The 125,949-nt window shown below is 41.2% G+C and overlaps 4 protein-coding genes across 5 annotated transcripts; 1 reads left to right on the top strand and 3 right to left on the bottom strand.

Annotated features, from left to right (window-relative positions):
* Positions 1-50,905: 50,905 nt before the first annotated feature.
* Positions 50,906-56,561, bottom strand: isl2b (ISL LIM homeobox 2b). Of its 2 annotated transcripts, none has more exons than XM_071910503.1 (6): positions 56,504-56,561; positions 55,865-56,054; positions 55,067-55,329; positions 53,015-53,301; positions 51,668-51,835; positions 50,906-51,022 (listed from the first exon to the last, which is right to left on the bottom strand). In XM_071910503.1, exons 1-6 carry the CDS (start codon positions 56,559-56,561, stop codon positions 50,906-50,908), a joined length of 1,083 nt encoding a protein of 360 aa, XP_071766604.1. The 2 variants fall into 2 exon arrangements, with proteins under 2 accessions (XP_071766604.1, XP_071766605.1); XM_071910504.1 differs by having other exon boundaries at positions 53,015-53,298.
* Positions 56,562-61,178: 4,617 nt separating this feature from the next.
* Positions 61,179-76,728, top strand: LOC139920483 (electron transfer flavoprotein subunit alpha, mitochondrial-like). Its single transcript, XM_071910497.2, has 12 exons — positions 61,179-61,293; positions 62,981-63,130; positions 63,762-63,843; positions 64,084-64,166; positions 65,260-65,359; positions 66,560-66,670; positions 67,136-67,237; positions 67,968-68,036; positions 68,282-68,364; positions 72,089-72,154; positions 74,563-74,643; positions 76,483-76,728. The coding sequence occupies exons 1-12, from the start codon at positions 61,252-61,254 to the stop codon at positions 76,516-76,518; spliced, it is 1,005 nt and encodes a 334-aa protein (XP_071766598.1). The 5' UTR covers positions 61,179-61,251; the 3' UTR covers positions 76,519-76,728.
* A 5,380-nt stretch (positions 76,729-82,108) lies between these two features.
* Positions 82,109-125,553, bottom strand: LOC139920478 (transmembrane protein 266-like). Its single transcript, XM_071910488.2, has 9 exons — positions 125,348-125,553; positions 97,962-98,116; positions 95,909-95,982; positions 94,145-94,201; positions 93,266-93,404; positions 88,172-88,287; positions 86,206-86,401; positions 83,244-83,306; positions 82,109-82,746 (listed from the first exon to the last, which is right to left on the bottom strand). Exons 1-9 carry the CDS (start codon positions 125,551-125,553, stop codon positions 82,109-82,111), a joined length of 1,644 nt encoding a protein of 547 aa, XP_071766589.1.
* On the bottom strand, positions 120,512-122,145 carry LOC139920490 (snaclec purpureotin subunit beta-like). Its single transcript, XM_071910513.2, has 2 exons — positions 121,451-122,145; positions 120,512-120,937 (listed from the first exon to the last, which is right to left on the bottom strand). Exons 1-2 carry the CDS (start codon positions 122,024-122,026, stop codon positions 120,842-120,844), a joined length of 672 nt encoding a protein of 223 aa, XP_071766614.2. The 5' UTR covers positions 122,027-122,145; the 3' UTR covers positions 120,512-120,841.
* Positions 125,554-125,949: the final 396 nt, after the last annotated feature.

The raw sequence follows: 125,949 nt of genomic DNA, 5'->3' as shown, positions 1-125,949 counted from the left end.
CAGCATCTCAACTTGACTGTTGTGTGGTCTGAATAATATCCATCAGGATGTTTAGTTGTCCAGATATTATTCTCCCATAATATGACAAGTGCCAGGTGTGAAGTGGGAAGAAATAAACCAGATGAAAATTTTAAAAAATCTTTTAGAAAAAATGTTAAGTCACAGTGAAGTCCTGTGACCTGACGTGGATCCTGTGAATCTGGTTCAGTACTCTTCTTCCTCCTTCTAGACTAGAGCACTACTTTTTCTTTCTTACATTAGTAATCTTTTTACCAGAAGTCTGTCTTTTTGTCCCACATAAAAGTTTGTTCTTTCTTTCCTTCTTTCTTTCTTTCTTTCTTTCTTTCTTTCTTTCTTTCTGTATTTCTGTATTTCTGTCTTTCCTCTTGAACTGACTGTTGTGTGGTGCTTCGTTTGATAAGTATGTTTCATAACCCTTGAGCTCAAGAAATCCATTGAAACTATACTTACTATAATTTTCAAAAAAGCACAGTTGTTCATGAGAAAATAAAACTATTCCTTATTGATCCCTTAACGCCCCACTGGAAACACACGTTTCTCATCTGACAGGAGTGATGGATAGACTGTGGTGTGTCATGGTGTTGTCAGTGGTGAGTGTGATGATAGTCAGCTGAAGGTTCTCACCTGTCGCTGGTGAGGCGAAGCGAGGGGGCGACTGGCGCCGGCCCAGTCTAAACAGGACTCACCCCTCGGTGTCTGAACAGGTCTACTTCACGCTCAGCACGTCCCAGGGAGGGAGAGAGAGAGAAGATCCCACCCACACCCACACACACACACACACACACAGAAAGAACCCCTGCACACAAGATCACAAGGCAACAATTAAATAGAATTAAATAGAATATAGCTGAAGTTTTTCTATTTTAGGGACAGTTGTTATTTCCTAAACATCTTCAAAAATACAATAAGCCTTGGAAATTGATATCTAAAGCAAGCTGTGCATGCATGTGTGTGTCCGTGGTGAGTATTTATGTAGGCAGCGTATGTGTGTGTGTGTGTGTACATGCATGCATGGTTCTATGTGCGCATGTATTCAAGTCTGTGTGCATGCTTGTGCATCATACGCCGAGCAGCTAATCGGGACAACAGGGAGGAATCCTGGTCGGGTCGGGATGCTTTTACAGAGGTGGAAAAAGCAACAAAATATCCTAGCAGAAGTATTGTTACTTTGCTTATGTTTTACTTAAGTACTTAAATCATTTAAAATGTTCTCAGAGTAAAAGTTACTTCCGCCCTTTGCTGTTTTATAAACTGACCAACTTGACTTGATGCGTGAACTGACTGCTGACTCTCCTTTTCTGTGTGTGTCAGACTGACAGTGGTGTACACACACACACACACACACACACACCCACACACCTACACACACACACACACACACACACACACACACACACACCCTCCCCTTCCTGGGTGGTGGGCTGGTCTGCAGCATGACACTCCCAGGCTACAAGTCTCACTCCGGCCCCGATGTACATGTTGTATGGGTGTGACTGTATGTGTATGTGTGTGTGTGTGTGTGTGTGTGTGTGTGTGTGTGTGTGTGTGTGTGTGTGTGTGTGTGTTCACATGTGAGTGTCTGAGCAGGATCTGTGTGTGCGAGTGATGGCGGAGACGGACCATCTGTTTGGCTGAATGCGGGTGTGCTTGATATCCCCTCTGCCTCGGACCCGTTGGCGTGGCTGCCCCGCAGATGTTTTGGTTGTTTTTAGCACTGCTTTGTTTTTGATTTCCCCTCCTCTGTTTAGAACTGGAGGGATTACTAACCGTCCACTGTGGGACATTTGAAGAAGTGTTAGTTAAGTCAGTGTGTAGCAACCCTCCTGTAAAACTGTCTGCCTGGCCGTGCCACTCCATTTACATGCTCTTGATGTCGGGACCATTCAAACACAGATTTACAATATCATGTCAGATGAAGGAGAAGCCTGGGTGTCCTCCTTTTCTTGAAATGTGTTTGAACTCAAAGTGGAATCAGTGTGTCACGAAGCTCACAGCGCAGTACCTCTCTAAGATTGTTTGCCTTTTACTTCATTGTGCCAGTGAGGTCACCGCCGCACCACAGCCCCAGCTTTGCTGTGGTATGGATTGAATTTCATGACTTGTTTTCAGCTGTCTGGGATTGTATGTAGTTCGCTTTGTTGGGGTTGTGTTGGCCGTTTCTTTGTAATATTACACAGTAAACAAAATATTTGTCTCTGTGTTTACAGTGAACTAATAATGTGATACTTTATTGATCCCCCTCTAGGGAAATTCTCTTTTTGTTTGCTTCTATCAGGGAGGTCAGACCCAGGGTCAGCTACAGAACAGCAGCACTGGAGGGATTCAGTGTCTTGCTCAAAGACACTTCAGCAGGGTGGATGCTGCTGTCACACAGGGGCTTGAACCCGGGTCCAACTGTTGAAAAAGGGTTTCTATTTAACCACAAGACTACCTTGCTGTCCAAAATATGCCCTAAAGGTTTGCTAGAACCTGTCCATTTGTCTCTCTTGCACTTTAAGTCCTGTACAATTACACCTTGTGTGTAACTTGTGAAGTCAATATAATTATCATGTGAAAAGAATGTATACACCAAGTCATATTCCTTGAACTACAGCTGTACATAGTTGGCCAGTTAATGTAATGCTGATATTTAACACCCCAGATTACACAATTTAGGGATTTTTATTCTGCGTCATGGTGGCATTCCAACCGCTAACCACTGATCAATTCAAGTGCAATTTAAGTATAGGATTACATTAGGATTTCTTTAAATAATTAAGCATAAGGTTCCCAGCCAACTTTAGGATATGGCTATGGGTCTAACTATGGCTGGGGGTAAAAAAAGATTTTGACCAAAATCACTTCCAATCAAGTCATCTAACAAAATTTTATGCAGACAACTGGTTCTGTTTTGATCAGGCACAGGATTCTCCTCTGTTCCCCCAACTTCAGCCGTCTGGTTTTTACCGTCTGTCATTAAAGGAAGTGAGTCATGCTGACTTTCTGTCTGAGTCTGTCCTCTGAGCTTCTGGAAACTGTTGGATCCATGTTTATCTTCCTCTTGCCTACAGAGCATCTCTAGGTGTGAGTGGGATCTCATTGAACGGTCTTATCTGCTGGTGTCCAGGCTGGGTAATGACGCTGTTATCAGCTCTGGCCTACCTCAGGCCTGAGGAGCGGAGAGGCTCAGACCTCACGCAGCGAGGGGATGGTTGCCTATTAGTGATGTTTTTTTCCCTAGAGTAGGCTATTTTATCCTGCAATTATTAAATATAAGATCAATACAAATAAATAGAATATTTACATTGTAACATACTTTGTGTCAGCAGTTTTTCTTCTCAGCTTCTGTCACTTTTATCTGAAATGTTCCTTATATTTGCTGTGGAAACCTTGGTGTCAGCCGTATTCGTTTTGGCTGAAATTCCCCCTCCTACTTTATTTAAACTCCGCTCCACTATGGGCGAGTACAAATTAGTCAATTGTTATTCTTGTCAAGAGAAGGGTAATAAGCCCACACTTGCCGCATGTGTTTTGAGTTGGCCTGAGTGGTGAGTGGGGCGGGTAGTGTTGACTCTCTGGTGAAAAGTGGCCTTGATCCATCTCTGCATGGTCACTTCCAGGTCAGGCTGTAGGCAGAGTCGGCGAGGGGCGTGGGGGAAAGCAGGAAATCAGAGACAGGCCAAATAAACAAACCTGTCAGCCATAGCATGGCCCTCTGACCTCCCCTGTCCCATCTGTTTTCTTATCTACTCCACGGCTAATACTGAGAACAAGTGACACCTCTCTCTGGCAAGCACTCACTGTTTTCCTTCCACTTAGCCGGGGCAAAACTCCCCAAGACCTGGAGATGGTGAGGAAGAAGATATCGTATGGCTTGTAGAAGCAGAGCTAAGTTGGCATGACAAGTGCCTCGCTATACCTGTAATGGTAAACATATGATTTAACACGCATAATTATGAAAACAAAAATATACTGTATGACTAACAGGTGTTTTTCTTTCTTTTATGAGGGCTTAAAGTTCAGAGGTTTGCTGGAACAGAGTACCTCATTTGAGCAGCCGCTACACCAACAGAGGAAACCCCTCCTTGACAGAAAGCAGAGCAATATTGCTCTAATTATACTGTTAAAGACGCATTGATGCCCTCAGGGAGACACTTTTACCAGCTGCATAGGACATAAAAATGAGAAACACCTTCCAAAACAGGTTTCTTTGAACAACAAATAGGTCTCACAACAGTCATAAACATCCTTGTCAAAAAGACACCTTTGACAATGACAAAGCCGGAAGAAAGCACAAATCAGGACAGCGGGCAGGCAGTGGCACTTAAACCCTGTTACCACTGACGATGCATCATTCCTCTCTCCTCCTATTCGATCAATAAGGTCAGACGAGATAGATTACGCAAGTTGCCATTGTGTTTATAAAGAGGGAAATGTACCGCCCTCCTTTCCCCCACTTTGTCTCCGGCCGCAACTCTCTCATAACTTGTGGGTCGAGAAATCACAAGACCCATTATCCATGTTGGGGGGCGGAGCGGATAGGTGGTTGATGGTGCCAATCGTCGGTGAGGCGGAGGAGTCGGGGCCTGTTAATGGATCTCCCCAGGGACCGAGATAGAGGGGAGTGAGGGGGAGGAGCTGCAACAGGAGAGGAGGCGTCAGAGGAGGAGTGCGTGTGTGTGGGGTCGGGGGTGGAGGGGGGGTGGTACAAGCTGTCACACTGCAGGAAAGTCTGCTCCAGTGAGTCGCATCTGCCGACGACGGGCACAAGGGCCATGCCTCGGGGCTCCGGGGTCAAAGGGCAAGGCTCCCCCCCCCCCTCCAGCGCGCTCAGATCACATATCCCTCTCCGGTCAATAGATAAGCCGCTATCAGTGTTACACTGCCAAGCACTGACAATACAGTTCCTTTTTCTATAGACTGAACTGTGAGTGTGAGATGCATTGGGAAGATTTATATTTGGCTGTCCTCCATTTCTACTTGATCAGTTTTATTATGATTTTGTTGCGAATGCTACAGTTTTTAAGGCAAATCTCTGTAGAACAGCAGTTGGGTCTGCCACTCATAAGTCTCACTGAACAAATGAGCAGTTTCTTCTACTCTTTTAACACACTTATACCCTCGTCCTAACCACTCTGTTTAGCCAATAGTCAGAAAAAGCTGCTTTGGACAATAGGAGCAAATAATGAGTTTGCTGCTTTCGTTCTGACTGGAACTGTGTTGTGTCCTGCAAATCTTGAGTGAAAAACAATCAAAATACAAAATGATCCAGTAGGGAGGACTAACTTGGCAGGCTGGCGCTTGTACATGATGTTGAGAGTTGTAGGCTTGAGTTACTCGTGTTCATCTTAGCTGATTGAAGCCTTGTTTGTTTACCTCTGAGCTACCACAGCCTCATGGCTCCTGAGGGGTGGGGCGGCCAGTGAACCAGACAGCACTTCACTTTCTGTGCTAGTCCTGACACAGCAAATGTGTGTGTGTGTGTGTGTGTGTGTGTGTTTGTGTGTGTCAGGAGTTTCCCCTATGAACGATGTCGAATTTGCAATTTCCTTTGCAATGGTTAAATTTAGGTGGGGAGGGAGAGAAGTCCTGTCCAACATGTAAAGAAACACGACCTGCTGTTCTAAACCAACTTCTAACAAATCAGCCAATGGGCATCCAATAATCCAAAGGTCAGGGAAGTTGCTTGTACTTTCTACTTTGACCTTACCGTCATCTCTCATGTCCTGGAGCCACCCTAACCTGAAGTTTGTTTTCTCTGGATTATCTGATCTAGTGACCTCTTTCCCCCTTCTCAAAAACTGGGAGCAGAGCCAGCCAGCACCCCTCCTTTGCAACCCTGCCGTGCCCCTCCACTGCCTCTACCCGTCTACTAGTCTGGCAAAGCCTCTGACCTCCCCATGCTGCTCCCTCGGTGACCGGTAATGGTTTATTTTGTGTCAAAGTGCATTTTGGTTCCCCTCCGCTCAAATTTTCAGGACAAATTTCCCAGTTGCGCGACTCTAACCAGCCATGAGCTCACGTGTTTACAATGGGGTCTGGCGTTGTTTGTCACGCCTTTCAAATAAAAGGTAGCTGAGATGGACAGTGTTTACTGCTTGCTGGGGGCTGTCGGGGAGCTGCGGGTGGCAGGTCTGTCCACTGGGATGGGTGTTTGGAGGCTCATTTGACAGTTGCCAAGCCCCCCCCCCCGGCTCCCTGGTGCGGCAGGCTGGTGCCTGGCTGGACACTTGTGGAGTGGAGCCTCGTGGTTTGTCTACACCAGTGTTTTTTTAAACTATGTGTTTTGGACCTACAGTGCGTCATGGACTTGCTTTTGGTGGATCCCCACATGAGAGGAGTAACAATGAGATTAGATTTTAGAAAATTTTGTTCCTGGCCTGATCAAGTTCAATATTTCCCTTGTCTACACACAGAGTTAAACTACAGCAACAACAGTTCTAGAGCTTGCACTCAAGAATATCAGTATCCCACTGACAGGCCGAACACACTGTGGGCAACTTGGTTGATGGGTCGCCATTCTGATTGATTTTGTGCGGTGTGAGAGGCTGCAATTGCATCTTGTGGTCTCATACAGCTACAAAGTTCTGAAAAAGCAAATTGTCTTGTAATCTTTCAAATTAAAGTTGTAGAGAGCTGGGAAGTTTTGAATGGCTGTAATCAATTTCTCGTCTATTTTGCACTTGCCAGGTGGAACTATTGTCCATTGAGTCAAATTGAGTCACATTGTTAGGGAAACAACAAAGCACGCAAATCTGATTGGCAGTTGAATGGACTTGCAGTGACTTGTTGATCGCGTTGCTTGTAGTGGGATGATCATATTGCACGATCATCATATAAGCAAGTGAAACTGCTGACGTTAATATCATCATTACTTGTTCCATGGGACTGTCTCGCAACAAATACACCACTACTTGGTGTTGGCAAGCAATTTCATCTTCCAGCCTTATCAGGCTTATTTTAAGGTGTTATATGTCAGATTTTACTCACTGTATTGGCAGATATTTTGCAGGTTTAAGGAAATGTAATCTGATCATTATGATGACATGCAATATTTGAAGAAATTATCCTGAAATAAACAAAAAGTGTGTACAACAAGAAACACTTTTGTCAATTACAGTAAAACTAGTGAAATTTCTTGGATCCAGTAAATAATGTCAGTGCAGTAAGATTGTTTGACAGAAATTATTTTGAACTACCGTTTATAACTCTGAATACTATGAAATAACTTGGTATCATTTTTTTCTAGTTGTGCATTCCACTCATTTCCATCAACCCACATAAAAAGACGGGGAGAGACTCTAAATTCTGAAAGTTCATGCAAAGTTCAAACATATCAAATGCTTTTACATACTCTACAAATCTAAATCAAATAATGAGGCCTTGCATTCCCTAACATTTGGACTGCCAGAGGGAGGCTGCAGTGGCAGACAGATGGTAGATCCAGCATGTCTCCATGTAGCATCCTCTCACATAAATCCTAAATCTCTTCAGAAGTAACCCACATATGATTTTCTCAAAAGATACTTTTCAAATAAAGTATGTGAACAATCATCTCTAGTATAGAGACTTTCTATCAAAATGTTTTATCATTTCCCTTCCTTCCACTTCCTTCCGATTCTTTCCCTTCATCTTTCATTTTATGTCAAATTCACCAGCCTAACAAATTAATTTGTCACTGATTATTGAACCAAATGAAAGCAGAAAAGCAGAAGGACACAAATTTGTAATGGCAACCAGTTGTAATATAGTGTCATTACAACTACAACTTTCACAACATATATTAACATAAAAATCCTGCATCTTCAGTGAAGCAGTGTGTAATGTTTTGTGATTTTATAAGAAGTGCTTTTGACCACATTGTCAAACTGTCCAGGAACACAAATGAAGCTTTCTACAGAATTTAACTGTGTTTGTGTAAACATGTTTATGTAAAGACATGATGGCTGCAGGTACATTTATAATTCAAGCTATCGTGAATTAAACAGCAAGGTTTTGTTGCAGCTGAGTGAAACACCTAAGGGCGTTTGTCACGGCTTGACTAAGCATTTGTTTAGTTATGTTGAAATGTGCGCGCTGGTGTGTCATTTTCCATCACACTTTGATGAATTGGAATTTTTTGGTCCTCCCACTGCTCCATTCCCATCTTCCATCTTATTTTCCTGTTAATTGTTGCAAGCAAAGAGGATTAATTTGATCATTTTTGTCATTGCCCTTAATTCTCCCTTAGATAGCTCTCTCATGGTTTCAAATGTTTCAAGCAGTCTAGGTGGGCCTAATGTATCTTAAAAGGCCTGAGTGGAGATAAATGCTGTGTTATTGTGCTTGTGTTATTTTAAAGTATTCAAAAATGTATTTTGCTTGTTCTGGCCTGTCTTCAGTCCTTTTCCTGACTCATTCTCTGTCTTTCCGACTCCTATGCGATCCTCTTCTCTTCTTCCTCTCCCACCCCACCTTTCCCTTCCTCCCCTCTTCTTCTCCATCTCTCTCCCCCTTCCTCTCTCCTCCATCCTCACCCTCCTTTAGCCTCCCCTCCTCCCTCTCCTTACAGTCCTACTCTCCTCCCTCCACCCTCAATGTCAGCTAATTAAGGGGTGAGGAGGGCAGTACAAAGACCTTGTCTGGCCCGCCCACTGACCCTGTTCCACCCTGCTCTGAGCGGTCATTTCTGCCCATTAGCCCTCTCTTAGTCTTTTGATTAGTGCCTGGAACGCCTGGACACAAAGGGCTAATCATATGATACAACTGGCTGGGCTGTGTTCCTCAGTTTAGGGACTGTCCCCTTCCCGTCCCACCCTGCCCACCTCTCTTGTTCATCTTTGGTCTGCTGCTCAAGAACTGAGCCTCTAATCTGGTCACTGGTCAGAGAGTCAAGCTATCTGCTTGTCTGTCTTTCTCCCCTTTCCCTCTGTCTGTCATTAAAAGAGATATTGTCTGTCTGTCCCTCTGTATGATTAATTGTCCTCAGAGGCTGTACTGTCGGTTTTGTTCTAAATCAATCAAAGCATCAAAGGCCATGTTCATACTGCAGCTAAAGTGTCCCAATTCAGATTTTTTATTGTGATTTTTTATGTGTTTGCTGTTTTCTAATCTGTGTGAATAGCAAAAAGCTCAAATTGGAATTTGTCAATGCTGCCATGACAATAAGTAAATCTTCATCTGTGATAGTTGTCATAATTTTGGCACCCAGGGCATCTTGGCTGAGCCAGCATTAGCACGGAGGACAGAAATTGGAATAGCTCACTATTGGTATTGGTATTGGTATTGGTAGCTCACTATTGGTATTCAGGCAAACACATCAATTCAGTCAAAACTTGGTTACACATATCGTAACCAAAATGCATTAAAACAAGCGGGAGAAGCGTAGGCACAAAAACAGATGTGACGTCTTTTTTTATTATTACTCTGCACACACATGTCTTTTCAACATTCAACATGCTCTCAGTTCATATTGGAATCGGATATTGGTTACATTCTACAATATGAAGAGACAGATTTGAGCAGCAATGAATGCCTGCAGTGTGAATGTGAATGTGTCAAAGACTGTCCAGTGCCTTTCTGGACTATCAAACATTGTCTGGAAGATCGTTATTGTGGTAGCCATTGTGTAACTTTGAATCTATTCTCTATTTTTACTGCAAGATCTTGTGAAAAATTCATTTTTAGAGGTAGAGTAACAGTGTACAGTGGCAGCAGTGCAGATATGTGGTTATGGTGCACAGACAACATTTAGAGGTCATGTAGATGGTCAGTTTGGCACACAGTTATTTTTTTATATATGTTTGTTCCTTGTAGCCGACTATGTCAATGATAATTTTATGCCATATGCCAATCCCATCCAAGCTGATGGCGATATTATCCAGCTCTATTGCTTCATAAAGTGTGCTGGCAGCTCTATCTGCTCCAGTGTGCTGGTGATGGCTGCCTTTACAGCAGACTTACTTTGTGACAGACATTATTGATTGGCCAGTGAGACAGATTGCGTTCTGTTACTAAGGGAGTTGCCTGACCTGTTAGCTGCCACTGGGATGAGTGTGCTATCAAGGTAGATCATGCAATCACACGCACACACACACACACACGCATTTGTAAAGCAAACACTCACACAATTGTTCTCTCTTTCTCACACACACACACACACACACACATACACACACACACACGACACACACACACACACACGCACAAACACACACCTAGAGAAACATGCCTGGTCATGCAATCACAGGTACACAGTTCAATCAGTAGTCAATAGCACGGATGGAATCTGGCCAGTTGAAACCCAAGCGTTTTGCCGCATGCCAACATGCCATTCTTCTGGTTACTGCCACATGATGAAACCTATGAGCGGTTGAGGTGATGGACAGAAAGCTGCTTAGATGCAATTGAGGGGAAAGCTTCCCCAGTTTCCATCTGAAATGTGTTGAGACTCGCAAGACGTTGGAACAAAGCACCCACACTACTAGACTGTCATACTGTCTGCTTGAAGTTGGCAGGGCTAGAATTATAGTGTGCATCTTTGAACTTTCAGATCCGTCTGAGACAAAGCTTGTTCATCATCACCAGCCTCACTGTAACATGCAGGTGCTGTGAAGCGTCACTGGAGCAGAATCTCACGGGGAAAAGTGAGACGCTTGTCCTTGACTTGATATCCAATGGTGCACCATGAATCTTTTTGTTTGTCCTACCAGTTACCAGACCCATTTGTCTAGTCTGTTTATTGATCGACAGACGGGCAGAAAGACAGAAAGATACATCATTCATTCATTCATGCATTCATTCAAGCAGGTTTATTCATTAATCCATATTACATTACATTATATTACATTACATTATGTCATTTAGCAGACGCTTTTTTGTCCAAAAGCCTTCAAATAGGAATAAGAAGCATTCAATAACATTCAGGCGTTCGATTCTTCTATACATTTTTTCAGTTATGCATTCAACCCATCCATCCACCAATCCATTCATTCATTCATTCATTCATTCAATATCACCATCTCACCCCACCAACCAGCCAAAGCATCTGAACCTCATTGCGTCCCTCCATAAACATTTGTCAGTCCTAACAGGGAGCCTTTAGGGTGGAATGTCCTGGAAGCAGGTAAATATGTCAGCAATGTAAACAGATCATTTAGGCTTACCTGCTGCCCATGGTGAACGGTCCTGCACATAACTAATGCTACAGCCTCTCAGTCAGTTGAAGTGGATGGTGTTTAACCCACACATTACACATGCAAGTCTTTCTGCGAGCACTTTTGGCAGCTTGTCCGTTAATCCCAGGGGTTAGGTCACCTCACAAGACAAGGCCTGTCAGAACGGTTTAAGAATTTTTGGGGGGATGTTTTTATGATTTTTTTTCTTTAGACATAAGGGGAAGGGTTTCTGTTTTGTCACAGAGCTGCATATTCATTCACTAATGCACTTCAAATGCACTTGATAATGCAATTTGTAATTAAGTTTTATTAAGACAAATAACTGAATATATGCAGGAGTTGGATCTTTACTGTGTCACAATGCTGAATACTGAATAAACTCTATCTTTATATAACTTTTCAAAACAGAGTTACAGAGTACTTTACAGAATGTTAGGCAATAATAAGCCATTATTGGCTGCTGTGAGTCTCCACCCAAAGGCACTGATAAACAAATTTTGCTATGTTGTACTATGGGCGCATTGTAGCTGTAACAAGTTGGTTACCAGTAAAAATAATTACCATGTGAAGAAAAATCAAAAGAATCACTTGACCTAGGCTACTGTAGAATTAGGTTACTTAGTCATGATCATGGAGCAAGGCTGCGCTAAAATGTCTGTCACTGAAAACAGCAAAAAATAGTTCAAAATGTCATGTGCTAAGCTTCAAAAGCAGAATTTTAGGAATTAAAGTAAATGTCCAACTTGTTTTAACCCATGGATCTGTCTGTCATGTAAGTGGCTGACTGCTGCCCTTCTCTTGACGGCCTCCTCTCCTCCTCCTCCTCCTCCTCCTCCTCCTCCTCCTCCTCCTCCTCTGGATCCCCTGGATTAGAGCAGACCTCCCTGCTGCAGCTCATACACAGACCTGGTTCCTCTCACTCAGAGTTCTCACCCTGCTGTGTGTGTGTTTGTGTGTGTGTGTGTGTGTGTGTGTGTCTGTGCACGCACACACGTACAAGCACATATGTATGAGTTTTTGCTCGAGCATGTTTGATCGTGTGTGCACGTGCGTGTTGGCCTGTTTAAGTGTGGGTTTTTTGTGTGTTTGTCCGCGCACATTTGTGTGTTTGTGTGTGTGTGTGTGTGCTGGTGGGGGCGAGGCGCATGCGTTCACTTTTGAGATTTAGCAGGAATGTTTTGGGGATCACTCTGCTTCGGATTTCACCTCGGCTCAGTTTTGGAGGTATAGCCGAGGAGAGAAGGAGGGTGGGAGAGGTGAAGGCAGGGAAGGATTGAGGGAGGCTGGGTGGAAAGAGAAGGGAGGAGAAGGTGGGTAGACAAGGGAGGGAGGGAAGGAGGGAGGAAGCTTAGGGAGGGAGGGAGGGAGGTGTGTAGGGTAAATCTTTCCTCTCTGAGAATAATTCGATCCCCCGGCTTGGCTGGCTGGTCTTGACTGTGTCTTGTTCTGTCCGTCACAGAACAATGCAGACGGAGTAACGTTTCAGGTCGGAGGGGAACACTGATTCTCTAGACAGGTAGTGCGCTGCCCCTCCCTCCTCCTCTCCTCTCCCCCCTTCTCTCTCTCTCTCTCTTTCCACCGATCCCCTTCTCACACTGATTCTTTGGACATGTAGTCTGCTGCCCCCACCCCCTCCTCCTCCTCCCCATAGCTTCCATTATTTCTCTCTCACACACACACACAAACACACACACACACAATCTCTCTCTTTCTCACATGCTTGCTCTCATTGTATTTCTCTTTCTCTCTCCCCCTCCATCTCCCATTGATTCGGTAGACAGGTAGTTTGCTGGGACCCCCCACCCCCACCCCCACCCCTCCCCACCCCTCTTTTTTTTACACAGCCCCTGTGCATTCCTTTGGAGAGACTCAGTATTAAGCACAAGCAGCCTGACCCCCCTTAAACACACCATTCATTACACACTGTCCGCTCTGTTCCCTCTGTTTAATGCTCTGACCTTATTCAGACCTTTTTCAAGTATTTTCATCAAACAATACATGGTTGTCTTTTGACTGATTCCCTAATGGTCACACCATACTTTTTACCCTAATCATTCACCTATAAGCTTTAATTGAAACTTGAATTGTACTCCTTATATGAAAATGATAACAAAATATCTGATGCTTCATTTGAGGAATAAAAAAATCTATTATTGTGTTATTCAGTGTGTTCAAACCTGATATACCACTTTGTTATGGGACCAGCATTACCATTAAAACTGATGTCGCTGTGCTGATTGTATTAAAATGCAAATAACTAAATAAAGTTGAAATAAATCGCTAAGAATTAATAAATCTTTAATAATTGTAACACTATAGTCTGTTCAGAGGTTTAGTCTTTTTGATCCAAGCTCATCCTAAAGCGAGATTGACTGGAATTGAAGATTCATGCGGCAATTAAATGTTGAATGTATGGAGAGTGATAGTCTACTGTCTACCATATGAGCTGCATTGTCCCACTGCTCTGTATGCGAGGTCCTCTTCTCCTTGTACCCGTACGTACTGTATTACTATGTGAGTTGTCGATATGTCACCGAGACAAATTCCTGTAGATTACTTGCCAAAGAAAGTGATTCCGATCATGATTTTTCAAAAATGCATGACGTAATGTCAACATAACTTTCCTGAGCTTCATAAAACTTCTCTCCTTTCATGTCACGCTTTGGGAAATCAAATTAGATCCTCCAATGAATTGACTCCTTCAAGTTTACAGCAACAAATACGTTTTCCCATTTTCCGATCTCCTATTTTTTCTCCCCTCAGATGTACAGAAAGTCCATTAGTACCATTCATCATTAACCTCCCAGTGTGTAAGTTGTGGGTCTGTGTGGCCGTGTTAGTTTTTCTCTCTGCGAAAACACAATCATTTCCCAGCGCTAAGAGCCCTTAATGGACTGGAATGGGCACTCTGAGGCTCATTAGCATTAGCCAGCTTCCTACTCTCCGTTAATGGAGAAATGCTCTTTATATTTATAATGCTTTTACAGAGAGGGGACGATCAATATCATAATCTACACGATTGTGGAATATGAAGTAAGGTTTTTTGTGCGCATTAGGGAGAAAGTATTGGTTTGAGTTGCAAAACAAGAAAACACTTTGATCAGGGTGTGGTTGCTGTCCAGAGCGGATATATGATTCCTGATGCCATAGGTAGATTAGTAAAGAGATTCTGTTTATGTAATTGAATTTAAAAAAATGATGGTTCAGAAAGTTTGTTCTATCGAATAATCTTGGAACTTTGACAGTCCTGCTCACTTTTTTCAGTTCATTGTTTTCCAGACAAAAAAAGAGGCCTTCAGCAGTACCCCCCTCCCCTCTCTCTCTCTCGCTCTCTCTCTCACACACACACACACACACACACACACACAGAAGTTCTTCCTGGTGCGGTGGGAAGGCCTCTGAAACATGTAGACCATGCAACGCTACTGAAAACCACTGAAACCAATACAAATCAACTTCTTGTAGATGTGGCCCACAGAACACATGCTGAAAAGGCCTGCAGTACAGAAGTCTGTACAATGTTATGGTGCATACAGTGCAGTGTCATTTGATTGAGTGAATTGTCATTAGCATCATGTTTATCGAGGCTTTGCTTGGCTGTGGAGAATGACCTCCTGATAGTCTGCTTCAAATTGGTAGCAGCATACCAGTGTAAGGATGTGAAGAGAGAAGACTGTCAGCGAGTGTGTGTGTGTGTGTGTGTGTGTGTGTGTGTGTGTGTGTGTGTGTGTGTGTAAGATAAGCTAGTAGGCATGGTGCTCTGGCTGAAGGGGCTTCCCCAGCACCTCTGCTTCCTGTGTGGGTGTGCTTGGTTTTTTGTGTTTTGTGTGTGTGTGTGTGTGTGTGTGTGTGTGTGTGTGTGTGTGTATGTGTGTGTGTGTGTGTGAGAGAGAGAGAGAGAGAGAGAGAGAGAGAGAGAGAGAGACCTCTCCTCTTGCCTTATCAGTGGTGTTGAGACTGTGAGCTAGGGAGGATCGCGACACCAGTGAGAAATCCCATCACTACTGCCTACAGCTCATAGACTTAGATCTGAAGCTGTGATAGCCCTATCAATGATACACACACACACACACACACACACACACACACAAACTCTAATGTATTTTTACCATTTTACAATATACTGTATTTTCATTGAATATTATAGAAATGTGAAGGACAGACAATCATCATACCTATTGGCCAGATATTTATACCCAGGCTTCAGAAAGGGTTACTCTGCTAAACACACACACACACACGCACACACCAGGAAGCTGTAAAAACCCACAACAGCCATGGCGGTCAATTGGGATCTGTCTCCAGGGTCTGGCTTTACAGTAATGGACCATGGATAGGTCACAAAAGTTGTCATTCTCACAACTCTCTTTCTCTCTCTCTCTCTCTCTCTCTCTCTCTCTCTATTTCTCTCTCTCTACCTCTGCTGCACACTCATTCACCTATGTCTTTTACTCTCTCTGTATCACCTACCTCTTTATCTTACTCTGTATTTCTCTCTCTCTCTCTCTCTCTCTCTCTCTCTCGCCCCCTCTCTTTTTTCGACCCCACCCCTCTCCACCATAGCCCCCCTTCTCTGCAAAATGCACCTCTCAAGAGTGATTTCTAGATTACTTGTTTTCCATCACCAGGAGAACCAAGGTCAGACAGTGATACAGTGTGTCATGTATGATACATATGGATCAACCTATTCTGTTCTGTCAGTCTCGTGCCTCTCTGCCTTTGCTCCACGCTGGCCTGAGGTGTGCTGATACCGGGGCAGACAGTAACTTCAGCAAGTTTACCTCCGGAGTATATCGATCGGCTCTTCTTAAGTAAGTCAAGTCATTAACCAAAAAGACTACAGTGGCAAAATGAGATACCTGGAGGAAAACAATTGCCTTCCGACGAGTCTCTGGGGCTTGATGTTAATCGGGTTATACTCTGTAAAGATGTTGTTGTTTTTTCATTAATGTAAGGCTGGGATATTTGTTGTGATGGCACACTTTAATGCTCACAGCAATACAAAAAGCAATGTTGTCATCATACACAGTACACCCGATGATCTTCTTCTAATGGACTAGTTTAAAAATTCTCAGGTTCAGTTCTCTGGAAAAGGTGAGAAAATCTTTTGTGAAGGCTTGACATTCACACTTCAAATGGAGTGAGACATGCAAAATGACACAAGGAAAATATATAAAATATATATATATATTCTATCTGATTTGCATATAGGAAGCATCTCACAGGGGCTACAGAGTGTTATGCTGATGGTTGTTATCACAACTTAATGATATAGAAAAAAATCCACCCCAGGTTGCCTTTAAAGTGTGCGTTTGAGACACATAAAAAAATACATTTTCACTGACTGTTCAAAATATTAGGGACACTTACTCTTTTCATTAAGTACACTGATGAGGTGAAGTCATTATCCCTTTTTGATTTCCCTTATTAAAACTACACCAGTCACAAAGAATGAGATGTAGATCGAGAGAAGCAGTGAAGTTACAGAAGGACTTTTAAGCTTTGAGACAATTGAGATGTGGATTGTGCAAAAGGAAGATGTCCCTAATATTTTTCAGTACATATCAAGAACATTGACAAGTGAACCTAACACAATAAGGGTGTAAATCCTTAGAATTGTCTCTAATGGTGTACAGCAAACTCGTTCATTATGGACTGGATTGTTTTTTTTTTGCTTTTGCCAGCACCTTGAAAGTAATCCATGGTTGTGCACAGGATGTTCCTTTTTGTTGTTACATTTCTGGTTACATTCCCATCAATGATTCATCACATTATTATTGTTGTGTAACCCTTTTACCGTTCAAAGCCTCTCTCTGTGTGTTCAGTGCACAAAGAGTGATGACTGTAGTCCTCGACCGGAGAAGCAGCTGCTTTTGTCCACATAAATAACCAGCTCTTGGAAGTGCAGCAGGAATATGCATGTAATGTGCATGGACAGTCTCCAAGACATTGACCCTAAACGTCCCTAATAAATAAAGACAAGCTTGCACACAACACATTAGCAGCATTCACCATCTCTCATTATGCCCCCCATCTATACTGTCATTCCCTCTCTCTCTCTCTCTCTCTCTCTCTCTCTCTCTCTCTCTCTCTCTCTCTCCCCCTCTCCCTGTCCATATCCCTCAAATGGATAATGATTGATTTTTGTTTTGGTAATGTTACTCCCCCGCAGGTTTCCTTGAACTGACCCGGTAGACTGGACATCCTATTGCTGTAATTCATGTGATGGGGGAAGGGGGAGGGATGATAAGTAGAAGCCATCAGAATATATATATATTTATATATGTATAAGATATTTGGCATGAGGAAAACATGATGGACTATGATATTACTGAAGCTGTCCCCTCAAACTGTTGCAATGTCAGCTGTCTTAGTACCATCATCGTGTAATCCTGTATATTATGGATATTATTGTCCTCCATGTTTTGAGGATTTTTATTTTTATTTTTATCATCAATCACATATAATTATAATAATTTGGTTTTGTTCTGCCTAGCTCTGTTCTATCCTGTTCTATTCTAATTCATAAAAGCATTATTGTGTGTCCGGTAGTGATTCTTCATATGAATGTTAAAGCTAGCTCAAGCACAGTTTATACAGCTGAAGTATCCGCTCTTTACAATAATCCTCATCCTTCAAATCTCCAGCAGCAGTCTCTCTCTTTCTCTCTCCCTCTCTCCCTCTCTCCCTCTCTCTCTCTCTCTCTCACACACACACACACACACACACACACACACACAGCATGCCTGCTCTGACTGGTGGCTTTTACATTCTATTCAATAGTGTTCACACACCTAATCAAATACTAAATTAGAAAGGATTTATTGCTGCATACACATGTGTGTGTACGCATGACTGCACATTCATACAGTATACAGTATGTGGGTATCAGTGTGTGTGCGTGTGTGCATGTGTGTGTACACGTGTGCATATTAGTGTGTCAGCTTCTTCATATGTGTGTTAGCATGAGTGTGTAAGCGCACTTCTACACAGTCTGCCTGTGTTTATGCAGATTTTCTGTATGTGCATTTACAGTATGAGTCTGTGTTTCTACATGTGTATCTTCTGTGTAGATCCATGCAGACTCCAGTAGGTGCTGCTGGAGAGCAGTAGAGTTGGCGTTGGTGTGTGTGAATCTGTCCCCACAATCTGGGCTCACCACCAACCTCCTGTCAGCATACAAGACCACTATACTCACCAAGTCTCCAGGGAGAAACCGATAGACAAAGCCGCAGCACACACCGCTAAGTGACACAAAATACAGATGCGTCCACACCTGGATCAAACAGTAAAACAGTATTTGCAAATAGAGTTTGTTTTAATCTGCTTTGAATACCAGATATGTGGGGTTTACTGCATCAGGACATCTCCAGATAGTGTCAGGAAAGTTCTCAATCACAGCATGAGAATCTAAAAATGTTCTTGTGATCGTCAACTCCCTTCAATACTTCTTGTATTAACCTATGAATCAGTCCCTGCCTGTTATGTACTCCAAGTAAGTTACAACAAACATTAAACTATTTCTACAAATATTCTGACCCAGGTCTAACATGTGTCCAAATAAAATATACAGTGCAGTGAGGAAGGCTGTAGTACAGATCAGTATGTTGCCCGACAGGTTAGACTGGTTTCTGTGGTTTTTCTTGACTCCAGTTGAGATAATGATGCAGTATAATGCAAATTACCTTCAACAATTTGGTGTGTAATTGTACAAAGCCACAGCAGCACTGCTCACTCAGGGAAACAATGTGAAAATGACAGATCACAGCCTGATAGTAAACGGTGATAGTAGTAGTAGTATCTTTATTGTCCCTGAAAGGGAAATTGGTTTGCAGTATTAAAAAACACATATACATACATACATCAAGACAAATATCATAAATACATCATAAAATACATAGCAATAGAACACTATAATCATATAAAGTGCATATGGTGATGCAAGATGAACAGTTGTCATTGTGTGCAAGACACAGTGATTGTGTTATATGACCATTGTGCTTTAATAGATGGTATTCAATGAAGAGGGACAGGAAAGATGGGTGAGAGAGGGGACATGTGACCAAAAATATGAACTAGATTCAGCCCCATGATGTCACTTGATGATCAGTTTAGCCTGCTGAGCCTCCAGCATACCACCAATAATCATTTGGCCTTAATTGACCTGCCCATTTACGCAGTACTTATTTACTGAAACTTCATTTAACTTGATACAGTGATATGAGAGAATCGAGAATCGTATTTTTGCACAATTGTGTCTCTGTCACCGATTTCTCCAGTCTTGGAATACTTTTACTGCAACTGTATGGAAAACACCATAGTCTGTTTAATTGTAATACACTGGGGCATCCTGATGGCTCAGTCTGATAAAGGGATGACAACATGTGTCCTGTGAGTGCTATTCCGGAGCTCCTGATCCACCTTCTTTTATCCCGGTTATCCCAGGGGGTCCAGTTGAACTCGGGGCCACACTTTGGGTCCATACACCTGAGTTAGCTAATCCCTGATGATCCCTCACCACATGAGGGATCTTTTGTCTTTTTACTTGTTTTAAACTCAACATTCACTGCTTGAATTCATTGTAACCATTTCCAGTTTGTTGTCAGTGATATCAAGTTTGATATCAGTGTTTACATTCATTAGAACCATTTGAAATGTCCTTCAGCCACTCCAAGTATTCTTTAAGATGTCCTGTGATTGGACTGACACTAAATGAGCAGTCTTCAAAGAAGTAAGGATTTTGTCCAAAGTAAAAATTTGTACTTCCCCTAATCCTCTTCCCCCTCACCCAGATAAACCATCTGTTCTGGAATTCAGATTGGACATCATACAGAGTTAAGGAAGCTCAGCAGACAAATTCCTCCCATCTTATCCCTAAAACCTTTACAGTACAAGATACAAAAAAGGTTGGTTTTTTTTAAATCATAAAGCATCAGTAACCATTATGGGGCAATTTCTAATTTTTCTTACAGAGACACAGACAACAACATGTCATGGGCCCCTTTATAGATGTATGCTTTAAGTAAAGTGTTACTGACTTAAGAACATAAGACATAAGAACTTGCTTCTGCTGCTTTTGCCTACATACAGTATTACCCATAACTTCTGCCTCTGCTGCATACAGTAGATATTAACCCTTTGTTATCCCTTGCCTGGGTGCCGCCGGGCCAGCAGCCGCTGACAAGGTTAAGCTGTTTAGAGTAGGTGAGGAGATTACACAGCTTATTATCCACATCTCTCTCTCTCTGTCCCCATACACCCCCCTCCCCCAGCCTGGCCGCATGGGGCCGCTCCGAAATTTAATACCATGTCTACAACAAGATAAGGCTTTCTTATGGACAGATTAACAATATGCCCATTGTTTGTTGCCCCCGTGCAGTCTTGCAGGCAGGCAGACACAGGCAGCCCGGGCACTAAAGCCAGGGAGTCGGGTTGTCGGGGCACAGCGATGTCGGATGTGAACTCTAGCAGGGAGAGAAAGAAATTGGGAGTGAGAGAGAGAGAGAGAGAGAGAGAGAGAGAGAGAGAGAGAGAGAGAGAGAGAGAGAGAGCAGAGAGAAAAGGACACGAGAGCAAGAAGGTGAGATAGAGGGGAAGAGAGACAATGAGAGAAGAAAGACAGGCACAGAGAGAGAGAGAGAGAGAGAGAGAGAGAGAGAGAAGGAGAGAAAGGAATCCAGCCACCTCAGATAGTCTGGCACTCCTGGGTCAAGCGCAGCATACTTCCCCAGTAACAAGAGACTGGGGAAGGCATGTCAGCGGCCAAATTGCCCCTCAAACCTACTGACAAGGACTGTCAGCAGAGAGGGGAGAGGGAGTCTTTCTGGCCTGCTCTTATGCCAGGGTTAATCACAGGCAATTACAGAGAGGAGGAGCAATCAAAAGGCTGTGATGGCCCAGCGCTGGAGTGTGTGGGCTGTGGTACTCGGGTGTCATAAGCCACTGCGACTCAAACCAACCATTTCTCAAACGTGAAGAAGTGTACGTTTTAATCCTGGAGGTCTGCTCCCATGCATCTGCTTATGAGTGTGTTGAAGGAGAGACTGGGTGTGTGTGTGTGTGTGTGTGTGTGTGTGTGTGTGTGTGTGTGTGTGTGTGTGTGTGTGTGTGTGTGCGTGTGTGTGTGTGTGTATGGGGGTGGGGATTGGAGGTGATGAGGCCCTAAACTGGAGGGGTCTCCAGAAAAACCCCATGGTCTTGTGCACCTGGTGTCAGATCATGTCAGAGGGCAGGGGGCCAAAAATTCCAAGTTTGAGTCTGTGCCTGTGGACTAGTGAGCTGGTGATGATGGTGAAAAAGTACAGATGGACCCTGAAAAAGTTGAGCTTTTTTTTTCCCAATGAGAATTTTGTATTAGAGTGCACAAAATGCAGAACAATTATAACCTCTTTGTATGCGTATCATTGCTGATTTGTGACCATTTAGACCACAAAATTAGATAATGATCTTAAAAACCCTGTTGCTGACATTAAACATTGTTATAATGAATTATATGTTATAGCTGCAAAAATTGTAAAAAGGATTTTTTATGTTTTCTGTTAATTCTGTAGCAAAGGCCAATCTCAATGCAATACCCCTTTTCTCCGTAAAATTATATTCCTCTATTTTATATCATATTTCCTGTTAACTGTAGCCTCATAATTATGGGGCCAATATAAAATATGAGACCAAAAAAAAAACATAACATCACAGGTTTTGCATTCAAGATGAGCAGTCTCCTTACAACAGTCTTTGAAATACCCTCTGGAGTTTTATGTGAATAAATGATATGTGTAATCTTCCAATTTGCAGCTGATGAATATGCATGGAGTGGTGGGTGCATGCGGTGTCACTGTGCATCCCACTAACACGGCGAGGATGTACTTCTGCTCTTGTCGCAGACCGTTTGTATTCAGATGGTGACAGTCGACAGCTGTTTTTCCTTTAATAAGATTAGGCTAAAGAAATTAGTTGTGCACTCTTTAATCTGCCATTTAACAGAGGGGGCCACCTGGGGCCTGCCTTATCCCATCCACTCTGAATGGCTAATCAGAGAGCGCTTGATTCAGCAGAGGAAAGAGCACAGCGCTCCCCTACGCAACCCACAGACTGATCTCTACAACCCACGACTCTATAATCCAATAAATAAAAAACTCCCTAGTCAACATATAACTCCCTTAGCATCTAGAATAACAGCCGCAGTGGTCATCTTTACTAACCACAATAACTCCTAGAGTGGTAGCCGTTGCAGGAGTCCCCCCAGCCTGTATCTATCCACCATAACACACTGCAAGACTTTATAACATTCACCTTGGTGGTTGAGCAACGCTGCAGTACAGCGAATTATAAAATGTAGAACTTCTACAGCGGCTACAGGTGTTCAGGATGGCTGCTCCACCATCGAGACCACCATTTTTCAGCTAATTTAGATTATGTTTAAAAAGTTCGCACACATTAGTTGTAGTTGGTTTGGTTGTCGGTACAGAAGATCTAACCAGCGACCCTTTGACTACTAGGTGACTTCCCCAGCAAGCCTGCCAACCTGCCACCCCCAGGAAGACTACGGTTCTATACCAAAAAATGTACTCTAACAGCATTCATTACATACTTCCAAGCCCTCCTCTCTACACCCACAGAGATGCCCCCAAATTCCCCTTTGCCACCCACATACAGTCAGTACCAGCAGAAGCCCTGTGGTTTTATCAAAGAAGAGCATGAGCAAAAAGTTGCAATCAGTTGACTATATCCTAAGAATTTCTGTAGTGAGTTACTGGTTATGCTATCAGTGGCTATGTTTACATGCAGGGAGAATGTCTGCTCTTAACCCAGTTAAGGTTTTAACCTGGTTAGGATGCATGGCTCAGTCTGATATGTGACATGTAATCATCTTTCTCTGTTCACTTCTGGTTTCCACTGTGGTTCGCACAAGCTCAGACTTGCACAAGGTAATGGGTACATTTTGATGTCAGCAAAGATTACGATTAGGACCATCATTTCTTTCACATGTATTAGAGGTAACCGACTATTGCTCAGTCATATAGGGAGGGGATAGCTGGTGGCCGCACCTTTTCATACTTTTTTGCTGGTGAAAAGTTCTATCTGTTGACAGGAATATTCTGTTAATTGGTTTATTCATGGCAACATGGATACTGAATTGCAGGGTATCAAAGGTTCATGTAAACACCTTAACCCGAATGAGACTTTAAGTGGAATATAGCCAATAGCAGGGATACTCCATGCATGTAAACATAGCCAGTCAGGAATCCTGCCACCCTGAGTTTGTAATTTTTCTCATATTGCTACCTCACATGTGATTAAATAACGCAATTACATTTAGTCAAAAAGATGTTAAACTGTCTTGCACTGTATGTACTTTACACTATGTATTATATAGTGAAACTCAATGTCATTGACTGTTCTTAAATCTTAATGCATATATGAAATGCCAGTCCATGAAAGCGCTGTCACCCTCATTTGCTCTCAGAAGGGGTCTCTACATGTTGGTTAATGTGGTTTCTCCGCAGTGGGAGCTGTAGCGGGCAGGTTGGGAGAAATCAGCTCTGGCACAGCCACACAAACGGGCCTTTTACTGGGCAAATCAATCAGGCAGCCCCGGGCTTGGGCCACTGCCCAGAAAGCACAGTTTGGAGGGAGTCTCACCTTACTCCTGTGTGCTGGCTGAAAGGAGCCAGTATTATCACCCTACAGCGCTCACCTCCTCTATCGCCTCCTCTTTCTCTTCCTCTGCCTCCTCCTTCTGCTCTTTCTCCTCCTGCCCTCTCCCTCTTTCTGTTCTCCACTTCCTTCTGGCATCCTCCGCTCCCTGTCCTTCCCCTTCCCCCTTCTCTTCCCCTTCTCCTCCTCCTCTCCCGCCCCTCTGCTCTCAGCAACACACTCCCCAACTCAACAGATTGCCATCTGAAGGCTGTGATCTGAGGAGAAATGTCATATCGTCTCCCGCTATTGGCCGTGTGCCCCTCAAATCAGTTGTGACAGTTTCCTGTTACATTGTTTACCTGCCTGAAGGCAGAGGCAGCCGTACTTTCACCATATTCGAATCTACTCAATCTGGAGCGACCACAAGTCTATGCATAGCTTCTTTAGGCTGATACGTTATGCGGTTTATAATGTCTACTGTTATTCCGATGAGGATTGGGTCGAGAATGAGGAGCAGATGGGGAAAGTTATCGTGGACGTTCAGATGTTTATGACAAGGAATAAACAGGGCTTGCTTTGAAATATCCTCACAAATCTAACCACTCCAATCCAATTTCATTTCTGGTTGAAATGACATTCATTTTTTGTTGCACATTATCTGTTTATAGAGAGTTTCTGCTGATGCTGGAGCCATGAATGGTTACAGTAAAACAGATGAAGAGAGTAAGCATCCTGACAGTGTAACCTGTTTCTGGAGTTCACTCTGGAGTTCAGCCTTGTACCTGAGCTGTATTTTCTGCTTTCCATTGAAAATATATTAAAAAAAAAAACATTGGCTGTATCTTAATACAATGTTGTTGGTATTTTACACCAGCTTGAAATTTTGTATGCAGTAGTTATTTGCGCCTGTAAAATTTAATTTAAAAAAATGACAGAAAATACTTAGGATTTCAATTGATTCTGGTGTTGCATAGCAGATTAAGATTCATTTCTTGATAGTTTTTAAGAAAGTGCATTACAATGTTTCTGATTCTGCATATTTTACCAACTGCAGTGTTGGGAAGTGCGATCCAATATCAAGTGGGTCTGGGTGTCAGATAATCATTCTTGTTGACCAAAGGTTCTAACTGAATGAAGAAATGAATGCTATCATGTCTGAAAAAAACTTGAAAAGAAACAGCATGCAATACAACAGATTACTGCTAAAGAGTATGTAGTATGAGCTCTCGGTAACACCGCCGGCCTTAAGGCTGGTCATGGGAACTCCCCATTGTCCTGTCTCTGGCTCTTATCTGTGGGGACAGGTCACCAGGTCAGAGAGATTAGATTGTCTCTGTAACAAGGTGGAATTTGGCAAGTGAGTGCAACAGGTTCCTTACAGCTGTCTAACACTTCCTCACCCGCCACAGCTCCTTCTGTCTGTAAGTTTACATCTCAGACATTTAGCTGCTGCTCTGATTGGAGCAAGTGACAAATAAATTCAACACTGCTGTAGAATGTAAGCATACAATTCAAGCATCCAGATAATATATGTAACAAATATTCACACATCCACAGAATGTGTATATATAATTGGGAAGTGTTTGGTTAAGAAAATAAAGCTTTACTTTCTTCTTTTTTTTAAATAAAAGACAGCCTTGTGTGCACCTGTTGTGGAATTGAGTTTAGGGTTTGAATTTGGAAAATACATCATGTTCTTTGTTTGGGTCTGATAGTTTTAGCAGTCTGTGCAGTCATTGTGGAGAGTCAATTAGATTAGCAGCCTACAGTACTTACAGTTATGTTAAAATAGATTAAAATGTGAATCTAACCAAATCACTCGTAAATTTGAGTTATAAGGTGCAATGAAAACAAGGTTACCTTTTTGCCAACTGTAGTTTGGTAATGTGTTGAGCTTTGATTAGAAAAATCGAGGGGAAAAAGAAGGTAAAACCTTCCACTTTGCATTACAACAGGTTATCATAACCTCATTTGCCATTATTGTATATTCAAACATTGTGTCAATATTTCTCTGACCTCGTCCTTGTCGCTGTGTCTACTTTCAGTTCTCAGCTGGAGGAAGTAAAGTATGTGTCCGTGTGTGTGTGTGTGTGTGTGTGTGTGAGGGGTGTAACATGAGCGGTGTAATGACATGCTCAGCTCACAATACAACAATTTCAGAAATGGCACTAAATTAAGATCAAAGTTGCCTTACTTGTTACTTGTTACTTGTTATTTTATATTGCTACCTATTTGTAATTAGTTCTAACAAATCTTTGCTGTGACTGACAAGGGATTACATATTTCAGCTCCATGTGATTTGTTTCATATCACAGTATTATGTGGTGTTATCTGCCAAGTAATTTAGTTGTGTATTTGTATTTGTACTTGATAACAGACTTTTGTCTTTCAAAAGCTGGAAGTATGTGTGCTGTGATCCCTAAGACTGTAGATCTTATATTATGAAAGCTCATTTTGTTCTCTTAAATATTTACTATATTCTTATTTCCCTAAGTCACTGTGTGTTAAGAATACAGGTGAAGAATTCCCCTCCACGGCTGCTGTTGACCTGCCGGTGGCACAGTTTGGAGAGATCTCCAGAGCCTGGCAATTAGTTAATTGAAAAGTTATGTACTTGGCATGAATAATTCAACACAGGGCCTCTGGAATTAGCACAGCATTCAGAGGTGCAAATGAATCCTTTACTACAATATGTGCAGAGGAATGGAAGTAGCTGTATAGCAGGATAATCGGGTGAAACTATCGTTTTTTTTCGATAAAGTCTCAAGATTTCATGAATTGCTTTTGAACGCCCCATCCCCCACCTCTTTTTTTTTTTTAAACACAGAGTAAAATGTACCATGTCAGCCTAAGAATGCACAAAATTTTACTTCAGTCAAAGTTGCAACCATCGCACATATACTATAAGAAGTAAGGGTGCAGCATTTACCTCCATGGTTCCCCTTCTTCTTAAAGTGAACAGATGTTGATGAGCTCAGAAATACTGTATTGTTTTCTGCAATACCTTAATTTCTTGCACGTTGCATTAATGTGTTATTCTTAGAGGCTATCTGCTGATCTAAAGACAGCAGTAATGTTGAATTTGTCACATTTTCATGTAAACGGAACCATGCAGACTAAACAATGTAGACTTGTCAGAATCATTCACAAACACACAACACATATGGTCCATGTTAAGAAAACTCAAAGCAGACGGTTCTGACTGTTTCACTCCTAGTCTGTCCTGCTGTGGTGACTATAAGAACCTCACAGCAAATCTAACGTGAAAATGTAAAACTCAACCATTAGGTAATTTGCAATTATTTTGCAAAACAGGTATAACTTTCTCTCTTTCTTCCACCTGCTCTCTTTCTTGATCTTAGTTGTGTTGTCTCATTATCTCTTATTGCTCTATCTTTCTTTCCTTCTCTCACTCTCTCTCACACACCCTCACACTCTCTCTATCTAACACACACACACACACACACACACACACTGACCACACACAGTAAGGTTATCATTGTCCTGCTGAGCCTCTCAAGGGTTAATTCTGGGAACCCAGTGGTTGCTGATAGTAAAGGTTTCCCAGTTAGCCCCAGTGTTTAGCCGTGGTTATCTGAACAGGCTAACATGACCTGCAGGTCTCTCTTACACCCTACTGCAAATACTTCCGAGACTTCTCACTTGCCTGCATTTGGCACCCGACCAGAAAGCATCTGTCACCCTGACTTCTAGCGACCAACTTTAGCCCAGAGCTGATGAATAATATAGCGACATGTGCTATTATTCATGTTACAATGCTGCAGGATTCTCTCTGAGGCTAATCATCACTGAGAAGGGACAAAATGCTGTTGAAATACACGCAGTGTATATTATTTTATTTAATTGTAGTTTAGTCTAATTAAATGTCATCTTTAAAAATACATAGCTTTTCTTGGATCCTGTGACTGAACATTGAAAAGTGTCTTTTCAACACATAATGTTGAATGAATAGTGTATTTCAATCACATGCTTTAAGCTGGCACTTACATATTATCTGTGTAGGTTGGGCTGATTATTACATTGGTTGTTATGTAATTGCTGAACAGTCTGTAATGTATTTACAGTGCAATTGATATGCTTTATCATTACATAATTGGAAAATGGAACGTTACCAAGTTCAGTTGCGCAATATCAAACACCTCGGTGTAACGATGAATAAATTCACCAGTCGTATTTTTCCCTCCAAGCGTTCTGTGTCTCTCAACAGCCCTCCTTCACTCCGGTGACAGATGAGTCGGCCCTGTCCAGGGTTCTCCCTGCTCTGACGAAACTGATCGCTTACCACGTTAGCATGAGCCAAACATTAGTACTGCCGCCTGTGTGTTAGCTAGCATGGCGAAGTGCTGCGCTGGCCCGGTGCCCGTTTAGAACTGGCCGGCTCTGGAATTACAGCAGAGCGAGGATTCCATGACTGAGCTGTATTTACAGAGGACATTTAGATGTTGATACTCTACGCTTACAAGCGGATACATCATTTATATGAATAACTTGTTGATAGATAGTGTTTAATATTTATGAAGGGCTTTTAATTGAGCCCACTTTTCACTGGGTGCTGGCAGGGGCAGAGACTTGTGGTGGTGCCCTGTGGTGTAAGTGATCATGGCTGGCATGCCTCCCCAGTCACACTGACACTATTAGATATCAGAAAGATGAAGCCATTGTCCATCATTGTGCTGCAAGCCTGCTGTAATAAAGCAGCTGTCTGCTTTAATTAAAGTTATTTGGAGTTCAAATTATTTTTAATTTACAGGACCCAGAGCGTGCAAGGTCTGGCACCCACTCTGCTTGAGAGACTCTTCATTTGTGATGAAATAAAAAGAGCAATTTCAAGACAAAGTGTGAGAAAGAGAGAGAGAGTATGTATTAATGCCCGCCACCAATCACCGTTTTCACATTTCATTCTCGACTATTTCCTTGCTAGTAAACATTTCAGGTTGTAAATGTCTTTATTCTGAGAATTTCCCAGATAATTTTTTGTAATTATTCTTGAGGAATTATTGAGAAATCTATTGCAGTGTTTTAGGTCATCGTCCACTTTTTTTGATGCTCTTGACAATAAATCACAGAAAAAAAGAAGCTTCTTTAGGTGCTTAGGTCAAATAAAAACAAATGCACTAAAGAGATGAAACTGACACACCAATATTTGAGGGTAAAAAAAGCCTCATGAAAAGGAATGTCAGAAAGAAAGAAAAATATATTTATTTAATGAATAAGTGTCATAACAAAAAGCTGCTCAGGGCAATGAAAGTAATACTTGCAAAAAGGACCAACATGTTTCAGTTTCAATTTCAAGACAGAAGACAGAAGACAAGGCAAATCACAATTATGCAGATGTGTACCAAATGACACACCGCAGAGAGTGTCGAGAGTTGTTATGGGTATGCCACCAGGTATCTAAAAATGCAAGCTCTCAAAAAATTGTCTAAAATGTGCCTCAATGTAAATTTTGAAATAATTTACCTCTTTCAAGATTGTAGTGGGCATGTTGTCTGTATGGCAAGACGCTCAACCTTAAGGCTGCAGCAGTGTCGTAGGCCTGTCGTCCTTATATTCCATATCCAGAGTCTTGTGTGATTTAAGGTGTGTGCTCTCCAGACTGTTGAGCCCAGAGTCATTCGCAGGCTGACAAATTGACAATAGAGCGCCTTAGTGAAACTACTGAGGGGAAGAATGTCATAACAACAAGCTTAAGTTCAAGTGACAGGTGACCCACTGAATGGTGGAGCTCGCGAGAAGTTTGAAATTGTAATTACCATTATATGGAAGAGCCTGCCTTGACTGACAGCTCCAACAAAGACGTGAAAGGGGAGTGGGATTGTCTTGGAGAAGGGGAGAGAGCGAGAGAGGGTGTTTTAAACGCTCTTAGCAGCGCCGATCGAACGCTGGTGTTCCTCTAAAAGTTAACTGGAAGAGTTTTGACACGCTGGGAGGTCCGGTGACTGACAGCTCTCTCTGCGGGACATCCCTTTAAGAGAAGTGGGCCGCAGTCCCTCCAGGGGAGACATACCTGAGCCAGTCCGACAAGGTGAGACAGATCCCTCCGCTGGCTCCTACTCAAGGAGACATGGCGACAGAGTAATAGGCCAATTACCAGTGATTTGTAATGCAGTGGGCGGGGAGGGAATGCTCTCTGGACCTGTCATTGGCAGACAAATTTGCGATATCACAATAGTGCATCGTCATGGTGGGCTCCCCCTTAAAGCTTAGGGTATTGAGTTTCGGCTCGGCTATTGTGGGTTCATTTTCTTTAGGGGGAAGGTTTTGATATTCTCCTCTAGCCTTTCTTAGCCCTTTTGCATTTGTGGTGAGTTAATGAAAAGTTGAAATACATGAAAAATTAGTTAACTTATGGAGATAATTTGTATTGTTCAAGCCCTTATAAACCTTTTTTCAAGGTTGTTGTCCATCCTTTTCCCAGCTTCTTTCCAGTCCCTTTCCAGTACAACTTGTGCTGGCGTTACTTCAAACCAGATCAGAGTGGGACAGGATGCCTTCCACTTCCTCTCGCACTATCAGGTTCTACTGTGTCACTCTCCCCAGCGTTAGTAGAAGTGTGTCTGTCATTTGGTGAAATGTTTTTTTCATTGGTCCAATGAAAGGTGTAAGCTGCTGCTTTTCTACTCAGGTAGAGATGTTAGTCAGAGAGCGTCTGTCTGAGCTGTGCAGAGGCTGCAGGTCTGCTGCTGCCTGAGCCTTCACAGTGGAGAGCTGATGATAGTAATCTAGGAGGGAAACAGACAAAAGGAAGACAGACTGTCCTCTCATCTCAACATAAACTCTCACTTTCACAGCCATATATGAGAGTGCCTGTGATAGACAATGTTAAACTGGATGCCCATTGATTTATTTGTCTTTTTCAGTTTGATTTTTGTCAAGTAAAATACATTAAATTTACTCAAAGTGTTTTGATTTACAATAAGACACCAAACTTCAGTTTATGCCAAAGTAATAATCCATGACATTTTCATATAAATAAATGTCTGTTTTGCTTCTCTCTGCTGTGGATTGATATAACACAATAATGATTCAAACTAAACTTGGTTCATAAAAGCATTTACATTTGCTGTTCCAAACATCCGGTATTGGGTCGATCCTTCCAGGGAAAAATCAGGGCACAGGAAGTGATGCGTTTTATCTTTCTGGCAGCAGCAACAGCAGTTTGTTTGGAATAAATAGAAGAAGAACTTGGAAGTTAGTATGAGCAGCGATAGCCACCAAGGCTGAACAGACCAGTACCAAAGTCATCAACAGAAAATACATGGAAATGAAATTGCAGTACTGCCTGCACTGTTTGATTGCCAAATGATCTCTGGGAAAGGCAGTGCAAAAACACCACAGCAAATACTTAGACAGCATTACTAGTCTTACGAAAGATGTCACCAAAATAAAAAGCTTGATTCATGTGACTGACTCAGCGTGTTTCCATTTGTTTGTTTGTTAGCATATCACCAATAAATCCAAACTGTTAATGTCATTGTTTGTCTTCTACATTGAAAATGATCCACAGATTGTTACAGAAACAGTCTGGTACAGCAGCATGGCACATCTCACATTTATGTGACTGATTCCTGTCTGTGTCCAGTCATTGCCATCGGTGCCCATGTCCAGCCCAGCTGCTGTGCTATAATGACAGCCAGCTGTTTGATCGGCTGCATGCCTGTCACTGAATATGTGTGAGAAACCCGCCGTTAGTTCTCTGACTCATTCCACAGTCCCACCACCATAACCCCGCTCTGCACAGTAGCCAGAGAATGTAACCTATATAGTTGTGGATAATACTGTGTGTGAGGGGTTTATGTCTGGGAATGCTTTAGCTGTGTTCACCAGCAAAGAGATGGCAGTAAGGCTTTGTGATGCTTCTGGTTGAGGATCTGGAAAAAAAAACTGCATTTTCAAAATCTCAATGGAGACAGCTGCTCTTGGAATACTGATATTTCAATGACAATATTCTTTTTAGTCTGCCATTTTGACAGCAGACATAAACCTGCATCTTATCTTGCAAATGGGACAAGATGAAGAGAGAAGAGAAGAGAATGAAGATTAGAAGAGAAGAGAAGAGAAGAGAAGAGATCATGAGATTGCACTTGATTATTCGTTTACTCCAAAATGTGTCTTCCTTGCCCCGTCCTGCATCTATCCTTTCTACTTACCTTTAGCACAGAGGCACACTTGTCTTTAGTGCTGTCCCAGATGAGTACATCAAGCAGTAACCTGTGGCCCTTTGAAGACCTAATGGTGTCTCTTTAGTGCCATTTGACAGGCCCGACCCTCCGGTGTCCAAGAGATGCATTGATTTTAGTGGGAGGAGGTGGAAATGAGCCTCCCTTCTTCCCTTGACTGGCTTTCAGAGGACAGGAGAGCCATGGAGAGGAGTTGGCTGATGTACAATAGTCATAACCATGCTCAGGTATCTCAGTACAGCATTAAGTGTGACCAGGCAACCCCACACACAATCAGGCCCTTACACTGTGGAGGTATTGGCATTCAGGTCTCCATCCTGTGCTTAGCATGCCACAGAGTAAGGGATACCTGCTCATGGCATTTATAGGAGGAAGTTTGGCTCTCTTATTTAGGGGGAAAAGTGGTCCAAATTTGTAATGAAAATGTTTGCTGACTCATTATGAATCGGTTTAAGGGGTTTAAGTTGCAGCACTCTGGGAGATCAGACAGATTTGTGTTTGTTTGTGTATCTGCAGTGGACAACTTTAACATTTATTGGGTTGAACTGAGGATTAGAGGCTAATTACATGATTACTTTATTAGAGGTAATCGTGTTAATTCAAATCATCACTTTTTCAGTATGTTGCTTTCCCCCCTTTCATCTGGGAACAAGGATTCCTTTTCAGGATGTGGACTCAAGACACCTGGACCTCGGGTCTTGGATCTGGATCTTTTAAAACCTCGACATCATTTTCTTGCTTGGTTGACAAGCTGCCAGTCATTTTTGCACGCTGTAGAGTCTGTAAATTATACATTTGAGTCATGATTTGCAAAAGTAACCGACTCATGAAGTGACGTGAGAATGGCATTTTACAGGACCAGTAATCCTGCTTGGTCCTTGTGCTAGTCCTGTGGTTGTCAAACATAATTATTTGATTAGTTAGGTCTTAGGTCTTACGTAATTTGGTAACTTAGTTATTATCAAACAAAACTTGATTGTTCTGTCATTGCAGTCCTTGGAGTTTATCAGGAAGAGGAGCAACTTCACACCTCAGTAGCTATTAGCGGAATTCCATTAAGACTTTAAAGGTAGAGAGGAGTTTTCTTGGCTCAGACTCTGCTGCAAAGGCTCTTACAGTAAGCAGATGCAGTTAGTTAGACTCTATGGTGAGCAAAAACAAGCTTATGGCTTGTCCAGAGGAAGATCCCTTCAGCGCATTAGCTTGGTGGTGTTTGTGCAGCACATCTCAAAGTGTGACATGTTGCCTGCATGTCTTCCTATTGTGTCTTATGCAATATCAAAATTTAAGGTGAAGGGTTGTTTGTCAATGGTGTCCGACAGAAACCTTGTTTCTGCTGTTCTTATTTTTTTCCAGATGATACTGACCAATGTGACCAAATACCATGAACCCAGGCTCATTTAACTTTACAGAAGACACATTAGACATAAAAAAAGCTTTTTAATTTAAAATTCAACTAAAATATGAATTGACCCCTATGTAACATACCATTTTAAAGCTCTATATGCAAAGATCAATAATCTATAAAAAGCACAAAAAAAAAACTATTTCCCACAATGTGACTGTTTTACCATGTTATTAATATTATTATTATTATTATTATTAACCTAAGAATCATCATTATCATTACATTGGTATTGAAGTTTTTCATTACATTAGACAACTAATCCAACCCCTACAGTCACATTTACTGCACACCACACACATGACTGTGTACAGCAACTAATTCATCAAAGTGCATCATATTCTCATTAGCATGCATCCCAATGATTCAGGCAGCTCACAAACTAGCCCCATCACCTTGTGGTCCAACCTGATGTGCTGGTAATTGGGAAAGGCATTCTCATTGTGCTTCTAAGCTGTCATTAGGAAAGGACGTTTCCTCCGTGAGCATAAACGTGGTGTGACCTTTGACCCTTGCTAATCCATCACAGGGACAGACGAGGCAGGGCCGACATACAGCACAACTAGTGGACCAGCCTAGCCCAGAATGCTGCTTTAATGTATAAACTTCTTAACTCGAGTTCTGCTTTTTTACATAAATAGCTTGAATTTATGGTATGCACAGTCCTTTATGTACAGAGTAAGCCTCAGATATGTATGAAACCCGTACAAAAATACAGCTGTATAATTTCAAAAACACTAATGAAGTAAGCTTTGTCATGAAAAGTTCCCTTTTTGAAGATAAAAGGTTTTCATCCAACAATAGCAGAAATCTCCCTGCTTCTCAGGGAAACAGACACTACACCAGCAGCAAACAAACAGTTGGGGAGGACAGGAGCCGGGATGTAATTCATATATTTATGTTATTCTGTGATTACATCTGAGGTAATCTGTGATTTCCTCCCATCCTCCCTAACTTTTGTAGAAGCTGAGAAAATAGGCTTTGAGACTCTTGAAGGTTTCTGGCCGACGTAAACCCAGGACCGGTCAAGGATGAGACAGAGAGACGGACAAAAAGGTCAATGATTCAGGTTTAATTAAGCAGGCACACATGTCATAGTTCTGCCTACAATATATACAGGGCTTCTGACTAATGCTGACTACCTAAAATGTCATAGTGACAAAGGTAAACACTTCTAAATTTGTACAGTCTGTTATTCACTAAATCAGGATACAGGTATGAGTGTGAGCAGTGGTTTGGCTCGCCTGCTGACATGAAAGCGTAGTAAGATTTGTTATGTTCTGGATAAGAAAATTCATGACATACCAGCACAGTGTGTGTTTATAGTGCTACAGGATAGTAAAAATAGCTGACAATACTGGGTCCTATTCATGACCAAGGCTTTGTGAGAGACACAAATTAAAGCAAACATGATAAATTTGCTTTTTCAATTAAACTCTTTTGATACAAGGCTAGTTTTGGTCCAAATGTCAATGCAAAATGCAAAACTACAAATGAGCCATTATTAACAGAAAAAATGTGCTTCTATAGCACTGTATTTCATGGTGTATTGATAATAGGACAGGTGAAATAATTGCACCACAGCCACAGGGTGCTGTGAAAAATGTCAATGTATAATTGCCTCTTAGCCAATCACAAGGCTTGGTTACAACTATCTGTTTTATAACAAATAATGCACTATGCCATGTTTGCTCTGACAAGCGCCTTGTATACGCCAACAATTAATTCATTTGTAACAAGGAGGATGGTGAATACTTAAATTACTTTTAAAGTTATTTACCTCTTGATCGACAGCTAACAAAGTGGATGCCATCTGCCTTCACCCTCTCATAAAGCCACAAACAAATTCACCAAAGCAGAGGGTGAGCCTGCTTTCACCTCTTGTACAAAACATAGAAAAGACCTGATTGGATTTAAGCCAAGAGAGCATCAGCATTCTGTTGCAAAGGCTTCCTCTCGCAGGTTCAGCCTGTGTGTTCTCCAGCGGGATCTCAAGGTAATTTCAATCCATTTGAAAGCCAATGTATTATCTACTTCAGATTCAACAAAAACGGTGAAGCCAGAATTAGAAGCCAGAATTGATGTTCCCCTATCAGCCAAGAAGACAGACACACAGTAAGGCTCTAGTAAGGGTCAAGCATAGACATACACATTAAAGTTCATTACACTGTCTGGATTGTTTCAGACTTGCTCACTCTACTCTTTGTATGTCTAAATGAGCCATTTTCATACACATGAACTAAGTCTTAGTCCAAAGTTTCTGTCAATCAAGAAAAATGATTTATCAAAGACTTAGCTTAATATATGTCTGCTAAACCAGCTCAATTAGTAATAACATTATGCATTATATATTACCAGGATGATGCTGAATATAACTGATAGCCTTTCTGCTATCCCCTGCTGTATGCTATATCTGCTATGTGTATGTATATCTACCATCGATATATCAGAATAGGAGGAGATAGTGGAAAGGGCATTGTGTCATGTGTCAGTTTACACGTCCCTACATCCTCACTCAAACTTACTCCTGACTTCATCTGCGGTGCTCCTGACCCGCTGCTGCTCTGTCACCCTGACATGTTTAACAAATACTGTCTGGGCCGGGGCAGGATATACCATGGTGTTACAGTGACTGGCTGGGTGCAGGGCAGAGGTGTTGTCTGTCTGCACAGAATGTGATGGATCATATATGAGCCAAGTGAATCAAACTCTTTCAGAGTTTTTTTATCAAAATGTCCAAACTTTCACCTCTGCATATTTTTCCACCCTCCCAAAAAAACAAGTACAAACACACACGCAGATGCACATTAACACGTAACTGTCATTTTTAAGGACATCCTTAATTTTAAGTGTTTCATTTCAAAATGCTACTAGCAATCACTTTGAAATTGATTTCAGTGGGAGTGTAATTTCTTTCAAGTCACAAATATCTTATTTTGAAATTAAACTATTAAAATTTTAAATTCTAAATTTGTCGAGAATAATCACTTTCTGCTGCATAACTTTTTGATTAATTTAATTGATTTTTATTTTTATTTTGCCAGTGAGTCTTCATTAAAGTCACCCAAGAGGCCAGAGAGAGTGTATAAACAGCGGGGAAGGGGACTGCCCCAGAGGTCTCCCTCTTCAATCACTCAGCACAAAAGCAACAAAACACACCTCTGTAAATATTTCAGTGGCTTCGGCACCTCGGGCCGGGTCCTGCTGCTTGCTGTCTGCTGGTCTTCAGAGTGAGCCATTGTGTGGCCCATGGCAGACTGTTTTGTGTTGTGCTGCTGGACATGGCTGGTCTGTTGTAGGGAGGCAGCAGTGCCTGCATGCATGCAGTAGTAGAGGAGAGGATTAGGGCTGATGTTTCTCTGTGTCTAACTGGCTGCCAGGCATGCTCCGCCGCCTTGGCACAGGGGCGCAGTGTGCAGCCGCTGGTCATTATTTAGTTCTACTTACTGTAAAGTGAAAATCTACCTTAAAACAGCATTGACATTATTCATACAATGTTTGGATAGTGTTATATTACTGACCGCTAACAACTCTATCTTAAACCAGTAAACCAGAGAATCAAGACTTGAATCTGCAAGGTCATATGGGAACCAAACATTGATTTGCAGACTCAGACTGTTTGTTTGAGGTTTTACATTCAAATCAGCTTTATTTCATTGTAGTAATAGTTATGGAGAAAACATGTGCTCTAATCCCCATAAAAATGCCCTGGCTGCTGTTATTATTTCTACAAAGTCAGTTTGCCGTTCATTGTCAACTGAGCAGATCCAAAAGTGCCCCTTTAATGACTGATGATGGATTACAGTCTTCTGAAGCAACTTGTGTGTGTTCACAAATCTAGAGCGAACAGTCCAAGATCATTGGAATAATAAAAGGGAATTCTGTTTTAGGATGGATTTGCCCTTGATATCAGCCTCATCCCTTGGTGCTCCCCTCAGCGAGTCTTCAGGGAGAGCTTTCCAATAAGAGTAATGTCCCCCCTGTGTGTGGCCACCATTCAACAATTTACGGGCAGATTACAGATTCTAATAAAATTTTTGCAGCCTTAATTAAAGAATCTGCTCCCCATTTTATGATAGTTCAGTTCCCCTCCACCACTTCTATCCAATTTAATTATTCTGATGTACATAATTAGCATGAGCTGGCCATTGTTCGCCTCATTTACATATTATATTGGATAATTGAATGAGAGTGGCTGATGATTAAATTAGAGTGAATGACAGATGATTCAGCTTGCAGTGTGGAAAAGTTAACAGAATGACCAGACTGGGAATACGACGTGTACCTTTTGAATATTTATATGTTCCCCCGTGTTCCCCCAACAGACGCACTCTACTAATTTAAAAAATGTGCAGCAGTGCAGTGGCTAAACTTGGGGGTGTGGATGCCTGCAAGTTACAAGATGCTGTTTCTTCACCTTTGGCTGCTCCTCAGCAGCTACTACTGTATATAGAGAGGCATGGAGGGAATGTTGTTGTAGTTGAGGAAAGAAAAAAAAAAAAAATTGTTTTTGGATTTTATAAAAGTGTTCCTCCACCATCAAGGCAACACATTTACAGAATGATAAGACAAATGAGAGTAGTGTGGGGAAATTCATTTCCAGGCACTTCCAATGTAAACACAGACTCCTGGTGCCTGCCTGCCTGCCACATTATGGACAAGCTTGACGATGCTTGATGATGTCCTGGCATTAAATGTTTGGAACTTATTTTAAACCCATTTTGAAATCGCAAATCTGGAAATAAAATTTAAATATATAAGCTACTGTGCAGCTCTTGACAAATGTTTTTAATTATAAAAAAAAAACATGTTATTTTCCTGAATCAAAGTGAACTCAAAAATCACAAATCATCCAAAGAAGGTGATATTGATTTTCTTATTCACATTCTGGGGCAATGTTGGGAGAATTCTTTATTTCTGATACTGGTACTGAATGTATTTGGTCTAAACATGTATTTATTTATTTTTGTTTATCATGACACAATGTTATTAGCATCTTGACTTCCCTTGTTGCACCCTGTAGTCATCCCCGCTGCCTGGAATTTTTCCATGCGGAGTCCGGGCAGGATAAATGTTTAGAGGGAATATTTGGAACAGCTTTAGCCTTTCACATGCTAATGTAAGCACTGGCGGCACAAGAAAGCTGGCCTGACCCGGGGGCCACACGGTGACACAGTCTGCTGATTCAGTGCCGGCAGCCCTGGCTTTGTTTATGTGTGTGCACGAGAAATAATGCACGTCATAAAAAGGAGAACTTTGAAGGGGAACCACTACCCCAGATGATGAATGCCCCCTGCTCTTAGGATATAAATAACTCTTCCCAATAGCACAAAAGCCATCTCAGGAGTGACTTATACACCGTCATTTGTACAATAACATTGGGCCATGTTTCCACTCCTGGTCTTCAGGATATATATTGAATCATCCTCCAAGAATTTTGTGGAGGCTAGTTTTTGACACTATATCACTATTTAATTGGGATATTTTTACGTATGTCACTTGTTACCAATTAAGACTTCTTTTACATGCCATATAATCAAAGCAAAATCAAATTATCAATTCATTTAATTGTAAAGCACTTTGTAACTGTGTTTTGAAAAGTGCTTTATAAAGTTTCTTCTTATTATTATTATTATAAAGCTAAATTGTTCAAATTCATACAAATAAATATCATACATACACGTCTCTTGTCACGATTTTGCGTTCATATACAAAAGGCATAAACTATATTGCTGTTCCCTTTATTCATTTCAAGGACTGACTGATTTTTAAGAACAGTTTGCGCCGCCTGAAACTTGTGTTTGTCTTGGTCTCCCGCATACCTTGTAAAATGTCCTCTGTTCTCTGTGTTATAGCACACGTCAATACACAAAGTGTCGTCTCATTGTCTGCCCAGAGTCATTTCAGAGGGCAGAGGAATTTACACAGTCGCAGGATCTGTCAGTAGGTGGTATAGGAAACTGTTAAGATAAGTCCCCACAGCAGCTTAAGTCTAGCTTCCTTTGCACAAGGGCTCTCGGCATCTCTCAGATCTCCCAGATACAGCCGTGCCCTCTCTCTTATCAGTAACCTGACCATGCCCACTTCCAGCTTATGCATGGAGAGAAAGATGGAGATCTGCTGTGTGAGTGTGTCTCTGTGTGTGTGTGTGTGTGTGTGTGTGTGTGTGTGTTTTGGGGGACAGCATGCAGGGCTGATGTTTGTGAAGGTGTCCATTGCTCAACACATCTCCGATCTCAGCGTAAAGGATGTTCAAGGTGTCTAGACAAGGAAGGTAACAGGAACTGGGTTGTAGTCATTTTATACATTCACACACGCCCACCTCCTTCAGCCCAGTGGGGGCTTATTTACGGACAGAGACCAGTGTTGTTGACCTACCTAAGCCTCCTGGGTAATCTGTGTTACTTTCAGATACGCCAATGTATTCGCTGCAACAGTCACATTTGTTTTTCAGCTGCAGGCAAGGATTTCCAGACCACCTCAGGTTTAATGCATTGTTTTATATATATCTATATTTAGGTCATCTTTCCGTGAAATACAATTACATTTTTAATGTATAAATCATGCCAGATATTCCTCTCTTTTCAATATTATTTTCCCCCATTCTACCACCTAATCCACACATACACATTAATGGCATTGCCCTTAACTTCAGTTCACAGTCATTGTACACAAGTACTCTAGGACGCACCATTGACCCTCTTCAACTAGCTTGTCTGCGGCTGTGTTTGTGTTCCAGTGAGTTGAGTTTACGCCCTCTTTGTTTCCTCAGAGCTTACGTAATGGGATGCTGTAAAAAGGGTAAAGATCTGTTTGAAAACAGATGCTATTTAGAGTTGGGAAATAGACACCCTGTGGTTAAAGCCTGATTCATCACTTCAGATGGTTGTCGATGCTTTTAATTGAAGTCTGTAAATGATGCTGTGTGGACTCTGTTCAGCGTTCAGTGCTGATAATTAATATTTGAGCTATGATTATCTGATCAGACTCTTCGTTTTGTTTTGTTTTTCTTTGAAATGATGACCGTGAGAACAGTTATGGTTCATTGTGAAGAAATTCTTTGCCCAAGCATGTCATGACTCTCTCCTTATTCCCTGCAAAAGAAGCTCAGCCCTGCTCAGTTCAGTGCTGCTCTGAACAACAAAGCCTCATTTTATTCACACTAAAATCATTGCAATTTTATAATAATGGTTGTGGAACATTGATAGCTATTTTAACACCAAAAGGAGTACTGTAATAAACTACACCGACTTTCCACATCAACAGCACAACACACTGAAACTGCTGGATGCTGGACCTTATATATGAAGCTTAAATGTAACCATCATAGCAGCCTTACTTCTTATATGCTTGCTGTACTGCTGCTACACTGTTGCCCCGCCCCAAAGAGGAGTTGTTTGGAAAAGCATTCACTCTGAAGAAAAGAAATCATGCAGGAGGAACTCCCAGTTGACTTATCAAGTGGCTCTTCAATACTATTTCTATCCCCTAAAATCACTTTCACAAAAGTTGCAAGTGACAGTTAAATGCAGGAGAGGCTGAGAGCAGCGAAGCCCTTGTTGTCCTGTTCCTGGGAGCTGCAGAGAGGCTGCTGCTGCTCCAGATCCAGCCCTGCAGCCCCGGCTAGCTATCTGCTCTTGTTTTATGTCTTCCCTGCAGTGAGCATTTGACGAAGGACAATTTGTTTGGATGTTTGATGCTGCGGCACTAGCTGGTGGAGGATTATATGAGATGGCCCAGTGATTTGTGGTGGCTGGTAGCGCGTTGGAATATGTGTGTGTATGCATACACACGTGCTAGAGTGTGTATGTGTGTTTCTATCTGTCTTTGTGTCTATGTGTGTCTGTGTGTGTGTGTGAGTGTGTGCCTGCCCGTGTGCATTCAGTTCCAGCTCCTCGCTCTAACACAGACATCAGTTGTCTCCCATCCTGCCACCTCTGGATTCTTACATTTATGAGCGTGGTGCCTCGGCCCCTAAAGGGAGACTGTTCTTACATGCTTTTTCTTTTTTCACATTGTTACATTCAGTCCCTGCTGAAAGATTAATAATCCGGGAATTTCATTTTGGATTTATGAAACCCTTCTCTTGCCCGGTCCCCTTTATACGTCTTGGCAGCCGGGAGAATCATTGACTTATCCTGTGAAGCTTCACACACTCAAAACTCAACCAGATGCTACTGTGAGGATTCCCAGATCTCACACACACAGACGCGACTGGAGCACACAGAGAAAAAGAGCAGAAAGGCAAAAATATTAGGCAAAAAAAAAAAGGCAAAAATATAATAAAATAAAATAGAATAGAATTGAACTTTAACATTACTGGACAAGGAGATTATTCTAGCTTTTGTTGTGCCCAATGTAATTTAGCTTTATAGTTTTGTTCCCTTTAGGTCCTGACATTGTTTATCATCTATTTAAATTTTAAATAGAAGCATCACAGGTTCTCCTCTTACATAAAATACATGCCACATCCTATTACATAGGATAAGCAGCGTGGCATCCACATGACTCAAGACTCTTTCTTCAGAAGACTCCCATAACATGACACCGGCTCATGACCTTTGCTATAACATTGTATGTTTATTCCTTTTCGGTATCAGTGTCCCTTTGAAATTTTGCCCTATTCTTGGGAAGATGAACCTCTGTGTACTTTTATCCTCACGAGAGCAAGGAGATCAACGGCTACGTCTCCAGTGTTGTCCAAAACATCTTGCGACAGCCCTTCATTTGATCCGTCCGAGGCCCCTTTGAACGCTGCTGTAGAACGCGGTCCTGAAGGGCTTCACCCTCAGATGATAAAAAAGTGAATTATTGGTTTGTTTATCATGCTCTTAAAACCTAAAGTGCATTATTAAACAGAGAGCGCATTAAAAGGGGAGTATTGTTAAAAGTGTTTTAAAAATCTTGTAAATCCCAGTAATTTATGTCACTGTGGTCGAGGAGGCTCACCCTGGCCTTCTGGTTTCAATTTGGCTCGGGCTGTGCTCTCTGGGGTCTGTACCTGTGATGCTGCCTTTTTTCCCAGACACAATTTACCGACGTGACCCCCGGATGGGCCAGTGGCCGCCTGAAGGTTAGAAAAGCAAGTTTGGGAGTTGCTGGTTCTAATCCAGTTTGGAGGAAAGTCCGGATGGAGGAGGTGAAACAGTGCTAGTCTGTCCTCCTTCAATGGCGTTGATGTGTCTTTGAGCAAGGCACTAAACACAAGCATAAATGTCATTTGAAGCTGTAAATGATTATGTTTACTTTTCTATTTGTTTGCCTCGTAACTTTTGCCCTTTTAAAGAATCTAGGGGTGTGTGTGTGTGTGTGTGTGTGTGTGTGTGTGTGTGTGTGGGCCGCCACGAGCCATGTGCTTGTGACTTTACAGGTTTATGTCTGGCTCATGACCATCGTCGCCCCCCCCCCCCCCGTCTCTTTCCTCCATTTTCCATGTGACCCTTCACTGCACACGGACAAATAAAGCGGAAAGCCATAAAAATAAACCTCTGAACATCCCAGATCGGGATAAGAGTCGCACACCAGGTTCTGCTCAGCACAGGAGCGTCCACAGTGACCATGAAGCAGCCTGCCCCGGCTGTCTGCTGGGGCCAGAAACCTGCTGCAGCCTCCTGGGACTCCCTGGCAGAGGCAACAATGGGTCAGAGCCCCGCTTTGTATGGTTGCCCTCCTTAATCAAACTAGCCAGAGGAGTGATTGGATTTTAATATTGCTGGGCCCACCGTAATGGTGTGATGGACGGGGACTGGTGAATTGGAGCAAGATGTCAGCCCTGGGAGGCCTCCATTAATGATATTGCTTCATTTCTTAAAGTGGCAGTAACGCCTTGGGAGAAAGGGGGTCGCTGCAGTTGGCCAGGCAGAGCCCTCCCACTCTTTTTCCCCCTCTTTCTCTCTCTTTCTTCCTCTCTTTCTCTCTCATTGTCTCTTTCTGTCTCTCTCTCCATCTGTCCTTACTTCTGTAGATTCGCTCTTGAACTAACTGTGTGTGTGGTAAGGTGGATGTTGCCCTGCTGTCGTGTTAGAACATTATAACCTTTTTTTTCAACTTGAATTGAAAGTTTATCTGGACATTTATACACTGAATAACTTTCAGAACCATAAGGCCTGTGAAACCTATACAATTACCTATAGTATATTTAAAAAAATGAAAGATAATCAATACAAATCGAAAGTTTTTTTTTTTCCTTACCATGTGAAAAGCTGACCCTTTTGAGATACAATGTTTTCATCTGACGGAGACAGTATATCAGTGGCATTTAGATTTCAGCTTCCACTTTGTACACCGTAATTATAGTTTGTTCCAATTCCATTCCAACTCACTTGAGTCAGAAGGTTAAATGAACTTTAGTACTAAATCTACAGGAAGACTTCCTGAAAACATTCTTGAACTCCTGAACCGACACAGATGAGCCTGATGAACGTCAGAGTGTCTCCCTGAAACCTTTTGAAGCCTTTTTCTCATCCTATAAGCAACTCGCCCTCAATGCCTCATTGTTTCATTCCAATGACAAGTGTTTGTCTTCCTAGTTTGGCTAATGACAGTTTGGTCCTGTCAAAGGGGGAGGCAAGCACAGGTGAGCCTTCATTGTGTTTTATAGCGAGTCATTGTCGAGTGGGGCGGCTCCAACCTTCCTCTCTCCTCCTAATGGGCGTTTGTGTGTTGTTTTTGCTGCAGATTTACGCGTGGGTGGGGCGGCGTGATTTACGGAGCTCTGACACTGTCTCAGCAGCGGGACCAGAGTGGCTGACTGTGGCGCTCTGTGTGTGTTCCAGGTGAGCCTGCAGTCTGGTCACCAACCCTGCACAACACACACACACACAGGAGTGTGCACACACATTGCAAGATACACACAGATACTCACATGTGCACACACAAGAGCACACACGTATTGATTTAAACACACACACACACACAGCTTCTGTACCCGGTTGACCTGAGTCGTGGGGTGTAACACTGCAGTTTAGCTGCTGCTGTTGCAATTTCCTCCTTTGCAGGTTCATCTAAAGTACAGTGGGATATGAGATCATGCCTTGCTGTCCTTCTACAGCTAGGGTACAAAGTTACTTTAAATACCCATTAAAATGAAAAGTCACTGTACAACTGTGCAAAATTTGTATTCTTGTTTTCCTCTCATGTATTACTGCAACTAATATATTTAAATCAATGCTTGGATAAAACTGTTTTGCGGCTTTAAAAATAAAAAATGACGGTCACAAAATGTCACCAAACCACCCAAAGCAAAATTCTGTTTTTTAAAAAAAAAATCAATATTTGTTTATTTTTTTAATGCACCTTTCAAAAATATCCCCTCCCCTGTTGGCCTCTGTGCTTTTAAAAGTTTAAAGGATAATATGTGGATATTTACTCATTGTGTCAGTTTCCCATAAAAGCAGCATCCATTCCCCAGGATCGATAGAACACAAGTAGCCCCGTACTACACCGAGATGTTGACGCTGCCCTTTCATTATCACCGTAACCCAAGAGTAGAGATGATTAAATTCTTGTCACTAGATGTTAAATTGGCCATTACCCATCTAAGATAAATTGGTCCTTAAATTTCCTATTTAAGAGACCTGACAAGGGATGGAGAAAACACAGTGAAAAACACCGTACATAATTTACTGTTGTTGACACAGGAGTCAAAACTGTGTTCGGCTGCATAGAAGAATATAGAATATAGAGATCTTTGAGAAAAATACTGGGCCTGTTTTGGCACATCATATTGTATCATTCAGTTTGGATTTAATGAGAAATTACTCTGCCAAGTTCCTACTAATTTCTCAATCCCTCCCTGATAGCCTTCAGTTGGTGGGGGAGCAGTGAGGATGGATATTCTAACTCCCAAAGGCAGTTATGGTTCTCAATATACTGTATGATTTAATTTCACATAAGCTATATGGAGACCCTCGGCCCAGTCATTGTTGTTTCTCCGCTCAAATGAGACACTCGCTCTCTCATTCTCTTGCCTCTGCTTCCCTCCTCCTTTCCCTCCTTCAGACAAAAAAAACCCCTCCTGGTTCCAGTCTCTGCATTAACTCAGCCTGTCAGAATGCTTCCCAGGAGAGGTTGGACTTGAAGTTTGTCCTGCCAATTCGACTGGTGGTGGCCCCCACTGGCGGAGCAAGGTCACAATGGGCCCGAGTGTAACAATTTTCACACAGCCCCCACAGAAACCGCACACGCACACGCACACACACACACACACACACACACACACACATCTTATCACTGTCTGTCAGTAATGCAAATTCAGTAGTGTAAGGACAATTTCTTTGAATTCAACAAGAGGGACATTGTCATTTTCATCTATTTTTTTCTCCTTAGAATCTATACTTGACTGTTCTAAGTTTGAGAATCAGTGGAAATGATCCCACACAGACGGCCTGAAGGCACTAAGACGCAATACTACCATGGAGATGTTTTGTTTAGTTTCTGAATTTAGTTGAAGGCTGAGGTGTAGCCTGAAAGATTTAGACAGCTAACATCCTTGTTGTAAATTACTCATATAGCTCCACAACTCATTTTGTTCAGTGGACATCCAAATCTCAAGTAATTATCCACTTGATTATACAGGCCTAGTATCATTCAGAAAAATAGATACAACTTTGTACCATCCATTACTACAGCTGTAACATTTCTCCCCAGTACAGCCACTACTTTCTCTTTCTCAGTAAAATGTAACTTGTATTGAAGTGCAGCGGTATTAATTTACTTTGTGAAGGCTTTATGCGTGTTTAGTGGACAGTGGATGACCGTGGGGGATGATGTTTTGCATCATCGTAAAAATGTCATAATACTAAATAGTGAAAACGTAGAGGTGAAACTGCTACCATTCTCAGAGTGAAGAGCTGATTTACCAAAAAGTCAGCGTTTTCCATTCAGTCTGCCTACGCTGCAGGTCAGCTCCTGGACTCTGTAACCTCTGCTCCACACTGCCTTTCTCCTCACTACATCTTAACACACACATTAAAGGGAGGACAGTGTATAGTCAAAGGTATTCACAGGTATACAAAATCTATCCGCCTCTCTTTTTCTGGGCATTTTAGCATTGAAATATAGCGGATAGTAGGATCACACCTGTTAGCAGCATCCACCTCCTGAACCAACAATGTGTTATTTCCCCTGGACTAACCAACTTTTCTCAGGAGGCTTCAGTGTTACATTTGGGGTTGAAGGATTCTAAGGTCATGTTTTTCCAAGCATGGGTCAGGCCTGAAAAGTAAGTTGTAGAAAGATTAAAAAGCTCTAAAGCCCTAAAATAGCCTAGTCCTTGCAATGTAAAGGTAGTCTGAATAAAATTCTGTGGGCTGGTAGGTTAAAAGCCTCAAAACAGGGTATATATTACTATGTAATTGCCTGTTAAATTGCTTTTGAGTGATGGGGAAAATTACTTGGAAAGAAAAAAAAAACTCTTAAAACCACTGTTGTAGACAAATGAGATGTTGTTCGCCTGTCACTTGGCACAGCAGAAAGCGTCCAAAGGAGGCTTGAGCCTATACCCCTTTAACCTGCTATACTCACAGTCCCCTCTCTAAATGTGTTCAACCGTGTATTTTATTCAAACAGCTTTGTTTGCCTTCTCAAGAACAGTTTATCCATGAAAACAAGACATTGCTCCAATTAAAATCCTTCTCCTGCCCAAAAATAATTTGAAATGCGGCAGTGATCTTTTTTCTTGCCTCTATGCCCCCCAAGAAATGTGTGCGTGCGTGCGTGCGTGCGCGTGTGTGTGATCCTGCTCACCTGTGTGTGTCTGTCAGTCAGTGACCATTTAGTGCCTGAGCGGAATGAGCGGCGCTGCAATCTCCCCAAGCACGACGACTTATCTAATTACGAAGACCCCCTCTACCAATTAGAGAATTACATCACACCTTTAAATGAGTCGGTCTTCTTAATCATTAATGATACGGTGTCATTGCCTCCGACAGCGTCTGGTTGCATCGGGGCAACTTGACACAGGCGGGCGCGTTTTCAATGCATCCGTCCGTTTAGCAATTCCTGCAGCACTGACAGAGTTTGGAGTTAATTATAAATAATTTGGGAGAAGCTAAAGCGCTGTCATTCTCATCGGCGTTAAAAGCTGTGAGAAATAGATTTAGGTGCTGCGTTGACGTTTTGACATACAGGCCTCCATGTAATTTTCCAGTTTACAGTGGCGCACTGTAGGAAGGCCTAAACATGTTCCTGTTGGTTTAGGCCGTATATTCGTATATTTTGAGGATTATACTGCAATAATTTTCCAGAACGAGCTGTGCACGCGCTCTCGACAAGGATCACCGCTGTTTATTTTGGTTCTCGTTTAACGCATTGAGGAGACACGCCCATTGATACAGTTGATAGAAGAGATAGGAGAGATATAGCCCACTACATGTATTCAAGCATTATTTGATGTTTGTCAGAGGACGTGATCTCTGATCTCTGGAATGTGAGTGTGAACGCATGTGTGCGCCAGGCTGAGGCGTAATATCAATTCATATTAATACATTTAAAAAAAAAAAAAAAAAGAGAGAGAGAAAAAAACAACAACAACTTTGGACTATCTTGCTTTGCAAATATGTCCATGTTTGAGTCTGTTTAAGTGTTTGGTCAAACAAATCAGATGCACCTCAACGACGTTTTTATAAATAATGTTTTAGCTGAACAGTGCATATGAATGTGAGTGTGAGTGCAAATGCTGTGAGTCTTTTCATGGCACTTCTCCGCATTAATTCTCATCATCTCTCTGGCTCTCATTCCACTCCAGTTATTAGTAAGCTAAATGAGTTTTAGCTCACTGTAAGAAGTTAGACTTTGTTTAACGGACAAAACGATTAATTTCCCCGATATTTTATCATTATCTTGTGGTAAAACCCCACAGCCTGTAGATTTGATCCCCTTGTCCACAAAAGCTTTAATATCCATCTTTCAAATGCTAAACCTATTTGCAATGATCCCTTGGTTTTAGGTGTAACAGATGCATGAAGTGATTGGCCAAAAATTGACAGTTGGGATTATTCTGCAAGGATAGCCTATTATTCCTGACTGACAATATGTTTTAAACCTAATTTTGATATGATCTACAGTATCTCATGTGAGCCATAGGGAATTAACTATATATTCGAAATTAGCCATATTTTGGAAACACATGTTATAAACAAATGGGTCCACAATGATTTTCTGCTTGGGGAATGAGTTAATAGGCCTGCATTCTTGTCCGTAAACGCCATTGTTATTCTTCAGTTATCTCTGTTATCTTAATCTGCTCGCATTATTTACTTATCGTATTTGAAATAGCTCAATTACAAATCTATTATCTTTCTTTTGTTATTCAAACTTCCGATTAAGACACTGCCCATGTAGCCTACTAGAATTGAAATAGTTGAATTTTGTTTTATTTTGTATAGAAAAAAATATTCACAATAGAAATATTTTTCAGCAAGACACTGGATAAAATGTCCATTTTAACAAATCGGTCTATTATTGAATCTTAAAATCTTATTTTTCTTAAAATAAGTGGCAAAAATTGCCAGTGGGGTGAGATACAAATATTACTGAATAAAGTGGCATTTTCTTGATACAAGTGGTGTGATCTGCCTTATTCTGCTTTGTTTCAAGATACTGACACTTGTGTCTAGAATATTCCTGATACAAGTGAAAGTGCATTGAAAACAAGTGGAATTATCTCACCCCACTGGCAGCATGTTTCAGTCGTTTTATGAAAAATAAGAGCTGATCATGAGATCATGAAACTAAATAATTTGTTAAAATGGACAGTTTTATATTTGAGCGAAATGCTCCTAGAAACATTTTTTTTTATTATGTATTTTTTAATATTTGTCTATATGTAGCTGAATATATTAATTCATTCATTGGCCTATCCACAGATTTTCAGTGCGTCTGGGGCATGGCAGCTAATTTTTTTTCCAACCCACGGTGTAGGAGGTCAATTCATTTGGTCTGAGCTGTCATCTCGGCCGACCTGCGCGTAATAACGCAATTCACTGAAGGAAAATAAACCGAGGAGGAGAAGTGACCCTTTACGAGCTGCTTTCTGCTCAGTTCCTTTCGGGGTGTGGGGGTTGTGGAAGGGGGGTGGAAGAGGGGGGAGGGGGGTTAAGTTTGTTGTGGCTTCAGTCAGTGTATCGCTTGCAGGTGATGCCAGGACTAGATAAGAGGTCGCCGATCCCTGCGCGCTGTCTAGACCAGGTTGTGACTTAACCAGAGAAACTGGACTGAGCACAATTTACAACAGATATTTGCCCCCAAGAAAGTAAATGACCAGTGGCTTATTCCTGCTGCATAACTGAAGGGGAAAACACCGCAGATCACACGGATGATAAGGCAGCATAGCCTGCAGGTCTGCTTCAATCCAGGCAGGCCAACTTGATAGGTGAACAGGCCAAGCAACCTCTCCACTGTGGCGCATTACTGTTAGAGGGGTTTATATTTTTCCTTAAAAATCGTTACATTTGACAAATATTTAACGTTGTAGTGGATCTAATCCCCAAGTATACCCATAGGCTATAGGCGTTGCATCTTGATTAACAAGCCTTTTGTTATGAAATCACAAATAATTCGCTGTCAAAATCATATGGATTTGGACAATGAGTTTGCCTTTGTCGCCATAAATGCACAGAAAAAACACATTTAGACCGATGTCATTAATTACTTGTCGCTCTTTAAGTTTACAGTCAGAGGCAGGCGTTAATTTCAGAGCTGAATTTCATATCAATCTAAATAATTTTCTCAAGAATATTGGCTTAAAATGCAGAGCGACGGCGGTTTGCAAGTTTTGGGTCTGACTTGCGCCTGTACAAAGATTGTTCATGAAGACATTTTATGTATTCAGCTGTTTATTTCTTTTTTTATCAGTTAATAATCCCTTTACGAATCGCTTTCCTAACAATAAATAATATAACAATAACTTACTTTTTTTGTTCGAGAAGCTCAAACAACCTGTCTCCTGCCCATAAGATAAAATATTTTACAACACGAATAATTTGCGGATATCATGCTCCGACCTTAAGACAAAGACATTTTGAGTCAACTGGACTCGACAACGCAATAAATGTATCAAAAATTCGCATGTTGAAGAAACAAGACACAATATGATCACAATGAAATCAGCAGAATGTCCATCTGTTTCGACATGAAAATGTTTCCAATTCGTATTTGAGGGAAGGTTTGTTGTAGTATATCCATCGAGAGAGGTCTTCTGTACATCTTCTTTCTCCATATCAAGTCATGCAACAACTGTTCTGCTTTTTTTTTGCTACTGAAATCTCCAGAATGCCGGACTTGGATAGGCCGTATCGTTTTGAAAAGGTCCTTAAGAGTCTCTTGGTGTCACTCAGTGCTTGTTCATTGCATCTCCTCCATGTCAGGAAATGAAAAAGAAAAAAGAAAAAAAAACAACTCTTTCCTCTCTGTAGTTCGGGCGATGTGATGAGCTGGTCTCATGCAGGGGACCGGGATCATGCTGCTTGTCCTTGCAGGGGGGGACCGGTGGGCCTGAGGGCCCCGTCTCACGTCTCCACCGGACTGGGTACCATACTGTTGGGGGTGTCCGGTAACTGAGAGGACAAAGAAGTCACGTCGCTACCCGAGGAGTTCCCCAGAGACCCCGATTCAGAAAAAGACACCTGAAGTGGCAGAAGAAACAAAGTGTGTCAGAATACATGTCGGCTTTTATTTTGGCACCTGTGTGTGTAAAAGCATCGGAGGATTATTCGTTTGAACAGTTCAGTTTCCATTCCTTTTCTTTATTGTTGAGAATGTATCAAACACAATGTATCTACATTCTGTGTGTGTGTGTGTGTGTGTGTGTGTGTGTGTGTGTGTGTGTGTGTGTGTGCATGATGCATGTTGGTACCCAGGAATGCAACAAAATTCATGTGACACACTGTATGTATATGTGTGTGTGTGTGTGTGCGTGTGTGTGTATGTATGTGTGCATACGTGTGTGTGTGCACGATTACGTCTAAGTGCATTTGCATCTGTGTGTATCTATTTGTGCCTGTCTGTGTGTGTCTGATGTCTATATACAGCATTCACAGTATGCTGTATATGCATGCAGCACAAGTCTGTCTGCACTGTGTGTGTGTGTGTGTGTGTGTGTGTGTGTGTGTGTGTTTGACTGTGTGTGTCTGTGTTCACATGATGTGGCATTCAAATGCTTGGACCTTGTGTGTAGCTTACGTGCAGCATGAAGGCATTTGTGCATCTGTATGCATTGCATCTCAGTCAGTCTGGCCTGAACACACACTCACACACACACACTTACTCACCAGTTGTTGGAAGGCTGGTTGGTCCAGGTCGCTCTGCAGGGCGAACTCGCTCAAGGCCTTCCATGGAGGCTGGTAGGTCTGAACTTCCACTGGGTTTCCCTGCACTGTGCTCTCATGCCGGATGGGGCTGCCAGCCACGAGAGGCGTCCCTGTGAGGCCCTGCAGGTTCTGACAGGGAAACACACCACAAGCCTCATTTGGTCGCTGTCGGGTGATTTTCATGTTTTTACAGCAACAGCAAGGATTACATGTTCCTCTATAGGCTGAGAAAATTTTACAACCTTTGGGCTTATGAAACCTTTTCCAAAGCAATTAGATAAACTGAAAAATGCATGGTGCTCAAGCTAAAAATAAGGCTGTTTTTCTTAGTTCCTGAAAAGTTGACATTTTGGAGATACAAGGTTTTCACCTGTCAGCAGTGATTTGTCAGTGTTCTGCAAAGAAACATCTGTCACCAATCTGTCAACTTTTAAAGAAATGAGAAAAACTGGTGTATTTTACATACATGTTTTTTGTTTTTTTAGATTTTGCAATGTGTTTTCAAAATAGTTTGGCTCGGTCAAAAGGGGCATTTTCATATGTCAATAAAAAAGGCAAATTTGTAATGCAACATGTAAAATTTGTTAACTGGGAAAATAACTGAGAAAAATCACTATGGCTTAGTATGTATCATAATCGTACAGTAGTAACCACTGAAGAAGTTCCCACACCCTTTATCTCTCACACTGGGGCAGCAAGTTTTCCAAACAGTTCCTTTTGGGGGTGGAGCAAAGAAGGAACAATGATCTGAGAGCGAGAGGTGTTTTAGAGCCAGAACAAGCCTGTTCTTTAAGGCTGTTGTTCGCTTCAGGTCAAGCAACTGAAGCCAAAGCTATTGATTCATTATTCATTGACTTAAAGTTTGAATACAGAATAGCAATTGAACCATTTGGAAAAGCTGTGCTCTGTCATTGTGCAAGCAAAGTAAAAACTCAAATTTAGGAAAGAGTAAGACAATTACAGTGTTAGTCATTGCCAGTGATGCAGTGGTGAATAAATAGATGGGTAAACTATGACCTCCAGTTGGTCATCATCATAAAGCAAACTATCAACAATATATAGTACACAAATGATTTATATTTTAAGAAAAACATTATGTTAAAAGAACCTTTATCTTGAATTGATTTGATAGCCTACTTCTTGCTATGTAGCCTATTGTTAAGAAATTTCTTAACAAATATTTATGTCAGTCTAAAACAGTGGATATCTCCCTGGTCATTGCCTTGGGCTATGATTTAAAAATAGTAATAATAATGATATGTATAAAAGTAAAAAAGTTGTCCGCTTGTAACTTACGAAGATGCTTACAGTCTTATCACTGTGCTGCTGCTGCTGGAGCTGCTTCATGAGGATGGATCTCTTTTTGTCTTTGCAGCGCTTGTTCTGGAACCAGACCCGGATGACCCGGGGGCTCAGGCCGGTCATCTCCACCAGCTGCTCCTTCATCAGGGCGTCCGGCCTCGGGTTGGCGTTGTAGCAGGTCCGCAACGTGTGGAGCTGCTTTTCATTCAGCACCGTCCTGACCCGCGTCGTCTTCTCCGACTGCTTGTGGACGTGGTTCCGATGCGGAGCCTGCCGCACCGTCACCGGGTCTGCTGAGGGCGGAGGAGGGAGGGAAGACATGTCACATCTGTCGGAGAAGTCTCGTATAGAGGCCGAACTCATGGACGGTTAAAAAGCAGCGTCATTAGGCCTAGGAATGGTTTTAATACACTAGCGGTTTTTATCATCATCATCATCATCATCATCGTCATCTCTTTATTATTGGGCTATCACTCTTAATCTTATCGTTTTACATGCTGCAATGTAGTGAAGGCTAAATTCAGTTTACCCACTTTTTTTTAGTGCTGTTGTTTACCCAACTTTTTAGGCTGACATTAATTTTTATTAGATAAATGTATACCATTACATCACAGCCTAAGGCTAAGTAGCATCAAACGAATACAAGTTATATGACGTTAAGGTCTTTTAAAGGCAAAAAAAAAATCACAAATTGATGCTTTTCTGAAAATATACTTATTTTTTGTTTATAGGCTTATTGTTTTGGTTTGATGCCTTAAGATGCCTGGAGGTCATATTTTGCCCACTTTTTTATTTAGGCTATCACTACATTACTGCTTGCATGGGAATAAAAATGGAATAGTAGCCCATAAGGTAAATAGGTTACTAGGACAGTAAATGGCCTAATGGTCTTATGGTGAACTGACGAGAAAAATTCGTTCAAAGGCTGCACTTTCATCTTATCCGCGTCTTGCATTCCTGTCTTTCATTAGCCTATAATAATCCGTAATCTTGCTGCCATAAAATAGGGCCATATTCCACGAGGCCTTTACTAATAATAACCTACAATTAAATCAGAAAAACACAAACTCATGCCTGTTATTGCGATCTAAATTTTAAACTAATGTTGAGCAATTGTCTAAAGGTGTAAATGAGCCTGGAGGCCTGTGTCATCACATTGGACAGTTTGAATTATTTTGAACTATCATGCCCGCGAGTCCTTTCTGATCCAAGCAGGAAGTTTGTGAACATTATTTACATTTGTCTCTGTTTTCCTTCTGCTGACCAGACGTCAGCTCCTATAGACTCGCTACAGTGCGACAGTGGCGACAGAAATACCAGATTATTCAGATAATGGCAACGAGTAGATTAGTGCTAATGAGATCAATTATGAAATTAGCCTAAAGAAAGGTTGCACACCCTTTGCCTTACACACACACACACACACACACACACACCAAAAACAAAGTAGCCAACTTAAAAACACCATTAATCACTAAAAATGAATAGACAAAGAAAGGGCAGGTAGGCCAAGTGTGCAAAACAAAACAAAAAAGTAAATTAAATAAAAATAAGTAAATTATCTCATATTGATTTTTGATTTCTGTTCTTTTTACCATTGCAGTCAAAGACTGATTTTTGTATGTAGGCCTATGTTTGTTTATTTGTTTTTAAAATATTGGGTATGGATTATTGCCTATTATTTATTATTAGTTTAACTACTACTACTACTAGGCTACTAACTACTAGTAGGCTACTTCCACTACTTTTGCAGGGCATTTAAACAATGGGATTTTTAGGTGGTAAAAGTCCTAGTGCTAAATATCAGCCATTTAATGATCCAAAAGGCTAATCATAATAATAATAATTTTGAAGGACTAAGGATTCAAATGAATTAAGAGGTTTTCTGGGTCTGAGATAAGGGAGCCAGAGAGGAAATATTGTCGTTATCCCTTCATTTCCAGGTTAATTCATTCCTAATTTACTGACCTCTAACCTTGGTAAAGTAATACTTAGCCTATTGTTAATAACAATAACTATCACAAGATGAGCACAGGCTACTACTAGTAATAATCGGACCTGCCAGGTGCAGCGGTCTGTTGGAGTGGATGTGTCCCGGGCTGATGGGGCTTCCTGCGGAGCTCCTCTCCAGCAGCAGGCTGTGGTCCGCCCGGCACAGCAGCTCGTCGTCCCGCAGAGAGAACTCGTCCCCCGGCAGCAGCTGCCTGCTGCACACCGAGCAGCGGAAACACTCGATGTGGTACACGTTGTCCCGGGCTCGCATCACCAAGTCGCTGCTGCTGAACCCCAGGTTGCATTTTGCACATTTTATTCCAAACAGCCTGCAAAATTGAAATTTGAAAAAATTGAAAAAAAGGAAGAATTAGAAATATATAAGGAAATGTTAAAATAATAATTTAAAAAAAAAGAACTCTGGCTGATAAATCAGAGTTGAGAGGTGTAGCCTATTTAGATTTTTTTTCTTTAGCATTAAATGCCTTCATATATTTTACTGGATAACAACAGAATATGTCCTGGGCATATTTTTGCAAAAATTTCCATAAAGCTGCACAAATAAAATTATGTGGTTAAATGAACTGTTTGAGTTATTGGTATTGGTCTGCTTTATTTAAAATCGTGCACCTCTTCATTTTGATTAATATGAAATGCATTTTCTTTCTTTCTGTGAAATTTCTTTTCTTTCTTTTTCATTGAAAAACAACAGACTTAGGCCCAATTGCTTTAACTCTATTACTAGTCAGCAGCCTTCAGCCTTTTGGATATAAACTATACTGCATAGGTTAGACTGCATTTTATTTACTTTTTACTTTGACACGAAACATAAGCTATTTACAGGAAAGATTTCCAAACGCCTACCTTACATAATCTCTTTTGCAATAGGTTTTGCCGTCCCGGACGAAGCAAGTGCAGGTCTCGTCCAGGTACTGGCTGCACTCTGCGCACTTCAGGCAGGCTGCATGCCACTCCAGGTCGGGGGAGACTCTCAGTATGTACTGGTCATGGATCTGACTTCCACATCCTACACACATCGCGAATCCGGACTTCTCTGCAAAGAACCCACAGCATGGTAACCAAAGACTCAATGCAGCCATACAACCCCACTATCACATATAATTACCCCGTGCACCTGAAATTGCATGTATTCAAATAATCTTTTTTTAAAGGTCCAGCTAATTTGTGTCAGTTCTGCAGGGAGCTCTTCTTTATTGCAGACTGGACAACTCTTGGTGTTATGTAACAAATTGAGACTTTTGCCAGCATTCCTACTCCAAAACACTGAATTGTTTAATTTTCAAAGAACTATGCGCAGCCGTAAAATGAATTATATGCAATATTCTACTAGGAAAATGAACTCGCAGTATGTGTTAATCGCTGTAAGTACAGTAAATGCATCATGTTTCATACAAAAAAAGAGAACACAATCTGCCTCCTGGCACCACTTTTCCCCGCTGCAAAATAAAGATTAAACAACAGCGATCATTTCGGCTTACTTACTTTTGGAATGATCCCCCATATCACCCAAGAAAGAAGAGTTGAAAATAATATCCACCATACAGGAAGGATAAAGGGGAGTGTGGTAGATGCAGAAAAGAGGTGAGGAGCTGACTGGCCCTCGGCTGGCTGCCTGATAACTTGTGTCTGTCCGGACTGGAGGGGGGCGAGGAGGCTGCAAGGTCCCGTACGCTGCTCTGACGTCATCACGTCAAAACCGGACCCTCCAATCGTCCCACCGCATCTCTCTCAGCCTCATAATAAATGTGCCCCATGTCTATCTCTACATGACTGAAATGTAAGAATGCCCTTTGCATTCGTGACAGAAGTGAATATTTCGTTCCCCAAAACACTCAGGGGGAGGAACGAGACACGAGACGTAAAATCTTTCAAAGAAAATATTTTTCTCATATAACATATTGCTAAAAGGATAAAAAGCAACATCTGCAGCATTGGGCCATGGGATGCTTTTGATGTAGGCTACTCACATATCATCATCATCATCATCATCATCATCATCATCATCATCATCATCATTGTTCAGGGGCGTCAATTCGCTATACCCTATCATTTGTGGCAAAATTCCTGCATCTAATATCATTTGCCACCAAGAAAATAAATAAAAATAAACTTCAAAAAAACGTTTATATCGACTAAATTTCTGGGGGACAAAGTGAAGAAATTACTGATCAATGACAAGATATTATTTGGTCACTATGATAAATTAGGCTATTAGATGTTTAGGTCCCCAAACTGTCCTGCACATATGCACACAGCTCAGAGGGAACATTGGTCCTGAATGCTCCCTGATACGACTATTTTTTTAAATATATACATATATGGTTTCCAAGTCAATTTCAAGATTTTTTTGCTTGATCTTTGCTCTCCATTATAATGGTAAAACACTGTCTATTGTTTATTTCAAGGATAAAGTTTTGTCTTGAAAAATCAAACCATTGTGTCACATTGCAGGACTTTGACACTGATGCACAAAATAATGCAGATTATTGCCTTGCTCTTCCTATTAAAATGTTTATTTTAATCAGAACGATGAATTGTTTGAGTAATTTGTTTTTGGAGAAAATGCAGGAGGAACTCGGGACACTTGACACCTCTCTCCTCTGCTCCATCCGGCCTGTTCATCTATTCGAGAACGAGGCCATCTACTGGAATGAAACCAGAACTACATTTTATTTGACAATGGTGTGAATGGGGTGGCAATTTGCTCTAGTTGTTATATAAGTTCAACATTCAACCTAGGTCTAAGCCAATTTAGTGGGTATTAAATTAAAATGAAATAAAAACTTGAGACTGGATATGTTTGAGTTCTTCATTTACTACTAAGCTCTGCCATTCACATCCTTCATATGAAGACCTTATAGGCTGAAGAAATCTCTGACTGGGATGTAATGTAATGTGTTCAGGCAAATAATGTGTATGGCCATACTTGAAATGTGAGGAACTGCAGCAGCAGCCACAGAGAACTGTTTACTTGATTTTACAAAACATCAAAGATGCAAAAGAATTAAATCCCTATAGGTTAATATTTGCTGAAAGACATGGTTTAATGCTGTGTGGGTCTTTTTGTGACCCACACAGCATGAAATTTTGACTTCTTCTCTGTCAGTGCCTTTCAATGTACAGTACCATTATGTGGACTATTTCCCTGACACAGTCCAAGAATGTCTACTTATTTCATCAGTTTGTTTTAATGTGGACCCAACACACACTTAGCTATTATGCTGAATTATTCTACAATAATGGATGAATTATTTCAGTGAATCAATCTAATTCAAACATTTGAAACTATAATATTTAAATCTTTTTTTTTCTCTCTCTGGATGGGTCTGTTGCTCAGTGGCAGTGACCTGGAGTGTAAGTTGGATTGCCATTTGCAGACAACTCATGTATCACACACAAACAGTTTGGGCCTGTTGTATTTGATTGGGCCATTCAGGATGTATTCCATATTATATAAAAAGGCCCTATTATAAAATAAAAATAAAAAAATCAAATGTTGCTGTATTTGTGTAGGTATGTGATCAGGTATGTTTAAAGAAGTCTTAAAATTAGATTTTGTTTCATTTATAATTATTGTAAATAATTCCATTCATTTTTATAGGCAGTTTCAGATTAGCTCCACTCAATGCGTCATAACTGGATTTGGTTTTAGTGTCAACCTGTTTAAAATCCTTCCAATCAGACATGTGTATCGACACTCCCTCTGTAATGCCTCCAATCAGCAGGTTTGAATAACCTGAATCATGGAAGCTGGCACTGCCTGCCAATCAGGGCCCATTAATGTGACTGCTGTGAATGTAAGAAAGTATTCTTCCGATTCATTCAATTAATTCTGTTAAATAAACCAAAAAATATCAAGACAGTCATTACTCTTATCCTGAAATATTGTACATTTGAAAATAAATTCATGAAACATGAATTATATGGGACCTTTAATTTTGTCTGGAACAGTGTTGGAATATCACAAGAGGGTTGGAAGCAAAAAAAAAAATCCAACAACAAACAAACAAACAAAAAAAGAACAGCTAGAACTGATGATCATGAGAGTCAGATATGGTTGAACCACAGCATGCTTTCTTGAGTTCTTCTTGAGCAGGTTTCACGTAAAAATATATTAAAGAAAATCGTTACTAATTGTATTTTGGCCCTCACCCAAGCCCCCTCTCCTTTTTGCAGCTCTCCTCGCATGGCTCTCCTGCTGTTGGGTCTCCATGCTGGTTAGCATCTGCAGCATGGACAGGTTGGCGCCACTCTGGTCCACACAGGCACACATTACAGAGATGCTAATACAAATTTGTGTGTTTGGATTGAAACTAAATGCTGAAGTTGATTAAATACTAATAGCTGGAGTGCTTAGCCTCATAGTTGCTGAAGGAGAGCAGTTTTGGCTTTGAGCTTCAGGCCAGCAGCTTCTGAGCTTCTGTCCTTCTCTCTCAGGATGGCATGGGTCAAAATGTCAAACCTGTTGCTCTAATTCATGTGTCCTGGATGCACACACACACACACACACACACACACACACACACACACACACACACACACACACACACACACACACACACACTAAAAGATGTCACATAGATCATCAGCATATTGTGAAAAGGGCACAATCGAAAGATACTGTGAAGACATTGTAAACTATATAATTTAGTTAAATGTAGTTTACAAGTAGTTTGTTACTTTTGCAGTTCAAAAGGTTAAAATGATAGTGATATCCATATCCATAAAATCCCAGTATAATGGTGAAAATTAGCTTAAACTAAATCTGGTACAATACATCAAATGGCAACATTTATGTTTAATATTGTACACGGTCCCTAACAAATACATAAATAAATGAATGAATAAATAAATAAATAGCATTCCTTGAATCAAGATACGGGAGTTTTAGTCTTTTTCTCAGCCTTTTGGATGCAGCTTCAGTTGTATATACTTCACTCAAGTAGTTTCCTATGCCTGAATCCAGTGTGATGATTTTTACAATGGTTGAAAACAGCAAATCTTTTCATTATGTTTGGTTCAGATGGGCAGCATGTAATTACATTTGAATTACAGATCATACATTTTAATTACAGATATTAATGGATTAGAGAGGCGAGAGGAAGAAAGCGAGGGAGAAACAGGAGTATTAAGAAAGGGGAAAGGGTCTGAAACACATTCTTCCCTCCCTCCTCACTGCTATCTCTTGAACATCCATCCATCCATCCATCCATCCATCCATTCCCCCTAGTATTACAGCAAATAGAAAGGACCTGTACTGATAGATCATGGTCATCTTCTTGGGTACAGTTGAAATGGCCGTCGTACAACTTTGATAACCTTGGAAATGTGCATTGCTTTATGAGTGGAGGACTGATGACCTAAATGCCATGATTACACACCAGCTTTCTGATTCTTGTACAATGTGCCATTCATACAAATTCTCTGATCAATAATATGTCTCCTTGATTTTGGTGAAACTTGAAGGGAGGCTGCACCTACTGACTGTGGTGGCTGCTGTTGCCTTGTTAGGAGTTTGTAATTACAATAGTAAGCTCTGTATGCTGCTAAATGGTGGCAATGTGAATAAAGTGAATTGCTAATTTCATTAGCACCCTATCTATCAGTCTTGTAATATTTTTATTAGCATGGATAGTTATTACTTCACCAAGGTCAGAAGTCAGTTAGCCTGGAAATTCAAGGGATGACCAAAATACTACCTCTCTGTCCTCCTAATTTAGATCCAGGTAACCTCTTAATTAAAATAGACTACTACTGGGGTCAAAGAGGATCAATTAAAAAATAACATCCCTGTGCGCCTTGGTATTTTATCCCTTCTCTTTGTCTATTTTAAACAGGATTAATCACCTGAGGCAGACCAGATAACAGAAAGAGAATGGCATATTATGTTTTTTGACAAGGGCGTGTTGTAAACTGTTTCCCGTTTCAAAACTTTCTCTATCTATCGATCTATCTATCTTCTTCACTTTTCCTCCCACTACATCTCTCCCCTCTCTCTCTCTCTTTCTCTCTTGGCACTTTACATTAAGCCAGTATGCACTCTAAATAATCTAATCCGTGTAGAAAAGACTAGGGAGCTGCGAATTTGCAATTTTTCTAATTTGGACTCTTATTTTGAAAAACATACCGGATGTTCTGCTGCCTGGTAACACGGTGACTTGACAGGTTCGGTACTTCCCGTGACAGGTAACGTAGCTCAGTCAGGAGCTGGACAATTACAATCTTTAGCCATGTACACATCTGCACTGAACAGGAGGGGCGTGGGAAAGTTGGTAAGTAAATCGGATGTAGATTTAACGGTAATTCAGTCATGGTCAAGTGCGTCAATATGGTTATTTTAGTAGCACAGCGTCAAGTTCACTGCCTGCTTGGCTGCAGCAGATATTATAAGGTCAGATCAGGACGCTAGCTGGGTGTTTAAGTCCTCAACGCTGTCTTACAGACAAGGGACAGCGCAAAGACGCGCCCAAACATCCTCAGCTAAGACTTTGCTGCTAGATAAAAAGCTAATCTCAAACAAATATAAAGTTCAAGTTCAATACTTTATTAATTGCCATCTCAACTTGGTTGGTTGGGATTTGCTTTGGCAAGCTCACTATAGACAAGAGAGGGACAAGAATGGTTAAAAATGAACATAAAGACAGTGACTCAGCAAATTATCTCCTTAACTATCTGTCCTCCAAAAAAGTTACTCAAGCTTTAACTAAACAAACATGCTTGCATCCCAGACACGGGGGAGGAGTAAGCAAGTTACCCGTGGGCCCACCCCCTCCTGCATGACGTCATTGAGGAATATTTACCTTTTGAAGGACTCCACTTTACTGTCTGTCAGCTATAATGTAAATGAAAAGCCTCTTCACTAATCAACTGTCTGCTTCGTGTGTAATCCTCCATTTGTGTCAAAGGGCATCATGAATTCACAGATGCATGTTCTGGAAAAAGGTTTTGGTTACCTGCTTTGGCTCAGGCCAGCTGTATGTATTAGCCAGCTAGCTAAATTACTGTAAAGTCAATACCTGATCAAGCTATTACCATACCTGTATGTCTGAGGACAGGACCGCTTAGTACAATTGTTGTACAATTTAGTATTCCTGCTGTCATGTCTGATGTAGTGTGTGTTTTTGGACTTTGAAACAACTAGGGCTACTTCCACTATATGCTTGATTGAACCAGTTTTCACTATCATAGCCAAAGTACACAAAGTAGGTTGTTGGCTCTTATGCCAAACTGCCCTAGGACTGAAAGTTAAATCAGGCCACATTGCTGTGTTATCATGTTGATATGGCTTAGATCACTGTTTGAGTGTGGCCTCTGCAAAAATCTAATTGGGACTTGAGGGCAGGCCCATTACCTACTCACCTACACAGTAAAGGTGCCGTGGAGCAAGGCACTGAAATCCAAACTGCTCCAGGACTGCACTCTGACCTCTCTGATGTAATACATGTGGAGCTGGGCTTTCTGTGTCTGTGACTAGGAGAGATATAGGAAGACAAATTCTAATAACCTTTTGTGAATTGGGCAGTGATCTGGATCTAACATTAATCTTAATCTTCACTTGTGTCATACCGGTGCCACCTTTCTCCTGATCTTCATATTTACATATGTATAACACTTTGGAGACAAACTTTCAAAAAGTGCATTGGTGTTGGTTGTATAAAAGCCATAATTCCCTTGAGGGCATTCCCAATCGTGACTGTGATTGTTGGTACAGTGCCAGTCTCGCCAATAGCACCTATAGGTGCATCACCATTGCATCCATAATCCCAATAAAGAATGCCTTCCCGGGTATTATTGCTGTCTGTTCTTAAGATAAGGCCTCTGAATCAGTGTGATAGTGTGCTTTCCTTGCATATGGCTTCTAAATGTGTTCCAGTGGCCTTATGTCTGCTCCTAAGCGACGATATGTGGCCTTGGGTCTTCAGTCCAAACAAAACCGTGCTTGTTGTTCCTGTTTCGCAGGCCAGTCTCCTCCAGAGGTTTCAGAGCACCCTGGTCGTGGCAGAGCACAATAATGACACGCTGACACCCATCACACTGAACGCCATCACTGCTGCCAGCAAGGTGGGGGGAGAGGTGTCGTGCCTGATCGCCGGCACCAACTGCACCAAGGTAGGCCTGCAGTATTTTAACAGGGCCTAAACTAAGACTGAGAGCAGGAATACGAGGGTGCAGTGTTTACTGATGACTTTTTTTGTAGATGTGTGTGTGTGTGTGTGTGTGTGTGTGTGTGTGTTGGGGGTGGGGGGTAGGAGTAGGTGTTGCAGTTAAAGAATGGCTCTTATTTGGATATGTAGATGATATATGGACGATTGTGCTGTAATTGCAAGTGTAATTGTTATTTTGTTTGGGTGGCTGAGCAATAAGGCCAGATCATGTTGATCCTGTTATTTGGGGCCACTGCAGCTAAGTGAACGTAAAGGAAATACTGCTGGGACTTTATGCTTTAAGTATCCTACAATAATGTGGGTGTGCTGCCTGGCAACAGTCATAGGCATCAAAAACAGCTGGCAGAGACGCTGCTTGATGTGGGCTGTAATCCATTATTCCAAAAAAGAAAAAAAAAAAGAACAGACCTGCCAGACAATTCAGCAGTGCACAAACACAAAGTGATACTCGAGCTAAAATTAGACAGCAGCTGATGTGAAGGGAGGGAGTTCAGCAGGGGGGCATGAACTGGCCTGCCAACACTGAAGGAATTTAGAAAATAGCAGGAAATGCTTATTTCTTTTCTTCTGGACAGGTGGCTGAACAGGTCAGTAAGGTCAAAGGGGTCAAAAAGATACTAGTGGCTCAGCATGATTCATACAAAGGCCTTCTACCAGGTAATCCCAGGAAAATTATAGATTTTCTTTTTTTAATTTAGGGATTTATCTTTCTATTTTTATCTCTTTATTATAGTTATAATATTCTATTACATATTACTATTACATATTATGAGTAAAGAATTTCTGTTGTTTATTATGCCTATTGCCATATTATATTATTTGGTCGTTGATATATACATACTGAATATCTCTTACCGCTCTGCCCTGTAAAAAGCCTAACCTATCCTTGGTCCACAGAGGAATTAACTCCACTGATTCTGGCTACTCAGAGTCAGTTTAACTTCACACACATCTGTGCAGGAGCCTCTGCGTTTGGAAAGGTGAGTGTCAGGCCAGTAGCAAAAAGTGATTACTTTATCATTATACGTGTCATGAATTCACTGTTTTCCACACCTGAAAAATTGAGATATTGTCATCAATAAGTTTTGGAAATGTGCATATTGTCAAGCTTAGCTGCTGGTAGATGTAGTTAGCTTTGAAGGACAAATCACCTGAATAACAGTGTTGATTACAGAAATCCAATGTCATAACAAGTTGTTTTTTACATAATCATCATAATCATCCACTGTGACAAATATTTATCGTATAAATTGTGCTACATTAGATTTAATCTAACCCTGGGACCCATGCTCATTAAAACATGTTGGGTTCTGCTCCATAATTTACGACACTCACACAGAGTATCGGAAGGAAATACAGGAAGAATCCAGAGATTCTCTGTTATCTAAATAAGTTTATATTGTAAAGTGCTCAGGCATGCATGAAAAATACAATATTTTATTGACCAACTAAGCATATCTGATTTTGCATTTTCAAAGATTATGTCTTAATGTTCTAATGTGTCTGAAAGGTTTTTTTTTCCCTTCAGATCTTCAGTAAGTGTAGTACTGACCTCAATTATCCCCCTTGTAATCTGTCATTGTACAATAGAACTGTCAACTCACAGATCTAATGGTATTTCAATTGAATTAGGATGCATTAAACAATATCTTATGTATTGTAATCTAGCTCATATTGACTGAGGCTGGGTGATCTTTGTTTCTGGGCTCAGCTTTACACTGTACACTGAGCCATCATATAAAGGGTATGTGGTTGATTCAACTTTGCTGCGTCACCTGCATCAGTTCCATTAAAATATACCACAGGATTGGTGTTTTTCAGTGAGAGTGGTTCATTTTAAATGTCTCATATAAAAGTTGCTTAAATGTACTGGAAATTTGTTGCGCTAATTTCCAAAACCAGGCCTAACAGTACATTTGTAAATACGCACTGTCCCCGTAACCTTTCCGTTCCGTCCTCAGAGAGCTCATTATAGCCATTACTCTACCTTTTATAGTCTCACTTTATGTCTCTAGGGAGCCGTGGTTTTGTAAGCCTGAAAATGTTAACCAAATACTGTGGTTCCCTTTGCAGAATCTCCTTCCCAGAGTGTCTGCCAAGCTGGATGTGGCTACAATTTCAGACATCACTGAGGTCAAATCCCAGGACACCTTCGTCAGGACCATTTATGCTGGTGAGGCTCTTGTTTTGACAAATTCAGTCAGTGGAGTAAACAATAACAAAAGTGTAAAGGGGAGGGGTTAGTTACAGGGGTAAGTAGGGTTACACACATCAGTGCAGTATTGCACTGTTGGCAAGTGAACAGCTCCATCAAACCAGTTGGGGCTTAAGCACCTTGCTCAATGGCTTTTTGTAATAGTGGCTGCAGGAGAAGAGCGGAGCGCGTCTTGTTCACTTTTCCTTTACAGGTCAAAGTTTCCAAACGGTGTCCAGCAAGGTTCCATAGTCGCAAGGCTGCTTCTCTATGTTTACTTCTGCACCAAAAATGGATTAGAACCCAACATTCTCCACGACAGTTCGTTAAAATAATAGGGTATAAATAGAGTATACCATTTATTCTCATTGTGTTTTTCAACTGTATAAGCATGCTTTAGTTATGATGCATTTAATCATTCATTAAAGCTTTTGCCAAATTCTGGTTTATGATGCTGTTGCTAATTTATGAACCCTAGCTCTGTACATAGTATTTACTACCCACAATGCATAGCCTATGAGGCAGAATAAATTATTGGATATAGGCTAATTCACTGTCACTTAGTGCGCTGCCCGGCTAATGCCGAAGGTCAAGGGGTAAACTGTGGCGGCTTTCCATATATATTCAATATGCAGTGAAAATGGCACATGCAGCATTATTGTTTGTGACCTGTTAATGACTGCAAGATCTACCCCAGTCATCCTAGCTGTCACTCTAGCATAAAAGCCTCCCAGAAGAATCTCTAATCACAATTTGATGGGGCCCATTAACCTCATGAAATATATATGTCTGACTGAAATCAACCACTTAAACTTTGGCAAGAGCCAAATGTTCTTGTTTGGAATTCAGGGGGGCTTTCCTGGATTGCATTACTGAACTTTTCACAGTGACTCGTTTTCTCTTGAATGTTTTAGAGTTCTATGGCACTTTGCCTCTATTGTCAGACCTATAAGTAATTTACTATGGCCATTCCTTGGAACTCCCCCAGCTTGATTCAGTTGAAGTTGTGCCAGTTTGTTTATGTCTGTTGGAACGTCTTTGTTTTTTCACATAAAAAAACACGGTCCTACCCATGTCGACACATTAAATGCATACATCCAGCAGAGTGGCTCTTTGTTATAAGCAGTATTCTGGCTTACTGCAATTAAGCTCAAGGAAATATACTGTGCTCCACTACAGGGAATGCCTTGTGCACGGTGAAGTGCAGTGAGAAGGTCAAGGTGTTCACCGTGAGGGGGACGGCATTTGAAGCTGCACCTATGGAAGGAGGAAGTGCTGCTACTGAACAGGGTAAAGACCTTACTATCTGAACTATATGTGAAATAATGCAGTCTTACCTTTTAATTATAAGTAGAGAAATGCATCATACTCTGAATCCTTTTTAAAGTTGTACAGCTGTGTAATATGTGGCATAGAATTTGTAACCATTTGCATTGATATGTTTGGTAATCCTTTCAATTTCAACTACTTTTATCCATAATTAAGGTGTATTTAAGTGCAATATATGGTAAATTAAGAGTTTTTTGCATTAGGTTTCACCTTATTTGCATTGGTTTATCTCTCTTTGGTTGGTGACCAAATACTATTACTACTCATCAGGTGAATGATAGACCTGTTGGTAATAAAAGAACCCACTGAGTCAAAGTTAAAATGTGTTATTGTTATTGTCTAATGACTGTGCAATTCAGAAAGAGCTATAATTGAAAGCCTCTCTACACAATATGTAGCCTATATATGTATATTTGCTTTTCCTAGTTTCCCCACCTTCGCCTGCGGGGCTTTCCCAGTGGCTTGAGCAGAACCTGACCAAGAGCGACAGACCGGAGCTCACCAGTGCCAAAGTGGTGGTGTCCGGAGGTGACGGCTTCACCAAAACTCTTTCAATTCCATGTTTGGTGTTTTTTCTTTTTTCTTGTTTTCTGAAATTAAAACTTTGCATAGTCTTTGATGTGCTGTTTCATGAAACCTGTCCAGGACTCATTATATGATTTACCAAAGGCATGGGGACCATTAGGAATCTGATGTTTCTCTTTATTCTTAAAAAAAAAAAGATACTCAAAGGCACGCACATCCAAGTACTTCACAGTCAAGTTTATTTATTGAGCACATTTGATACACAAGGCAACACAATGTGCTTTCCATTTAAAAAAAAGATTCCACACACTGCACTACTCCCCTTTGCACATTTATTTGCCAGTTACCGGCTATGTGACATTTTGAGCCATCATGCTCTTCATCAGACAACATCATCAGCTTCATCATGTCTGATGAAGTGCATAATGGTTCGAATACAAGGTTTTTTTATTGTCTTAGTTTTTTATTTTATGACAGTGTGAAAACCTTCTCCTTTCTATGTTGCACGGCCAAGATTTGTTTTCAGCTCAGTTTGCAACACACTTGCAGCAGGTTGGCACTGAATTTCTTCATTTCGCAATTTGTATTGGTTCCTCTGTGGCCTGTCCAGGCCTGTTGCCATTAATCATGTAATTATAATATAATCTGCCATTTGGAGGATATTTGTATCCAAAGCGTAAAACAGTATCATGGGTGCATGCAATTTTCATGTTTTTGTGTTTTATCCATTTAGGACGAGGCCTGAAGAGCGGTGAGAACTTCAAGCTGCTGTATGACCTGGCTGATCAACTGAATGCTGCGGGTATTATGCTTTTATCTATTTCAGTCAAATTCCTTTCTTTTATGCGTGTGTGTGTGTGCGTGCGTGCGTGTGCGCGTGTGCATGTGTTTGTCTTCATGCATGCATGGATTTATGTGTGTATGTCTGTGCTCACGTGTGCATGTGTTTGTATTAATGCATGCAATATTGCGTGAGTGTGTGTGTGTGTGTGTGTGTGTGTGTGTGTGGCAGATTTATTAATATCTCCCTCTGTGTTATAAATGCAGTGGGGGCTTCCAGAGCGGCTGTAGACGCTGGCTTCGTCCCCAATGACATGCAGGTCGGCCAGACCGGGAAGATCGTCGCACCTGTAAGTCATTAATCACATAAACCGTCAGTCTCCCACAGTGTGACCCAAGAATACTGTATTTTAATAACTTCAAAATCCGAATAACTTCACAATTTTGATTTTAACATTGTGCTGTCAATTTTGTTCTAGAATTGTATATTTACTCACAATTTTGAAGTTTTGTTTGGGGCCTGTATTGTATTTATAGTATCATATTCATTATAGATCTCTGCCGGACTGACGTTTTGTAGAATTACAGATTTATGTGAATGAATTAGTGATTTAGTCTAATGACTGTGAAATGACAATACACACATACTGTGCATACATACATATACTATACTACCACAGCTAAAATTGAAGCAAACTGTTAAAAATAGAGGAAAAGAATAACATCCATGAACATCAATACAAATATTTTTCCCTTGATAAAAACGAATAAAACGCTGCATAAACATTTATTTTATAAATATTTATCAAACAGTCATGATCTGCCACATTTTGTTAGTACAAATTATTGTTAGTACATACAGTTCTGTATATAGACAGTTAATCAGTGTGTGTCATTATGCATGACAAGTGTGTGTTGATAAGAGAAACTCCTAAACAGCAAGGGGATTCAGTGCAGACAGATCAGCCTTATTCAAAACAGTTCTAACAAAATCACAGCTTATACGATATAGTCTATTATCCCACAGTGTGTGATGTGACATTATTTCATTATTTCAATCGGAATAAGTTTAAATACATTAATTAGGCGTTTTGGCTTGCTACAGAGATACCCCAGCTGTCATCATACACACTTAAGCAGCATTTGAACCTACTGGAATATAGTTAATGGCTGGTTTAAAGTCCTAAATGATTTACCAGAACCATTAGTGAGTGCTTTAAGTGCTTTGAGTCCACTCTATACCCAAAATAGTCAACTCTGCCAAAAGTGTAATTAATACAAGCACTCAGGGTATAAGATGGTAAAACTCATAAACAGATATCTTCTCAAACTATTTAGTGATGAATTAAAGAAAAAAATGGCTCAAATAATACTTTTAGCACATTTATAGTTATATTGCATAGTCATTTTAATGCTGTAGCAGTGATGGTATGCCTAGGTCTATGTGAAATACTTTATTCTGTGACAGGCCTTCAAAACGCCCCATCTGGAAAAAAAAAAAAAAATCACATCCTCATGCAAGCTAGGCTACTCTGAGAGGGGAACCATGTTGCTGATTCATAATTCATAATTCTTCAGAGTTAATGCAGTATTCACATGATAATTAGTATTAAATTTTGATTGCCGCCTCTGGGCATTTCTGCATTGTTGGGCTGAAGAACCTGTGCCATTATTACCTTATTAGTGTAACTGTCAGCCGCCTGTTTTATTTTACAAATGCACGTCTTGTATTTTATTATCAGCTGCTCTCGTCAGCACAGAGCAGCATTCCTGTTGCTTATTAGTGGCTTTAACAAGAGAGCGTGTCACTTTAATGAGGACAGAGGCAAGTCTCTGCTCGGCCCAGTCACAACAGTGCCAGCACATAGCGTGACGTTTGTGTTGTTGGTAATTACTGTACACACTGAAACTGCTGCTTAATGAAGAACTTTGTCCATTGAAGCCAGATGGAGAGAGAACTGAAAATGAAAAATATGTATAGTCCAGTTTTATAGCGATCTCTTTTAATTTCAGAATAATATTTATTATTTATTCATTATTTAGATTAATTTCAGGATTTCTTGGTTTAGTATTTTCTCTATAAGCTGTATTTTCAATTTTTGCAACCTGGTTTCAGGCAGAAAAAAACAAACAATTTTGTTCAAGTGTCTTAAGTTTTGTGTCTTGTTTTAGTGATGTGGAAACATTACTCATACGATACCTGTTATAGCGGTTTCATTCATAAAGTTCTTGCAGGTGAATGTCTTATACAGTCTCTTTTCATGAGCGATCTACAAATGTATTTATTTATTTATTTTGATGAATGAATAGAAACAATTGCTTTAATTTATAGCTTCTTATGATGTTTATTTCATGGAATACAAGACATATTCACTGCCTTCTCGGCTGTACACCACAACCGGAAGCACTATTGTATTATAATTTGTGCAGCAGTCCAGGCTTTTGTCTTTTGTTACATGCTCTAATATCCTGCATACGGACTGGCTGATTAACTCAGTTGTGTCACAATCTGCCTGTTTTGTAAAGCACTCATGTTCTCACACCTGAGGGAAGCTTTGCTGTGTGAAGGAAGACGTTTCAGCATCACTTTGGGGTATTTTATTAACAGGACAGCAGGTGCACGACTCCCTGGCCTGCTCCCTCCACCAGCTGTGTGTGTGTGTGTGTGTGTGTGTGTGTGTGTGTGTGTGTGTGTGTGTGTGTGTGTGTGTGTGTGTGTGTGTGTGTGTGAGCGTGTGCATGTGGAGACCAAATGGCAGACAGCAGACAAGCAGAGCTCTGGGAAAACTGACCGAGCTTGGCAAATCGACTGGTCATTCCTCTCCCTCTTTCCCTTCCCTGCGTCTTTTTAAACAGAAGGCTGCCTGCTGCCCTAGCCGTCTAGTTTGTAGAGGAAAACTTTCAAAGCTGTTTGTATGCAGCTGGGTACTAAAGGCAAAGGGGTGTGCTTTTCTATTTTTTTCTGTCTCTCAAGTGAAAAAAGGCCCCCTAGATTGACAGCGCCTTTCATACTGTATTATCCGGCCTGGCTTTTAACTCCGGGAGAACTGTGTTCACAAATTGATGCTCTGCTCCTTTGGGGCTGTAGCTGAAACATTAAATTGTACTGAAATATTCATATGTGAGTGCATTTAGCTGAAAGCAATTGATGTGCGACTCCCCAGAGACCAGATGGAAATGTTGCAGGGCCCCAGCACACGCTGGCAGACACCCTGAGCTCCGGCCGGGACAGTGATTGTACCGGGGGCCGGGGGTACCGAGTCAAACTCAGCTGAAAGCTCCTGGATCCAGCAGGGTGGTCCCAGTGTGAGGCCTGCTGGCCAGAGACATGCTGTGGTCAACTTGGCAGGGTTGTGGTGCAAACCAGGGGGCGACTTGACACGGGTGCAAGCCAGTTAGGATCTTTTTCACTTGATAGAAAAAAATAATGAATTCAACCTCACACATTAGCTATAGATTATTGGGAATACGTAACAGAGAAGAGCAGCTTACCTGCCCATCCCCTTCTTCCCCTCCTTCATTTGAACAAATCAGCCACTGGCAAATATGACTGATGGTAGAGTTGTGCGCAGACAGGCCCTCATTACTTTCAGGTGTCAAGCACATGGTTTCCTGGTTTAGAGACATTTACTCTTGTTGTGAAACATTGTGTGTGTGTGTGTGTGTGGTTGCTACTTGTCTGGGATTAGATATTTTTTCTTAATCTTATTAAATCGGCCTATTTCTAACAACAGTGACACATCGGTTTAGTTCTTCTGTTTACAGGTTTAGGTGATTCACTTTATTCATCCTAGTGGTATGTGGCTTTACCACTGATTTTAGATGGATACAATCTAAATTTACAGGCTTTGCTCACTATCAGATGTTTAGTGAGTGTGTGTTCTGTGCAAATCATTGATTGTTATGTCTCAGCATCAGTCTCAGCAAAATAAAGTTAAAGAATTAATTTCTCTTAATTTGCCAATATTCATTCCTTGATATATTGTAGTTAGTGGAGTTGTTTAAGTTACCATGTCTAAAATACTGGACCAATGCTTTTCTATTATAATTTCTATATCTTTGTTTTAAATCCAGGAGCTCTACATTGCAGTTGGCATCTCAGGAGCAATTCAGCATCTGGCTGGAATGAAAGACAGTAAGGTAAGTCAGATCACACAGAAATGTCAATGAATTATAATGTACCAACATATTGTATATTCCTACTGTACACTACGTCAAAAGTCTGGATACACCTGGTTGAATGTACTATGTTCTTCATTATCTTAAAGCCATTTTGATCTAAAGGCTTACGCTTCAATGCTTGAAATTTGTTTTTTAGACAAATATAAATAGTGAAGTTGATGCCTATGTATGAATTTCTTTCCAAAGCCTTTGCCTTTCCATCAAGGCAAAGGGCGGCTACTTTAAAGAATCTAAAATATAAGGTAGTTTTGATTTGTTTAACACTTTTTTGGTTACTGCATAATTCCATTTGTGTTATTTCATAGTTTTGATGTCTTTACTGTTATTCTAAAATGTGGAAAATAGTAAAAATAAAGAAAAATGTGGTGTGTCCAAACTTTTGACTGATAGTGTATATTCCTTTATAATCGTAAAATAAGCTTTTTTCAAGTCTTGCATTCCTCCAAACTCAAAGTGCTAGTTAACTTCATTGCTTAGAAAGATAAATAAATCTTAGACAGTTTCAGAATCTGTTTCAAACTGTAGCAAGAGTTGTGTCCTGTATCAGCCCTGTTTCAGTCAGTATTAGAACGAGAAAATAGGCACAATTTGTTTACATTTGGATTAAGGATTAGGTTTTAAATAAGTAAATAATTCTGTTTCAGTGAGTCAGTAAGCACTTACATCCCTTAAAACTATGTTTTCATGCATGTAGGTAAGTCACTGTAAAAGACATGCGTGGTCAGGATGTTTGTCATTTCAGAGCGAAGTCATTATGAATATGTTGCTTCAGGAGGATTTTGGGAAATGGTGAATCTTTAGCAGTTATTTCCCTGAAGAGTTGTGCTTTTTACTCAAAACCGTTTGCTAATTCACCCTTGAACAAGTCATGCATAACTACATAGAATTTAGTGCTTGCACGATGGATTGCTAAGTTAATTTTGGTGTAGATTATTTTATTCAATTCTTTGGAGCTCAGAGTCATGTTGTGTCCCGTCCCCCAGAGGACCGGCTCAGTTGTATCCTCATGTTTATCACATGACTAACTAGTGTAGTTCCTCTTCTGATTGCTTATACCATATGGAATATTAAAATAGCAGGGACAAAAAGTAAAAAAAAAAAAATTCTTTTGGGAAAAAAAAGAAAAGCCATAGCAATTAGCAAGGAACTTCTAAAGAATCAGAATCTGCTTCTGATAGAGTTTATAGTTTCTGTTCATAGTTTCTGTTAGTGTGCATGATAAAGTCAATTAGCAAATGAAATACATTAATTTAATGTACACGTACTACAAAGTAATTTAATAATTAATACTATATCTCAAGAGGATTGATGTGATTGAGCTTGGTCAGTTTTTGCTGGAGTTGACCCACTTTTATCCTAAGAAGCATAACAAGAAGTGGAGGGGAGGGTACCAGAAGAAACCTGTTTTATGTAAATGTAAAAACAAAAAAAAAATCTTCTGTAGCCATGACAACAGTCTCCTGAGTGGATTTCTTCCACCAAGCGAGCTATCCTGCCTCTGGATCCTGTGCACTTAAGAAATATGTTTCAAAAAGAGAACCTGAGAAGCTTTTTAAAGAATGATGTATAATTTATTTGTATTTTTCTCCTGCTTTAGAGCTTCTTGAAAGAGCGTCCTGTGTGAGACGTGTTCTGAATCTGTCAGGCCGCCCCAGTAATGCAGTCATAACTCCCCCATGTGTTTGTTCTTTATGAGATTTACCCATTTTAACATATACCCAGCTGGTTGATGCCATAGAGCTGTGTTCAAAATCACTTTCGCCCACTTGAAAAGAAATCACATTCAAAGATGAAACCACTTAGGTGTAGTTAATTCGAATTGCACCGTAAATGCATATTGTCATACGGAAAATTCAAAACATCATGGAAGCATGCTGTATACATAATACAAGCTATGGTAGCGGCGTGATCATACTAGAGTTTCCCATATTTCCATTTCCATCACAGTGACTGGTTGTTGTCCGGATGCGTATGCTGACTCATATTTGTTGTATTGGTAGACAGCTAACATAGCAACACAATTTTGGATTTAAGGGGTTTGTGGTTTAGCCTCAAAGCCCTTAAAGGCTTTTGACTGTTAGTTTTCTTCACCAGGCGTTTGTCACTTTGTGAGGAAGAAGCTTCCCTCATTGCTTCTGTCTCCCTAAATGGATTCTTAGCTCTGATTATTTTCACCATCCTGCAGCTTGTGGTGCTCCTTGGTTGAAATGAGGAATCAAAACAACACATTTTTAGGAAAACAGGATGATAAATGTATCAACATTTGTTTGCACGTGACAAGTGTCTGGTAATTAAAAAAAAAAATAACAGTGGTGTTGTATTATGGAAGTCAGACATTGGTGTTTGACCATGATGTCTCTTTACAGACTATTGTTGCCATTAACAAGGACCCAGAGGCTCCCATCTTCCAGGTGGCTGACTATGGTTTGGTGGCTGATCTTTTCAAGGTGAGGGAGTGTGAGGTGGATAAGCAGCTACTGACATTTAGACAGAATTCAAATTAGTTAGCTGTGAGCTTAAATTGGTAGTTCACTTTGCAAATAACATTTATAGTTTTGAGTACTTACATCCTATTAGGAGTTCCTGAGCAGTCAACCACCCTGATTGGCAGGTCGTGGTCTTGGTGATGTCACTCGCTAACTTTTGTTCTTCCTGCTGGGTGTGTTCGGTGTGTAAGAGTCGTACTTCTAACTCGGCAACTAAAGCAGGACAACTCAAATAAAATGTATGTGTCGGAGGTTGAAAGCTTACAAAAGTGACACAGACAGGTAATGGTACTATGGCAAAAAATAACACCCAACTCACACAACTCAGTAGAATGCCTGTGGTGGATTCCTACTCTTATCTATCCAAACTCTTGATTTAATCTGCATGATACCCAGTATGTCTAATTCATGATGCCATTTAAAATTTCAGTGTTGATTTCCTTTTGATCTGGGCAGCTCTGACAGAAAGACAGGACTGAGAAAATCATAGGTGACATATCCTAACATGACCCGCCGAGTGAGGACGCGTGACCCTCCTCTTAAGGAATTGTCTTAAGGAATCTTTTTTGTTTGTTTTCAGGGTCAAAATAAGCTTTTGTGAAATAAAGCACCTTTTAACAATTTGTAATTTAAAGTCAGCCTGCAAAGTTTAACTGATAGTAAATCCATGTGCTCCTTCTGAGTTGAAATAAAACAATTTCTTATGTTAATGGCGATAAAATATTTTCAACAACGATAGCTCAGATTATATTACTAGTAATACAATGCTATTTTATTAAGAATTTGTCTGTTTTATAAGAGAGGAAGGAAGGAAGTTGTAATCTTATTGTACTTTAGAGAAGATGTAATCTCATCTCCGAGACCCTCAGTTTCCCTCTATTAATGAGAATGAAAACAATGATCATGTAATGTTAATGCAGTTAAAGTGACTCCCTCTGAGCTGTTATTAAAACATTTCAATTATTAAGACAAGTGTCTAATGGTCACTGTTAATTCACTGTGCTTCCTCTCTGAGTGTGACAGGGACTACACCTCCTGGTTCACTGGAGAGGTCCCAAAAGCAATTTACCTCTTACCATGTCTCCTGCAGGTCTGCTCAGTGTGCCCGACTGTCAAAGTTGAACAATTACTCAAACTGTCTCTGTATGATACGTATTGACAAATTGGGTTCATATGAATCATTTAGGCCCACCTTTCATTTGCCCTTTAGCCATAAGCTGAAGGCATTTGGCAGCATACGTTATGCGTACAATTAACATACAGCCCCACAGACTTTTTGCACACACAAATAATGCAGTCCTGCTTGGTGTTGGCTTTCACATTGATCTTGTTTTCGTCCTATCTCTTCATTTACATGCCTTGTTGAGCTGGAGAGGGTTCAGTTTAGAGCCACGGCACCTCCACACTTGAGTTCAGCCATTAATATGGAGGTGGCAGGGACAAGTAGTGCCACAGCCAAGGTTTGGCACCCACATGCAGAAGGACTCCATTGTGTGTGTTGAAAGCCTAGTGGCTCCATCCATTTGTTTGGCCGTAGGTCATTATTTATTTACTTGTTCCATGGCGTGCGATAGGCGCTGGTGTTTTAGTAAGCTAAATTGATGTGATGGGTATAGTAATAGCTAGCAGGCTGCAGATCCAGGTTATCACCTTACGTGTGCGCTCAGGTCTCACGTAACAGCAATGCAATCAGACAAGGTGCATGCTGCAGACTATGAAAGAAAAGTATTTGTTGGGTTAAGTTTTATGGAATGGAAAAACAAAAATGCTTTTTTTGTTTTTTTTATATTCTATTTGTAGGTTGTTCCAGAGATGACTGAAGCTCTGAAGAAGTGATCGCTGTAGTCAAAGTCAAAATCACAATGTAACAAATCCAAACATTAATAACTGCTTATCAGCTGCAAGTGAACCACCCAGATGAGAATCCTGCTTTACATGTATTATTTTGGTAATTATTCTGGTGCATTTGAAATAGGTGCTTTGTATTTAGATGTAATACATCTTTGATTCTGTATTCATAATTATTAATTGTAAATAAAGCTATTGTTTATGCTAAACTTTTACCCTTTTGTTATTGACTTTTTAATGTTATTTCCATTAAATAAAGTGTAGTAGACAGTTCTGATGGTTCTGTTAAGTTGAAGACTGACACGATGGCCCTATACTGTTGCCACACCGTTTGCCATAAAAATAACTTTGTTTACTATCAGTGATTTTTCTTTTTTTTTAAGAATCTGTTCAGCATGATTTTTGTTTCTTTCCTTATATATTTTGTATTTGTAACTATTTTTTTTTTTTTTTTTAATCAGCCTGTTGCCTATGAAAGCCCTGAGACAAGAAGAGAAAAAAATGTAGGCATTCTCTTGGTGGATTAAAGGACCATATCCGTGTTTCTGCATGTTTTAGCCCATTTACTACAATTCACATATACTTAACATATCTACCAACCATTTTACGAGGCATACCATACTTTTTTAGATGTTTGAATGCATTTTTCCTACCTTCCATGTCAGCCATTCATTTCCATTCATTTCATTACAGTACAAAAAACTTGCAGAGACTTGAAACTTGCTTGAGATCACAGTGAACATCCTGCCTGGGTTTATTTTTGTCAAAGTTACTTTATCATTGTGTGGTAATTTAGTTTACAATGCCTGCATCGATTTGAAAAGTCTGCACGTCTTCTGATGCGTTGACATGTTGGCGCTCTCTGTGTGACGCTTCCTATGTGGTATACCTGCGCCTTGTCCTATCTGCTACGCGGCGCGGCGCTTCTCGTCCTGTGTGCGACCCCCTTAGAGTGATGTTAACTCTCATGTCCATGTTATTTTCTGATATTTTAATGTTGACACATATGCTACATTCCATAGGAACAATGTTGAAACTCTTAGGCAGAACTGAGGCAGCAGAACCACAAGCCACAAGGACAGAGGACCCGGACAGCAATAGTGAGCCGGACAAAAAAGTGCCAGTATTGGTCAAGATAAGTGACATCACCGTTGTTCTGTTAACAGTTCTAAAGCCACTGCAGTCTTGAAGGTCCTCATTTTAAGCTCATGTCCACACAAGAGGAGAGACCCACATTCACCTTTGTATTTATTACATTTTATTTTGATATTCATGTGCTATATCTTATAATAGGTAACAAAAATACAGTGCTTTAAACACAATTTTTTTACTCAGTCTTTATTGCTTGATGGCGGGTAGGATTCGTCTCAAAATGGGGCCTCCACAGAAAATTTTGCCTAGGGCCTCCAGCAGTTTAGAGCCGGCCCTGTCCATGTTTTTGACTCACATAGACACAGAGCTAGATATGACAAATAAAAAATAATAGTTAATATTCAACTAATACTAAATTAATAACCTTACCTGGCTGGACTCTTTCACACTGAAGGTCGACCTATGTATTTCCCAGGTCACTAATCTGGTGTGAAAGGCTCCACTTTATTAAACGTCTCATTCTTAAATCGTGGTAATGTGGGCAATACAAAACAAAACGGATCTCATTTTCAATCTCATTCAGTTTGTTTGTGATACGGGACATTCACTATCGAAACCACATATCACATATCATCAATCACCAAGCATGCCAATCGTATCCCAACCTCATCCCAAACTGGACTCTGCCTGTTTGATACCTCTAGCATTTTGACTAGTCATAATGTAATGAAAGATATCTTAAATTAGCAGTTTGGTTGGTCTAGCCAAAATGCTTCTTTAAAATATTTCAGATATCTGCAATGAGAACTACTGGAACTACCACTGCTAGGCCTATACTGCTGCAGCAGCTGTAGTAGTAGCAGCAGCAGCAGCAGTGTTGTTGCTTGCCACTACTGACTACGACCACCTGGCTTAAAAGTACTGCTGCAGCAGCACTACCCAGCACGGTCCCTGGAGCCCCTGGTAAAGCTCTTACTGTGGACTTTGACAAGGGCCTACAACCCTATAAAATAATATTAGATAAGATAAGCTAGCCACCACGCCACCCGGTCCAAACTATCAAAATTAACTAGAATTTTTTTTCTAGTTAATTTTGATAGTTTGGACTGGATGGTGGGTTTGCATCTCTTTGTACCAACCACCAGCTCTTCTAACCCTAACCTCCCCTCAATCGCGACCACCAGACCACCTTTTGTAGGCTCCTGGCTGGCAGGCTAGCTTCACCGGGAGGCGAACCGCGTCTGTTCGTACCAACCACCACCTCTTCAACGAATCGTCATCACTAACTGCCAGACCGCACCTTTGGAGCGGCTGGCAGGTTGGCTTCAGCGGGACGCGAACGGTGCCTCTTCGTACCAACCACCAGCTCTTCAACGAACCGCGTTCACTAGCCACCACGCCACCCGGTCCAAACTATCAAAATTAACTAGAATTTTTTTTTTTTCTAGTTCATTTTGATAGTTTGGACTGGGTGGCGGGTTTGCGTCTCTTTGTACCAACCACCAGATCTTCTAACCCTAACCTCCCCTCCAATTAACTAGAAAAAAAAATAAAAATAAAGAGAAAGTCTCCAAACACGCCCATCAAGTGTCCAATAGCTACTGGTCTGAAATGAGGGCCGTGTAAAAAGGTTCCCAAAGAGAGCCTCTTACCGCGGTCCAAGCATCGGCTTTTTTTTTTGTGTGTGTGTGATATAGGCCTAAATGTTGTCTAACAGCCTTGAAGCATAAACACGCCACCAAGCCTCCAGCCGGTCCAGCTGCACCGGGATGAAAGCGGCGAACAATTCGAAATTGTGTGGCTGAGTTCAGAAAATCAATAAAAAAATAATACATGTATATGAATGGAGTTAAGCTGTCCAAGTAGTCCATTTTGTCCAACAATGTCTGATTGGAAATAATTGCAATATTTGTGTGAAGAATTCCCTGTAAGTCACCTTTTTCTTTATGAGCAGTGCATTTAGTGAGTATCATCCAGCTAAGATGCAGAGCACTAATTATATACTGGTGGGGCAGGGGGGTCTAGGTACAGACAGTCAAACCTTTTCAATAAATTTCAACATTTAACTGTTTTTTTTGGTCCTTCATTCTCGCCACCTATCACCTCGCCTCCTTAAAGCCACAACCTGCAATCCAAATGTAAACAAAGGGAAGCCCCAACACCTAAAACTAGGAACTAAAGCTTACCTTGGGGTTGGACAAATGTTATCACTCTCAAATTGAATGAGCGAGCTCTAGATAGAAGGAATGGCAGATTGTAATAGCTAAATCTGAGTTTCAGATTACTTTGAACCTGTAAAAGGTTTATGTTTGTATTGTTTGTGCTTACCGAGAGGTGGGGGGCCCAATAGGACGTGTGCCCAGGGGCCCTGTGGTTGGTTAATCCGGCCCTGCATGCTGCTGGGAAGCTTCAACATCCAGGACTTCAAAGTCGGCTGCCAAACAGCATTGTATTCACGTGCTTCTTGGTCGGAAAATCAAACCCAGAAGATATCCGATAAGCAAACATGAGCATTGTGAAAAGGATGATGTGGATTTGGCTTCTTGTTGCTTAAAAACATTATGATAGTCTGGCTAAGTAGGAAATGCGTTTTTCCAATTTAGATTCAGTTCATATGCCCCAGTCTAGTTTGGTCTAAACTGAAATTCCTGTCTTTCATACCCAGAAATGAGAGAAGAGGTTGTCCTGAGCCATAAGCAGTTGTAATACTGGCTAGCACTGCTCCACAGAAAATGAATTGGAAAAGACAGAAAAAAGGATATTTGCAGACTCCAGGATGATTTTCTTGGGATTAAGATGTCATTTTCAGGTTCATAGCTAATTGCACGAACCATTATAATTAGTATTTTGATGTAAAGGTTCAGACCAACATTTTATGAGTCTTCCATTCAGGGTCAATAGAGCAACTCCTGCTTGAAAATCAGTGTGATATCACGAGGTGCCCATTTCTTAATAAACACTTGTGTTGATTGCTTAATTGCAGCCATAATTGTTATTAACAATTAAACATTCTCTAGATACTTGTAAACATTTGACAAGCAACAAAATGGTACAATAGTTTATCTTCTGAATTAATGATATGAGAAGGTAATTAGGGGGTTTAATTCTTCACACTAGACACTTATAATGACTTGACCAATTAGTCGTTGTTGTGACAGGTCTTCCAATGTTAATAACCTTAAATAATTTACATTTTTCAGAGTGGTATGCAAATCAGGAGACAGTTGCTAATGCAATAATGTTGTACTGTACAGTGTATAGTAATGCAAGCCAGTCAGGAGAAACACATTTGATAAAAAGCCCGCCCAGTCTACAAACTAGACCATGTGTTTTAAAGCGTATGCCATTGTTTTTTATCCAATACTCTCTTGTTGCAGTATCTTTGGTACGGCTCAAAAATCACTTGAAATGGCATATTAACAAGTCAGTAAACTGAAAGCAATTAAAGAAATACCAGCTTTTATTTTTGCTATTTTTATTCAAATGACAACACCTGCATTTGGCAATGACTTCCTCCATATTAAGTTTACAAAAATGTCTGTAAACATTAAAGTGCAAAGGATTTGCTTGCCATTCAGGGCACCTATCTTTTAAAGGTTCATGCTACAAGCACTCCAATCTAGTTTCATTTTAAGAATCCAGTGACTTACCTTTTCATTTCACCCACACAAATGAACCCTACTAACTCTTGAATCAAGTAAAACAAAAAATACCGTTGAATAAATGTTGATGATGGTCCATGGTTTCAAATCAAACAAATAAATCTCAGTGCTAGAAAGGCAAAGGTAAGAAATTGGCTGTTTGCATGGTTCAACCAGTTACGCACTCTGTGGTTGTTTGAGAACCGCACAATGAATGATAAAAGTTGTTAATACAAATCAAAAGAAACAAATAAACAAAAAATAAATGCACAAAAAAACCACTCCCTTTCACTGCTTGAAAATCCAAGAACAGAGAACAGTGTCTTGGTGTGCAACACTGTTCAGTACAGAAGTTCAGTATAGGCTTGAATGGCCCCTTGCTGGTTTCATTTCAAGTTAAGTTCAGTACATTTGGGACCTATTCAAAGTGGGAATTCCTGATGAAGATTGTGTCCAAGAACACATTAGTCTCCCCCTCGCTGGGATGTTATTGTCTTTGTTGTGCTATATCAGGGCATTTCTCATTCCAAAAATGCCTCAAGGAGGAACAGCGGAGGTTGTACAATATGGAAAAGGGCTGTTGGCCTAGCTTGAGTTCATAATGTAATTTCTGCCATTGACTTCTGAACACATGTTGAAGAGAGTCAGTGTCAGCTGGAAGCTAAGGCTCTGAGCCTGCTCTGCGTTTGCTATGGCGGGATTTACACAGCAACAGAAAAATCTGATTTTTAACTCTTTTGTGGCCCTGATCTCCAAACAGGTTTGTCCTGCCAATGAAAAAGATCAGATCTGGACCCAACAGGGTTACAGTAAAAAAGGACTTTCTGTTTCTGTGTAAATCTAGCCTATGTGTCAGGCATGTGCCCCAGCGGTGTGTCGGCCGGCCCCAGCAGCCGGTACTTCTCCTCCAGGGAGGGCTCAGCGCCGCCCTGCAGGTGGATGAGGGGCTTGGTCTGCAGCAGCACGCAGCCCCTGCCCCGGCCCCGCCTCTCCTCCTGGTTCCTGCGGTTATAGATGTTGATCCTGTTCTCCAGCTCGGGGCTGGCATTGGCCGAGCCAGCGGGGCTGGGAAGCTTCAGGTTGACAGGGTCCACCGCCAGGCCCTTTTGGCCGAGGCAGGAGTCCTCCGAAAGGGAGGAGAGCAGCTCCTGCACCACCGTGCTGGGGTCCCTGCAGGGGCCCTGGCCTGAGACGGAGGGGAGGCAGCAGCGCTGGGCGCTGTAGTTCAGACTGAGGTCCCGGGCCGTGCTGCTGCTGCAGTCTGTGGTGGAGGAGCCCAGGGTGTGGCTGCTCAGGCTGTGGGGGCGGGCCGTCAGGCTGCCGCTGGACCGCGATACGCTGGTGGAGGCGTCACTCACGGCGCTGCCCACCCGCTCCATAGCCAGCAGGGGGTTTGAGTGGATGGGGTTTGGATTGGTGGGGAGGTGGACGTCAATGGCTGCCGTGGTGATGACCCGAGCACCTGAGACAGATGCCCCGGCATCTTGAGGGGCGTTGTGTACATTTGGGAAAAATCAGACAACAGAAAGAAAAAGAATGTAGCCCTTAACTACACACACAAGACACTTACACAACCTTCTGTCGGCCCAAGGGACTAAACCTTTTTTCTGAGAATGAATGATGCTGCTAGTAATCATTCTAGCTCTATTTTGTTTTAGGAGCTGTATCTTAATCTAAGATAGCCTATTTGCTCAACAGAATAACCTTTAAATTAAATTAATTTTTGATAAATGTAATAATGAATTTAGAAGGTTAAATCCATTATGTAACATTCTATGTAGGCCACCATAAGTAAGCCAAACAAGGAATTAAGATAATAAAGTTTAATTTATACACAGCCAAATAATGAATTTAAAAGTCTTATGACTTAGCAGCCAAATTACCACTCAATAAGAATGATTTACATTAGTGTAGCTGCTCTACATATTCTAGCTCTGTGTGGTGTGCAGTCTGTGCAAAATGTTTTTCATAGTCACTTACCACTGCTTGCTTCACTGTAGTACTGACTGATATAGTTGTTCATGTCATCACGTGCAACTGGATCTGAATTTAAAAACAAAAACAATGGAATGGGTTCTCATGCGTAGTGAATGACATTTTTGGATAAAAAAAGAACTCATTTCTAATTAAGATGCATATTTCTTCTAAACCGATACCTCAACCCTATGCTTATTTCCTGTTTTTTGTGTTGTCAATTAAATTCCTACATACTGTAAATCAAATGTCAAAAGCATAGTAAAGGGACAGTGTACTTTTATAGCATATATACCGCATGTAAATTGTATTATAAAGTATACATCACAAGGGAGTAATCAGTCAAATTAGGGTCAGATCTAGTGTGACAGACATACTCCTACATCAAAACTGTTAATACTCTGCCTTTCTTGCTAGAATTCCCCCTTATTGAAGTTCTATTTTAATGGGATGGCACTCTTTTTAGATAGCAGGTACTTAGGTCTATTTCAATTTTAACAGGGCAAACTGGTCCAAATGGAAAATTCACAACTTAATATTGACAAATATGACTTCTCATACATGTGCCCCAGGCCACAGGTGCTTTATAGGCAAGTCTCAGAGCTACGCTGTACATTAGCTGCACCCTAGTGCATAAGAAATAAACTGGGACAGGGACAGGGTGGGGTTGACTTCAGGGATGAGAGAGACAGATATAGGGGGAGAGCGAGAAAGAGAGAGTGGGAGTTCTTTGTTCAGGCAGCCATCCCTCCAGTCTGGCGGGCCGCCGCGCACGGTGAATGGCTCTGATCCGCTCTGCTCTTCTGCTCGCTTGATTGGTCCTGAGCTCACTGTCCGCTGGCTGAGTGGGAGCCCAAAGTACCCTGAGTGCTAGCCCCTGTCCTCCGGGACATGCTGCAGACTCTGATGGGTAATTTCATTTATTTTTCAGTCTAAAATATTAATCCCAGAGCCACCCCTGGAGAGGAGGCATTGCGCTCACTAAAACAAGACCGAGACAATCGCTCCGCAATTAATAACACATGAGTCTCAGAAAAGAGAATGGGCTGTCCAGCATACGTAAAAAGGCTCTCGTCCTCTTTCTGTGATAGTCAGGCTGTCTATGGGAACGGAGAGGTAACATGCAAAGGTCATTTTAGTTCATTTCTAAATTATGATATGTACAGGTGAGGTATTAGTTCTATATCGTAGGTAAAATTGTATAGTAAGTAGACAGTTAAAGTTACTTCAGATTAAAATCAAATAGTCCATAGAACTGGATGGAGTTATAATGTATTTGTCTTTTGTTTTGGCACATTCTCGTGTAAAATATTGGCTTTGTCTGCTTAGAAACAATCCATTCAAATTTGTTTCAGAGGCTTCAGGCAATCTGACAGATGGGGTGGGGCAATCTGAAATGCTCCTTTCGACCACACTTGCCTTGCTTTTTCTATATTCTTCTTTGCAATGAATGTTGCACTGTACTGTTACAGTACTGTGTGCTCAGTCACTGTATGATCTTTCAGAATCTGAAAGAAAACTCCAGTGGCTCACTGATCAACACTGAATGTCACTGGATGCTCTCAAAATCTACACGGTTTGGTACTTTAAGGTGACAAAACCACCGATCCCCTGACACATTCACTGTATTCACAATTTTTCAAACATTCAAACTCTTCCTACAACAATGCTCTGACCCCTATTTTTGCTTTTCCTGCTTATTCTCATCAAGGAAAGAGCATTCTCTTCAAAGCCCACTGCCTTGATGAGAATGCTTGACACTCTGATGGCACCCCACAGGCGAGAGTGAGCCGCCCCCTCATGCCTGCACACCCTTACAGGCCCCAGTCCACCCGGTGAGCCCTGCGGCCTAAGTGCTCGTCCCAATGACCATGTTTTTGTAAAAAGCCCCACTTGTTTCCGAGAGCCAGATTTCCCACTATCCCCTTGGGGTGATTGTGTGGCTGCTGTGGAGCCTCCTGGTGCCCTATTGTGGTTTGCAGGTGAAGGGGAACAGATGTTGACAGGGGCCCACTCTCTCCTAACAACAAGGCCCAAAGCACAGAGCACTCTGTACCTGAAATAGCCCGAGCGGTCTGGGCCGGCTAGGCTGGGGGCAGTAAGAGAGATAGTTGGGGCAAGACAGATGCCCACGCGGGCTGACGTAGTGTTGGAGAACATGCTTGTTTTCTCCAGGATTCACCAGATCCTAAAAGCTTTTTTGCCCTTGTATTGATCCCACAGCGCCTGCGGTCAGATGGGTGTTGTGTGTGAGCATGGAGGGGCTAAGAGCCTGGCCTGGAAGATGCTCCAGGGCTACTGCTCCAGATTAACTGAACACTGCTCCAGCATCCAATTCACCTGATGTTACACCATTTGGGACTTTTTGTCCCACATAATTATGTACATACTTTATGCTGCACCTCTCTCTAGGTTTGTCATGCTGCTTTCTCAAGCAAACACTGTACCCATCGTAGTGAATATCCAAATGAGCCATATTTTTATGCCACAGGTTTTTGTCTGAGATGCAGTCTTCGGTTTGAGAAGTCATCTTTTTTATTGCTGTTGTTAATTATAGCATACTGCACCAAGATCCTTGCAGTTGGTTTGTACCAAAACGTAATACATTTATTTATGATGCAAATATGTGGAATTATTTTTCAGCCTGCAGTAATTTACTATTAGAAGTACATTTTGTTTTTTTATTTTAAACTTTATTTTATTTTTATATCCACATAATATTCTTGAGGAGTTGACTTGTAGATGGAAACTATGTTTTTCACTACTTTTGTCACCATCATAAGGAAAAGTGCAGATGTGTTTTACTTCACTGGTTACAAATATGATCACTTGATACTTATGCTTAGCTATAATCTTCTGTGAAATGTTTCTCCAGAACAATTTGAGGACCCATTCTCAGTATCCTGCAGCCCAGCTTTGGGTTCCTTCCCAGTCTCTAAGAAGCACTGCTGTAGTAACCGTAATATACCTGCAGTGGCATGGGGCTCCCTGGGGTTCCTCTGGCCACCCTCATCGTCAGACTCCCCAGGAGTCAAGCCCTCCACCACCTGGAAGCTCCTGCCCTGTTTGCCCCATACGTGGTGGATCTGCATGGCCGCTTCACGCTCCGCCGCCAGGTCCAAGTCCTGCTGGGCCAGATGGGCCCTCAGCTGCCTGATCTCAAACTGGAGAAGATGTGTGTGTGTGTGTGTGTGTGTGTGTGTGTGTGTGTGTGTGTGTGTGTGTGGAGAGAGGGAGAGAAGAAGAGAGGGTGGTAAGTGTGAACAAACAGGGAAAGTGGAGAGGGATTAAAAAAAAGGAGGGGTGAAGAGGTTGGAGATGGAGATGGAAAAAAGGGAGGGTGGGAGAGGGAAGAGAGAGAAGGGGGAGTAGAGAAACCGAAAGGGGAAGGAAGGAAGAGAGGGAGGAAGGAAGGATGGAATGACAGAGACAAAGATGAGGTGAAGAGGTGAGGGAGTTCGGGGCAGAAGGAAGGATTGAAAGAGAAGTAAGATGAGAGAGAGAGAAGTAGTCTATAAATACAATGAGGCATACGTTTCAACACACAGCACCATCTCAAACATTGACAGTAATATGTATTGTCTACATAGATACATAATGTAGGTGCATTAGGGCTTATACAATCTGTGGAGTAAAATACAATATGTGGAATAATATAGGCCTGTGATACCTTGCCATGGTATCCATATGCACTACAGTACAGACAATAAAGCTCTTAGAGATGGATTGATCATTTTGGAAGCTTTGTCCTGATTGATCTGGATCAATGTTTTCATTAGGTTTTCTCCAGACCTGACAAGTCATATTGAAAAACATCAAGGCAAATTACTGGTGAACTGTTTTCAGCATTACTCCAAGTATCCAATTATGTCCAAGGTATTTTATACAACAATATGCTTTATTGATGTACAGTTATGGCCTCTCTCTGTATTGATTTTGGGGTTTTGGGTCTTGAGAATAAGTGCACATCTAAGCACCCATTGACAAGAAACACTTGCATGCAGTCTAGTAAGCTTCTTCAATGAAAGTGATTACAAAATAATAAAAACGAACAATTTGTAGCAACCATCAGTACAGATTATACTGTATCATTTTCCTTCCTTTAAATCTTTATCAATTTAGCAATGCCTTTTGACATTCTGCATTGTCGCATTCTGTATAAGTGAAGGCTCTGAGGAATCTTGTTGAAATATGTAGAGAGATTGAACCTGTATGTAAGGTGTTGCTGCCCTCCTCTGGTGGTTTATCAAATGACAACCTCTTATATGGCAAAGAGCATTATGGGCTTGTGTGGCCCTGGTAAGACTGTTGCTGTAGTAAAACATTTACAGTGACAAGTCTACACACAGACTTCACTACAGGAATATTGGCTATATGATGACTTGAATGTAAAGCAGTTACAGTCTTTACACTTACTATAGAATAGTTTGGGTTTAGAATTTAAGTGTAATTCTAAAATTGAAGGTGAATGGAGTCGCAGATAACTAAGAATAAATCTAAAGTAATTACAGTAAGGCTAATTCTAATGTGAAGGGAGACATTAAGGACTCACTCTAATGTTAGATTTGAGGTAAATTTGGATTTACATTTAACATTTAGTTAAAGTGATTCTAAGGCTAAACTTAAAATGAATGGAAATGTACTGGCTAACTCTAAGAATAAATTGAAGGGCCAAAATTAATGTAGTCTTAAAGGACCTGAAGTTAATGCAATTTCAGCGACTAACTTAGGCCAACTTTAGGGCTCAATGTATGTTCAAACTTTATTCCATGCATGTGCCATAACATTACCCCAATTTTGACCAGCCGTGGCAATATTTTCTTTTCTCTTCCTATGCAGCTTATGAGATAACTTTAAAGGTAAATCTAAGGTGTAGGTCTGTGGGGAATTACAGCCTCTCTGTAAGGCTAAATCAAAGGTGTTTTGGTACTCACAGCCTGTTCCTGGCAGATCTGAGTGAGACGCTCCAGCTGCTCCTCTCTCACAGCCTTGGTCTTCTCGCACTGCTGGATCTCCAATTCCATCTCAACCTTAACCTGTAACACATAAGCTAAAGGGGGAAAGGAGGGAGAGACAGACAGAGAGTTTTCATATAGTTTAGGTAATTATCTTTAATCATCTGATTAAAATGATCTGACAAGGACTACCAGCTATGATGTTAAGAGGCATCAAGATTGACCAAGAGAAGAAATTCTGTTAAGGAGGTAGGACAGTTGGTTAAGTTGCCTTTAGTAAAATACAGGCAGCACACAGGGTCAGTGTTGGTGGACAGCAGTGTCACTTAAGTCAGTTAATAACTTGGTCAGCAGTCCAAAATCCATTTGCCATCAGGCTTTACAGGATTACTCCTTGTGATTTAACTAAGAGTGTGATATGTGATGACAGTTAACCATAAAACAACAAAAGCATGGCTTTGTGTCACCTTAAAAATATTGGTTCTGCAGCTACAGAGCCCAGTTTATTAGATACATCTACCTAGTACTGGGTAATGCCTCCAATTCAACAGCTTGAATTGTTGAGGCATGGATTCAACAAGGTGCTGAAATGTTCCACAGGAATATTGGTCTATGCTAACTCCATAGCGTCACAGCTCACATTTATGTAATGAACATTCCCATTCCACCTCATCCCAAAAGTCTACCTAATGAAGTGAGGCTACATCTGGACATCTGGGTTGAGATGTGGGGACTGAGCAGGCCATTTGGATGAACTAAAGTCACTGTCATGGTCCTGGAACCATCTTGAGATGATGGCACATTATCCTGCTGGAAGTATCCATTTGAAACAGTTGTAGACTTTGGGCATAAAGGGATGCACCTGGTCAGCAATAATGTTTTGGTACACTGAGTTCAAATGATTCTCAGTTGGAACTAAGAGGCCTAATATTGTGTGCCAAGAAAACATTCTCCACACCATTACACCACCACCAACAGCCTGTACTGTTGACATCAGGCAGGAAGGATACATGGATTCACACTGTTTACACCAAATTCCCACTCTGCCATCAGCATATCACAGCAGAAACCTGGATTTGTTGGACCAGGCAGCATTTTTCCACTCTTCACTTGTCTAGTTTTGGTGATAACATGCCCACTGGAGCTTCATCTGCTTGTTCTTGGCTGACAGGAGTGAAACCTGGCATAGGCTTCATGCTGACCTTCTGCACATCACTGTTGTACTGAGATGTTATCTGCACACCTTGAATGAGTCTTGCTATTCTCCTCTGACCGCTATCATCAATAAAGGCACTGCTGCTGACTGCATGTTTTTTTTTAAATGTATCGCACCATTCTCAGTAAACTCTAGACACTATTGTGAAAAAATCTCAGGAGGGCGTCCGTTTCTAAGATGCTGGAACTGATGCGTCTAGCACCAAGGGTTCAAAATCGCCAAAGTCTTCCCAATTTTAACGTGTAGTCAATTAATAACTGTACCTCTCGAACCTGTCTGCAAGCTTTATTTATACGTGACTCACTGTGTGGAGCAGCGAGGTGTTTGAGTAAACAGGGAGATGTACCTAATGAAGTGAGGATACATCCGGACACCTCTTGTCATCACAGTTGACAGACAATTAGTCCTTCACACCGTCAGTTGTGTGACATCACACAATAATCCTGTGTGTATCCTGATGGGGAATGTTGCTATGAGCGACACAAACACTACCAGTCAAAAGTTTGGACACACCACATTTTTCTTTATTTTTACTGTTTTCCACAGTTTAGAATAATAGTAAAGACATCAAAACTATGAAATAACACAAATGGAATTATACACTGACCAAAAAAGTGCTGAACAAGTCAAAACTATCTTATATTTTAGATTCTTTAAAGTAGCCACCCTTTGCCTTGATGGAAAGGCAAAGGCTTTGGAAAGAAATTCATACATCAACCTCACTATTTATATGTGTCTAAGAAACAAATTTCAAGCATTTAAGCATAAGCCTTTAGATCAAAATGGCTTTAAAAAAGGCAGAAAAGAGTTTGCATGTTCTCCCCGTGTTTGCGTGAGTTTCCTCCGGGTGCTCCGGTTTCCTCCTGTGGGAGGAAACCATGTCCAAAGACATGCAGGTCAGGTGGATTGAAGACTCTAAATTGCCCATAGGTGTGAGTGAGTTTGTGTGTAGTATGGTATATGATGTATATGATGTAGTATATGATGTATAGTATGTATATGATGTATATGACCTAGTATAGGATGTACTGTATATGATGTGTATATATATGTAGTATGTATATGTATGATGTCGTATGGTATGTAAAGCCCTTTGAGACTTGACTGTGATAAAGGGCTATATAAATAAACTAGACCAGACTAGACTAGATTAGCTAGCCGTACCATTTGTGCATGATAATAATAGGCACATCACACATATGTGTCCATTTGTGCAAGTGTACGTATGGGTGCCTGTGTGTGTCTTTGTTGGAGCCAGTATGTGTACAGTATGTGCATGCACGTGTACATGCGTGTGAGTGCATTTGTGTGTGTGTGTGTGTGTGTGTGTGCGTGAGCATGTGCGTGTGTGTGCGTGTGTGTGTGTGTGTGTGTGAGAGAGTGGTGGAACACTGCTGACAGCTGCTGGCAGGACATGCAGAACAGTGTAATTCACACCATGGCTGATCCCACAACATCACAGAAGCCAACACATGGACCTGCTCCGCTCTCTGCTCTCAGCCCAGGCAAAGTGTTTCGCCCCTCACTGATACCTGCCTCCCTCACATGATACACCAAGCCACAAAGCCTTGTTTTCCCTGCACTCTAAAAACGGATGTATGACAATTCTTGTGGGCCAGTTGATGTATTGTCTGTTTCCAAGAGTACTGTGCTATTTGGTATATTTTGGTATAGTTTTACTCCCCGATGAAGGTTAGAACTGAAAAAGTGAGAGTTGTTTTATTTAATTTTTGTTTCAAAGCCAATTTTTTGTATTATTATTATTAGTAGTAGTAGTAGTAGTACTAGTACTAGTAGCAGTAGTAGTAGTAGTAGTAGTAATAGTAGTAGTAGTAGTAGTAGTAGTAGTACTAGTACTAGTACTAGTAGTAGTAGTAGTAGTACTAGTACTAGTAGTAGTAGTAGTAGTAATAGTAGTAGTAGTAGTAGTAGTACTAGTACTAGTAGTAGTAGAAGCATTAGCATGATTCCCATTAGCACAATGTTTCTCAGCCACAGGTCAGGAAAGGAGAGGTGAAACACAAAAACTGCCACTGTGCATGGCTCAGGACAACAACCTCATAAATGTCCACTAAATCCACACTGAACAGCAACAGTAAAGGTTAAGAGCAACACAGCTGGGTCTGAAGTGGCTGAGTTTTGGGTTATCTGAGACACTCAAATAAATCTAAAATAAAATAAAATAAAATAAAGCCTTCATCCCATACCAACTTTTAATATCTTATTCTAAGCTACTTCACTGTGTTTTGGCCACTCTACAAGAATAGCAAACCAATCTTCCTCATTCAAAAGTGCAGCAGATTGTTCTCAAATACTTTCAATTCAAGTAGCAACGCAATAATTATTCCTTTTGCTAGAGACTGACACTTTCCATCTGATGTTTCAATTTGCTGATAAATTCTATTTAGTTTTTGTCCCCCACCAATTGTGCTGCAGTTTGCTCCTCTGTATTTCCTCCCCCAGAGGACTGACACAAATGTTGGCACTTTACGGTACACTTCAAAGTTAATTCTGTGAGGGACTCAATCCCTCTCATAGGATAATTGAGCTGGCCCCTCAGCTGTTTGTTGGTTTGTATTGGTTTGAGTGTGATTTTTCCTCCAAGGTGTGTTGCCTCCTGCCTAACAAGCCAACTCAATCACTCACAAATATCAAACCTAACAGGTTGAGGTGTGCTGCGGGGAAATCAAGAGCTCATGCCCTGGAGACCGACACTCCAGCTGCATGTGAAGAAGCATTATTCTTCTGTGCTACTGCTGAATGTGTTTCACCAGAGTGAATCAATGGCATGGAAAGATACATTTTATTCATCCCTAAGATGAATCAAATCATTAATCATGTCATCAACACCAGACATGTTCCTGTAATTCAGGAACACTAGTTTGATCAATTCAAACAAGTCAGGCATGATCAAATGTTCACAAGAGACACAAGACTCTTGATTAAAGCCATCCTCAATTTAAGCCTTTATAGAACCACAAACCTTGAAAGAATAATGGACAAACTGACTATTTAAATGAATGGGAAACAGAAATTGAGATTGGTTGATTGAATTAAAATAAAATGCAGAACCATCCATTGGCACAATGTATATGTAACCTTCATTGAGATTGAACAAATGCAATGTTTTTGTGTGTGTGTGTGATGGGAAGAAGCTGTATGGGAGTTATTAACTATAGATTTTAGGGGAAACATGAGGGAAAATAACACTTTCCTCCTCCACTGTCTCCCTGGACAAATTGCATACTGAGTTCCTGTGCGGTTTGTGTGTGGCTGATCCTGTATGCAGTCAGAGGCCCGTGGTGAGGGTGACCTCCCAGCAGATATCGAACCAGCCTGCATTAGCATAGGGGAGAACAGCCACTATATTCATTATGGCCCCTCTGAATCTACTTAACCAGGACCTTACGATCAATACAAGTTAGAGTAGCAGAGTGGCAGCAATTTACTCTGAGGGCTGATCAATAGCTATATTGTTCTGAATAGTAAATAATTTGTATAATCATGGAGAGAATGGGGTCATTTAGTCATTGCGAGGCCAGCTGGTTAATAATAATTCCCTGTGTACATCTGTGTGATCCTTTTGAGTAAATAAGGGAATTTTGCCAAACATTTGGCTCTTTGGTTCGGCTGCTGAAATAATCACTTAAAACCACTAGACTTTTGGAAGTTAGAAAGAGACTTGTGCATCAACTCCAGATTGCAGTTAGAATTGAAGGAGTTATCTAACAGCACAATTGTGTTTCAGCTCAAGCAGAACCTCTGTTTTGTGCCACTAAATTAGTTGGTCCCACATTGTAAAAACTCAAGTAATGAAATGGTGACTTTCATGGACAGAAGGCTGTGGCCGGCCTCACCATCAATGATCCTCTTGACCCTCCAGATGCGCAGGGTGATGATGAGGCTGATGGCGTCCCAGGGGCTGCTGGGCCCGTTGGCCACCGTGGAGGCCACCATGGGGGCCAGGGACAGAACGATGACAGCACCATCAAACACCTGAGGGATCAAGTTCAAGTTTGTTTATTTCTATAGCCCTTTATCACATGCATGTCTCAAAGGACTTTACAGAGAGTGAGCTTAACTAGATCTAACTGATCAACAATCAACCAAGGGATACATACGCACACGAGCATGTGTCACATATACACAAATATATGTAAATGACAGTGAGAATATACTGTATATATGTGTGAGTGAAAATATATGTATGTGAGAGTGAGAATATATGTATGTGAGTAAAGTATATATATATATACTGTATGTGTATGTATGTGAGAGTAAAATGAATGTATTTGAGAGGTCCAGAATGAATTATGGCCTACATGGCCCCTCATATACAATCAAGCACACATACATGAACCAATATTCATGTACATATAGATACATGTATATGCATGTGCATACACACATACTGTATGCATACTCATACACATACATATTCACATGTAAGCATACATATACTCATACACATACACATACACATACACACACACATACACACACCACAGCACAGCACAGGAGTGTCATCCTAAACTACAATCTGATGGGAGATGGCATACTATAAATGCTATTTGAAAAATGACACGACAATCCCTAATGAGTCCCTTTTCAAGTTTCAAACTAAAGATGATCAGTGAATATGTATGTCTGTGAGATTGGGGCAACAAGATGATTTTGTGTTTTAATATAACTTCTTATGGCAGTTACTCAGAATACATGAAAGACCAGTACCATACCTCAACTTTGTTCTCGATGTAGTCCCAGATCCCAAGCACTACAATTCTGAAGACAGTCTATGAAAGAGATAAAGAGAGAGAGAAAAGGGTATTAAGATAGGTGAGGGGGTATACTGATATAAAAAGCCCTTGCAACGATAATTGTAATATTCTCACTCTTTTGAGTTGTCATCACATCCAACAACATTTGTCAAGATGGGTGAACTGAGAAACTGAGAAAAGAGGCCTGCTGTTGCCCTTTTACCACAAACGACTCTATTCTGACAGCGTATCTACTGTAGCTGCACCTCCTCAGTCCTCTTTCTAAACAATGTGCATTTATCAAATACTACTAAGCAGCTAATATTAACACTGATAATGTTGCCACTTCTACTCCTGCTGCTACTGCTAGAATTACTATAACTACTATTGTAAATACTACTACTATAGTAATAATGATACGAATGAGTAGAAGAAAGAAAAGAAAAAGAATATGTATATTTGCATAGCACAGTTAATAACAAAGTTGAGCTGATGTAATATTGTATGACAGTTTACCAGTTGATATATGATATATAAGCACATGCAGTACAATATCACTCATTTGCCCTTCACACAGCCCTGAAACATATCACAAAGAAGACACAGCACATTCCTTTACCGACTATACTCATAACCCAAACTCTCACTTTACAACAAATCTCTATGATAAGGCATTTATTGCTAATTTCTTGCTGTGCAACAAAGCTCTATGATAAAGTTTTTATTGCCGTGGCAAATCTTTTCCCTGAGACTGATCTTGGACGTACAAAAGGATAGCACAACCCTCGTAATCTGATCTCACACCTATCAAACTCTACATTGTGCTCCACAAATGTTGTTAGTTGGGGGACTCTTTGTTGAGCAGGGCCATTGATTTACACTCCAATTAGCATGGGGTGTCATGTAAAAGTGGCCCTGCTAATCCATCAAGTGGAGCACATGTCGGACAACAGTGCCGGTGTAAGTGAGAAGTGCCCGGGCTCCACCCACATGCTGGAATCCTGTTTTCTGATTGGTGTGGAGCGACCAGCTGGCGATACGCTACATCCATCCAACACCACTCCTAGATGACTCTTCTTCTTGACTTCTATGATGTCAGTGGGCGAGGTGTTGAGATGGATCGTATCACTGTAACCCCATCCCCACTGCTCATTAAGCTCAGCTTTAATTATTACTCCTGCTGGCTCACTGGTAATTAATGTTTGGTTTAGGGCGTTGGGGCTGAGGCTGTCAGGGTAATTGGTTTGCACCAAAGTAGGGGCCTGTGGGCCAAATTCTCCCCTCTGCACTTTATTTTGTTTTTCACAATTCCAGAGTGATAAGACATTATACTATCATACAATGAGTCAGATTTTATGAAGTTTAATTGGAATTACGATGGAAGTTTTACTAGCCAGCTACAGTAGCCTCTGGGTAGTGTTTTGCAGGCTAAAGCAAAATCTTCATTTTTTTTAGTTAGCCTAATGTTGAATGGAGGATAATGGAAATTAAATAGAGATGGCAGCCACATACAGTAGTTCCCTCAAGCCTATGCCTGATTTCTATTGCCGGTGACAGCATATAATCTAGACTGTGATTATATGGAGTTGATTTTGGGGCAATTTGATTATAAATTTAAAAGAAATATGATGGTTCATTTTTACATGTACACTTTAGGCTTTTAGCTGACACTCTTATATAGCAACTTTTTTAAAGGGGTGTAACAGGAACAAGGTTTAATGGACACCAACAGACACGCCTTACCTCTGAAAAGAAGAGGGAGAGGATGATAAGGCTGATCCAGTGGATAATGCTGGCAAACTGGAAAGCGTTGGCAACTGGTGAGAGAAGAGATGGGGTGAATGTTAGCCTGCAAGCTTCAGAAAATGAGCAATGACGTGCCTGGCCCGTGAGGTGAGTCAGCACAAATTAATTTAGCTTAAAAACTAAAACTAAAATAATTGACTTTTTTCCTCTGTGTACCTCAGCTTGTATCTTGTACAAGCATGTGTCATGTCATTCACTGAAAATATAATTCCTTACAATCTGTTTTCAAGTGGGTCTTAGCAGAAAGAACCACCTTTTTCCTCCTCTGTGCCTGAATCAATTTCCCCCTTTTTCTCATATGCCTCCTCCCATCATCTATCTGCTCCTTGCCTCTACATTCTGTCCATCAGCATCTTTATCCCTTTCCATATCTCAGACTCCATCCATTAATCCACAGTGCCAACCTGTACCTCTCCATGTCCCCCGCCACTAATCTCTTTGTGCGTTTGTCTCGCTCCCTTGCTCCCTCGCGCTCACTCACTCCCGCCCCGCTGGCCGCTCCTCCATTTGTCTTGTGGGACTGGCAGCGGCCGAAGCGCTAGATTGCAATACATCTGAAGTGACTGGTGTCCTGCAGTCCCTGGAGCGAGACTCAGGTATCATTAAAGCCTCGCACCTCCTGGATGCTGGCCTGTAATCGATGGGGACGTGTGCCTGCTGCCATTGACAAGAGACTTGGTTCATTATCACCTCTCTCCATCACTCTTCATCGCAGCCGCTTGCCGTCCAGCACCGCCAGCTCCTCTCTGACTGGCAAGACTACACACAGTGGTAATGAGAGGGGAGGAGTGGAGAGTGTAAAGTGTGGCCTGGTTTATTCTGTGGAGGTATAGGCACACCTGTTACTGTTGACGTATTGGCAGACGTTAACCAATAATGTGATGCAACTATCCCTGGTGCTATTTTGGGTGAGCGCTTATGTAGAAACCTTGTGTGGAGACCTAGTGTTAGGGGAAAAGGAGACGGGTGAGGGAGTGATACCATCTACTCTTAGGCTTCACCAATAGTTCACAACATACACCCAATAATTTCTAACCTCACTATTGGTCTAAATGACAATAGGCTAATGGGTAATGTTATTCCAAAGCAGGAACCCCCACAGGATGATAGATTTTTCGGGATGATCGCTATGAGTGGTCATGTGTGTTTAAGTGCCACAGTTCAGAGGTTCGAGAATGCAGACTGTTTCATATGTTCCATTATTTCCAGTATGCTATTAGTATAACAATAAAAAATCTTGCATGTGATATTGACTGTAAGATGGCGTTTGATGACACATGACTATTAGTGACAATTTTGGCTATTTCCACAACACTTTCAGTCTTTATACATAATGAGTCTTTCTTAATTGGCCCGTGTGGTAAAATCAAACGAAGGATAAAATTTAAAGTCGCACTCATAAATTGTGTAATTGTCCAAGGCTGTTACTGGCACAATATTACAGCACATTCTAAATCATTTACACAACCTTTATCCTGCCAGGGATGGAGTAGGATATTATAACTTTGTCCCTTATATCTCATTATGTATATCCATACTGATTTTGTGCCAATCCCCTTTCATCCTGCAGGCAACATTGCCCAACTACTTTGCCTCTAAATTGTGCCTGTGTATATGGCCTTAAGAGTATAAAGTTGGCAAGCACTCCATTAGATGTACAGCGCGGGATAAGAGTAATGGTATAATAATAATTATTAATTTATTGGTCCTTGAAAGGAAATTCTAAATTCTCTTTTCCCCTGAACCCATCCACAGGAGGTCACAGCGCTGGGACAGCGGCCCTGCAGCTGCTAGGGATTCAGTGTCTTGCTCAAGGACACTTCAGCACTAAACTCCCAAATGCTCCAGTGGAGCTGCTCAGACGCCTCCCTCCCAGGTGTATATGAATGTCAACCAGGGCGTTGCTGAAAAAGAGTATGCATGCTCAGCAAATCTCTCCTTGATAAATACAGGTAAAAAATAAAAATAAGCAGCCATGCACAGTATTTACATTGTAGGAGCTTGGTGTCTATGAGCAGTTCCAAAGACAGGAAGAGCACCACCAGGATGACACAGGCCACCAGGATACAGTTGAAGCCAGCGCTGAGCAGACAGACCTGCCACAGGGCGACCCGGCGACCGCAGCACGGCTTCAGCCAGTTGGACCTGAGGAGAGAGGAGAGAGGAGGAGAGGGACACAAACACTGAGCTGGTGAGAGGACCACAGACAGGGAAGGTCATGTCAGCTGTATCCTTGGAGGGATTCATTCATTATGTCTTTACAGATATATTTTCTATCTGTATGGATGCTTTTTATTGCATTTCATTTTAACTAGATAATACAGTGGAGAGTGATAGAGAAGATAGGAAGAGGAAGGAGGTACTAGATGTTACAAAGGTTGCGAGCCGGACTCAAGCTCCTGATGTTGCAAACACTAAACCTCCAGGACAGGTTATTTTCTCCACCTCACTCCCAAAAAGACAATAATCCATTGTTTCAGTGCACATATTTATATGTTTTGATGGCCTGTGTCCATGAATGGAATGTTCCTGGTCAAGTTCAATATTTTCTGTCTTTTTATGGAAAGTTCCTTATACAGAATAGAACTTCAGAAAAGAAGTTGATTGAGTGAGGTACTGAGATGTGACACTTGGATGAATAATTATATGCTTGCTCAATAAGTATGGATATTTTTCATCAATATTTTTGACTATGATTTGATCACTGATTCCAATGTTTCCCATGCTTTCAGTACTCTCAGTCTCTATCCAACCATTGAGGAGTAAATTCTCAACAGTGTCTGGATGGTTTTATCTGGATATCTGGATTCCCTGAGATGGCCAACAGAGGGTGGCAGTTTGCACTTGTGAAAGGTGCTGTCCTTTCAAGCCGAGCAGAGTTTGGTGGGTGAGCGTGGTCAGAGAGTGCATTGAAAGAGAAAGGGACAGTGAAGCTCTGTGAACTGGCGACTTGTCCATCAGCCATATCTGTGACTGGAATAGTGATGGGAGTCTCTTTTACATGGCAATGAAGGGATTCACTGTAGAGGATGCTGCTACAGAGGAAGGGTTTCAGGTTCAGCAAAACCAGTGACTGAGGGAACAAGTGAAAGTGTGAGATATGTGTACGTCAAAGATAATTCAATACATCTGAACATCAAATTGAGAATTATTTGTTTAGCTATCTATTGAATCGTTTTGAAAGTTTTGTAATTAAATATTGACCATATGAGGTGATTTGAGGGAAGGCACAATCTCCTGCCTGATAGAAAATCAAAGCATTAACCCAGATAAGCTGCTCCATAATTAGACAGGATAATAGTTGAATATTTTTAATGCTTGAAAAAAATGATAAGCACTTGATTTACTTTATCTTACCAGTGATGTATCCACCTTTTAGCCCATTAAAGTGCCTGGCAAGATAAATCAAGCACACCTCTAGCATATCCAACACTATACAACACTATACAGTACATATTACTACAACACAATATATTTTTCCCCATGTTACAGAGCAACTACTACAAGGGTTGTCAGTAGGAGTTGAGAGAAACAATGCCTCTCACCAGCTCTCCAGCTGGAGTGGAAAGTTGGCTCTGCCCACTACCTTTCCCTTCTCCCCATGCACTGGCATGGAGGAGACAGACGTTGGCAGAGCATTCCTCTCCTCTGATCATGTCTTCATTCCTTGGCATGGCGCTAATATGAGCTGAGACAGTGGCAGAGCGGCTTCATTTCCACCATTGCTTCAGAACTGATTTCAATGCAGTGATTGTGGAAGAATTTTTTTTGTTTTAACACCAGATACGGCCTATTAATCTATATAGCTTCCTCACTGAAGGTACATCACTATGGAGCTGTTGGTTGCAGATGTTATCCTGTCCCTTAAATCAGTTTCACGACATTAGCATTTGCATAGGACGATGCAAATTAAGCCTCTATCCCCATCCCTATACCCATCCTCAAAGCACGTCTTTAGGAAAATCAAGCTGTGAGAGGACAAAAGTTAACGTCTGGCAAATGAGAGAAAGTAGTCTTTTGATCTGACATCTAGGAAAGGATTTTCTACACTGGTCACTGCATTATTACAGCAGGATATAGACAGGATAATACAGGGTGGAGGATTTTATTGCTTCCACTGTATTCCCAGGACACGCCCGGAGAAAAGACGTGGAGCATTTAGCCGACTAAAGATTAGGGCACAACTATCCCCAGGGGAGAACTTTTTATGTGTCACCTCCTCATTTGTCACATGGCTACTTCTGCTCAGTCAGTGGAAGAGGCCACACATGTGTCTATCATTTATTTATTTTTATTTTTTACTTCACGTGTATCGCTATCTGGCTGTTTGATCAAGGAGAAATGTGTGACTGATATATTAGTCATAATTTCATAGTTAGTTGAAGCTGAATCTCACTGAATATGAGCAAAATCTAATGAAAAAATAGTCTTTTGGCCTGGTTGTATGGTCTTGTCTAGAACCAAGAAGTGTTACCAGCAAATATGCAACAATGCTGTGTATTATACCTTCAAATATTGCTGGCATGAATAATAAGTTACCAAACAACAGCCTTGGTGCAGGATTGCAGAGTCAAAATGGCTGCCTGTATTTTCATTAATTGCTCTGACTTAATTGAAGACCATTTAAGAAGACATAGGATATGATTCTTTAATTGATTAAGTTTGACAAATGATGACCTGCACAAGATCAGAATGAAAACATTTCTAAGTACTCATATCTTCTTCTTGCCATTTGCTCTGACTTAACTCTGAGTAACACATTTATGTAGCAATAAGGGTAGTGCTTTTAGCAGATGTCGAGTTGATCATTTCACCCTCCCATTGGTTTCTCAGAGGGAAGCATTAGCTCACGCTTGGCATGGGCAGAGCCACGAGCCTGTAAACAATGCACGGCTAATCTAATAAAGGCATAATCATGCTGATAGCAATCATCTTCTTGGCTTTGGGTGGGGTGGCACAAGTGTGTGAGCTCCAGATGGTGTAGAATCTGCTCCACCAGAGTCTGGGCGAGACTCTCTGGATGCCAGGTACCACGCCAGCCTGCGTACCAGCCTGCACGCCCGGCACCTTGTCTACAAGCAGACCTGGGAGGAATAGCGGTCTACTTTACCTTGTCTCGCAAGTGATGTGAACACCTCTGAGGCAGTTCAAGTGTCGGCGAGTCAAATAAAGTGCACCTCAACTAGTTCAAATGTTTGAACTCAAATTACATTTTTCCCATGACTGGAACTAAGTAGAGAAGTGACACACCGAGGCAGTGATGCTGGACATTTGAAAATAGTGAAAAATATTTTTTTTAAAATGCATATTCAGTTATGCTATCTTGTCCAGCATAACATGATGGCAGAGATTTACATGGTGTACAAAATTATCTAAAATAATTTTGTCCAGCTTTTTGTCCTAACAGTGAACCTAAACATGATTTCAAATGAGTTTGGCCTCTACTTATACAAAGTTGACAATTGGCTGGTGAAAAATTCAAAGGAAAAAAATAAAATAAAAAAATCCTTCAAACTACAATTTAATATGCAATGGAAGACCACATATTGCAAACTCCAGCGGTGATGGATCCTCCTGCCTATAAATTCATCCCACTGATGCATCTGAATCAGTTTAATGTTCTCATGCAGACCTTTACCCCACAGCATATGTTCCCAAAGCTAAAGGAACATGGAATTGAGCAAACACAAGCTGCCACATCCCTGATTTTCCCCCCAAGACATACTGTAGATACGCCAAGAAAGAATAGCTGAGGAGATGTGAGGCAGCTGCGTAAATTAAATCGATTTTAATAAGCATTCAAATGTTAGCTATCATGAGGATGTGGCAGTGAGAAATTCTGGCACACTATCATATTTATCATTAAATCGAAGGGCATGATGACAGGTATAGGAGCATTTGAGATTTTATTTCAGTGCCAAAAAGGACGATATGATTAGTTCACCGGTAGTAAGAGAACATTCAAATCCTTGTCCATAACAACCTGAGTTGAAACTTGAGGGACAAAGCCATTGGGATGATTAAATGTAGCGTATTTATTCTTTATTTATTTAGGAAAAGTTTGCAGAGCATGCATGCTCTATTTCAGTAATACCCTGCTTTCCATTCATATAGTTACATATATTCACTGTCTGCTACAGATCTGCTCTACCGGAGCAGTCAGGTGCCTTGCTCAAGGGCACCTTGACAGTAGTTGTTGAGGGTGAGGAGTGTTACTCATTCACTTTCCCCACCCAAATTTTCCAAGCTGGTCTGGGTATTTGTACCAGCGACCTTCCAGTCATAAGTTTCTCTAACTTTTAGGTTACTGCCACCCCCAACAGTCCACAGTATACAGCAGAGCCTCATTTTTCCAAACCCCAGTCATCCAATCTGATCGTTTGAACATAATGAATGGAATATGCAACGCTGTGAAACTAAGTTCTAATAATAGCTCACAAGCGATGGTGTTTCCTTGTTGATTCATGACATTAGAATTAGTGCAAATGAGACTGTGCGGAATATGCATGCATACTTGTTTTATATTTTGAATATGAGATGCCGTGTTATCTCAGTGTGTTTGACTCATCCAAACATTTCACTGGTTCAAACAACCTCCATTCCCAGAGGTTTGGTTTAGCAAGGTTCTACCGTATGGTTAGATAGTCCATCAAAGTGCTCCTCATATCGAGTGATTTCACAGTTCATTTACCTTCTGCAGGGAGGCAAAAAATTATAATCTCACCAGAACAATAAAACTCCTTGAGTGGGAGCAGTAAAAAGAAGTGGTAAAAGTGAAATACTCTCCTCACAAACTTTATAAGGGTGCAGTCTCTTCAGGCCTTAATGGTTCCAAGAATCACTCATGTCTTAGTATGACAACCTGCAGCCCATCACAAGGACTTGCACTCACTGCAATGCATCGTAACCTGTGCCTTTCTTGTTCATAGTGCATCAAAGGCAGTATACTGTATCAGATCTATGATGTGAGGATATTGAAATGAGTCAACAAGGCAATAAAACCTATGAGTTACAATCTGCCAAGCATACACTGCCTTGTCACATGCTAAAAGCACCGTGCAAGCCAATGCATCATCCACACACTCACATACACACATGCATAAGGGATGTGATACGACAGACAGTGTGAAGCCTCAGCTTGGATACAGAAGACTAATGGGCTGAATTCAGTGAACGTTTGTGTCCTTAACTCATGTCATGCCAACGCCAGCCCAGCCCAGAGGGGACGCAGTCAGACGCTGCTGGTGACACATGCGGTATATTAATGAGTCTTATTAAAGCAACAGAATGTTAGGAAATGTTGTTTCTCTGACCCAGTCGGCCCTGACGGCCTGACAGAACCACCTGGCCCGAGTCACTAGTAGACAAGCAGGTACAGCGGACAAGGTCACCTCTCAAACAAATAGTTTTCAAACTTGCTTTGGCTCCCCTGCATTTCCAAAATAAAAAATGTCACAACCTAAAACTGATTTTGCATGCGTCTGTCATATTGCCATTGTGGCTTTGGTCACATTGTGAGACTTTTGGTCACAAAGATACAGCAGATAAGGTCAGTTTTCGAGGATCCAAAGAAAGCCACAATACAACACACCAAGCACAGCAACTTTCGGTTACGTTTCTAGATCTTTTAACGTATGTTCCCTATCTTGTTTCATCACGTTCAATCTCTCCATCTGTCTTGGGACTCTTTGACTTCATCTCTATCTTTCTTGTATTGTCTCTTTTACTCAGCACTATCTGCTCTTACATCTTTGCTTCTTCATTTGCACTCTGCCAACCCCTCTCTCTCTCTCTCACACACACACACACTTTCTTTATCTCTCACCCTTTCTCTCTCTCGCCTTATCTCTCTCTTTCCCACTCTCTTTCTTTGTCTCTCTGTCCCCCTCCTGCTTTTTCTCCCTCCTTTGTGCTACCAGTGCGTGTTGAGCAGGTTGATATAGCTGTCAGTGCTTCCCACTGCCGGGGAGATTGAGTGGAGCTGGACAGGGGAACAGAGGAGGGAGATTAAATCAGGAAAAGTAATCAATACCAGCATGCCGAGTGAGTGAGGAGGAGTGAGCCACCAAACACTAGGATTGTCAGACAACGCTGCTCACAGCACCTGATGGTCTCATCAGATAAAGTACTCCTTTGCGGTGGGGTGGAGATATCGCTTAAACATTTATTCATCCTTAGTCTAACAGACAGGTGCAGAAAATAAGTCCTTTTACTCAAGTACTGTACATAAATTCAGTTTGACGTTCTCCTTGTTGGGAAACATTTATACTTTTACTCCACTACATTTCAAAGCAAATTTTCTACTGTAGTTTTTATTCTGCTATGTTTATGTATTGTCTAGATGCAGTTACAAATACACTTTGCATAAGGACATTCAACTCAGTACTTTTGCTAAACTCCAGAAAGGCCAAGCTGTCGACAATTGATGGCTGTTTTGAATTTTAGAAGTGAAATATCTTTCAAATAGCTTTCAAACTTTCCCTCCATGACCCACTTTCTGTACAAACCAGTGTTGTTAGATTTTCAGAATCACTCAAAGAAATAGTAGCTATAATTGTATTTACCCCCTTCAATTAATGGCTTGTTGGCCTTCTCTTAGATCCCCAAAGTCCATTGGCCTTTCTGGAGTTAAACTGAATCTTTCTCAAAAGAGGACTTTTATTTTTACTAGAGTTCTCTTCCCTGAGGGCACATGTTCGTACTATACATGTAGAAATGAGAACTAGAGAAGTCAGTCTAGGTCCTGCTTTTTTGAAACACAGACCATCTCTATAATTTAAATGACCTCTGTCATATCACCAGAGAGGTGCTTATTAATTTGTTCTGTGTGTGAACTTATACCCAGAAGAGTTTTGATGTCTTGTTTGCCTTCATTAGGTTTAGATTAGAGCAAGAGCTTATTATCCAATCACAGAGCAGTTAAAAAACACAATATATTTGCACAGGTATCTCAGACTGATAAGAGGGAACAATCAAAACCTTTCCTCCCATACTCCTCTACCCCTCGAGTTTCCTGTAGAATATCAATTTACATTGTAGTTTCCTAAACCATGGGTTAGGCAACCAAACTGGGTTTTAGTCTGATTTCTGTTTAGTCCCTGTATCACAACAATACTGGTAGGTTTTCATTTGACTGTGACCTGAGGTGAGACTGCATTTCTATTTTAGGTCAATGGCTCAATGATAACATCATGTTTAACCCTTCATCTAGGGCATTGCATGGAAGACTAATGCAAGTTCATTGCATGATACAGTATCCTTTTACTATCCTTCTACCCACCAGTACAAACAACGGGCAAAAGCACAGCCAGTGTTGCTGCAGTGTGAGTCCTTTGATGATTCATAGTGAGCAGGTGGATTGATCTCTCTATTACTTCTCCACACAACACAACAAATCCAATTTCTGACAAACTGAACTCCATCAATAATCAGATTCCTGGCAACGCAGCAGTTTTATTGCACAAATCAATCTCAAAACAAGTTTCTTAGGGCATAATGAATTGGGGCTGTGCATTTTTCTCACTAGCCAAATATCTGTTCTTTCTTTGGCTTGAGTTCCATTATTGGCTAATCACCCGGGGTGCTTTGAAACTGGGAATAACTATTCCTGGGGTGAGAGGTGCAATTGCGAATGTGGATGTGAAGTGAGATCATCTTGACACTTTTTATGTGGTAACTTCTTCGCTGCATTAGCAATGTGACCCCAATGGATGAAACTAATTCACACCCGTGCTGAGAAGAGAAAGAGAAAACAGAGAGAGAGAGAGAGAGACAGGCAGAGAGAGAACAAGGCTCTTGCACTGTATTTAGGAATCCTCTGGTATACAGAACAAATGGTGGAGACTACATGTTAGAGTAATATTCAATTGAATTCAACATGTAATGTTGATATCAGTTTAGTTTAGTTTAGTTTAGTTTAGTTTAGTTTCGTTTCGTTTCGTTTCGTTTCGTTTGGTTTAAAGTTCATGAAGAAAGCTTTGGAAAACTACAAATCTATGTGAGACATGATCTGATTTCTGAGAGCTAAAATACAAAATTAGCTTTGTGTTACACTATGTCACAACTTGTAACACTCACTTTGTCCTTGGCTTTAATTATACATTTCTCAGATTTTAATTTTAATAACTCATTTAAAGTATCATACATGTGATTTTTCCAGCAAATGCCGGATTTCTGTCATTTTAGACATGAAATTGAGACCTATGTGATTTATGCAAATCTGCAAGTCCCAAGGTAGGGCGGGACATCAATGTGATGACTGCTCATGTCACCTTTTGTGCATATGGCACCTGCTAATTAGATAAATCTCATCTCAGCAACATCAATCATCAACGGTGCACACGCCCACCCATGGGCCTGCAGATCACTTTCTTCTACTCAGCCTGCGTCCGACTTAACGTACCTCTAGCAAGATTTCACATTTCTTCTGACAGTGACGGTAACGTTAAGTGTTGGTTTCTCTCATTTGTTAGACATTTTACTACAACATTGTCCTATTAACTAGCTGACTATCTAACGTTTGTCGAATTTACCTTATGCGGGTGAGTGTTGCTTGAGTTTGATGCTGCTGTGTTTGCTAGCTAGGTTAAGTGAGAGTCGTTGATTTGAAACATTTATTGTTATTAACATTGACAGAGAGGAAAATAAAGGTCAGATTGGCAATAATGTCGTAGTAAATAATTCTAATTCTAAATAATTCTGGGTCCGAAAATACAATAATAATAAAATAATAATATAAAGTGGAAATTTTGGTCGGACAAGTACATTGTCTCCAGTTCACTGTCTCCAAGTGAAATAATTGGGTTTGAATCACCGCTGATTTTCTGTTTTGTTTGTCATAAACCAATCACATCCCTAAGCATATTATGACAAATAATCTTAAAAAACATCTTACTGGTGAGATATTGTGTACGTAAATTGCTGAGCAACAGACTGTCTATGAGCCCTCCATTCCCAGCAAACAAGCCCCTGCGGGGCCACTGTGGGGTTATTGTGGGCAGTGTGGGCTGGGGCAAACCCACTCTAATCCCACTGGCTTTGCCCATGCAGGGCCCACAGTCTTTTCCCACCTATGGGCCCTGTATGGGTTTTTTGTGGGCTGCCCACTGTGGATTTGCCCATACAGGGCCCATGCTGTTTTCCCACCTATGGGCCCCGTATGGGTGTTTTTGTGGGCTGCTCACACTAAGCCATGCAGCTTTGAGCTTGGTGTGGGCTACCCACTAGGGCCCCAAACTTTGGGGCCCACACGTGGCCACCATTTCACGGCTGATATGGGCCCACTGAGGGCAGCCCACAAGGGGCCCAATTGGCCCCAAAAGGGCTTGTTTGCTGGGTTGCTTCTGGAATTTGCTCTTAACAGAAAGGAAGGAAAGGGGCAGGTAAGAGAAGAGCTTCTCTTTCCTGAAGCAAGGATTAGAAGTCTTGTCTTTGAATGACAAATCACTGTCTGCTGATGGCAAATTCAGTCTCACCTAACAAATATGACAAAGCAGACACCATGGCAGATGGCGTCTACTCTTATCCTCCCCTAGAAACAAATGTGTCTCCAGTAGGTTCCACATTTCAACTGCTCTTGCACACACACACACAGGCACACACACACACACACACACACACACACACACACACACACACACACACAATGCTTCATGCTAAAGCAAGCATGGAAAAGGGGGAGTACCAACTAAGCATAAAATATATGCTGAGTTTCCCTGATGCTGTCAGATTGCAGGTAATTAATTTTACATTTGAAAGGTTCCCCATTACCAATGCCCGTGCACCATTGATCACAACACATCAGCACGGAAGAGGCAAACCCCAAAACTCCTGCGGCATTTTCATAGGAAACAGAACCAAAGATATACATGTCTGATCCTGGAGTAAAGATATAAATCTCTGAAGCAGCTGAATGGCTATTTCTCAAAGATATTGATCAGCTTCTTGTTTTCTGAAAGTTTTAGTGAGGAAATAGCCAGAAAGAAATATGACTTTTCATTCTTGCCTAGTGACTTACTAGTATAATTATATTCACACAGCAATGATATTGTGGGGTATGCAATAATTGTATCTAATTTTATTTGTTCATTATTTGTTTATTTCATTTGTTCATTTATTTATGTGTCACAGTTACATTAAGACATTGTCATTCTTCATTGACTCATTGACTGAGGAAGGTCACAGTATGTCTGGTTAACAGTGTTTTCCCCCTCCTGTCTTTGGTCCCATTGTAATGCAAACGTAGAATCAAAGACTTGGAAATAATTATAAGCACTTGTTTTAACCTGTATGGAGTACCAGAAGGGTAGGATTTACCTCATAGGACAAATCTGTATATGCATCTGTAAATAAAAGTTGATAATAGCTGATAATACTGATGGTCAGTTGGCTAAACATAATGCTAACACTTCAAATGTAAGTAAATTGGAAGAAGGATAATTTATAATAATTATGATAATTTACAATTTTACATCATACCAATCGATTCTGACCAAAATCTTGTCAATTACTTCACTGTAGAGCTAGTACAGAGCGAGCATTCAGTGTGTTGAAAAAGACCTGCTTTGGCTTTTAGTGTCGATTGTTGTGTCCATTGGCCCTATGGTACTGTGTTAAGAGAGCCGCAGCCATGCAAGCAAGACGTAAATAGCTCTACAGAGAAGCAATGGACGAGATTTTGGACAAAATTGATGCGTAATGGATAAAGATGGGAAAATAGGGAGTTATGCTTTAAATAGTTTTATTGCATATTCTATTCCGTTCATATTAACTGACTTGATTCTTTTTACTGCTGTACAAACTCAACACATTGACAGAATAGGGTCTGTCCAAATCAGCAGCCATTGCTAGCTTGCTGTCGTGTCCATTAATTGTCACATGTAAAAACTGTAAATGGATTAAACGCTCACCGACTGACCAATATAAAGAATTTAAGTGTTTGTTGTGTTTGTAGTTGATTTAGCTCATTTTGGGGAGAGTAGCCAGCCAGTATTGAAGTCATTGCCAAGGAAGGCAGACAACAATTGTCTTTGTTTTGAATGCTCACATTGTGTTGACAAGCGTGTTAGCTCACTTAACTGTACAGAGCGCAGTCCAACCACAGACACAGAATCTGAAATTTTGATTCAGTTCAGTTGGTGAACCGATTCAACTCGTTCTCGTTCTCACAAGTCGATTGACTTGTGAATCAACCCATCACTAGTATTCTGTGGATTTTGGAGAAAAGCAATCCAAAAGTAACAGAACATAATCAGAATACATCTCTAACTTTTAATGCCCAGTGGATTATTGTACTGACTACAGTGTTTAGCAGGTAATCAGTTATCTGTAACAGATTACACATTGAAGACGACCTTTCCAACCCAGATAATGGGGCTGCCTCTAAAGGCCTGAGGTCAGTGTAGGCGGTACCTCATCTGCACAACACAATGTTGATGTTGTTGAATGGTCCAGACAGCAAGGTCAACTGGTGTTCAGCTATTCCTTAGCCCACCTGAGCAATCCTGTGGGAACTCTGGGGACTGCCTCATTTGTATTTTACAAGGGCACAGGAAGGTCAGTGTGTGCATACAGAACATGTGTATATGTGTGCATGTGTGTCCCCGATCAGAGCCAGCATCGATCAATATACTATATATTGCAGTTAGTTAGGAGTTAGCTAGTGAACTCAGCTGAGGGAACTGAGTGGATATGGAGGAGAAAGAAAAGCATTTTGTAGCTCATTGAAGATGCAGCAAATTAGCACAATAGCGTTTTGACGTAATGGACAAGATTATACTGAAGAAAGACTAAGGACTACTGACACTGTGTAGACAGAGTACATGGTGCAGTCCAAACAAGACATTCAAAGATTATCAGGTGAACAGCATTAAATGAACATTAGTACAGTCACTTGATCACTAGCCTACTCTAGCAGTGCTGTGAATCACAGTGCAGGAATCTGCTGTTATTAATCATATTGCACATTGTGGCCCAAATGCAAAGATATGTCCAAGATTAATTGAAAGACAATATCACCAAAATTGATAAAGTCTATCTGTTAATTCAGCATGTTCATTTCCCATGTTTTACATACACTTTGCTGCACTACTACTGTTATTGGACCCCAAGAGGAATTGATGGGAAAATCTTGCAGCACCTATCTAGGACACCCTTTACACCGATCACCCAGGACATTAATGTGTCCTGGGTGATCGGATTGTGTTCGGATAGAGCAAAATAATGTATAATCTAGGTGTAAATGCATCATGGCTCACTGAAGATTTAATCATCCAAACCACCCCCAGAGACCAGAGACATTAGGCCGCATTAATAACAAAGTGTAAATGCAATGCGTCTTCAACCCATATACTAATTACATAAACAGAAAAAAATGTAAACGTGCGGATTCAACCAGGAAGTCAAACAGGCGGCAGGCAGCTCATATAGTAAACTCCTTGTCAAAAATGGATTGCCAGGATACCCACACATGTTGTGAGACAAGGTGTTAACTGTCAATTTTCAATCTGTGTTTTCTGCGAGAGAAAGAGAAATCAGATTTCAGTGTGTATACCTGAGGTGTATTTCAATGTCAAGAGTCAATATAATCCAGCTAAATCATATCTAGAACACAGTCCAGATACAAACCACATGTTAATCCCATGTGTATGGGGGACCTAGGACTGATAAAGGCTGGGCGACTTTTTCAATGTTTCAATGACGACTTTTTCAGGGCTGAGGGTTTGTTCACTTTCATTTCAATTTAGGAAGTGCATTTTCTTTTTAAGTACAAAATAGCAAATTAAATAGCTGTTTCACATTATCAATATATAAACAGCAGTTTCACATTATAGATGCCAAGTTCAACAATTTACACCGGACATGACTTTGACACCTTGACACTAGCTACATCATTAATTCCTACCACGTGTATGTGTGTGTGTGTGTGTGTGCATGTGTGTGTGTGTGTGTTGGGGTAGGGGGGAGGGTTAAATTGAAGTTGTTCTTGGCCAGAGAAATTACCTTTTAATATCGGGGTAAATGGAGATAGATCTACTTACATCTGCACTGGGGCTGTCAAGCTGGTCTCCACTAATAGGTTTTTCCCTGGACACTTGATCCCTCTCCCTCTTAGCCATAAAAGTAATCACACACTTTGCATGTCTGTGAATATTAACCACTACGTCCCTCCTCTCTGAAGGTGATCCCAGCTGTGGGCACGACTACACCTGGGCCATCCAGGTACTAGCAATCCTATTAGTCTCTCTGTCTGGCTTTTACCATTATCACATTATCAATCCTTGCAAGTTTGCAGCGTGTGTTGCAGCGTGTTGACAGTGGAGGCACACAAATGTGTAAAAGTTGACCCAGGTAGCATCAGACAGGCAAAATACAAAATAGAAGTATAGATTTGTTTCACTGACAGTAGGTGATCTGGATGGGAATCTGAGCAGGGGACAAGTTCTCTAGGATGTTTTTCCCATTTAACCACCTCTGTGTGTGTATTTATAGATGAACTTGCCAATAATTCGGTCACATTAATGTCTTTGTCATGTCCTCAATAACACATCTGTCTTCAACTGCAGGCTTGTGGAGGATAAGGAGGCACGGGAAAGGAAACAGACAGGAAAACTGAACTTCGGTTATTTTCATTTTGGTCATGACAAACTGATTCACATTGAAATTCTCTAGAACTTTTCTTTCATTTTCCATTTTAATCCACTGACATCATCAAAACAAACTAGGGGACACTTTTTTGATGAATATAAATGTTCTTCCCCTGTTTTCTGCCTCTTCTTGCCCCTGGCTGTTATTTGTTTTGTACTGTTTGCCATTTGGAATGGTCTGTTATTGCAAATGACTTTTTTCAGACTTATTAATAATAATGAAACCAATAAAAATTCAATAAAATTGAATTTAATTGTAATATTTTGTGTATTAGGTCTAATGGGATGGTGAACTGTTGGTGTATTTATTGGAATGGGAGGAGGGTAGTGATGTGGGGGGGATAAATTACAGAATTATCACTGTGAACACAAAACACATCATTTCCAAGAGAAAATCATTGAATAAAAGTATAACTTTCAGCCTTTTTTTAAGATTGAGGCCATCTCAAACGTCAAAAAACGCATCCGTCCTACGAGACAGACAGAAAACAACTATCTGACAAACAACGAACAGTTTGCTTCAACGCTTCAGCACTACTGCGGCCTGCAGCCTTCCCTGTGGCAAAGGGATTAAGAAGCCCGGGAGATAACAGGGAGGCCGGTCACTCCCTGGTCGCTCTCTCAGACAACTTCCTCTGCTCTCTAATTAAATCAGGCTAAATTGGCTCGGCCAGGCGAAAGCCCTCAGAGAATGCATTATTCTACAAAGCAAGACTTCAACATTTTGCCTCTCTTCCCCTCCTCTTCTGACAAAGTTATAGTGGGTGAGGAACACATGCAACGATGGAGCTACAGTAAAAGGCCACACAAGTTTGTTGTAGTTCTGCTTATCGAGCGAGGCACAGTGTAAAACTCAAGAGTGATTCCCACATGCCACAAGTGGTTCGTCAGCGGTTCTCAACTAACGTGGTGAGACATTGCTGCGCCCTGAGATTTTCCTCCAAGTTGATGCAATGTGGGCCAAGTCAGGAGCAACTTTTGTTTGCTGGCCCTTTCATATAATCATGCAAAGCTCTTATGTCATTTTCAGGCTATCGATAATTTAGTATGCTTTAAGTTTGCCTGTTTTTAAGTGTGACAATCCCTCATGCTCTGAACTGCAGCAACAGAAGCATTTGATTTTGGATGGATTTCAACTCTACAAAATCCTCCAAAGTGGGTTCTGATTATATGCAGAGGACTATGCTTATTTTCCTCCATTGACCAGTTTCTAAAACTTGCAAATGGGCCAGTGGCTATTTCCAAAATGGAACATTTGGACCCTTGGCCTATAGCTGATGGGTGGCAGAGGGTAGGAGCACTTGTTTTTTCCTCTTTCCCCCCCTGCTCACTAGGACACAGATTTAGATGAACCATCTGGTCTTGGTGCCCAGCACTCCCACCCTGGGCTCCTCACACATTTGGAACAGCCGTATCAGCGACATATGCTTCTGTCTCTGTGTCTGGCAACCGCACACCCATCACTGGGATGGGAGGTGACATCATTCCACTGCTCAGGTGTGCTCTAGTAATGGCAGTGGGGGCTGGACTGGGCTGGTGAGTCAGGTCTGGCAACCTGTGCAAATGATGCTAAAGTCATATTCACACTGCACATTCTTAGCCAGGTGTTATCCTTTGCCCTCGGACAATAATTGCCCCAGAGTTCATTTAGTCCCTTATCACACTGCCCCCAATGAGGAGAGGAGAGGAGAGGAGAGGAGAGGAGAGAAGAGAAGAGAAGAGAAGAGAAGAGAAGAGAAGAGAAGAGAAGAGAAGAGAAGAGAAGAGAAGAGAAGAGAAGAGAAGAGAAGAGAAGAGAAGAGAAGAGAATTCATTACCTCGGAACATGGAATTTGTTTACACCCTGACCTTTTCCACACATTTTTGCATAAACAGTCAACATCAGAGGTTGGTGGCAGCACACTTTCAGCCACTGAGCCGGTACTGCTGGAGCTTGTGAAGTGTCAGGTGCCTTGCTCAAAGGCACTAGAGTGGTTGTTATGTGCCATTTGAGTTACGTCATCTCAGGGTTAAATTATATTCTATAACTTCCTTCATCCTGTAAAGCTCAGCTCAGACTCAATACAGAGTTTGGCTGTACTAATGCTGTCATGTTGCTGCCTTTTCTCTAGTATAAGATGTGCAGGCTGCAAATATGTAACAATGTCCTGTGTAATATTGTTTGAGTGATTCTGCAAGTCAACTTTCATAATTGCATGTTACTCAGCAACAGGAATGGGAAGGCAACATGGCTGCCACTGAAAACTTGACATGACCATAACTGTCTACCTATGGCTTTGGTTGTTAGTACAGGATTAGCCAATTATAGAATCTACTAGTGCAACTAAACTAAAGGGTCTAAAAGGTCTATAAAAAACTATTTACATGAGAAATCAGCCTCAATATGACGGATTGCATAACTTACATAACAAATTATTGATTTAGGATATCAGAATTTATATAAGCAGACTAAGCTGACAATCTGACCAGAGGCTGCAGGCTTGATGCCTTTAAAAGTATGGGCCACCATCTAAAGTGAAAACTGTATGATTGGTCCTACTGTCAACAGTGACTACTGAATTGTCAGTTTCAGCCGTCAGTACAAGCCGCTGATGAGGGCCGGCCCTCCACATCTCCGCTCCCTGACACTCATTGTCACAGCCTGCGCTTTTTTTTCCCAACAAAGTCACACACCAGCAACGTCCTACACAAATACAAGCTGAAATGCACCAAAAAACCCTCAAACCTAAAAAAAAAAAAAGTGAGCAAACAAACAAAAGCAGCTTGATGACTAGGGGGAGAGTGGGCGGCCATGAAAGTGCTGAACACAAGCCCACGCCACCTTGGTCCTCCCAGCGTTTTTCCTAGACAGGAAGATGGATGGGCCCAACTCTATTAATAACTACACTCCACTTACCATGGCACCAAAACTGCTAACACTGCAACTGCCCCCCGATGCTAGCTAGAACAACCACCTCCCACAATGTCGCCCACTTCTCTCCTGATAGGAACACTGTGTTAGGCAACAATGCAGCAAATGGGTGCTAGAAATCTCCAACCTGTCCACCTTTCGTCACCCTCCCTACGGGAATGTACTCTTGGAGGCTCCTGAAGGCTTGCGAAGGCAGCTGTGGTCAGTGTGATGTGTTGATAAGGGTGTAGAACAAGAAAAAAATCTGGGACTGCTTCTTGGCATTTTGATAGTTTAGTTACAGTGCAGATTGGTATTCAGCATGGGAAGGCTATGGATGCTTTGTGTGAATAAGAGGGCAGAGAAAGAGATGAAAAAAAGATGAAAAAGTGAGAGAGAGAGAGAGAGAGAGAGAGAGTGGAACAGAGTGAGAGACCGAAAGGAGGGAGAAGAGAGAGGAGGAAAAATATACACAGGAAAAAAATCAGTGGGACAAGGAGAGACATAGAAAGGAAGAGGTAAAAAGGTAGTGAGAGAGAGAGAAAGAGAGAGAGAGAGAGAGAGAGAGAATGGAAGAGAAAAAGGATCCTATCTGAATGTGCAGAAGCATCAATGAAGGAACACTATTGGTCCTAATGAGGTGTGACAGCCCAGTATAAACTGGAATATGAAGTGAACCATGATTACAGAGGATTAGATAACAACCACTACGCAGTGCAGTGAGAGAGCTTTTGTGCCTGCCCTTGTTTTCTCTCTCTCTCTCTCTCTCTCTCTCTCTCTCTCAGTGTATACATACTCTATGCCTCTGTGTTTCTGTTCATGTGTGTGTGTGTGTCAGAGATTGTGTGTGAACGACTACTTCGCCTTCCTCTGAATCCCCATCATGTGAAGTGGGGGCAGCGCGGTATACGAGAGATAACAGAAAGGTCAGCTCCACCTTCACAATGCTACGGGCTATGATATGCAAACATGGCTGACAGTGGGTGCTTCATCACACGGCGGCAGCTTGACATATAGGAGCCTTTTCTCTTGATTAATCCCCGCTGCTTGGGCCCCACTGTGGAACACACCGCAACCTTATAGGCAAGCCGTGACAACACAAAGCTTTATTCATTAAGGGCTCAATCTGTAATCTGTGAAGAAAAAACAGAGCCCGCAATTTGTCTTCTGCTCCCAAGATGTAAAAATGTGTGATTCTATCCGGCACCGGTTGAATTTTGAGGACTGAAATATACAATATGTGTCTTAATTGTTCCAATTTATAATCTGAATATTACAAAAGTGACACAAAACAATCCAAAGCATGATATTGGATGTTTCTATTTTTACAATGTATGATGCTATTCATATTTATTTATACTATTTTTATTATATATTTTTTACAGGCAAAATTCTTCACTCATCTGTCTGTACACACAATGAATATGCATAAAAATCCCACACAGGTATAATCACTAATTGCCATATTATTTCAGGGACTCAACAATGAAATTGATTTGTACAACTTTGAAGTTAAAAGCATTTATATTAAACTATATTACAGAGGACACTGATTGAAAACATTTAACACAGTACGGCAGAAGTAATATCAGTTTAGTTTGCATATTTCTCATTTATATCCAGTTCTGTTTCTGAAATCAATGAATAAGAAAAGTTTTGCTGATAGCGAGACATTCCAAAACTACGGAGCCAGTGAAAATAAGTTTCGTCCATCCCTCACTCAATGAATCGTCACCATGTTGATAAAACACCTGCACTGTGGTTGTGACATTCTCAATTTCAGGAGCACACGCGCTCGCTCTGCCAAACATCGCTGCTGCTGTGCATGCCTCGCCGTTTCCCGTGCATACTACGACCCTTCTTCATGGCACACTCCTTCACTATCTCAGAGAGCCAATGAGCCACCTAATGCAGGCTGGGGGGGAAAGGCAATCCACTTTCCCAGGTAGAGTCAGTGGAGCAGCCGACAGATTCTTCTCCCAGATACATTATCATTTTGATGGCTGTGGATTGCCGTCCCACCGCCGCTGTCTCTGTTTCTCTCAACTTCACTTCATCATTCCACATGCCCATAAAAAAAGGTTCATTTCTCCTGCCCCATTTCCCTAAAGGTGAGTTTGGTGATCGGTCTTTTTTGCTAGATGGCACTCTGATAGAGAACTGTGCGGCGGCTTCTCATATCAGCCTTCTGAAAAGTGAGCGCAGATGTGGGCCTGGTGGTGTTTGCATGTTGTTATGACCCGCAAAAGCCATAGCAATTCATAATAAGTGAACATTAGAGGTATGTAATGTGAGCGCACGGGTTTAAGAATCCCATCCGTTGCCGCAGTAAACCATCGTAAAACATGATGATGCCGCATGGGTGTGGTGTTCCTGAATGTCATTTAAAAGCAATGGCTGCTGTCTGTCTGAGAGGTTGATCGATGCGGTAATGAGGAGACGGAAGCGCGGGTGTAATCACTCAAAGCCCAGTGGTGCTGAAATCCACAGAAAAAATAGTATTGGCTCCTGGAGGACACTGGGCTTGACTGACACATTCGCTCTAACTGTCTCTGGCCACGCCTCACTGATTCTACTGACGTGGCCTTAATGTCAGAAGTGGCTTCTTCTCTTCTCTCGTTCTCAGTTTCAGTCTGTTAGGGCTGGTTATCAGTAGTTTGAAGTGAAGCGGTCATCATAGCACCTTCTTAGCAACTTCTCTTAAAATGTCATAGATTGGCAAAAACACCAGATCTGATAGGGGGTTATAGAGACACATAATCTGTTAGGGGTTGTTGATATTTCACTTATGTCTTCATATTGGGAGTCGAGCAGAGGTAGCCATCATTAACTATTCACACTCAGCCCCTATCTTCTCCTTTATCACCTCTATTATTACAAAGCAAGGGCTGTAGGAACATCCTAATGAAACTTCCCAGTAAAAGGCCAGACGCGGGGCCTGGTAATAGTGATTAATGTAGGGGATTAGTATACCGTTTAAGGTATAGTGGAGATGTAACAAGATACGCACTATCTGGAGCTCATGCCTGGTGGATTTAAATGGAATTTCATTAAAGCTAAAAGAGAGAATGATGACTTTTACAACTCCCACTGGCAGCATTTTTACAGGCAGACATTTCGCACTAATGACTTGAATATGAAATAGTGACCCCATCGCACTAAGCACAGTTTGAGTAAATTGAGCTCACTGGTAAAATAACCTTCACTGCAGTCGTTGGTAAATCTGTTGTTAGAGCTTCTTACAGCAGCTGTTCTTGCACTTCTCCAGCCCCGGGACCAAAATGAGAAATTTCAGTCAATTCAAGTCTCTTGCCCTGGGACCCAAGCTCATTTGAACATATTGATACTCTAGTTTTGTGGGTCCTCAACAGCAATAGGCCTGTGACCCAGTTTGGGGTACCAACTCATAGTTAGAGAAGTTAGACAGAAACACTGCCTTACAGGTATTTCACAGGTTGAACTATTGTAGGGAATGCTCCATGCATAATTCATCACTGTACACCAAAGTGTTTGTCCCAACAACAGCCCATATAGGACAACGAAACATACAGAGCATAAGACAGTGATATGAGGATATGGCATCAAGCACAAAGGCAGCATACCTTTCCATTATGCATTGCGATGCATCGACACGCTATGCCTGACTCTTGACATGGAATGGGACAAATGAGGGTTGTATTGCGTGAGGACTGGCTGTGATAACAGCGCTGTGTCAGTGTCGGCCCACTGTTGACGGTGCGTCTGTGAAATCCATCTGTTTCGGGCCGTGGCTGGCTAACTGAAGGGAACCAATGGAGTGAGACCTGATTTGGTGTCAAACGGAGTACTTGGATGAGGCGGTGTGTGCGGGTAGGTTTGTGTGTGTGTGTGTATGTGCGCGTGTGTGCGCCTGTGTGTATTGGATCCTGTATTACAGCTTATGGTGTTTATGTGCGTCCTACTGAGAGCTCGCACTAAGAGCTAGGTTTGAGTCACAATTGCTGGACAGGATGATAGGACTGGAGAGTGACCAGGTTTGCACAGTGAAAAAAAAAATCTGTTAATATTGTGACTAATCAAAAGGACAGCTGTAATATGACCTTACGTCCATATGTCAGACCAACATTTCACATAATCATGCTGAAGCGGAAAAACAAGGGCCGTGTTAGCAGTGCAACCATTCTTAGGTTTAATGTGCCTTTGACTGAAAATGACTGGGACACTAATTCCTGAAGCCTTTACAATTATGTTGTTTTTTTTCTATTTTACTTCTTACATCCTACTGTCTGTACAATTAATCTCCTTTCATATTTGTAGGCCATGGTGCTTTATAATAATCTTGAACTTGAACTTTACAGGGCCTGAAGGATCACTCACATATTCATTCATTCACTCGTTCACTCACTCTGCCCCTAGTGGCCGTTAGGAGGCATGGCACACAGGATGCAGAGAATCACTGTTTGGTCTGCAGTACTGCTGAACTGTGTAAGGTGCTTCACCTCAATGACACTGTGAGTCCTTATTCAAATATAAAGCTGGCTAGTCACATGGCATTGTGGTGCAACAAGCGATTTCCCCCATGTTAGCCCCATGTGATTGCTGTCATCAATCACTGTGACTGTTTCAACCTCTGTGTTGAAAAATAAGCTTTTTTATCATCAGACACATACGTTTCCATGACATCTGCTACAATACCCATAAGACTCATCAGCTCCCTTCACTCCTCTAAGTAAGTAGTAAGTAGTAGGTAAGTAAGTAGGAGTGAGTATTAGTAGAGGGGAGAATCAGAGCAATAGTTACAATCCCACACAAAACACTGCATCATTTTTGTCACAGAGAGCCGGCCATAGTGCTTTACACTGTGGTGTAAAGCACGATGGGAACTGAGCCAAGGTTGTTATGTACACAGCTTGTACCCAGGATTTTTTTCTTGTTTTTCCTCAAATTTCAAAATTGCACTGTAAAATTCTCTGTTCGATTGAATGAGTAGAACTATTGCAGTGAAAGTGGGACTTTATAAGACCCAAACTGCCCCATTCAGAAAAAAAACCTCTCTAAGAATCTGAGCACTGACTACAGATGCCTGGTTACATGCGAATTCACTATGACTTAAAAGGTTAATGGGTTTCATATTAGCATGCCTATTATACATTTTATGAATACATGCCCACACTTATAGGTCAGTGAGGAGACAGTCTACGACAATTTGCAGGCTGTAAATTACCTCAAACCCCAGACAGTTCCCTGTTAATGACTTCACACGTTTGAAAAGCCATGTATAATTATGAGGTACAGCACACATTTATAAGGAATGAAGGGTGGAATATTATCGGCTTGTGGATCATGCAGTGCGCAATGTCAATTACTATAAAGGCTATAATTGTCAACAGAAAGGGGGAGGAGGGCGGATATTCAGTCTGAAATGATGAATTGATCCTAGTTAACTTACGGACGCTGGTGAACCCAGAGGTTCTCAGTTAGTGATAAATGGACATAATATTGAGCAAGGGTGACAGCGAGTCAAGGACTTGGGGAGGGAAACGTAATAGATGATTGATGGTAATCATGCACAATATATGACATTTGTGCATGGATGTGTGTGTGTGTGCATGTGTGTGTATCCAGTAGCTCCGCCATATTTTGGTAAAAACTAAAAAAGGTTTGTAGAAAAAAGCTTCCAGGTTCCGTGCCATGATAACGATCCTGACATCCCTAACAGCCAGGCAAAATATTTTTCCCTTTCATCATGTAAGAAATCATGTTAACGTCACAAAATATGTACTGTATACATACTGTATATTCATATACATATCAATATGTAACTGTTCAGATTCATATGGAGATAAGCCTGCCAAATAGTGCAAATGTTCTACCATACTATACTATCACAAAATCAGCAGCAGGGTATGCTGATAGGTAGTAGACTAACAAATATTTGCCACAAGGGGAATTTGTCTTATACAGAAGAGTCAGTAATACATAGAAAAGTTTGAGCATACATAGAGTTTAATCATAAAACAAGAGTGGAAAAAGTGTACAAAACCTATCCACAATTTGTGTAGTATAAACACAGCCTTTACATACAATGACATCAGAGAGAAATATTGCAAAATATCGTTATGTATATGAATTAAAGCTGTTTATCCTCTTAACACATGTTAAACACATGTAACAATTCAGCACATAGTGGAAACTAACTGGGTTTGACTTTTAGCTCTAAAATGATCTAAATGTCCATGTCCAAATGTTATTCCTCTTGAGTTCAGCTTAATTACAGATGACACGAAGTAGATGAAACGGAAACAAAAGAAGCAATGTGTATGACAGGCCACCTCAGAGTATTGACATTGGCCAAACTCAGTCGCAGATGAAGTGGAGTCTCTCCTGGCAGTCACGGCTCTCCCACTCTCCCTCTTTGCTCACGGCTCCACAGCGCTGGCTCCATGCTGGACACTGGTGGCATACATGTTGTATAGATAATCTTAGGTCAATACGATCTTTCTTCAGCATGTTTTCAATGCAGAAAAAGTTAATGATAATAGTAATTCAGTAGTTGTGGCCAAGCAATTTGATTGCTCAAAGAAGCAAGCTGGTATGACTAGTCCTGAAAAATGGAATTGGTTGCAATCTGGCTTTCTCCTGTTTTATTCTTATGTACACTACTTTGAAAAAAACTTTCAGGTGGTGCACACACATTGATAACCATTGTTTAAAAGCAATAATACCCAAAAGGGTTTCACACCTAGCTGCATACCTGTTATACCCATATTCATAGTAAAAAAAACACTAATACTCTTACATCTCAGGAGTAAAAATACAATTTAAATATGGTATTAAATAAAAGGAATTATTGGAAATGTAAAACTCAGGAAAATGTACTTCATAATAACCAAAAAATCTGAAAGGTAAGGTAATCAATATTGTTTTGACATGTTAACATAAAAATGATAAGGCAAGTGCGAGCACCTGTTGCTGTTCTCCCTGGCTCCAGGCTTGGTACTCCAGCGGGTCTCCGTTCACCCACAGCCAGCGGTCTGCCAGGTAGCGCAGGCCGGTCCACACATGCTCAGTGGTCTGGGCTTCCCAGATCTCCCTCTGGGCCAGCAGGACCTCTGTCTCAGAGACCAGGCTGGTGAGGTCGGTGTGTTGCTCCCTGCAGTGCTGCAGAGCCTCTTCCCAAGTCTTCTTCTCCTTCACCACAATCAGACTCAAGCAGAAGAATTCCTGGAGCATCGACTCAGGAAGATCGTTCCATCCAGTTGGCTCACAGCTCCAGCATATACTGCCATAGTACTCAACCTCATTAGCGTTATTTGGTTCACCATCCACCCAAGGCATGTATGATGCATATCCACCTCCTGACCACCTCCAGTCAGTGTCGTCAGGGTCTCTGTAGAGACCGATCCAGGTTTGTTCAAGCTGTGCACCTGCCTCTCTGAGCTTCTTCTTATCTCTCTTACTGCTGACGGGCGAGTTCAGTGTAGTGTGCTCTGCAGTGCTCTTGAGCATCAAGCCAGGTCTTTTTATCAGGAACATATACATACTTCCCAAACACTGTTGATACACTTGCCATCAGGAGCATTTGGAAGATGGACGTCTTCATTGTAGAGCCGTGTGTTTAGATGCGACAGAGGAGAATGGATGGCGTCCTACCACTGTCACCAGCTCTGGCATCTGATGTTTCAGTCCAAGTAGCCTAATCACCTTGGGGTAAGGATGGTGAGCTCTGAATACTAATTGTGGAGCTATTTTACTTTGAATAATTTGGGTATTATGCATAGCCAAATAGCTATTCTTACATCAACAACCATTTACATTAGGGTACATGCCAGCCGCACACACAAGAAATGTACTTTACTGGATGATTGAACCAGATGATGCAACAATTATTTTGCATTGCAAATTAACTTGCATTTCACTTTGCCTAGTGAAGCCAGAAGGGTAATGGTGGGACGGGTAATGTCACAGTTCTCTTTACGCTTGTGATTCCTTGATTCCTGATTGGAACATACAGTATTTATGTTAAATAAGTATGGTGCAGTGACAAGTACTGTTGAATGATATATTTTGAAAAAGGTACAGTTAAAATGATGAAAGCTAATGTGAGCAGATCTCTGAAGTGATCAATGGGCTCCTGATAGATTCCTCACAAGAAAGAAACACAATCAAGTCGAAATGGCCAAGCATGAGAAATAAGAGTGTTGGTTTATCAACTGTGCATATGCTTGTATTATTATTATTATTACCAAAACTGCCTTGCCATTCATGAAAATGCATAAACTTTTGTACAGAGGTCCAGTCCCATGCCAAATGATACAGTATAGAGCCAATAGTCCTCATGGTGGCACTACAGAAATCAAATCTAATCTAAAAACTTGCAAAATCTGCAATAAATCAGTGATAGGTGCTAGAGTTCTACCTTTCACATTACATCGGTCAATATGTGAAGAACCTTTGCTTTACTGCAACCTACAGTCAATCCACAAAGCTTATAGTAAAAACTGTAAAACTAATTAAAGCTAAGTCCTCGTACATTTAACATGCAAATGTCACCAAATTTGCTACACTGCATCTTGGTGAGGTTACAGGGTACAGCTGCCTAAACGGTGTACAGGGTTTTGAATTTTTTAAAATATTTAGTCCACAGCACATGAAATGCTTGTCTGTACAGTAAGGTCCTGTATACAGCCACTGTAAATTCTCACCTACCCTACCATCAGTAAACATTTCAAAACAAACTTGTGATCATTGCCTATCGCTATTGTTGAGCTATTAAAGAATTAAACTCATGGTTTTACAATGACCAATCAATAGCAATGATAGCAATAGTTCTTTTAAAGTCATATTTAACAAACAACTAGAATCTAGATGTTATGTAACCATAAACATAGGCTTTTATAAACAACAACAACAAGCCATAGCCATAAACAATTAGAAACAGGAAAAAAAAATCTCCACCCAGAACTATGCTAGTATGAACTGAATGACCCCCCACTAAACACTAGTCAATTTAAACAAAAAAAAAATGTGTTTATGAATCAAAATACATTTCCTTATTCTCACTCTGAACTACTCTATAACTCCTACTACTCTATAACAATCAATTAATTATATTTAAATTATATCTTCATTCTGAACTACTGAGAAAAGTGTAAATGAAATAGCAGTTGTTGTTTTTTACTGTTTATAGTATGTTTTGTAGCAACCTCACTTTTAAAATCTCTGCTGTTTGTTTTAATCTGTATATTCTGGTATAAATAACAATAACAAAGAAAACTGCAATGTGACGTTGTATTTAGTGAAGAGCAGTAGGAGAACTGGGAGTCTTCATCCACTCCCAGTCAAACCGACTCGGCCTCGCAGTAAAGTCTATCAGCAGAGCGGAGGAGCAGAGCCGCCGGGACGAGAGAGAGAGAGAAAAACTGGTCTCACTAATGCTAAATTAGTCTTCAAAATAATTAGACTATTCCCGTAGCAAACAAAAAGCATTCGATCAAGCAACTCTCTCTCTCTCTCTCTGTTACGGCTCAGTGTGTGTGTGTGTGTGTGTGTGTGTGTGTGTGTGTGTGCATGTGTGTGTGTGTGTGTGTGTGTGAAAAGGCAGTAACAACAAAAGCAGACTGACTGAGAAACACACAGAAACTCTGCCCCCTTCTTATCTGGGTTCAACTGAGAAAAGCCAGTCATGTTATTTTCAGTTGAATATCTTTTCTCCACGATTATAGGCGTTGAATTAAAATATCTGAATAACGTTGAAAAAATTCAGAAGGAACAAATACTCAAAATGCATTATTCATGCTTTTGGTGCATGGATGTATTGGCCTACAGTGGGTCGCCTGAGTTAAATACATAGAACAGAAACATGTGCAGACGATCTCTATGTTATTGTTTACTACTTCTGCCTAGCTACAGTGTTGGAGAGTAATGACAGTCTCAGACTTGCTAAACTTCTCTGACCAGGTTATGGTAAATAATGAATAAACTGGTGTCTGGCTGTGTCAAGACAGAATAACCTGATTCCTTAATCAACTAAAAAGTCTGAGGGGAAGTTTGCTTTGACTGCTCCACATAATGAGATCAGCAATAACTTAAAGAAGGGAATACGGGTGAATATCAGGAGAGGAGAGAAGAGGGTAGGAGTGTCTGAACAGTGGCTATGTTTCAATCAGCCAGCAGAGATCAGTGAAGGGGTACTATGAAGAGAAGGAGCCTGGGCAGCGCTTCTCACAAAAAAATATACACATGACAAGCATGAGACCGAGGGATGATCCCTTCTGACTGGAATTTAGGAGGGAAATAATGGTGAATGTGGAAGAGGACAGAAGAGATAGGGGAATTATGGGTTTTTCAGAAGAGTGTTATGTGGTATGTTATGTTTAGTTCTTTTTGTGAGTCAGCTCTTTTGAGTTCCCTCTGTGAAAAAACAAATAGTTTGATGTGTGTTGTGCGTTTTGTTCAGCAAAGCAAACCAGTGTTCACAAGCTGCGGGAATATGTCGGCTTAACAGTGATTGTGAGTGAGCTTGTGCCACTTGGGGGAATAAAAAAAAAAAAACACTGCCAAATGATTTCAGAAGTCACCTAAAAAAAAATACCACCCGTGTGTCACTCACACTTCCCTGTTGCCGGGTTATTTACAGAGGCAAATCATCATCACTCCCAAGTTACTAAAAAAAAGCTGCTCAAAGCTAACAGGTCATTCGCAAATCAGGCATCATGTGTGTCGCACTCAGCCTTCCATGACGTCAAGTTTTTTTCCACAGAGGGAAATCACATTAAAAAACAAAGTCACTGCCGGATCAAACATTTTTATCTATGACGCATCACAACCTAAAGCACATCGCATCGGTTTTGTCTCACTCACCCTTCCCTGTTGTCATCCTCGTCTACGTTGGAGAGGAGCTGCGACCCGGCCAGTGAGAGGTCCAGCGCTGCGAGGGGCAGATCTCTGTAGCCAAAACTCACCAGCTGCACCGGAGGAGCCAGGCACGGGTTCTCATCCTCCACCGGCTGGGAGATGATCTCCAGGTCCGACACACCCGCCTGCTCCACTTCTCTGGTTGCATACATACACCACCCACAGACAGACAGGCACACACAGATATGAGCGTAAATACAAACACACACACATAAAGGAAGAGAGAGAGAGAGAGATGCGTTTCAACAAACTATCAAAGCACAAACACACTTCCTATGTTTTTCTGTGGCGTATAGAAACACACATACACACGTTTCCTCACACACATCCTCTAAAGGGGGAGGTGGTCCAAAGAAGCAGGGACTATCAATACTGTGTCACCACATACATTGACATGGATATAGGGTTGATGGTCGCCTGAAGGACTGAAAAACAGGCTTTTGACTAGGAGGTCATTGGTTCAAATCCCTTGGATAGAGTTTTAAAAAAAGCCTAAGTGGTATAACAGCTACCATCAGAGAGCCTTTGGGCAAGGTCCCTAAGTCCAA

The sequence above is a fragment of the Centroberyx gerrardi genome, chromosome 1, assembly GCF_048128805.1.
Source record: "Centroberyx gerrardi isolate f3 chromosome 1, fCenGer3.hap1.cur.20231027, whole genome shotgun sequence".
Classification (NCBI taxonomy): Eukaryota; Metazoa; Chordata; class Actinopteri; order Beryciformes; family Berycidae; genus Centroberyx; species Centroberyx gerrardi.
The sequence above is the reverse complement of the archived record's forward strand: the minus strand, read 5'-3'. Positions and strand labels throughout refer to the sequence as shown.

What these genes read in the sequence shown, in the direction of transcription:
- LOC139920490 (XM_071910513.2), bottom strand. Translation starts at nt 122,026, where the DNA reads ATGTATATGTTCCTGATAAAAAGACCTGGCTTGATGCTCAAGAGCACT. An exon ending in GCCAGGGAGAACAGCAACAG is followed by an intron (nt 120,938 to 121,450) that starts GTGCTCGCACTT and finishes GTATGCCACCAG; the next exon opens with TGTCCAGCATGGAGCCAGCG.
- isl2b (XM_071910503.1), bottom strand. Translation starts at nt 56,561, where the DNA reads ATGGTGGATATTATTTTCAACTCTTCTTTCTTGGGTGATATGGGGGAT. An exon ending in TATGGGGGATCATTCCAAAA is followed by an intron (nt 56,055 to 56,503) that starts GTAAGTAAGCCG and finishes GGTTCTTTGCAG; the next exon opens with AGAAGTCCGGATTCGCGATG. An exon ending in CAGACCGCTGCACCTGGCAG is followed by an intron (nt 53,302 to 55,066) that starts GTCCGATTATTA and finishes CTCCGCCCTCAG; the next exon opens with CAGACCCGGTGACGGTGCGG.
- LOC139920483 (XM_071910497.2), top strand. Translation starts at nt 61,252, where the DNA reads ATGTACACATCTGCACTGAACAGGAGGGGCGTGGGAAAGTTG. An exon ending in ATACAAAGGCCTTCTACCAG is followed by an intron (nt 63,844 to 64,083) that starts GTAATCCCAGGA and finishes CTTGGTCCACAG; the next exon opens with AGGAATTAACTCCACTGATT. An exon ending in GAGCCTCTGCGTTTGGAAAG is followed by an intron (nt 64,167 to 65,259) that starts GTGAGTGTCAGG and finishes TTCCCTTTGCAG; the next exon opens with AATCTCCTTCCCAGAGTGTC.
- LOC139920478 (XM_071910488.2), bottom strand. Translation starts at nt 125,553, where the DNA reads ATGTATGCAACCAGAGAAGTGGAGCAGGCGGGTGTGTCGGACCTGGAG. An exon ending in AGATCTGCCAGGAACAGGCT is followed by an intron (nt 86,402 to 88,171) that starts GTGAGTACCAAA and finishes CATCTTCTCCAG; the next exon opens with TTTGAGATCAGGCAGCTGAG. An exon ending in GGAGCCCCATGCCACTGCAG is followed by an intron (nt 83,307 to 86,205) that starts GTATATTACGGT and finishes TTTTAAATTCAG; the next exon opens with ATCCAGTTGCACGTGATGAC.